This window comes from Glycine max, chromosome 2 (assembly GCF_000004515.6).
Source record: "Glycine max cultivar Williams 82 chromosome 2, Glycine_max_v4.0, whole genome shotgun sequence".
NCBI lineage: Eukaryota > Viridiplantae > Streptophyta > Magnoliopsida > Fabales > Fabaceae > Glycine > Glycine max.
This window is the reverse complement of record NC_016089.4, coordinates 43,610,491-43,754,669: the sequence shown is the minus strand read 5'-3', so window position 1 is coordinate 43,754,669 and position 144,179 is coordinate 43,610,491. Positions and strand designations below refer to the sequence as shown.

Genomic DNA, 144,179 nt, shown 5'->3' with positions numbered 1-144,179 from the left:
GTATATGTTAGAGATTCCACACATCGACTAGTGGCAGACTCAATTAAATTATATAATTAGAAAACAACCTTCATCTTACAAAATGATTTTGTGAGATTGAATTAAGTCTCATCCAAATTCTAAGAATTCTCACACTACCCAATAAAACAATACAAAACAAATGCCTATACAAGTCTTATATATGTTGTTCCCTATCAACTAAAATCGGTTAATGTAGTACAACAACAATTCATTTTATCCTTTTGTGTTATCCTAACTTGTCGTTACACTTAAGACCTTGAGATTACCTATTTTTCTTTTTCTTTTTTTAATCTTGCTAACAACATTGGTTAAGTAACTAAAAGAAGAAGATAATTATTGTAAAAATCATATGAGAGCATAAAAAATGTTTTAGATAACGTAATTTTGCGCATCCCAATAAAAAATATTTATTCTTTCAAATTAACCAATGCCCTAAAAGAGAATGTAATTTTGGACAACATAATTTTGCACATCACAATAAAAAGAAAATATTTATTTTTTTAAGGATACTGGCTAACATTTATCTTTTTCTTTTATTTTTAAATGCAATGATTAACATAGAATAAAAGAGCACCAGAGGTGCTAGTAGCAAATACAAATGACAGTGTCTTGCCTTTACACCTATGGGCAAGACAACAATCCTACACCCACATCTTACAAATACATGTTGCATATACTTTGAACAAAACACCACATGACCACCTAATGAAACTAATCTTAACCTTGGCCGTTTAGATAGCAAGTCATCCAGACATTGAATAATTAAGAATTACTGTTCAATTTAATGAATTTGTGACTCTCAAATATCAAATTGATTTATTAATTTTTTATATCATATTCTATCTTTCTTTGACAAATAAGATAACAATCTTTGTTGTTTTTTTCAAAATTTTACATAAATTTCTTTGAGATAAATAATCTTTTCGATGCGATTCAAAATGTGAAGTCTTGATATTCTAGTGATAAATTTGAATATTTGAAATTCAACCGATCTTGAGTTTTTTTATATCACAATAAAATAATATGTTATGTTTTAATATTTTAATAGTTAATAAGATATACATAGATAAATGCACATCAAAAGATAACATAAAGAATGAACTCAACTCAGGTATAACAAAAACGAATATCATCCAATTTTTCTTTTAGGAGTTAAAAGATTCCACAATGGGCTAACAACTAGATCAATCAACTACTTCAACCTAGCAAAATCATTTGCCTTAAGTAGATACAGAATATTAATAAGTAATAGAGTAAGAAAGTAAATAGTTGAATCAATTTATATTTTTTAAAACCAAAAGTGTTTATTGATTTTTGTATTAAAAAATTTCAAGCATTAATTATTTTAATACTAGTAAATAAATAACTTTTTTTTAGTATCAAATGATTATGACAAAACTAGGTGAAGAAATAAATTAACATTTCTTCCTCTTAATTGTCACACTACCCAATACAACAAAACAAAATAAATGCCCTTATAAGTCTTATAAATTGTCTCCTATCAACTGAAAAACAGCTATGATGTACAACAATCATTCATTTTATTGTTGTGTTATTTGTCACTACAATTTAAGACTTTGCCGTTACCAATTTTTCTTTTATCTTAGTATATGGTCTTTCAAAAATAAGACCCATATAGAATATGAAATAACTCGTCCTTTTTGTCCGCTCTAGAAGAGTGTGTCATGAAATATGTATTCTCTTCTAAGAATATTATTTTGACATCAAGGATGAAAAAATTGGCCAAAAACTCATCCCCACCTTGCACTGCCATTAACCCACCAAAAATGGATTGGTACATAGAAAAAACAGGTTGATACTTTCATCTGAACCTTGTTTATGCTCAAGTAAACAAATTGAAAATGGGTTGTGGGTCAACTTGTTAAAAAAAAAAGAAGATATATTTTAATTGCTTTAATTTGTCTTTAAAATATTAAATAATAAATATTTATTGAAAAAATAAATGTATTACCTTAAATTTTAAATAGTAATTTTTTAGACAAAAAATAAATTAAATAATTAAGCATTATTAATTTATGCAAATAATATAAAAATAATTATCAATAATAATTTTTTAAATAAAAGGGTTAAGTTGATGGGTTCACCCATCCCGACCAAAAAACTGGTGAGTAGGTTGAAAACCTCAACCATTTACCACGGGTCCTGTCGCGTCCATCTTATTTTGCCACGCTTAGGTGAAGACAAAAATCAACATTTTCCATCCTCTTAACTAGTGTACTTTCCAAAAAACAGTATAAAATAAATTCAGTATATGTAGCATGTAAAGCCATATATATATATATGTTACTGTATTGGTTGGAAAACAAGTTATAGCAATGGCACTCACAGTCCATCTTATCATTTTAATGCATGTTTGCACCCTTGTAGTTGTTAGGAGTGATCCTCTCCCTAAACCCAATTTCTCATCCATTCTAGTTTTCGGGGATTCATCAGCAGATTCAGGTAATAACAACTACATCATGGGGAGTTTGGCTAAGGCAAATCATTTGCCCTATGGCAAGGATTTTCCAGGTCATGTACCTACAGGAAGATTCTCTAATGGAAAATTGGTAATTGACTTTCTTGCCTCTATATTAAATATCAAAGATGGTGTCCCTCCTTATTTGAACCCAAACCTACCAAACAAAGAACTTCTAACAGGTGTTTGCTTCGCATCTGGAGGATCAGGTTTTGATGATTGCACTGCAGCGTCAGCCAATGCCATATCGATGACCAAACAAATTGAGTACTTCAAAGCTTATGTAGCAAAGCTCAATCGAATTACAGGAGAAAATGAAACTAAACAAATACTTGGAGATGCTCTTGTTATTATTGGTGCAGGTTCTAATGACTTTCTTCTCAAGTTCTATGACCGTCCTCATGCAAGAGTGATGTTCAACATTAATATGTACCAAGATTACCTGCTTGATAGGCTTCAAATCCTTATTAAGGTATGCCAAAGTTATTCATTAAAACTACATTATGCATTATTTTAAGTTAATAACAACAAGAAAATCATGAGAGAAGACATATAGATAAAAAATGTATAATTTATTTAAGAAATTTCTATGCTTGTTCTTTCTTTTAGATAAACAATCATGAGAGGTGTAATTATCTGTTTTAGTAATATTGGGATATATTAAAGTGTTTACAAATTTTTTAAAGTACTTAACTGGAATCTCTATAATATACTAAAGTTCTTTATAAAAACTAAATCTTATGAATTATCTTTTCTTATAATTATAGAAGAAACACTAAAAACAAAATATTTTTGACAGTGTAATAACTTAATAGAATAAATTATATTTGCTGAAATTCTTAACTTCCAAGTCGATTTTCCTACTAATTTTATTGAATTCAAATCACATATCACTTTTATTTGTATATTTTCTTTTGTTGTCTTTTCTATTTCAAAATAATACCTTAACCAGAAACTTAACTATTAATTAAGAGCGGGAATATTGTTATTTTTAAGAGGTAGAAATTTCTTAATGATATATAGAATAAGGATGGAAAAAGATCATTCACAAAAAAAAAAGGGATGGGATAAAGATAAAGGAAAGTAATTTCAATCTAATTTTTTTCAGCAAGAAACTTGTAATTTTACAGAGGCCACATCAAATTCCATTTTTTTGTTAATTCATTGTCTTGTTATCCATTTTCTTTTTGTAGTATGCATCTGCATATCGACAACTAATATTTATGCTTGTTTGGTAGATACTATAAATTAAAAAATACTTTTTAAAAAGTATTCTTAAGAAATTACCAAAAAATAATTATTTCATAAAAAATCCAAACCTTCTTATAGTTAATCATCTTTTTGTGCGTAATATTGTAGGACCTATATGACTACGAATGCCGAAAATTTCTTGTCAGTGGGCTTCCTCCCATTGGTTGCATACCTTTTCAAATAACATTAAAGTTTGAAAGGGATAGGAAATGTGTATTGCAAGAAAATTTTGATGCTGAGCAATATAATCAGAAATTGGTGCAGAGATTACTTCAAATACAAGCTATGCTTCCTGGAAGCAGACTTGTTTATCTAGACTTATATTACTCCATACTCAACCTAATCAACCATCCTGAAAATTACGGTGAGATGTATGTATATATATATATATATATATATATATATATATATATATATATATATATATATATATATTGGTATTTAAGTTTGATTTCTTCAAAGTAAGAAAGTAAACGCGTCTATTTATTAGCATTAATTTTAAAAAAAAATTTATAAAGTATTTTAATTTAAATTGGTCATATTTTGCACTCTTAGGAGTTAAGTTTTTTTGGGGGAAAGGAGTTAAGTTAAACCCTTAATATTTAGACCAAAATATTTTGAATTCTTTTGTACTTAAGAGTATATGCATAGAGAGGGAACATATCAATTAAAAAATATTTTTAATTTGAGAAATGAGAACTTTTATTTGAATCGTATCATCATACATAAATGATTAAAGTTAAGAGCTAGTTAATAATTATATTTTTGAGAGGAGTTAATGATTACATAATCACTTATAAAAGTTATCTTAATTTTTTTATTCTTAGCATTTAAATATAATCTAGATTAACTATATTTATAGTTATATTTTTTGGGTGAATTTTATAGTTTTCATTTATTACAATAAGATTGAATCATATATACATTATACATAGATGATTAAGATTAAAAGTTAGTTTTTTCAGAGGATTAAAAGTTAATTAGTTAGTGACTACATAACATTCGTATTTTTTTATTAAGTTAATAAAAACATTTGTATTTTGTATTTTGAGCATTTAAATACAATCTAATTATCTATATTTATAATTTTTTTTTTTTGAAATTTGATAGTTTTCATTTATTAAAATAAGAAGAGTTCTAATTTGATATGTTCTCCGTGCACGCGTGCACACATATACAAAGTGCATGCTAATATGTTTCGAAAATATTATAGAATGGTTTGTGCCTTGGAAACCTTAGGAAAACTTTCTTCGTATTTGCTTTATATTTCCATAATGTTTTTCTTTCTATAGGAAAAAGTTTTCTGGATGATTTTAAAATAATGAAAATAATTTGTTCTTATATGTATTTTGAGCCTTTGTGGGAATTTTATCAAATATATAGGTCTGGAGGTAACAAATAGAGGGTGTTGTGGGCTCGGCGCATTGGAAGTAACTGCATTATGCAACAAACTCACACCAGTATGCAATGACGCTTCAAAATATGTATTTTGGGACAGTTTCCATCTTAGTGAAGTATCAAACCAGTATCTTGCTAAGTGCGTTGAAATAAATGTCCTGCCCCAGTTTTGTAATAGTAGTTAGTTCTTAGTGAGAACTAACTACAACAATATTCTCTTCTTATATTTTAAGTGATGTCTTTATAATTTGCACCTCGAATGTAGTTAAATAATTCATCTTTGTAATAATGGACAAATTTATATAAGTTCTTCGTTTGTTACTGTTTATTATTTGTAAAATTCTGCGCAGTCTCTTCCATTTATATATTTCAGGCAGTATTGATATAACCCTCTTAGTTACTCTACCTACGAAAACAAGAAATCACTTGTAATTTACAAACAATTTGGGAGACATTACGGAAATATAAAACATATGGACCATGTGTAGCCTCACAATTCCAATTTAATTTCTCTCAAGTAAATCTTGTTCAAATGCTCAAGAAAACAACTTTGCTGCATTAGCTCTAATATTCCACCCGAAAAGCTCGTAAAACATTAATGTGCATGCTTAGAAAAAATTGATAAAACCAAAAAAAACGTACATAAATGATAAAACAAATTGCTTGATTCAGTAAATACATGCTATACTATTCTAAGCACTGCACAAAAGAAGAGTTGATGAATGAAAGCAATGATCAATTAGAACCACCTCAATGTTGCAACATAAACGATAATTTTGTATCTCAAACGGCTCTTAACTTCAAAATCCTATTCAATCCTCCACAATGATGCTAAGCAGAATAACATACAGCAGTATTTATAGTACAAGACTACAAGACTACATTTTTTTATGATAAAAAACAGTGTATTTTAATTTTAATTACACCACAAATACACAAGAACAACTAGTAGCAGCTTCAACTTCACTTTCGGCTACCAGTTGATCCACTGCTTCCCTGAAACAAACCATTGAGTGTTGCTTGAATTTCCTCCGTTCCATACTTAATATACTTGTCAGCATTCTTTCCAAGCTCCGCAACACTCTCAAACCTCGCAACAAAGTTCCCATACGCAGGAAGCAGGATTTTTTCAAGGGAAATTCTTATTTCTTCCCTGAGCTGTTCATCAAAGACAAACCAGGAAGAATGCTCCCTGCAAGTCTCCTCAAAAACTGTGTTAAACAACTTGAGCGTCTCCTTCATTGACTTTGCCAAGCCATTAGGGGGCAATGATGAGCCATTACTATCAAGCTTCAAAATCCCTAATACCTTAGTCCACGAGCATCTTTGATAGTGCACATGGAATTGCCTAACTTTTGCAGCGTGTTTTCTGATCCAATCATCTCCCAAAAGGGTTCCCAATTCACTATCTTTGGTCTTCTGAACAATGTACCTCCCATTATTCATCAAGAAAACATAGCGCAAAGCAGGGTCCTTGTAAATCCTGGACTTTGCTTCCAAATTGCTTTCTAACAGTTCCATAATCCAATCCATTTGCACTGACAGAGAAGAAGAGGAAGGAACCCTATCCTCAAGCTTTGTATACTCTTTCAAGCCATAGTCTTCAAATACTTGCTCCAAGCTCTGGCGTGACCGGCACGCAGCACGAAGGTAGTTCATCACGTAGCGAGTGATCGGATGGAGACCGCCACCGGGAACCGCCATCTTCGCTGGATCCCGGCGAATCAAATTCTCCAGCTCCATAAAAATGCCCCTAATAGCTTCCCCCAACCTCCTCCAAATAGTAATCGCTTCATTCCTGAGCGACACACTGAACTGGTCCGAAAACAGAGCCTCAAACTCCGGAATTAGGTCACGCAGCGTCTCGAACACGTCGAGGATTCTGAACAGCCGTTCCGGCGACCGGCTCCCGATTGCGACGGCGTCCGCGAAATTCAGCAGCTGAATCGCGGATCCGCGGCAGACCTCCATGAAGGAGAAATCCGAGGCGGAGGCGAATCCGAAGAAGACGCGGTCGCAGAGACGGCGCTCGCTAGGGAAGAGGATCTTTAGAGCGACGTTGGAGGCCTTAATCCACTTCTCAATCTCGCCTTCGAGATCCTGCCACGTCATCTTGTGAACCTCCTCGATGCTGAGCTTCTGTAACCCTAATCTCGACACGCTTTCTTCCAGAAACTCCCTCCGGCAGCTGCTGTACACGTGAGAGCACTCCTTCCCGAAACCTCCTGCCACCATTCGCTTCGCAATCTCGTGGAGGTCGTTGATCGTCCCCGACGGCAGCGCGTCGATGACGATATCGAAGCCGGTGACCGGCAGCGCCACCGGAATCTGTTCCTCCTTGTCTCCTCCTCCGTTTCTCGCTTCCTCTTCTTCTTCGTCTTCGTCTGACTCGAACGGTAAATTCTCCGTTGACTCGCCGTTCCAGTAGCTCCGAGTGAGGCCGAAGGACTCGCCGCCGCGCTCCATGAGCGAGCGGAACTCGTCCCCGAGGCGGAACATGGCGTGCTGGAGCATGTCCTCGGCGCGGACGAGGCAGGCGGCGACGGCTTTGTCGGAGGCGAGGTGGTTCCACTCGGCGACGACGGCGACGAGCTTGTCAACGGCGTCGAGGAAGGCGGCGGAGTCGGCGGCGTCGGACCAGATAGGGCGGTCGTAGGAGACGTAGAGAGAGATCCGGCGGTCTAGGGTTTTGAGGGAATGATCCAGTGCGGCGCAGCCTCTGGGATCCGCATCTGCGCCTTTCTCAGAAAGATTCTCTCTCGAGAATCTTCCGTCGAAGTTCGATAGTATTTGGAATATGTCATCAGACATGGTGTTGTTGTGGCCCAGCGTTTTCGCTATGTGCCGCGCCACAGCGAGTAATTTCTCTTCTCCGTTTTCGGACATTTCTCTTCGCTAGTTTAGTTTAGTTCGTCACTTGCACTCGAGACAAGAGAGGGAACAAGACCCAAGAAGAAGGGCAGAGAAGTACTGAATGACTATTATACCCCTTGGAAGACGCGGTTTGTTGAATAAGTGGAGGGCAAAAGTGGAAAACGGTGACAAGGCAGAGAGCAGAGACCATAGAAGAAGATAAAGTAGAGAGAGTGAACGTGGGTAGCGGTTTCTTTTATTGATATTTGACACTCGCTGGAGGTAGCTTTGTTTTTTGAATGTTTTTATTCGTTGATTTTAGTACGTGATAATTCCAATTTCCAACGTTGCAATTAAGTCTTTTGACCTTTGACTCAACTTTTTAATGCAAAAATACTAAAATGAGAAACGACTACTAAAAAAAAATTGATGTGATGCATAATTTCCTTTTTTTTTCTATTTCTTAAGTTGGATTTTTTGTGTCACTAATTTTTCTTTTTTGTTACTGTTTTAGATTTAGTATTTATCTTCTTTCGGATCATCACAAAAATACAAAAATAAAAATTATCTTCTTTCGGAACCCAGTTGGTCAATGAATCTTTTGATTGATCTTCTTGTCGTTCTTCGTGTCGTTAGTTCTCTTTATTTTAATCTACGAATCACACTTTTCAGGACGTTGTTCAGCCGTTTCAGTGTGAAATATCGCTGGTTTTTTTAATAGGAAAATCCATTGAGAATATTTGTTTAACCATTAAGATGAAAATCAGCATGCAAACCTTATCTTATAAAAGTACAAAAACTAGGTATAACTGTACAAGGTAGTAAAATAATCTATCACGTTTATTTTCTGTGTGATGCTATTAAATAACTTGAAATAAAGTATTATGAGTAAGATGTTTCATTTTTGAACAGGTTATGATTAAGAAGACATTTCTAAAAAAATAATTATAATCTTTCCTTACAATATTGTAATATTTAAATCTTAATTTTTTAGGGCAATATTTAAATCTTATAGTAACTTGTTTGTTTACTCTAGGTTTTCTATGGGCAAATTATTTAATCTAGGTATATCTTACTGGTAAGGATTGCACAAATGGAATTAATTAAAATTGTAAAAATGGAAAAAAAATTATATTTTTTTACACCAACAAACAATTATAGTCATTTATATTTGTAATATATGTTCTGTTAAAATTTTAGGATATGAATTCATTTACATTCCATTATATATAATTATTTGGTAAATTCATATGAACTTTTTAAAAAAAAATAATTATGAAAAATATGGTTTCATAAGTTAATTTAATTGAAATCATATCAATAATTGCATAAGATGAATTTGGATCAACAATAGAGGTAATAATACAATCATCAATTTATCCCAAAAATATGAATAGTTCATAAATCATTTGAGAACTTCATAATACCAAAAATGAAACTGTTATTTGAAGTGATTTTGCTAGCTGGTTAAGCTATCTGCGTATCAAGATTTGCTAAAAGCATGCAGTTGAAAATGTAATTAATGGGAACCAAAATATCAATCAAACCCTTTTTATTTTATTAGATGCGTTTCAGTTTTCTATTTTTCAATATGCATTCTTAGACACTCATTAGTATGATCTAATGGAATAAATAGAGTACTATTATCACTACTATCAGCATTTCATTCATATTCAGTGGGAAAAAAAGGTATATTTACAACAGTTAAACGACCTAGACTGCTTTAAATTGAGTAACACGGTTGATTAAAAAAAACAGTGATTTAAATACATTTATGATTTGTTTTACACGTGTATACATTTTACCAAAGTCAATGTTTTGTTTTTTTGTATTTTTTTTAATCCTAAATCTCAGTGTTACTATTTATTAATACTTGTATCTTTACTCTTTAAAATTCGTAGAGTCTATCTTTTAGACTTTAGAAGAGACATTAAGCACATTCTTTACTAGTCAATATTCTTTAAACAAATATAATACTCCTATATTTGTACACAAGGTATTTCTTGGACGTCTGCTTAATTTTTTTCCTAGGTTGTCTTATGATGCAGCTTATGAAGATTAACTTGATGTTAGCTTCTATTGGTGGAGCCTTTAGTTATTTTCTTATCATGCATTGTTCTTCGGTCTTCTTTGGATTCCCAACAAGAGATTGGAACTGTTGCAACTCTCACAGTCATGGTGTCACTGTTGCAAAAAAATTTCTATAGTTATTTGATATTATAACGATTTTTAATCATTTTTAAAATCGTTGTAGTCAAAAGTAGAATTTTTGATAAATTGAGAAATTGTCATGCTCGATATTTAATTTGATTCAGCGGCATTTTTTTTTTCAGGCATGTGGCAATATATGAAAGGCATATTTTTTTTTCTTAAAAATATATTTTTAATTCTTTAAATTCAGGTAATTGTTTTTTTAATCCTTAAAAAATATTTTTTTATTAGTCTTTATTTATTACCTTAGGCTATAATAGGTTTTCAATTCTTAATAAATACTTAAATTAAATTTTGTGTTTGTATTTTAATATTTTTTTCAATTATTATTTGTCCTTTTCAAATGAACTTAATAAAAAATGATTTTTTTAATATAAAAAATAAACTTAAAATTTCGTTAATTTATCAAAAGATTGACAAAAGTATCAATGATAAAAAAAAACAACTAATTTATTAGGAACCTAAAATATATTTTAGACATTTTCTTATCATTTGTAACAATGAGATGCTTTTGGAGGTTTCCAGGAGCGGAAACAACATTCTAAATTGATACGTGCATGATCAAGCAATGGTAACTATGATCTTCTCAATTATGGTGCAGACATGCATGTAATGTAAATGACCTGGCAAAGATTTAAAACTGTTACTTGTATTAAAGGGGGGATCGGAACCATAACTACTGTTGCAGTATTGTGTAGTTCATGTATTCTTGTTTTATTAACCAGGTCCACTAGTAGAATTCCATATTTCTGGCCTTAATTAACCTTCAAGCTTTCGAATGATGTTTTTATGTTACTGGCCGCTAGAATAAGAATTTGAACCACGATATGATTGAAATCCAGAACCAAATTCTTGTATCCCTTCACCTAGCCAACATCAATCCTCCCAGTGCTCCAAAAATTTCTGCTACAAATGAAGAAGTGCCACCTAAGTTTAGTGGCGGATCTAGGATTATAAGTCAGGAGAGACAATCTACTTAATAATAAAATTAAAGATTATTATCATAAAAGAAGTAAAAAATTAAGGACAGATAATTCAAATATATAAATTAGGGAGACATACATTCAAAATATTTATATTTAATTTTTTAAAAGTGAGTGGATGCAAGTGTAACCCCTCATTCATATGTGGATCTGCAACTGCCTAAGTTCCTGTTTAATCCTGCCACTTTAATATGTTCCTTACACAAACTATGTTTATTTTAACTCATTCACTCAAAGGAGGCAGCCATTTGATTAATCGCACCAAATGGCTGAGATCCCACTGTGACTGAATTATCAGTGCAGTGCCATCTACAGGGAAAAACTCCCGTCTAGTAGTCAATGATCTTGATTGAATCAATAGGTCTTGTGAAGTCAGGACTCAGGATAAAAAAGCCTTGCATCTCTACTTCCAAATAAACCAGGAAGTTGTGGCCTATAACTCTGCCTCACTTTCATGTGTACCAAAGAAACTCATTGCACAACATAGCAGTCCAATGGCACGGCATAAATCCACAATTTCTAAAGGGCAGCATCTTTGGATTGACTTGTTAGACTAAATGTTGTAAGGAAGAGAAGGGTTTGTTAGTGATGTATGATTTTATTTCTTTGCGGTCATAACCATCTGTTAACAAAACAAAAGATTTATTCCCTGTTGCAACTTGGACTTGAATTTGAGTCAAGCCATTATTCTAAATCTAAACTTAAGTATAATTTCTTTCTCTTCTGCCATATAATGAAAATCTACCCAACTCACCTAAGTCAATCTTAAACATGGAAACAAAATAAAAAGGAAACATATGTGATATGTTTGTTATTTTGTATTGAAACATACAGGTGTATACAGCCCTAGGGCACAATTCCTTTAAAATTATGTGATAACAAAATTTTGACTTATGCTTTTAATCCATGTCCATTATTTCCTTCTCTTCCTTTATCCATTCCTCTTCTTCTATTCACATTAGCCCCTAAAGTCTAAAGTCTCTCTTGACAATGAGAGGTTATAAAGTCTCTTATGACAATGAGAGAGGTTAAACCCCATTGTTAGGAGCCTCGCAAACCAACTCTTGTAATGTAACTTTTTCTTATTATCTATTTAATGCAATCTTGTTTCTATTGCTATTTTTTGTGCTTAATTGTTTATTATGGTCTGGACATCCATATAGTGTTTAGGGGATAATGCATTAAAAAATGGTTATTTTCTAAAGAACTAGAAAAGAGTATCTAAATAAAATCATTGCTAGAAATAGATTGATATTTGTTTAGCCTATTTCATGCATTTTTAATCTCTTATCTTTTCTTTTAAATCTTTATCTTATCTCTTACCTCTTTTTATCTTCAATTTTAAATTCTTTATCCCTTACTTTCTTTAAATTTTACATTTAAATTTCTTATCTCTTACTTATAAATTGAGTTTGCTTCAATCTAAGTATAAACAAAGTCCATCTGAATTCAACACTCGGACTTCCGAGTACTTTATTACTTGAGACAATTTAGTGTACTTGTTAATGAGTTAACAAAGTCCAACAATAAATGAAACAAAACATACAAATCTCCATACCTTTGGCTGCAGCAGCCAACTCTTAGTTTTGATGAGCATGAACATTGTGTTCTTTCTGAAGCAAGGTTTCCTTTCAAGAACGGAGAAGCTTTTAATGACCGTTGTTGACTTGAGATAAACCCTTCATATTTTTATAGAAATTTCAAGGGAAGGTAACAGAAAGCTACATTTGTCTTCTACTTGTTGACTTAAAATTGGATTTCTTCTTGTGCTCTTTCCCTTGCTTCTTTTCAGAGATCTTCCAACCAAATAGTAACTAAAAAAAAATGTAACTTTCATTCTCTGTAACTTTGCTGAGGTTTGAAATTTTTTCTTTACACACTTGTTTTTAATCTATCAACTTAAAGATTTCATAAATTAATTAGATCTAGATATGTTCTTTTGTTTTCCAAGCCTTTCATACGTACCTTAAAATATTTTATTTTCCCTATGGGTACTCATTAAACTATTCATTTTGAACTCATTAAGCAAATATATCAATTTAATTAACATTATTGTCTAATTTAGTACGTAACTCTAAAAAGAAACTGTTAAAAAAAACTCCATAAAAAGAAAAAAATACAATCCCTAATTTTAGCCGTATAAATCAATTTACAATGATATATAGTACACGGGCACAAATCGTTTAAAATTATGTTTGTGATAACAAGTTTTTTGTAATCTAAACCCTCCCAAACTTCAATATCCTTTCCTTCTCTTCAGCCTTCATGTTGGATTACAAGAAACAAACCGCTCAGTAGGTCTTGAATGTTCTGTATTCCATACCTAATGAAGTCATAAGCATCCTTACCAAGAACATCATGAATCCTTCCAAGAAAGGTTCCATACGCCGGCAACAATTTGTTTTCTATGGATTTTATCATCTGTTCCTTTAGCTGCTCATCAAAGATAAGCCATTCAGACTGAGCTTTGCATATCTCGTTGAAGTGCTGGTTGAACAATTTGAGCTTCTTTTTCATCGACTCTGCTAGCAACAACTCATTGCTGTCTAGATTTAAAAAGTCCAATATCTTATCCAATGAGCTTCTTTGATAGAGTTCAATGTTTTGGTTGATCTTTGATTTGTACCAATCTTCACCAAAAATGACTACTCTATATATATATTTCTCATATTGTAAAAGCATCAGATTATTTATCATGAAAACATGGCCCAATGCAGGGTCTGTATAGTTTTTGGACTTGGCTTCCAAACTGCTGTCTAACACTTGTATTATCCTGGCTACCTGGTCAGAAAATGAAGATACTCCCGTTCTAATTGAAAAACTCTGATTATCTATGAAAACATCTCTGAGGTAGTCCATTACTTTGTGAGTAGTTGGATGAATTCCGCCGTCTGGAACAGTCTCCTTTGGCATCTCACGGTGAATAAGACTCTCCAACTCCACAAAAATCCCCAATCTCTTCCCAACAAGGACCGCGTCATTTCTGAGTGATTCACTGAACAACTGACCATAAAACAGTGAATTGAAATTTGGAATCAGGTCACTCAAAGTCTTGAACACTTTGGGGATGAGATGGCACAAATGAAACGGCGAATGATTCTCAGTTGCTAAGGTATTCGCGAATCTCAGTAGACTAATATTCAGTTCCTTGCAAACCTCCCCGAAAGAGATATCTGCAGCATAAGATGGCGAGAAGACAAGATCGCAAAGTCTCCTTTCATTGGGAAAGAGTATCCTCACGGTTATGTTCAAAGCTTTTATCCAACTCTCAATCTTCTCCATCTTGTCAATGTCCTCCACGTTTAGCTCTTCAACTTGCAACCCAAATTTTGATAGGCACTCTTTCAGAAACTCCCTCCGGACCCTGCTGTACACATTGCAGCACTCATTCTGTAACATCAGCCTCCCGGTTTCACGAAGGTTGTTGATGATTCCTTGTGGCAACACATCCGCCACCAAGTTGTCATCTGCTTGCATTTCCGGCACTGAAATACCGTCTTCGTTCACAACATTAGCCATAAGGTATTCGCCGACATGCTTGGAAATTGTGTCGATGAGCTTCCCATTCTCCTTCTTAAGCTCCTCTATATGACTCATATACCGGGCCCTGATAAGACCTCTATGCCTATTGCCTTGTTGTGAACTTAAAGCAACTTGGGTGACCTGACTAGCATCAGCTTGTGGATGAGCATTACCAATAGCTTGGGGTGAAGAAGACACTTGAGAAACGTTAGTTCCTTGTGATGGTCGATGCAGACCAATTTCAATGTCTTGGATTTGATTATACTCATTTTCTAAAGTAGACCGAAGAATGATGAGGAAATAACTGAAACCCCCTCCAACAATGACCAACCATAAATTAATTTTCATGAGTTGTACTATTAGAACACCGCTGAAAAAATACAAGAGATCAACCTCGAATCCTAAGGTAGTCAGAGTTGACAATCCCAAAGACGCGATAGCAAATGCAGCAGACGAAACTAGGCTATATACATCTGGTTTCCCTTGCAATTCTTTATCAACGAAAAAGGAGTATACAGAAGTCATAAGCAAAACCAAAAAGGCTGAATGAGCTTTCAACCGGGAAGAGGTCAAAGAGGGCTCCCATGTGTTTGCCAACATATAGACAAGGTAGAAGATGATGCAGAGACAAAAAACAATATAAAGTAGTATATTCCACCAGGTCCATTTTCCAAATAATTTATTGAAAGAGGAACTGAGAGCATAACAAATCAGCCCAACAATAGATGAAACAAAACACAAAAATTTTCGTACCTTTGGCTGCTGCAGCCAACTATGAATTTCGACGGGCATGAGCACTGTGTTTTTTCTCAGGGGAGATCTTCTAACAAAAAATCGACAAAAGAAAACTATGTTCTTTCACGAGCACCTGCCGGAGGTTTGCATTGGGGAAGAGAGAAGGTGATAGCCACCATTTTTGTCTTGGAATTTCCCTTTTTGAAGAAAAATCAGGAAAAGGGAATGAAGAGCTACAATTCCAAGCAAGCTGCTGCTTCCAACTTCTAAGTCTTGGTCAATCAGTTAGTAAGCTGTCCCACATCCACATGATTAATCACAGTGCATTATTTGCTTCAGAAAAGAGGGTATAATATTCAACGGCCATAACCTGCTGATTCTTTTTCTTTTCTTGCAAAATTCCCTTCATGCAAGTCAATTTAAGAAATGCTATTCTATAGTCTGTTGGCTTAACTGACTCAGACTGGATCAATCGCGCAAGTGAAAGTGACAGTAAAAATCCTTCCATGGCTGCAGTGACCATAAATTACTATTTCATAGTGTGTATTTTATTAGATTATGAAGTTATGTTATTATCAAAATTATAATAAAACAACATATTTAAATATAAAAAATAGTTTTTAGATTTATAATAAATAATTGAAATTTTGATACAAGATTATTTTAAAGTATTCATATATAATTTCTTTTAAAAAAAAACTATTGAAACTTAATCTAGAGACAGATAAATAAAAAATAAAAAATAAAGGTGCAGTAGCAGATGAAACAAAACACACAAAACTTCATACCTTTGCCTTCTGTTGCCAACTCTGAACTTTGATGAGCATAAGCACTGTGTACTTTGTCAAGCAAGCAAGGTTTGTGTACTGCAACAGCGAAGAAGATGGCCACCAATTTTGACTTAGTATAAACCCTTCACTTTTTTATAGAAATTTCAAGGAAAGGAAACGGAAAGCTACATTTCTTCTTTTCAGATATCCTCCGACATAATAACTAATCACTAATAAAAAAATGGTTTAAATATGTTAAAATTTCTTAATAAATAGTTGAATTTTGTCTTTGGTTCCTAATAAAAAAAATTATTGGTTTGAATCTTTGATATATTAAAATTTTTATTTTAAGTCCTCACGATCAATTAAATAATGATATGTCACCTTACAAATTAATCTTCTCAATACTATCAATTATTGTGATGATACCATGTCATTCCTTAATTGACGACAGGAACTCAAAACAAAAGTTATAATATATCAAAGATTCATAACAATGAAAAAATTTATTAGGGACTCACAACAAAATGTGGTCATTTATGATGGATCTTAAACATATTTAAGCGTAAAAATCATATAATTTTCTTTGTGCAAAACTTTCTCGAGATCCGAGATTTATTTTTACAAACTTTTTTTTAATATATCAACTTAAAGATTTCATAAATTTATTAGATCTAGATATTTTATTTTGTTTTACAAACCTCACATACATAGTTTAGAATGTTTTTCTATTATTTAATTCTATCTTACAATTTATAAATTCCAACAAATTAATTCAGTACTTGTGTATACTAAACACACACGCCCGCGCATTACGCGAGTTTATAAATAATCAAAAAAATATTTAAATAAATTATTTGTTTGATAATTAAATTTAAAAATATAATTTTCAATGATATTTTATATTATTTTTTGTTAAAGGAAATAAAAAATTGTATAAATTAAGATATTTTTTATTTATCAATATATTTATAAAAGAATATTTTAAAATTGAAAGCTGACCACTCAACTAAAGTTGATTAACGTGAAAATAAAAGTAAACATTATGTATAAATTTTATAAGAACAATATAAGAATAAAGTGAAATTGACATAATAAAGTAACCAAAGAAATATATTTAATGAAAGAAAAATAGTCAATCATAATGGTAAAACACAAAATAAGGAAATAACTTAAAACTACTAAAGATCATGCTACACGTTAGTACTTGAAAACAATCACAAGAAATTTATAATTTAATGAACAATTTGTAAAGCAAAATATCACATAAACATTTAATTGGCTTTCATACCATAGTAATGTAACTAAGAGAAATAGTATGAAAAATCTCTATTTGGCATATACTTGTAAATTATGCATTTTACACTCTCATTCTCCAAGTATCTCCAAGTAGTGATCCAGGATTCGTACCATTTGCTATGAGGATGTAAACGAACACTTTTAGCATAGGAAATAAAAGGTATTTTTTTTGTTCAACTTATAACCTCTTATTAGTTTATTATGTGCAAATTACGAAGAACATTCACATAAGCAAATACGAGAAACCTAATGTCAATAAGAAAAACTAACCTTTCAACATTATCATAGGAGAACAAAAATAAACTTGCATTAGCAATGAGTAGCTCTCTACTTCGATGTGTCCCAAATTTGACGACCTCATCCCCCAAATCTTGTTCTAGCTTTTTAATTGGTTTATTGTCATAGTTCCTTTGGCACCATTCTCCAATGATCTTTGAATCATCTAAAATCCAACAAAACCCAAATCATTAAAAAAGAAATTCACGTTACCTAAGAAACTCTAGTGGAAAATGAAGAAAATTTCAATAAAAAAGACTTTTCTTACAAAAAAGATGTTTCAACTACTAATAAGGAAAATGCTTATGAAGAATAATATAAGAGAAAGAATTGTAAATATCAGTTGCATTTGATTTCTTGTGAGAATTGCAGCATCAAATGGGAAATGCAATTTAGAGGATTCAGAAGAGGAGATAACAAATATTGTATTTGACAACTTAACTTAGATTTAAATGGACAGTGGAAAAGGTAAATTTATATATCTTTTAGTAGAAAAGAGATACAATAGAAGATAGAATTCCTCATACACTGACACATAGACAAATAAGTTGATATGGCAACATATAGCTTCGCACCTTAGGATTTATATATTATAAATAGATATTTCAAGATAGTCAATTTGATAAAAAGCTAGAAATTAACGAGTAGCAAACTTAAAATTTTAAACCTTCCTAAAAAATATAAACCATAGAGCCCCTCATAAATCACTTTTGTAAGGGAGTTGTTGAAACCTGAAGCTGTGATTCTTAGGATATGAACCTTGATATGATTTAAAATGAAATTTATATCATCCACATCAAAACCTATATAACTTCATAAACCAACAAAATACACTCAACCTAAAAACCATACCTTGATTCTAATGCAACCTTTATGACGTCCTTATAGACTCTTATTTCTCCTTTAGCTCCTCTAACTTTAAAATTTGCAATTTGACCATACCAAAATTTAAAATCAAGTTAGTATGTTCATGTTGCCACATCAAAGTTAACCTTCATGCACTCCATGATTTCTTTTAGCTAGGAGAGTCTGGATTTGCCTTGTCGCATATCCCTTGTGTACAAGCAACCTTTAAACTAACTTTACAAGCAACCCAAAAAGAAAATATAGTAATATTAAAAATAAAGGAAAAATATTAAATTCTAACACTTATTCTCCTTGAGATTTTTCTCTAAAACAACTTGACCTTAACATTTCAAACTTGCCTTTTGGAAGAGCTTTATTCATGATGTCTGAAAGTTGTTCTTCAGAACTGCAATGCTCCAATCTAACTTTGTTTGATTTCTGTGACACCTTCTACCCCAACATACATATAAATAAATAAAATATATAAAAATACAGATAAACAAATTCATATGGATAAAAGGTTCACATTCATTTTACTATTATCAAATAAAACTTATTAAAAGCATATATGGCTCAGAACAAGGCTGTCAAAGTTTACAAAGGAAATTTTATTAAATCAGTGAGGTAAAATAAAATAAAATAACATCATACAATTAAAATAAAAATGCATCTCCAATATCACATTCTATCAGAGTATTGTGTCACAATGTCTTCTAGCACGAGGGTCTTTAAAGTCATCCACATAGTCATCTGTTCTCACGAACACAAAGTTCAAGATCATCACAGGATCCAAACACAAACAACACATAGGGAGTGAATTATTACATTTCTAAAAAAACAAATAAACAAAGACATGATCAAAATAAATTATAGAAGTATTTATAATATAGCTCAACTTAATACAATTCACGTCACTTCACCACTTTATCATTTAAAATTCATTTTTCAATCACCAATCACATTACACATGAATTACACACTCAGGTCAAGACATAATAACACTCATCAATTTCATAATAAACAATTAGCAGGCATTATACAACAATTATATTAAGACTCAAGCCTATATGAAATGTGATATCATGTCAGTGAAAAACCACACTGGCATGCTTAGAAATATATAACAAGACACACCACACAATAGGTATATCAGGTCACTCTTACTAAGTAAAATCATAAGGTGACCATTCAGGGTTACTCTGTTTTTCGAAAATGTTCCAACCATATGGGATCAACATGGGCTTAAAGAAGCACTCAAACCAAGTGTCTTTGCCCCCAAGGCCTAAACTCCAAACAATCCGTTAAGGTCTCACCTTCGTGATTCAGGTCCAACCCCTAAAACAATTTTTGCACGCAGACATTGCTCATGAATTATACAATACCCACAACATCACATTCGTGTTTCAAACACGTTTAACATATTGCGCTACAATCTAACATTTTACGTTCCTACCTATGAATCCTATACTTTTCCTTTAACACTGCGCACAAACATTTTTCTCAAGGTAAACACCATTCGGGTTATTTTATAATTCACAGCTCACAACACAAGTATTGACACATCAAGTGTTAACCACACACTTATTCATAACCAAATTTCATGTCCACAATTTTAACATATCACAATGTCACAATCCATCATCACATGTTTACGTGTATCTCAAAAATTAACACATGTTCAATTTTACACTTATGCTCAATCTCAACAATAATGTTATAATCTCATTATAACAATTTATCACATCTCATAAATCATATGTACATCACACAATAATAATATTTGCATGACACACACACACATATATATATATTAAATCAAACTATATTATTTTCAATTCAAAAGAGTTTCTATAATAATTAAATTAAAATTATATCAAAAGAAATTACTACTAGGCATTAACTTTATAACTTTCTTTAATTTACAATATATACATAGCATGTTGATCATCATCGTGGGAAGATATAGAACAAAGACAATGTTTTGTATAAAATAAGATATTAAAGAGAAGATTATTTAGAGTACAATTCACGTTAATTAACAAAACTCAATTTTCAGGTTTCACATTCAACACAAGAACACAACAATTTTTCATCGAGACATCGATTGGTCCGTCAAACATATATAATTTACTGTTATAATTGTAAAGATAGGATCAAAATTTGTAAAAACTCATTCCAATTAATCTTTTAAGGATCCTTACACATGTTCTCACTGCTCCCCAATTGTGAATAATTCATCCCTTACCTTTAAGCTGGCTCACGGGTAGTGATATCAACATCTCTAACGGTTCCGTGAGACTCCTCAAGTTTTTGTTCTGATTATTCTACTGGGATCTTCGAGCGTGACAAAGAAAGGGAAGAGATTGTAACCTTTATTTCACTGTCAAAGTGTGAAACTCTGCAAAAACATTATTTTGCAAATCTCAACGGTGAGAATGTGAAAAAATAAGTTTCAAAGGCAGTATCCAAATTTCACAACGATCCAACGGTTAACGAGTCTTAGATCGTAGTTTTATGGGACAGGTTTGGGTGTTTGTAGGAAAAAAAACTCATAGTGAGGAACATTTATTCCACCACAGATAATATCTCGAAAATCCCAACAGTGGTTGTGTGCAAAAGTAAGTTCCTAACCTTGTGTTCAAACTTCACGATGATTCAACAATTAACAAATCTTGGATCGTTGTTTTACAGAGACAGATTTGAGTGTATACAAAAAAAAAAAGAGGGTTTTGAAAAAGAAAAAAAGAAAAACGAATTTGAAAGGGAGAGAGAATAGAGAGAGGTAAATGTAAAGAGTGACCTATTACGTATTTACTATTTATTTATAACTAGAATACTTTGATGAACCAAGATGAACTTGACTTGGAGATTTCGTGAATCTAGACAATAATGTTGCAGCAAACATTAAGTTTGGTCTGGTAGCAGACAAATACAACAAACTTCCAATCAGACTTCTATAAACAGATGCATCCCCTTGGTTGTCCTCTTCATCCTTGGAGAATTTTTCATTCACAACCAATACAGTAGCAATAGGCTTGCATCTTTCCATGTGGAATTTTCTCAAGATCTCCCAAGCATATTTCTTTTGTGAAATGAAGATTCCATCTTCTGATTGGAAAATCTACATTCCAAGAAAGTACTTCATTTGACCCAAATCAGTCATCTCAAATTCACTCTCCATTCCAAGAAAGTACTTCTCATTACCTGGTATTTCCGTGGAACACTTGCCTAGATTGGTAAAGGAATATAAAAAAGTAACTTGAACCCAAAATGGGTTGCATTCTCATCCATGGTAAACTTCTGGTTGACTGAGCTAATTACTTTCGCAGTTGGTGAATTTTGGATGTTTGTACTTTTTTATACGAGCAGTGTTATTTTGTTTTTTCATCCAAGAAATATTTAAACATGCAAAAATATAAAGAGGAAACATCCATTCGTGATTGTGTCAAAACATACATTGGTATATTGCAGGAGTATACATACTTTGGAAGTTGGAACTGTGAGATTATATATTTTTTATTCAGAATCTATGCAAACTCTGTGTTCTTTCCCTTTCTTCCAGTGTAGGATTCATCTACTCCCTTACAAGAAACAAATTGTTGAGTCGATCTTGAACGTCAATCATTCCATACTTGATGTACTCGTTAGCATGATTACCAAGAAGATCCTGCAACCTCCCAATGAAGTTTCCATATGCTAGCAACAAGATGTTTTCTATGGATTTTATTATTTGTTCCCTTAACTGCTTATCAAAGACAAGCCACGTAGACTGATCGTTGCATATATCATCAAAGTGTTGGTTGAAGGAACGGAGCTTGTCTGTCATTAACTTGACCGCAACATTAGCCTCTGCCTCATTGATGTCCAACTTCAAAAAGTTGAAAATCTTAGTCCATGACTTTGTCAGATAGAGTTTATAGTTTTTTTCTATTTTTCTTTTGTTTTTTTGGAGCCAATCATAGCCAATAGGTCCCAATCCGTACGGATCCACATGTCGGTCTATGTAGCTCCGATTGTTCAGGATGAAAACATAACCCAAAGAAGGGTTATTGTAATTTTTTGAGTTAGCTTTCAAACTCCTCTCGAACAGCCTTGCTATTCTGGCTACTTGCACAGAAGGTGAAAGCATTCCCTGTGAAGCTTGGTTAAGGCGACTTTTTGTTTCTATGGCATTATCACTAATGTACTTCATCAATTCATGTGTAATAGGAAGAAGTCCACCACTTCCACAAGTAAGAAGATTTTCTGAATCTTTAAAAATGTCCAAACTCCTCTGGACACTGCGCGCATCCTTTTTTATTGATTTACTGTACTCACCAGAAAACACTAATTCAAACTCATACATCAGCTCCTCAAATGTGTTGCGGAAGGAATTTGCCAAGGCATCGGCAGTGCTCAGTAGACGAGTAGCAGATTCCCTGCAAACCTCCGTGAAAGCAAAATCTGCAGAGGAAATGAACTTTCCAAAGATGTGATGACAGAGTCTCCTTTCATTGGGAAAGAGTAACCTAACAAATACATTCAAAGCTTTTATCGAACACTGAATCTTCTCCTTGTTGTCAATGTCCTCCATGTTGAGATCTTGCACTTGTAATCCAAATGTGGAGAGACTCTCATTCAGAAACTCCCTCCTCCAACAACAGTACACTCTGCAGCATTCCTCCTCAATCCCTGCCATCACCATCAGCCTCGCAGTAGCACCAAGGTCACCGACAATATTGTCGTCATCATCAAATTGCAAAGCATCCACCACCAAGTTGTCATCGTGATCTATTTGTGGCACCGGAATCTGGTCATCATAAACAAGATTAGTTTTAAGGCATCGGTCTACATGCTTGGACATTGCGCCAATAATGCTACCATTCTTCTTCTTAAGCACCTCTATTTGATTCTCGAGAAGCTCAATTAAAGAGGATGCGCGTTGCTCCCGCAGCTGCACCCATTCTCTATTCATTTTCTCTGGTCTCCAACTTTTGTCTTTAAGGCTGGAGTGATTGAAAGGTAGGAGAGGATAAAATTGCCTATCATCACCATGACTATTGCTGTTGCTGTTGCTTTGGTGTGAATCTGAACGGACTTGAGCGACTAGGAATGCTAGATCCTTATTTTCTAGAGTAGCACCAGCTAGTGCATTAGCATTACCAGGACTAGTAATAATAGCTTGGGGTGAATCCAGTTGAGAAGCACTGCTATTGATTTCTGATGAAAGTGAACCACTTCCAATGTCTTGATCTATGACTTGGAGTACAAGATCCCCATGTATTAGTAGACTGTCCAAAGTGGAACGAAGTTTAATGAGGGAATAACTGAAACACCCTCCAACAAAGACTAACCATACTTTTATTTTCATGAGTTGTATAGTTAGAAGACTGCTGAAAAAATATAGGAGATCAACCTCAAATCCGAAGCGAGACAGTCTTGACAAACATAAAGACATAATAGCAAATGCAGCACAGGAAACCAGACTACATGCATCTGGTTTCCCTTTCACTACTTTATCAACGAAAAATGAGTATACAGAAGTGATCATCAAAACCAAAAAAGCAGTGTGAGCTTCTAACCGGAGAGAGTTGGAGGACTCCCATGCCTTTGCAAACAAGACAGCAATACAGATAATACAACTAAAAACAATATAGAGTAATATCTTCCACCAGCTCCACTTACCGAACATATGATTGAAAGAAGAGCTGAGAGCGTAACAGAGCAGTCCAACAACAGATGAAATAAAACACACAAACCTCCATACCTTTGGCTGCCGCAGCCAACTCTGAATCTCAATGAGCATGAGCACCGTGTTCTTTCTCAAGCAACCCAGGTTTGCGATCAGGAACAGATCCAGAAGCAACCCTTTTTTATAGAAATTTCAAAGAAAAGGAATGCAAAGCTACATTTTCCTTCGGCTTGTTGACTTATAAATGGGAATACAAAATGAGCCAAGTGTATAGTTGACTTTCTTCTTGTGCTCTTTCCCTTGCTTTCTTTCATAGATCCACCAAGGTAATAATAACTAAAAAGTCATATAACCTTTCATTGTTCCTAATATTGGTGAGGTTTGAAGTTTTTTCCTAACTAGTTTATTATATATAAACTTTAAGATTTCATAAATTAATTAGATGTAGATATGTTTCTTTTGTTTTCAAAACCTTTCGTTTTCAAACCTCTATTAGGCAATCCGTATGAGGCTTATGGATTGTCCAATTCGTAAACTTCATATGAATTAGGCAATCCGTATGAGACTCAATCCTTAAGTGTCCCATACGATTTTTTTTTAAATTTTTTCAAAAATATATTTTACAAAAATGTAACTTTATGTAATACTAAAATTTCTAATATATATTTAATATGCATGTAAATTTAGATAATAAATTTTGTGACAATTAATTTTAATCTAATAATTAATTTGTTTACATATATAAATTATAATTAAAAATCATGTTTATTAACATAAATCTATCAATGTATTTTTTTATCTTATTACAAATGATTTTGATCTAATAATGTATTTTTTTTTACATATATAAATTTTAAATAAAAATCATAGGTTTCACAAAAATTCATATATGTAAACATATTAATTATTATATCAAAATTAATTGTCACAAAATTTATCATCTGAATTTACATGTGCATTAAATATATATTAAAAATTTTGGTATTATATATAATGACATTAATTATTTTATAACATAATTAGTCTATTAACTTAGTTGGTTAGAGCGTTATGCTAATAACGGGAAGTCTTATACGGATCGTCCAATCCTTGACACCCCAAAAAGAGACTCTAATATGTGCGCCAAGACATCAAACACAAATGAAACTCAGTTAGTGTGCGCCGTAAATTCATATGCAGTATATATATTTTAACACCACTTAGAAATATGATCTGCTTTAGACAACGGGAAAAAGATTTATGCAACAAACCAAAAACAAAACCAAGGAAAAGCAGCAGGAGTCAAACAAAATAGCACGTAATGTACAACAGCAAGTATGCTTTTAATGATGTATAAGAAATGTTCTCAGAGGTACAAGTGTGAGAACGAGCCTAAGAACCCACAAAGAGCTTCCGTTAGTTTATTGTCATGACTACGACGTATTTCGGGGAGAGTGGCACATCAATGAATAAAATGAAGATTTACATTTACAGCCACAGATCAAGTGCTTTCATCCACATATCCACGGGTATCTTCAACAACTTTTGTCCAGACGTTTGCTATTTTCTCAGCATACCCCACCTATTAATTCACAAAGAGGATAGCTTAAATGGGGACAAAGAAGCAGATGAACACAACTAAAGATAGCATATAAAAATGGGCATCTGAGCCGACTGAAATTACATTTTTTTCATTTTCATTAATTTAACCATAAGATTATAAGCATGCACACAACTGTGAATTTCAATGCAGTTAAACCACGCTCAAACTAATTTTAAAAGAACAGACAAGTAGAACACTTGACTCTTGTCTCTAGCTTCTCAAGCATGCTCTCACAATTTTAACATCTTGCTGAGATCAATGGATGTTACAAACCAACAAAATAGAATTCAAGAATAGAATAAAAGACAGAAAGAACAAGAATAAATGTGTTATTGGAGAATGGAATATGAACAGAAAAATGAGAAGCTCATGTGATGTTATTGGAGAATGGAATATGAACAGAATAAATGTGTTATTTCTCTAGCCTCAATGGCTTCATGTGATGTTGTATGATACTTCTAGTTTTAAATTCACGTCTCTTTAGATGTTGCTTAGAAGGAAATACTAAGTAGAAGCTCAGCACTTAACCTTTATCAACTTTTAATATTTAGGGTTGATGTGTTTGATTGCGTTTTGTGCATTAGACATTAGAGTTGGGATACGTTATATATACATATTAAATTATTTATATGTTTGATATTCTGTATGCTGATGCCATGTCTCAGCTGCATGCACTGTGGGTCCATGTTTCTTCAGGGGGGGAAAACTGCACCAAAATTTATGTGATATTAATGTTGTACATCTTAAAAAGATGGGCTTCATCAAATTATTAAGGTCTGTCGGTATTGACTGATGTGTACAAGAAGGCTAATGTGTTCATATCTCATGTGGACAATACTACTACATCTCAATAGACAAATTACTGACCTCTAGATCCTTCTTAATCGGTTCTCATGTACTCTTTTCTCGGTCTCCCTCTACCCCAAGCTACTGAGCTACCCTCCATCTAATCTACTCTCCTAATTGGAGCTTCTATAAATCTTCTCCATGTGTGCCCAAACCACCTAAGGCAAAACTATAATATGACAAGTTTTCATGTGGACAAGGTCACAACTTTATTGTCTGAACAAACACTAGGAGAAACAACAAGGCTAATCAAATAATAACACACATTTTCTCCAACCAAATTTCAACTATTCTCTCCTAAAAAATTTATTGAGTTTATCACTTTGCTTCTTAAATCCCTATCATATAGTTATTTCTAACTGGAGGGCGAGCCCTGGTGCAGCGGTAAAGTTGTGTCTTGGTGACTTGTTGGTCATGGGTTCGAATCCGGAAACAGCCTCTTTGCATATGCAAGGGTAAGGCTGCGTACAACATCCCTCCCCCATACCTTCGCATAGTGAAGAGCCTCTGGGCAATGGGGTACGAAGTTTTTTATAGTTATTTCTAACTAGTTTTCTTTTTCTTTTTTGGTAAATACTACGGCAGATTTTCTTGATACAAATGAAATCATCTCATTGAAACTTCTAGTCATAATAAGCTAATCCATTAGCTCTTACTTTCTAATATTTCTCTTTCATCATGCTTCCTTCTCATTGCAAGCATAGCATCCTCTAAAACTAATACATTACTTCTCTTTAGCAAACAGTCATGTTCACATCTAAATGAACTTGTTCAGACAGACAGACACTTGCATGATTTACCAATTATCTAGTAGTTACTCCACTGACATTACAAGGGACATATATGTCATCAAAAACACTCAACAAAATGGAAAGTGTTTATATGTAGGTGTAGAGAGTGGAAACCATTCAAAGAAAATGCAGTTTCTACTTAAGGAGGAATTTAAAAAGAACAGATATATATCATACCTGATTAACTACAAATCCTTTCAACATGTTTAAGAAGTCAGCCTGCCTCTCTTTATCAAGCCTTTCAAGTTCACTCCTATTGTTTTCCTGCATTGGCAGCAGAATCATCCATTATCCAAAATATAGACAAAGTAAACTAAAAATAAATTCAGAATACAGACAAAGCCAACACTTTAGGATTGGACTTAGACATGGTATATCCAATTCCAAACATAATAATCATAAACGAGATGCTGTCAGCAGAGCCAAACCAGATTGCATGAAATATAAGCTAACCGATGTAGATGATGAGGAAGAAGTAAAAATGAGATAAGAGTTCATCCCATATAAAGCAATGTTGCCAACAGATCACTACGTAAGAAGCACATAATCATTTGCATGTAGCCTTCATAACATAAAAACAGTGTACAAAGCAGAGTTAAAAACAAAGCAAAAGATCCCACCTATACCAGATCACATTATATATTTTATTCATTGGGGTACTCACTGTGATTCCAAATAACAGTGTTTTCAATTTTAGTTTTTTTACTCAAACAGAAGGAATTGAATAAATAAGAGTTCACATATGCTTAGTATTAAGAATTTCAGGTAGAGGGTTAGTAAATAAGGAAAAGTGAAAAAGGTGGATAACAATAATAAGCACAATATATGATTAATAGATGTAATAGGTTATAGCACCCAAATCTAAAACTCTTATTTATACTAATTAGGTGATGCACCAATACTATTAGTACAAGTCCGAGCTCAATAACAGTAAGACTAATAACCTAATACTGATATAAATATCTTAACACTCTCCCTCATGCTTTAGCCTGTGACATGACAAGTAGTAAACCCAAAAATACAAGGCAATGAACACCAGCCCATCTAGCCAAAAAACTTACACAACTAGTACTCCCCATGAATCACAAATCTCTGCAAAGTCCTTGGCAGATAGCTCATATCATCTCTACACATTTCCCAAGCAAGTCTTTGACATTTCACCTCACTGTCCCCTCAACCTTAACTGATCCCCTCCACATAAAACTATTACAAAGCTTATTCAAATAGCATCTTAGTTCAATGCCAAATAGGCCATGCAAAGCTGGAAGAGACACCAAAAACTCCAAATCAAGACAGAACAATAACTAAAAATGCATAACAGAGGCAGAACAGCAATTCAGCAATCAAAAAGGAAAAAACCAAAAGTTTATTTCGGAGAATGTTGGACCACCCAAACAAAACACTGAAGAGATGAAAGGAGTGAAATAGGGGTAAAACGCTTATAAGATGTCGGTGATGCCCCCAACACAGCAAAACCACAACCAAACCAAAAACACTAGAAGAACGAACCACAAAAGTCCCGGGGAATCAGCAATAATAGAACGAATAAAGGCAAACCCAAAGAGGATATTTGACAGAAAACCTCAACCCCAGGAGAAACTCCATCCAAAATTACTCAAATCACCTCCAACTCCAGTCAAGACGAATCCAAAAATCAGAAGACAGACATTGTCTGGAATAAAAACAGAGTTCGCCAGAAAATTCTTCAATGCTCGTAGTTAGATTTATAAAACCATTCATGTACCTTTACCTAACAGCTTAAGCTTTTGGGAACGGCTTTTGACATAGTATCAGAGTGATCATAGAGGCACTGAAAAGTTTGAATTATAGAGTTTATGTAGCAAAAGAGATAAAGACAAGAAAGGAAAGGAATATTAAGAACAATAAGATTATTAACAGACCAGAAGAGAGTCACCAACAATGCATACATGAGAACAGATTCAACTTGGATACTGAGGAGAGATACTACAGAAAATAGAGAAGAGACTGTACAGCCAAGTATGATGAGCGAAATACAAGAGAAAGGAGACTCTGCTCAAGGTGGATTTATCTTACTAATAGTTAGGTCAATTGTCAATACTACGAGCAGAAGCCCTAAACCACAAACAATAATCACCTAATAATCATAACATCTTAACGCTTAGGAAATGTTTCCATTGTTGATTGGATATAAGAGGAGCTCAATCTACAAATTCACAAACGCACTTAGGTCTATAAATGCAACAATCTGAACCTCTATTCTCCAGCAATTAAGAAATATTAGTAAAGAATGGTAGATGACCAATCACAGAAAGTTTTAAGATAACTAGAGAAAAACAAATTGATGAAGTATTGAAAATTCAACTTTCCTGTAGAACAAGAAGTTGAACAAAACACAAGTTCAATGGATCACATGAAAGAGAAACATTATCAAGTGTCAACTGAATCATATATGCTTGAGGTGTAAACACCATTTTGGAACACAAATTATCCTCAAAGCATACAGCTATTTGAAGAAAAGCTATCTAGACAAAGAAACCAATAAAATTTTAAAATGTGGATGAAACCATACAGATATATGGAGACAAGCTATTTTAAGACCAACCATACCTTGATCCGCTCATATTCTCTAATTGCAACATTCTTTGCATCTTCAGTGGCTCTTATAGTTTCTTGTAGCTCCTCCAACTTACGAACCCTTGATTTGTCAGCCCCAAAAATTTTAGATGAGGCCACTTCAAGTTTTTCAGCTCTTGACTCCAAAGAAGACAATTCTGACAGAAGAGTCTGCACCGTCAATAATGCACTTGAACGATCCGAGAATGCACTATGAACAGCCAACATTAATCCAAGATACTCATGAAGCGTGTCCTGCTATGCATAAATTGGAAAATCACCAAAATATTTAGTGGGTTGCCCTTTATTTAGGAAGCGCAATACATATTGTTGCTTAAAATAGACAACTCAATGGAAAATGTATCATTGAAAATTTTGATATAATTTTTTCATATACCAAATGTTTCACAGTCTGAGCATTTAATTCTCGAAACAATCTGCTAGCTTTCACAGCAGCTGTTGCTACACCTTTCATGTCAGCAGCCCGTACCCTCTGAGAGTTCATGATAGCCTCTTCATTCTCAAATTTTGTCAATTTAATAAATGCCAGACCTAGTTCTCCCATTGTTTCTCCCATATCTTGCTGTGCTTTAACAAGTGATTCAGCCTGCACCAAAATTGGCATGTGATTGGAAAATTCGTAGTAATCAATAAACCATACAGTCATATACATGGTTATAAAAATTGGTCAGTGGCCACGACATCAGCTGCAATGTCAGGGTTTTTGAGCTCACTGCAACCACATTGGCCGCATTTGCCCGCAATGTCAAGGATTGCAACAAAGCTGCAACCACAACCGTGATTTAAAACCTTGAATATAATATAAGCTCAGTAAGAGAATGTAACACAGTTAAACAACTATATACGCACAGCCTAATGATCTGAAATAGAAACGAACAATAATTCACCGAAAACATAAAACCCAAATAGCACCTGTTGAGATGCACCATTGATCTGCTGCTCAAGCTCATTAATCTTTTCCTTCTTCTCCATAAACTCCTTATCCTCCTCCACAACAGAAGGCCTGGAACCTCCCCAATCATTGGCCACAGACTGCCTCAACTCCTTGAACAGCCTCATCAAATCCATCCCTCCTCTCGCAGGCTGCACAACCTCGTGCGGCGCAATCACACTCTCCCCCATCAACTGCTTGGGAAGCTTCGATGCGCCGTCGAGCACCCTCGACGCCACGTCGGTGGTTGCCGGCAGCGGCAGCCTCCCCTGCACCTGCAAAAACACCCTGAACTCGTCGCTCTTCCTGATCACCGGATGCGTCGCCAGCCGCCGCAGGTACTTCTCCAGCGCCATTCTCCTCTGCTCCACGAACTCCTGCTTCTGCATCACCTGGCTCTCCACCACGCTCTTGTCCGGCCGCGGCGGGATGAAAAACCCGCGGTACGCCTCTGCGAGCCGATCAGAGAGCGTCACCACGTCACGGAACCGCCGCCGGACCGCGAAATCGGCGCCGGAGGCGCCGAATTCCGGAATGTTCGTCTTCGTGGTGACCAAGTAGGTCACGTAACTGTTGCTACCAGGAACAATCGAATTCGATGTTTCTTGCTCCTTGACAGGGTTCGAAACGGTTATCTTTAGATACTCCGAACTCGAAGACGGAGATCGAGAGAGGGAAATTGGCGAAGACGGAGAAGACTCGACGTCGTTAGTGTCGTCATCGAAGGGTGTGAAAACGGCGTCGGCGTAGGAGGGAGGGTCGATGTAAGAAGAGGAGTCGGGGGAGCCAGGGTTTGGGGAGAGGAGGGGATCGGAGTCGGCGGGAGTGGCGAGGATCGGTGGAGAGAGAGGGTGGTGGTGAGATTCGGAGAGCGTGGACATGGCGCTGCGGTAATTGGAGGAGAACGGTGATTTTGCACCGGCGCCATCGTTGCCGTTGCCGTTGTCGTCCGCGCCGTCGTGGAGTACGAGGTTTTCCATTTCGTCTTTGGGCGCAGAGAGAGGGTGGTCCTCCATCATTGTGATTGTGAGTGAGGATTGGGAAATTTTAGAATCGGAAGTGTTGTTGATGGAGCTTGCTGCTTGCAAGCTCGAAGATGATGATGATGATGGAGGAGTGAGGGAGGGATTAGGGAGAGGTTGAATTGGATTTGGGGATTCGCATCAGGGATTTCGGAGTGTCACTGTGTTGGGGGGACTGAGAGAGAGGTGTTGGCTAACGTGCGCCGAGGTGTAATGAGTTGGAATCGTGAGGTTGAAGAAGACCATGCAGGGACCAGATGCAGGACTCAGATTGGGTCAGTGTACGTGAATAATCAAAATCCAAACTATTGCAAGTAAATTTTCGTTTGCCTACCTAAGAAAATAGAGTCAATTAGTTAAGAATTAAAACAAAACAAAAAACTCGCGTAATTTATACTGCTATAAATAATATTATCTCAGTTGCTTGAGGATAGTGATCGTAAACTCTGAAGAAAAAAAATACAACTGTCTCAATTTACTATTCTAGTGTATCTTTTTCATAGGTCGTTTGCCTATGTTATATTTTAAAAAGATTGTGGATTAAAAATATTGAATTTAATTTTAGAATAAATTATATTTTTAACTTCAAGTCATGTTGGTTGGGGAAAAACATTTCATCCTTCATGTATTAGGAAGTTTGACATTTTTTTTATATTTATATTTTAACACGTAATTTATTAACATACTTGTCATCCTTTTTTTTTAATTGTGTTAGTTAAATTTAAAGGAGTAAACACATTTTTTTTTATTCTTCATCTTTTTACTCTATAATGTTGTTATGCGTTTATTTGACATGTGTTTTTTTTGTTCTCCAACACCTAGGTACACCCATAAAGACACCCGTACAAAAGCCAATTAAAGGAAAAGATATTACTCCAATACAAATATAGAAAGGAAAGAAGTCAATTATAATGAGGAATTAATCTTATGCACGGTGTACCTACTTAATATACATCTAACTCCAGACTTGCAATATGATGAAACATTATAAAGAGGTAATTTCGTTGAGTAAACAAACCATCAACTAAATGAACGTAAGGGTACAGTGAAATATTTGCTTAATACTAAGGTGAACTAAGAAGGCAAGTGCATCTGTTAGGCTTTGTGATTATCTAAATGTATCCTATGCCTTACAGCATGTTTGTTTTAATATATATATATATATATATATATATATATATTTATGAACACTTTGTGTTAATCTATATTTATAGAAATAAAAGAGAAAATATATGTGATAGATATAAATATAATACTTATGATTTAATAAAAAATAAAAATTAATGTCAATCATGTGTATATATTATGTGAATGTTCATATATTATTAATTTTCATTTTAACACTTTTTCCCTTTCTAAAGTACTTTCAATGTAAATCTTTCATAAATTGACATTGAATGTGACTCATTATTAAGACAAATACATATGCTCAATGATTTCACAATACAAATCACTTATGATGAATAAATTACACTTATATTGCAAGAGAAATATTATCTCAACCAAATATTCATATAATCAACTATATATGATCAATAAATTACATTTGTATTATAAGAGAAATATTATCTCAACCAAACAGTCATATAATCAATTATGATTAGTCATGGCATGGCATACTCAAGTTTGTCATTTAAGTTTATTATTAATTAAGTTTGTCATTTAAGTAATTTTTACTTTTTTTTATCCCGTGAAGAATTGTTTTTAGACTTTTCTTTCACTAAGTAAAATAATAATTCCAAAAAGTGCATTGAATTCTCATTTGGATAAAATTTCTCAATAAACATTTATAGAAAAAAAATAAGAAAAAACAAATTAAACTTTATTTATAAGATAAAATACAAAAATTAAAACAACTTAGCTAACTAGAGTAATTATGTCAACTTAACTAACTTCATTTCCAATGCTCATATATACTAACTGCCGTGACTAAAATTTGAAAAATCTTTTAAGATCTTAACCTTAAGGATTTATCTACTATTAAGAGATATAATCACACATTATCCTTACTTTCCTACTTAAATCATAACTTTCATAACTATATATGATACTAAAAAAAATGTTTCCAAAGGACTTCATTCTTTATATAGGAGTGGAATCATTACATTATTTACTTAGGCTTCAAAGTGTTGTTAAGGGGCAAAGGTTTACCTTTTCCATCACAACATGGTTAAAATACAAAGAAAATTCATTGCAATAGCAACTTGAAAATTAAAAATTGAATTCAATGGCCTAGATAAGCAATATGAAGAGCAATGGAGCATCAAAATAAAAGATGAGGAAAAGCCTAAAATCAAAGAACTAATGACTAAAGAAACTAGTTTGTATGTGAACTACAAAAAGAGGAAAAGTTTGAAAAGTATAACCACAACTTAAGAACTAAGGACATAGGTTGCTTGTGACGCCCTCTACCCCTCACATATATGTACTAATAATAAAAGGAATGAAAAATCAGAATTAATTAAAAGTTTTTAAAACACATTTATATAAAAAAAATTTAAAAGGATAAAAGGCTCACATTTACTTTTCTAATATCATAATAAAATTTGTCCAAATAAATAATAAATCACCTCGGTTCAAAACAAGGTCGCCCAAGACTTCATGCAATTAATATAGAAACCTATATCACAATGTCACATCCTATCAGAGCATTATGTTCTTGCATCTTCTAGCATGAAGTTCTTCATAATCATCCACCTAACTATCTGCTCCCACGAACACAAAGTTCGAAATCATCTCAGGATCCAAACACAAATAACACATGGAGAGTGAGTTATCATATTCCTAGCTAATAGAGATAAATGGGACAACATAGATATACATATCATATAAATGAGATATAACTTACTTAAACATAGTTCACGTCATTCCACTACTTTGTCGCGTAACATCACATCACAACACAACATGTCTCACTCATTTTCGTAACATTCACGTACTCAAGGATCAAAATATAATATTACTAAATCAATCAATATCAACCAATACACAAGCGCTATGCAACAAATACACTAAGACTCAATCCTATATACAATGTGATACCATGTCAGTGAAAAATCTCGTCGAACGCCTAGGAGTATATGACAAGACAAACCACACACTAGTAAGTCAGGTCACTCTCACTAGATAAAATCATAGGGAGACCAGTCAGGGTCACACTATTTTACGAGAATGCTCCAATCATGTGGGATCAGCACAGGCTTAAAGGAGTACTCAAATCGGGTGTATTTACCTCCAAGGCCTACACTCCGAAGAGTCCGTCAGGGTCTCTCCCTCTTGATTCAAGTCCAACCCAAAAAACATTTAGCACGCAAACTCTATCTATGAATTGTCCAAAACACATGACTCCTCAATTGTTCTCAAAATAATTTTATCTCGTCGTGCTTGTGATTAAACTCGTTGGGTCCTCTCAGTGGTTCCCATCACAATACTCGTCGTGCATTAACTCGTCGCCCTTAAAAGGTCTTATAGTCATGTGATTGTATAATTCATAACTCATAACTCAATGCACACAACATCTCAATGCACATATATATATTACAAGTCAATACATACTCAATTTATCACATACACTCGGTCTCAATCACAATGGTATAATCTCAATTTGACATGTTATCACACCTCATGAATCATATACATTTTACTTATGAACTATGCAATACAGATGACTCTTCAATTATTCTCAAAATAATTTTATCTCGTCGCGTTTGTGATTAAACTCGTCAGGTCCCCGTAGTGGATCCCATCATAATACTCATCGCGTAAAAATTCATCGCCCTTAAAGGGTCTTACAATTGTGTGATTGTACAGTTCATAGCTCACAACTTAATACACACATCTCAATACACATGTATTTCACCATTCATCATAGGTTCAATTTGTCATTTACTCACAATTTGAATCACAATTTCATAATCTCAATGTAACAATTTATACAAAATGTTTCTCAGAACATGGGGAGTAAAACCCCTCAAACAATTCCACACAATCATATTAAAATCAATGGATCAAATCATAGGTCAAAAATACGAAAACATCAAGAGCACTCAAATTTATCAATCAATTCGCATTAGGACATCAATTGGTTCATCAACACAACAATATTGTATTTATAATTGTAAAGGGAAATTATAATTCAATAAACATCTCAAAATAAACCCTAATTTGATCGCCTAAGAATTCCTACACATGTTCATTCTAATCACAATTGCGATAAATTCATTCTTTACCTCTAAGTGGACTCACGTGTGTATTTTGACAACAATAGAGGCATCTCTAGCAATTTCCTGAGATTCCTTAAGTTTTTCCTCTGATTTGCTCTGATAGGGTTTCCAAGCGTTAGAGTGAAGGAGAAGAGATTAAAGTCTTCATTTTGTACTGTCTTCGTGTGATTTATGTTTCTCTCTCTATGAATATTATTTCACAAATCCCAACGGTAAAGATGTGTGGAATTGAATTGCGAACCAGGTATAAAACTTTCACGGCAATCCAATGATTAACGAGTCTGAGATCATAGTTTTACTGAGACAGATTTTAGATCTCTAGGGAAAAGAAAAAGTTACAAAGAGAAGGGAATTTCTCTTAACTCCGACATTATTCCAAAATTTCCATCGGTGAGAATTTCTAGAATTTGAGTTGCGAATCTAGTGCTGAAGTATCACGACGATCCAACAATTAACGAGTACAAGATTGTCGTTTTACTAAGACAGGTTTGAGTGTATGCGGGAAAAATAGAGGATTTTGGTAGGGAAAAAGAGAAAACGAAATTGAGAAGAAGAGGAGGTGTAGAGCCTATTGTCAGTCTAACATGTTTCTATTTATAGTTAGGGTACTCACAACCTCTTATTTACTCTATTTATTTATCTTTATTATTTTATAAAAATGAACTCTATTTTATTTCCTATCAAATGAATAAATCAATTTTTTTATTTATTTTCCTTCAAACCATTATTTTAATACAGTTATTTCTCCTTATTTATTTAATTATAAAAACCTTATCATTTTCTAAAACTCTATTTTTTAAAACTAAAAAAAAATCTTTTTAATTTATTTACGAAAAATGGGATGTTACATTGTTAACCAAGTTCCATATATCTTTGTTCACAAAAAAAAAAAAAAACTAAGCTCCATATATTGAGCACATGCAAAAAAAATAATATAGAAAGACAAGATAGAAGCAAAGAGAAACAAAGATCGAATCAATCCCGAAATAGTAAGAGCCCAAATAACCCTCCCTTAAAGCTTTTCGCATGAAGATTAAGGTAAAAGTCTCAACATTGTTGGATGTCTCCATCCTTTCACAAAAAAGAAAATGAAAGACCTGATTTTGAAGAACTAGCTTTTGATAAACCTAGAAGAGTATAATGACATCATCGACCCTTGACACAATCAGTTTTTCTTGACTATGGTCTTCCAAGGAGAAATTGTGCCCATCATATGTAGGAAGTTTTCCACTCACCCTAAAAAAGGCAACACACTCATGGTTCACCTCATTACCAAAGAATTTTATTAAATTCTTAAGAGTTGGAGCATCTACTCAAATTACACTTCACTACTAACAAAGAACAACACAAGTCACCCCATGCACTAGCTACTAGCTTGGACAATTGCACATATACTACAAGACTTGAAAGAATCCTTTCGAGATCTTATTACTCGATTTTGGTTAAAGGTTAGCATTACTTTTTACCTTCTTTTAGCGGTGGACCTACGTTGGCTTCAGGGGGTGCACTTGCACCCCTTCATTTTTTTAAATTCACCAAATTTGTAAATAAAATCTTATATTTTTATATTTTATTTTATTTATATTTATATAATTGAACCCACTGATTTTATTTTTTATAATTTACCCCCACTAACTTAGGGTCTTAGATCCGCTACTGTCTTCCTTAATTGATAATCATAAGAATCACTTTTTACCCTCTTTGTCAAATATATAATCTTATTATCTTCTTTCATAGCTTTCATTTTCATTGTTACATCATACAAATGTTTTTTCTCTTTTTCAGGAACTATTTCTTCTTCTTTTTTCACAAATTAAAGAATTTTTTATCTTCCTTATTTATCAAACTTTATACCTTTATTTATCTAAAACTTCTTGGATGGTAAAAATATTTTCCATATTTGCCAAAGTTAATCTTTTAGCATAACCCAAAGTAGGTTATGATTAACATATGATATTTAGATTTTCTTTTTGGAAGGCATACCATATTTGGATTTTAATATATGAAATTGATCTTTTATTTTCTCATCTCACCTCACTAATTTATGTTGGCAGTCTCAACATGCCATTAACAGTCTGATGTATGAGAGTACTTTCCCACTCTATCACTTTTGTTATTTAAAAAAAAAAAAAGACAAAGAGCATCTTAACATTTAAAATCATTAATGTCAAAGTATTATTGAAAACTTTATTCAACAAATGTGAACTTTTAATGACAAACTTCTCTCACACTTCTTTTTCAAAGAATCCATGTTCGCTTCATTTTGATGGATGTTGCTTGATTTATCCACTTCTACTGAACTTGACCCTTTGGAGTAAAAGCAGTCCAGATTTGTAGCATCCAACCTCGTGATTGGTCTCAATATCTTATATTCAACAGAAACATGAATATTAATAGCAGAGCAACTAGGTCGGAAAGAAACTTATCTATCTATTGAGCTTTTGAAATTCAGAGTTTGACGTACATTAATGTTATGCCTCTGTAATTTGACAAGGAATATTGAGGTTTAAGCACCAACGAAAACCAAGCTCATCATGTATAGCTCTACATGATTGTGATAAACACGTTACACGTGGTATCCGAAAATGGTTATGATTAGAACTTAACAAATTAATAATTGATAATTGATGGTATCGTTCTAAAGTCAGGTGGCAGCCTACCTAATACATGAAAAATAGGGTGACCAATCAATACACTAACGACATTACAGGTACCCTTTACAAAGAAAATATCGAAAGTAAACGTACCAAACCTGCTTCATTTGAAATAATATTAAACAACTTGTGTAAAAGTGGGGTGCTAATTAAATAAATTTGTGCCGGGATTGATAAATATAAAAAAACTCGTTCTATTTTAGAAGTCAGTCTAAATGATTGTGAAAGTCAACAATTTTATCCATGATAATCTACGATTAGATGAAAGTATTAACTTGTTTTTATGGAATTACACACTTATGTGATTTCATTAATAATAAGTGCAGAAATATATGATGAAATAATGTTAAAAACTTGAGAGCTAGCATGAAAAGTTCACATCCTTGCTATGAAATGAGCGACAAAATTTGTTTGTCTCTTGAAGAAACTCATTATTGAGTTTGTAAAACTGGAAAATAAAATATTAAACTTATTCAAAATGAAAAAGAAATTGGAGTGACCCTTTGATGATTTGTTGAAAGCATCCACTGTTATTTTGCTATCCAGCATGAAAATTACATTCTAATTAAATAGTAAACTTTACAATATATGTATCAAGATGTTTTACGATGAGATTAATAAATTGAGTTCATGTCTTCCATTTGTTGCTAGATTGCACCTTTATTTGCTCCTCTAATTACTATCCTTGCAGCCATTTGACCCTTGCCTTCATGTTCTGTTCAGCTTAGATAATGTATAATTAATGTATTGTGAGATGAGTGAGTCTGTGAGTGAAGGTGTTCAATCCACTTTTTGCTTTTTGGCTAACAAATGTCACTTTCATGTTGCGCACCAGCAGGCTAATGAAAAGCACTGTTTCAGCTAATAACAAACTACTACTCTTTGCATTACCGAACCAAACCAAAATTCAACCCATCCTTAACTGCCCATTATTTTAACTTCTTTTCTGTTATGTTTTCTTCCAAAGTTGATAAGATGCTCCTTTGTTTCAGTGTGAGAACATAATAAATAAAAATAGGAAATATCGATTGATGTGTTTAGGAAAATGCATGATCGTGTGGACCACATTGACGTTTGAATTGTTGAACAGAATATCTGATTTCACAAACCTTTTCTTTCTTTTTGGGTACGAATTTAACAAACTTTTTTAACAATGCATGAAAAAGACCAATTTACTAATTCTAATTTCTCAAATTTTACTGATTTGGAAGTACTTTCCTTTCATTGAAAAATACGATGCTGCAACTTCTATTACATTTTAATTAGAGGTTAACATAACATGAATCATGGTTATCAGTATTTCTTCTCTATTCTACACCAAAATTGAAACTTTTTCTTTAGGTAAAAGAAACACAGAAATTACTCTCTCCTTTTCTTAACAGAGAGACAGGGGAGGGATTTCTATAAATTTTATTGTATGGTTCAAAATTAAGAAAGGAAGGGGGAGGACTAATGTCTCTCCTTACTCAATTTTGACTTCTCCAAAATTCAAGGGATTCAGAGAAGAGAAAGGAACTTTTGCATTAACCAGAATAAATTATATTTAATTTAATAATTTTATTAGCCTATTCTAAATATATAGTAGTAAATTTGCTTATTTTCCTTCCCTTTCTATATGAATCAAACATTATGTGCCTCTTCTTCTCCCCTTCATTAAAATCTTTCCCTTCCTCTCCCTCCCTTTAAACCAAATGGAGCTCAAGAAAAGAAAAAAAATCAACTAATTAGTGATTTCATAAAGAGACACTAGGAGTCTAACTGGGATTCTATTAAAGAAACAAAAACACTTGCAGAGAAGTTATTAAAGCATGAAATTAGGACGGATGAAAATGAAATGTCGTAACTCTCTTGTTTGGAAGTGATATAAATGAAAGGAAGGAAAATGAAGATAAAGTGATAAACTCAAGTGAAATCTCTTCCATTACCTTTTCAGTTTTTTGTGAGATATGGTATTATGAAAAGGATATCGTTATGTATTTTAGAAAGCTCATACTTATATTTTCTTTCTCTCCCAAATTAGATGAGGGTAGAAGGATTTTAAAGGGCCTATAATAAATTTTCTTTCACCCTTTAGTTTTTATTTTCTGAATAAATTTCATTATACTCCAAGTTTAGTTGTAAGAGCTAGCTAATGATTAGTAGTTAGTAGTTATCTTAACAAGCACTTTCTGATAATGATTTGTTAACTCAGATGTATTCTCGTACACAATATTCCCTGCAATATATCTAAACCACAGACTCTAGCATCTTTTCCACAGTTGATTGCGCTAGTGGGTGCACCAAATCCTCGGTGTGGTTAGACTAACAATCCTAAATTATTAACTGTACTGTTAAATCATTAAATAATGGCCAAAACTCAAAGTTAAATAAAGGTTTAATCTAGGCATTTCCCGCTTTATCATTCTATAAATAGTTGCAACTTAGATCAAATGCCAAATAACTCAAGCCACTCCATTTGTCAAATTCTTTGACGACAATGAAGATTATCCACCTCTCTGGCAAGTCATGTTGCTCTTGGTTCTTACTAGGCCTACTCTCTATCATTGCTTCCCTTGCTTCAGCTGCAGAGAATCACTACCATGAGTTTGTTGTAAGTGTTTTTTTATTTAATGCAATGATCAAACAATATTTGCTATCAGTTTCCAAGTATGACTTGCAGCAATTCTTAATTGTAATTACTAATTAATTGCTTCAATGTTTGATTGAAATAGATTCAAACTGTGCCAGTGAAGAGGCTGTGCAGAACCCAAAACATACTCACTGTAAATGGCCAGTTTCCTGGCCCAACAGTGGAAGCAAGAAATGGAGATTCCCTTGCAATTAAAGTAGTCAATGCTGGACCATACAACATCTCCATCCACTGGTAAATAGAATCATCATTTATCCTCAGCTTAAATATGTTTTTCGTCCTCATAAAATTGGAAATGTACATTTTCCATCCCTACAAAATTATAGTACGCTATTTCATCCTCGTAAAATTAAAATGTGTCATTTTTTTTGCTCGGATTAAGGTTTGGATATCACATAAGTTTTTAATTTACTATACTAAGATACATACTTGAAAATTGAAAACTTATGTGTCCTTTGCATCAGGCATGGGTTAAGGATGTTGAGAAATCCATGGGCAGATGGGCCTAGTTATGTGACTCAGTGTCCCATTCAACCAGGGGGAAGTTACACATACCGCTTTACAATCCAAAACCAAGAGGGCACACTATGGTGGCATGCTCACACTGGTTTTCTAAGAGCCACTGTCTATGGAGCTCTCATCATTTATCCAAAATTAGGTTCTCCTTATCCTTTCTCTATGCCTAAGAGAGAATATCCCCTCCTTCTTGGTACATCTCTAAAACCATCACTTATTCTACTCAATTATGTACTATAATTTCCTTTCCACTAACTTTTAGTCACTAGTGGACACTTCAAAAGATGCTGAACTCTTCATTTTTCCAAAAGCAATGACAAAGCCATAACAATTGTATTATGATGATGCACAGCGGAATGGTTTAATAGGGATCCAATGGTTCTCTTAAGACAGACACAATTCACAGGAGCACCTCCAAATGTATCTGTTGCATACACAATTAACGGTCAACCCGGAGATCTCTACAGATGTTCAAGTCAAGGTTTGGAAAACCATTCTAGTCTTTCTAGAGCCATAACTTCCATGCAGATTTTGCATTCTCTTATGACATACACATGGCTAAAATGATACAAATGAACATACAATGCAGAAACTGTTCGAGTTCCAGTTGATGCTGGCGAGACAATTCTCTTGAGAATCATCAACAGTGCACTCAATCAAGAACTCTTCTTCACAATTGCAAACCACAGGATGACTGTTGTTGCTACTGATGCTGCTTACACCAAGCCTTTCACCACCAATGTCCTCATGATAGGTCCTGGTCAGACAATCAATGTCCTGGTCACTGCTGATCAAACCCCCGGGCGATACTACATGGCAGCGCGCGCATATCAAACCGCGATGAATGCTGCATTTGACAACACCACCACCACTGCAATCCTAGAATACAAATCCGCCACCTGCAGCAAAAAAAATGGACAGCTCCCGAGACCAATTCTGCCAGTGTTGCCGGCTTTCAACGACACAGCCACAGCAACAGCATACACAGCTGGGATCAGAGGCCTTTCCAAGATCAATGTCTTCACAAATGTTGATGTGAGCTTATATTTCATTGTTGGGTTGGGGCTAATCAACTGCACAAATCCTAATAGTCCAAGATGCCAAGGTCCAAACGGAACCCGATTCGCGGCTAGCATAAACAACCATTCCTTTGTGCTCCCAACAACCACATCCTTAATGCAAGCCTACTATAATGGTATTCCTGGTGTTTTCACCACAGACTTTCCTCCAGTTCCTCCAGTGCAATTCAATTACACCGGCAATGTACCCCGGGGGCTGTGGACTCCTGCAAGAGGAACTAAGCTCTTCAAGTTGAAGTATGGTTCCAATGTGCAAATTGTTCTACAGGACACAAGCATAGTGACTACTGAGGACCACCCTATGCATGTTCATGGATTCCACTTCTTTGTAGTTGGTTCAGGCTTTGGAAACTTCAATCCGGCAACTGATCCTGCAAGGTTTAACCTTGTGGACCCGCCTGTGAGGAACACCATAGGAACACCACCAGGAGGATGGGTGGCCATTCGTTTCGTGGCTGATAATCCAGGTAGCGATAGCATATTTACTCATATAAAGGTTCTCTGTCTTGCAGAGTTTGTATTATGGACAAAACTTGGAGCTTTTTTGGTGCTATTCTCATGTCAGAATTAGAGTTTTATCTCGATAATTTATGTTGACTTTTAATACAAATCTCTATTATGCAAATTTTTTAGGTAAAAATTCAATTCTGATAGGAAAATGACACCAGAAGTACCTAAGGAATGCATCTAAGTTTTCTACTTGTAATATTTGGCTTAGCATTGCATACTAACCGATTATGTGATTTTTTTTCTCCCTATTGCATATCAGGAATTTGGTTCTTGCATTGTCACATAGACTCACATCTGAATTGGGGTCTGGGAACGGCACTTTTGGTAGAAAATGGAGTTGGCCCATCACAGTCAGTGATTCCTCCACCACCGGATCTGCCACAGTGTTAAGACCAAGAAAGCATCATTAGTCAAAAAAAGTTATTTAATTTCCTCAATTATTGGCTTGTTGTTCTAGTGTTTTACCAGGTCTTTAAATACTTGCAAAATAGACAGTATTTGTCCTGTATTTCAAGGTCCAGAATTGGACCATGCTCAATTGAGCAGCTATGTTTGTGTTTTTCTTGATTGAGTGCAAGGTGATAGTGCTTTTAGAACAAAAAATAGCATAACTTGTGATCTCTCGTCATTACTATTAAGAGTTACTCTTTTTCTTTTAAAGTGTTCATTCATAGCACAACATTTCCACATTTGAAGACATTAAGTTTCCTAATGAACTAAAGAAAATATATACCAAAAAAGAAATAACAAATGATTTCCTGATAGATAAGCACGTATGTAATGTAGTGTGCTAGTAACTTATAACTACCATTATCTTTAAATACAACTTAGGTGTAGCTTGCTAGCATACTTTTAAGTTCTAAAAAATACTAGCAAATATATGATAGCAAATATGTATAGGATTTGCTAACTTAAACTTATTTTTTAGAAATTAACAAATTATAAGTACAAATTTCTTAAAATATATCTAAGGCATAAGTTTCTAACTTACTCCTTCTAAGAAAACAAATACGTGTAAGTTAACAAAACTCTTTTATTAAGTTGAGGGTGAACAAGAAATCAGGGTCGTGAGAATAGCAAGACCCTTGTATAATCAGCCTTCCATGGTGTGGAATTTCTGGACTCCCTCTGGTGTGGACTTTCTGGGCTCCCTCCCTTGGCCCTTGTTATCTCGTTATACGTTTGATTGATTTTTTATTTTTCAAAGAGCCTACAAATACTAAAGTAAATAATGAAAGACTAAATTACAATAACATTTTTAAGCTTTTATCAAATTATATATGACTCCATCATTTTTTTATTTTTCTATACTAACCCTCCTTTAAATTTAAAAATATTACACTAATACTACCTTATATATTTGAAAACGTTACACCGATACTCTCTCAAACCTAAACATTAATACTTCCCACAAGAAAGATAAAAGTAATGATTAAAAAAATAAAAAATATTTGTATAATTACACTAAATCTTAGGGGTGTTACTGTGTAATTTGTTGAGGAAATTACATCAACACCCATGAGCTTTTATCAAATTATAAATATCTAGAGTTATTAATATCATTAATCAGTACAATTAATGTTGTTATTATATTGGTTATTCCCTTTACTTTGTCTTAGGTTACACTTATAATAAATCCTAAACTTTCTCTCAATATTGTCTTAATTATTTCCCATACTTTTTTTTACTCGTTAGGGTTTTAGGCCCTCCAATGATAAAGATATTTCCACAAGTTTCAATCAGTAATTATGGGATTAATCTTTGATCGGAGTTTAATCACATTTAAATTTTTTTATCTCTCCTCAAAAGTATATTTTATGGGAATTAAACGCAGGTACTCCTAGCTACACAAACTCAACATATGTTGTTAAGTGAATTATACCTATTAAGTTCCACATAATTATTTCACACGAAAAAAAGGCTATTCCACACACTTAGGATTTTATCCTAAGATTTTTTATTTTCATTTACTTATTTATTACTGTTTAATGTACTTTCGTTTTTCCTTTTTGTCTTAGTTCTAATTGAAATTAGTTCACTTTAAAATAAATCTCCCAATTACCCAACGTATATGGGTTACTCAGAAATAATACGCAATTTTTTTCTTCTAATTTTAATCAAGTCAAAAGAACAATGAAAGAGAAGTATAAATTGATGTTTAATTGTTTATGTAAAAATTGAAATTTCTCACAGGCCAAAGAACACACATGAGTTCCATCTTACACAAAGAAAAGCTGGCCAAGCAACTTGTATCCATGTCCAAAAGCAAAGTTCCCGAGACAAATAAGTGGTTATGTTTTCATCAAATTTATAGTTAATCGATGCTAGAAATTAATCAAATTATTCAACCTGATTATCTCACATTAACTTTTTCTGCACTCACCTTTATATTTATCACTTAAAAAATCTCTTCTGCACTCGCACTTTTTTTTATCTTTGTAAGGTGATTTAAGATTTTTCAAAGAACGTAGGCTAAAAATGATAGAAAAATACATTTTCGAAATCATTATCATTCTTACCATTATAATCATTTTGGTCTGCCACGCCCCACCGCTCCCACTGACACCGCATTTAGCAAATTAATTCATGCCGGATGTTGTTACAAAATACGGGTATCATTCCATTGCCTCTACCTTTTTTCAAAAATCAATTACCAGCCAAAAAAACAAGATGATTCACACATAATTATACAAGCGTGTGCGTGTCCCTTCATTTTATATATTAATTTTATACTTTATCGGTACCATTAAACTTGAGTTCAAGGTATAGTAGCATTTCTAGAATGGCGAAAATTTTCCAACTCCATTGTAACAATTGGAAACGACATTAAAAAGAAAAAAAAATCTCAAAGATTGAATTGTACCTGCAGGTGGAGATTCCTGTTGAACCACATTATCAATTAGTGCACTGAAGATATTGATGAAGATATATGTCAATCTATTTATATTCTATATTAGATATGCTATAATAACAATAAGCTTGGAGATCTAATGCTAGAAACTTTGTTGCTTTGTCCCCGTACAACGGGACACCTCTTGTACCCTAAAGTTGATTCAAAGTTTTAAATCTTTAAAAACAAACCCTGAAATTGAATCCCAACCACGCATAACCAGATAATATCATATGTCTAATAGGAAATAAACAATTAACTAAGTAGAGGATTTCAGAAAAGGAAAGGTAGAAATTATGGAATAAAAAATTGGAAGATTGCCTAATTCTGACGTCCAAACACAGCATATATAGTGTTCTGAGATAATTCAAATTATTTAATTGGCATGAGACTATAAAAAAATTCTATGTATGCACATGATACGAAATTAAACATTAGTCAACATTTTTAAGGCAAAGGGATGATCTTGATAGTGGAATTAGAAGTACTTCTAGTAAAAAGAACAATAGAAAAAGTTTAAAGTGAAAAGAAATTAAGGGGGTGAGGGTCGGGGTAACTGTTTTTGTTCTTTACATTAACTTTGCTTTTAATGGGAATTTATTGATGGGGGTTATAAGAAGATGTTAATTATGGCGATATGGAGAAGTAAGCGACAAAAACTGTAACATGCAACACAGCAACTAATAGCACACCATTTATTTACAATAATAGAGATGAAAAAGGCCTGCAAAAGTTGCAGTCTAAGACTGTGGAAACCCTAGCTATCTCATTAAATCACATATTAATGAACTCAGATAGATAGGTTTCTGGTTCAAAGACTGCAATTGAAAGACTAGGGTTTTGCTTTTGGGCAGACCAGTTCTCAGAAGGAGAAAGATATTGCTACCCACTAAACATAACACCACAATTTCTCTTCGGGAAAACAAATATTAAAAAAAATACACAACAATATAGTTCAGAGCTTTGCTCTGAATAGGTCAAAGTTTTAGGTACGGTAACTTTCAAAATATCCTTCACGAACTTTGTAGTAGGTCTTAATTTGTAGACAACAGATCGAGGCTAGCTAGAAAATTACTAACTCAATAATAGTGAAATTATCGCTTGAAAGAATAGGTGTGTATAAATAATAAGTAATTAAGAACTAAGAATGGCTTGAAAATTAACTATGAATCCGTAAATGTTTAATTTTATGTCAATTAAAATTTAAAAAAATTTCAATTAACTATCAAAATTTATTCTGTATATTCTTATCCGTGACCGTGCCTATAGCTTTGCCGGTGAGAAATGGATCAGCAAAAGCAACCCTTCTGGAGATCGAAACAGGCACAAAACTAAATAATGGGCAAGAAGAAACACAAAAATTAATAATAATATATAGTTCAAACATAACAGGAAAATAATTCAAAAAAAAATAAGAAGAAAACCTAAGAAGTACAAAGTACAAACCATTCGTTTGGCCCATTTTGCTTTATTTGACATAAATCAAACCAAAACAATCGCCAAGATAGCATGCGTATTGCCTGAAATAGAGGGCCAAGAAAATCCACAATTAACTAGTGATTAGTAACCAAAACATTATAACTTTAAACATGTTTAGCTAGAAGATGAAGCTCAATTAAGTAGGAATCCTTCTCCTCCTCCTCATCATCATCACCATCAAGATCTTGATGTTTTGCTTCATAGAGAATAATAAAGTAATCTGCAAAAAAGAGAAAGGTAAGGAAGGCAGAGAATCTCCCACCAACAAAAAAAACTAATAATTAACATTTATGGATAAAAAGAAGAAAAAAAAACGGAGATGCATGCAGGTGTGGTGTTATAAACAGTATGAAGAAGCCATGAAGCTCAAGATAGATAGCGCCAAGTTTGTACTGCTATGAACATCATCAGTATCATGGTGCTATCCCTCCTGAGCTTTACAGATTCTCCCATACTCTCTCTGCAACCGTATTCCATGAGCCAAGCCCTGCAGAAGAAGAAGAAGAACATATATAAAACATGCATAATTGCATATATAGGCGATGCTGAAGACTGAAGAAGGAAATTAAAATTAGTGTGAAAAGAGAGAGAGAGAGAGAGAGACAAGCTAGACTTTGGTGGGGAAGGAGAGGGAAGGGGTTATGAGCCTATTTATAGGATAAAATTAAGGTATGGAGTGAGAATTGAGATGAAAACTTGGGATTTGGAGAAAATATATTTTAAAATGATTGAGCTGCAATGTAAAGAATACTATATAATAATAATTGATATGATTCAAAAAAAATGTTTTTTTATATTTTTATTTTTAAAAGATTTGGGTATAAGAAATAATATAAAAAGTAGTTATTTTATTATTTTTGTTGTTTTTACTATTTTTTATACAATTTTTTAAAAATAGAAAATAAAGCCCTTAATTTTTTGTAATTAAAAATAAAAAACGCAAACCATCTTCTAAAATTAAATGGAATTCCTTTTAAAATTTTAAATTTATAATATATAGCTACAGATTAAATATAATGAATGCATGAATGTTATCACAATTTTAACGATGATTATTTTAGTTATTTGAAAACTTGACTGTAATCTTAGTGTATGGAAATCCTTTCGAAAAAGAAGCATTTGTGATGAGTGAAAATGATTATTATAATATATACATGGTGCATTTTCTTACGTACCTTGTACGCTGCCGACTACGATATTTGTAGTGAAAACGAAAACTTGGAATACGGTGACGCAGATTAGGGAGTGGAGTGGACTTAAAGGTTGAAACACAGACAGGCAAAAAACCTTAAATTTCTCGGCAGAGGTAACTTTGCCGGGAAGTTACCTAACAATCTGGGCTGCCACACAAGCTTGCTTAACTATTTCTAAACATTAAACACCAATACACAATTCTATTTAAGGCCATATTTTTTTGTATAATTTTTCTAATTCAAGGTTTGTTATTTGATTATTTATGCTAATCATTTTATAATTTTATCTTTTCTTGTTTGAAGCAAATTAATACATTGCCTCGAAGGCATTCTTATCTTATTTATATCACATAAAAAAGTGGTCAAAAATTGGTTCAATAATAAAAAGGGTTAGGACAAATATCATTGCTGCTCACCAAATTTTATATAACTTTTTTAAATTAAATTACACTAATATGAAACACGTATTTTAGATAGTAGAAGATTGTATTTTCTAACACACTTTATTATTAGTTAAAATTTATTAAAATTTTTAAAATTACAATTGAAACTTATTAAATAATAAGTAAAACTTACAAAATCTTATATTTTTTTTTTATAAAATTTAGTCAATAATAAAGGAATGAGTTATCACTACTAAAAAAATGTTTTTTGTTACATTGGTTCTTTAGCACATTGCTCAAGAGTTCAAAAATTGTCGTCTCTGAAAAGTGAACAAAATTATTTTAATGTGTTAGTTTCTATATCAATTTTATGAGAAATCATTTTATTTCTTGTTAAAAAATGTTTAAAACATGAGTATTTTAAGACGATTTTTCAAAAAAATCATCTTAAAAATTTCATATTCTAAGATGATTTTTCACAAAAAAAATCTTAAAATTTTAATATTTTAAGATAGTTTTCATAAAAAAAAAAACGTCTTTAAATCTATAGAATATAAAATAATTTTGAGAGAAAATTGTCTTAAAATATCACAATTTTAAAATGATTTTGGATGATAAGATAATATATAATATCAATAAGAGAACTCATAAAATTTGTTATAAAATTCAAACCTTTCTTGTTTTGTTTCAATATGAAATCATTTTGACATTTTCTCAAATTTTGCATTTCTCTGAAGATAGTTTTGATCATTAATCAACACTTTGTTTGATTAGATGGAAAAAACAAGGAAGGTCAGAGATGAAAACAACATTATTTGGAATTGCTGAAAAATGGAAGGAAAATAAGAATGAAAAAAAAAACTTTTTTTTTAAACATTACCTATATTTCAACCCTCTTCATCAACACGTGCATACAACAATCAAACTATTAATGATAATTATCATATGGGATGCCTCTCATGCCAGGCTGGTTAGCATATATACTCCTGCTAACTCATTCACACAACTTTAGAGTTTTTAATTTCATGAACCATTACTATATATACTAGAAAGGTAATGAACCAGAGTGGTATATATAGTATGATTGATATACGTACGTCAGCAGTTTTCAGGGGTGTACATGTGCACACAGGAGATTGATCACATGTGAGGGTTATGTGCAAGCACCAGATCTCTTTGTAATAATAAAATAATATAAAATAAGTTTAATGATTATATACACTAATAATATATGAAATAATGTTACAGTATCGTATAATTATAAATTATCATTCATATGATTTTTAAGAATTATCATAAAAATTATTAAACTTATGATACATCATGACTTTTAGGATAACGACGTGCGTAACCTATTTTCTCATAAAATTATATAAAGAATATAATAATAATAATAAATAGAGAGGTGGGCCGGTTGTAGTTACATCAATGGTCAAGGGAATACCCTCACTAGCCCAACATTTCCTGTGGCTTTACTTTTGGGACCTGCAATGGTTCAAAAGTAATCATCATAAGTTAATAATCTCCCATTAACTAGCCCAACAATATGGTTTCTATTTTTTCATCCTGCAGTACTGCTCTGCAATCATAACTTGCATAAGGAATCGAATTGAATGGCACCATTATGGAACATGTCTGATTTACAAGATTCTTCTTCTCGCAATCACCTCAAACCATGTAGTGCTTCAATAAAGTGATCGATAATATTATTGTTGTTGGGTTCATTCCTCTTTTCTATTCTATATGGTGTTCACCAAACGTGAAAGACTGTTATTATGGAGGCAGTTGCTTTGTCATTAGGAGAATATATATGACTAAATCTAGTAGATAAGTTTCTGCCATGATATTCTTCTTCGACCATTATTGTCTTTTGAAAAGCCATATTATATTATATGTTTTATACATAATAATTGATTATGAGACCAGAGACTTTTCTCCAATATTAAATATGCTTGTCATCATAAAAAATAATTTATGTACATTCATAAAAGCTCTTTTAGTTTAATTTTTCCAAAATCAAAAGAACATGTAAAAATTGATTTTAATTTTGGAGAAATTCAATATATTTTACCTTTTTATTTTTTCTCCTGTATAAGTACTTATGGTTAAGGAGAATTTCATCAAAATTAACGATTTTTTCTTTTCTTTTTTACTTGTTACTATAACCCAATTTTCCCTTAAAATATTTAGTTAAAAATCTTGAAAATTATATTCAGATTACATGAATAATAAAGCACGAACTTATAACTTTATGTTGAATTCTAAAGATTGGAAAAATTCTGTTATGATCGTATGGTCTACATGAAAAGTTGAAGTGCTTTCTTTTTCTTATTTGACGTCAGACTCGGACCATTAGCGAATACGGAATGGCTGAGCTTATCCACATTTACAAATGATAGGAATTGGATTCAGAATGACAAAATGGATCCAGAGATCCTACACGTATTTCTAAACAAAGATGATAATTATTCATTTATTGGAGGGGGATGAGTCTGGATATTTATCCACATCTGTGTATTCATATATGGAATTAGTTAAATTTCATGTAATTCGGTATAAAACAAAAATTTCAGTATTGTTAAATTGATTCATGTGATTTGCAGTAAATTGGTAGAATATTTTTTGATAAAATTTACCGGGAAATTGAAAATGCTTCCGGATGAAAATGAAGGAATATCTACACTACCGATTGAATAACATACAATTTGAAGGATTTTGTAGATTCATTACTCCGGACTTATCATAAGGACTTTTTAAGTTTCCAAATATTGAGGATACAAATCAATAAATTGAATTTTAATTATTTGTAGAAATATATCAATTATTAAAACTCTTGATAAATGAAAAGATGTTACATATGAATAGCTTACATATTCTAATAAATTATATATATATATATATATATATATATATATATATATATATATTAAATGTTAATGTAATTAAAATCTATTTTTAAGTAAATAATTATATTATACATGTATTCTTCTATAAAAAAAATAATTATAATTTCTAATTTTATGACTAATAGTAACAATCTAACATGAAATAGTAAATCTAAATTCAATATATTTTATATTAAATTTGTTTCACATTCTATTAAAAATTATTGAATTATTTTTTATTTTTATATATAAATTTATAAATTTGCAAACAAGTTTTTTAAGATTGATTTTAAATTATGAACTAATATTTTGTGTTGTTTGTACTTTAAATTAGTAATATAGATTTATACTTATGTAATGACTTATCGTTGTAAGTATTAGATGATTATATTTGTAATATTGTTTATTTATGATTTAAGTTTGAACAAATCAATGTTATGTTTGTTTGTTTTTAATATTAACTTCGATCTTATATATAAGAAATAAAATATAATATTTTCTTGATCTTAATTATAAGAAAAATAAGACTATTTTATTGTTATTTTTTTACCCTTAATTAATTATGAGTTCGATTTGAGCGAGGTCTAATTAAAATAAACTAGTTTTATTAGACACATAATTTAATAAGTTGATTTTTAAGCATTCAAGCATTAGCTTTGAGTTTTGATAACTGCTAAATAATTATGAATTAATAGTAGAGAATCAGTCAAATTTTGGCTTAAAATTAATTATTTAGCAGTTATTTGTGATTAAAAGTTAAAAAATTAATTAAGTTGAATTTTTTGCCGCAAATATGAAAACTGAAGGTACAACAAACAAAACGGCAACAGAAAGTGAAGAAAAAGAGGAAAATCTGAAGCAGACTCAGTCCAACACGCGCTAAGCGTGCAAGGCAGCACAAACGCTAAGTGAGGCGTTAAGCACGAAGATGCAAGATTCGTTACGCACGTTTAGCGCGAGGCATATGCTAAGCGCACGATCCAACAGAAGCACACGCTAAATTTGCAGCACGCGCTAAGCGCACGATCTGAACGCGCTAAGCGCGAGGTGTCGCGCTAAGCGCACCTACGAAGGCCCAAAGCCCATTTTTGCACCTATAAATAGAGATCCAAGCCAAGGGAGAACATACACCTCGCCTCAGAGCACCTCTTCTTTCAGCATTCCAAGTCTGAGCTCTCCCTTTCCTCTCTATATTTTTTGCTTTTATTATCCATTCTTTCTTTCACCCCCAGTTGTAAAGTCCCTCAATGACCATAAATGACTAATCTCCTAGTTAGGGTATGGCAGGCTTAAAAAGCCAACGATGTATGGTGTACTTCAAGAGTTATCAATGCAAAGAGAATTTCTTTCAGGTTTTATGTTCTAATTCTTTTCTTTTTATCTTGCATTTATTTCTTAAATTTCTTTTGGATTTTATTCGCTCGGGAGAGAGTATTTCCTAACAAGGGTTTAAGAAGTAATGCATGCATCAGTTTTAGGGGTTATACGCTCAGGAAAGGATAACACCTAATAAAACAAATAAAGAAAAAGATCGTCAGGCTAGCATTGCTAGGCAAAGAATGATGGCCCAATGCCCATGCATTTAGCAGCATCTAAAATTTAACCTTAATGCATTTTAATTATTGAATCTTCACAAAGGCATTTGGAAGATAGGTAGTTAAAATAGGCTTGTCATTGGGAGGCATCAGGGGCAAGTAAAATTAATAGATGTGAGTAGAATTAATTCAACTGCATTGGTAATGAACATCATAATTTCATGCATCGTAGGCCAATTAGGTTTGTTCGGTCTTGGTATCTTCATTAATTATCTTTTTAAATTATTTGATCTAGTAGTAGCAATTTATTCTTGCGCTTATTCCTGTTTTTACTATTTAATTCTTACTTACAAATTGAAAAGTATTTAATAAAATGCAATAAAATCCTTGTGGAAACGATACTCAGACTTTCGAGAATTACTACTTAGAGCGATTTGGTACACTTGCCAAATACCTCAACAAGCTTTCAGTTAGTTTTTTCAGTTTTCAACTAGTTTTGTTGAATATAACCTATATGTGAATGTTTTTAATGTTATGTTTGGATTATTGAGATTAAATTTTTAATTTATTTGTAATAATTTTTTTAATTTAATATATTTTTTATTAATTTATTAACTTTATACATAAGTAAAACGTGAATTGCGGGTACACTTATGAGTATATAGATCTCCAACTATACGAAGATTAGAAATAAAGTTGTTAATTGCGGATATGGTACCAAGTATGAGTATTTTTTTTTAAAACATGGATATGGAAATGGATACTATGTGACTTTACTTAGTCCCCTGGAACCTTACAAAGGGGGGTTGGAAATTTTTTTTCTTCCTTTATAATTGTTTAAATGTCTAAATTTTAATAAATAATTAAAAAAATATTATTTTTACACATAAATTAAAACTAATTTTTATATTAAATGATGATAATTTTAATTGTTATTATAATAACAACAAATACATAATTAATTTTACTCAATTTTATATTAATTATCTCTTTAATCATTACAATAAAACAACATACACAACTAATTTTATACAAATTAACATTAATTATTATTATGATAACAAAAAGTAAAATTAATTGTATATAATTTATACTAATTAACAAATATATGCATATAGATAAAAAGAGAAGGAAACTTAAGCCCCTATTCGCCCACCTCTAAACCAATCCCTGCCAAGACCCTGTTCATTACTATCCCTAAATAGGACGATGCCACAACTAATCCCATTGAAATTCTCTTCAAAAATAGCTTTCCAAACTCCAAGAAAAAAAACTGACTGCGATGATGCAAAATCTCTATCAAAGTATCCAGTGGACAAATATAACAGGGGTCGAATTATCTTCAAAACTGCCAAGGCACATCAACAATTCATTGGATCTTAAGCTTTCTATTTGTTAGTACTTAATTATATGTCTGTCCATTTAGAGATTATGTGTAAAAAAAAATCCAAGCTTGTTTCATAATTTAACTATTTTTATATTTAAAATTAAACAAATTTGATCTTTCAATCAATTTACTTTATTTAAAACTTTCAAATTCTCACCTTTTATCTTCAAGAATTGAATAAATTAAATTTTAAAGAAAACTGCTAAAATTTCGGAAACCAAAATATTAACTTTTATTCAAAATATAAAAAATAAATCTCAATTTTGTATCTCTTACAATTTTTTATCTTACATTACATCTTATAAAATCTTTGAAATTTTATTAAAATTTCATTAAATTATTTATTTCTAAACTTTAAAATTATTTTTTATTCCAAATACATCATTATGTCCCAAGTATTTCGGATAGAAAATAAAAATTTGAGATTTTTTTAATAAGTAAGAAAGATAAAGAGCAAAAACTACAAATTAAACGAAATTCCTAAGGCATATATGCTAACAAAGGAAAATAACTAAAGAAATCAAATTTTCCTTTTTTTAAATAAAAAAAACCTTAATTGACTCAAACAATAAAAAATTTAACGATTAAAACTCATTTTGATTCTTGAAAGTGTGAAAAATATATTAATATATTAGTTTCTGAAAAATAGAAAATTTGAATACAAAAATTGCGACAGATTATTAATCATGTTATTAACTTTCTTTTATTATTCCTAATGTGCACGCCTAAGTGATATGTGACACATTTTACATGTCATTTACATGTCTAAACAACAAGTATATTTTTTTTTTAAAAATTCTTATTAAACATTTTTATTTGTAAAAACAGAAATAGTTTAAAAAATAAGAAACAAACAAGCTATCATCATTTTATTTTGAAACAAAATTAATTATTTGCACAACATTCCTAAAAGTGTCTGGCTCTCACAACCTCATCAAAAGATAAGGGTATTCTTCCTTGTTTTTTCAATGGCGATTTTCTAACTGAAGGCGTATGGGGGAGTATTTATGGAAGGTACTTTCATACTTAAATTAATGAAAATTATAACAATGCACTGAATAATTGGATGAATATATACCTAACCAAAAGATCATAGAGCCTTTCTTAATTTATATAGAGATGAATTGAATGTTAAAAGGATACATACCTAATCAAAAGATTGGCCTTTATATAGATGTTTTTCTGTCACTCATAATTAGAACAAGTGAGATGAGTCTATTGGAAGACTTAACTGAAATTTGGACATATACATATATAAGTACATAACAGCTTAAGAACAACGAGATTCTCAATTATGAGATCCGGATATCCCTGAATCCTTCAGAAGTATGATTCAAGATTTGGTGCATGGCCCATATAATGAATCCAGAACATAATCAAAATAGGTTACATATTACCAAGAAAAAGAAAAACAATAAATGGATTGAGATATTTACCTAATTTACAATCGAATATTTAACAGGGTGGATTATAACAATTCATTTATTTTCCATTTTTTCACTTCTTCGTCATCTCTTGAATAGTTAAGAAAATGTTTAAATAATAATATTATTATATGTATTTTTTATTGATTTATATTACAATTTTCTATACTAAAAATATTAGCATGAAATGTGGCAAAATATTTATAAAAATATATAAGATGACATGTAGTAAATTAATATAGATTTCATATGATATCTGATGTATCTCTTTAAGGAAAGTTTATCAAGCACAACTAAAATTGAATTAAAATTATTTTGTAAAGTAAACGAGAAAAAGAGTAACAATTAAAACATGTTCATGTCTGAAAATAATTGTGTTTAAAATCCAAATAAATATAATGACAATTTTTTTGATAGCTAATTTATATAAATTTGAAAATTTATTATTGTAAAAATATAGAAAAAAATGTATCGTATTGTTTTTTTTTAATCGGCAAAATAAGTATATATTAATATGTGTAGGCACAAAATGTGTCATCGTCAATTACAATAGTAAATGTGCCATAAGCACAAATTGTATCATATCATAGTGTTGTTAATTTTTAAAAATGAATCCTTCCATTATATTTATGAAATTATAAGTCTTAATCTAATTTAACACTTTTAACTAAATATTATCTTTGAAATATTTTGACTATAAGTTTTTTTAAAGAAAAAATAATGTAAATTAATTTAAACGACATAAAAGGGGTTTTTTTTCATTGCACTTATATTCAATAAACTCTCCCTTATAACAGCAAGCATGACGTCTAAAAAATTATTTGATAATAAAACTAACAAATAAATTAACAAAAAAAATTATTGATAAAAGAATTATATATAGTTTGTAATATTACCAACTAACTATTCATCCTCTTTATTCTAAAAAAAAAACTATTCATCCTCTCTACACTTGCTGCAAATATATCATATCCGTGTATGATGTGAAGGAAACCCATAAAAGGGATGGTAGAATCCATCAACTTTACTATTGTCATTTGCTTAAAATATATCACTGATTATATTGTTAAAGAAGTTTTATTGATGAACCTGACTAATTTTATATTAATATAATTGATTATTATGTTTGGTAGAAATCTAATTAAAATATTATTGACTTGACATTATTGATTTTTAAAGAAATGATATTTTTATATTTTATTTGGTTTTTATTCTCTTGATGATGAGAAATGAACTTATTGTGTTTTTATAGAAATACAATTTATTTTTCAACCCAATTTTTAAGTTTCGACCTCATTGACACTTTGTTCTTATCATCTGAATTTTCAAAAATATTAAATACAAACTAAAAATATTTTTAATTTAACGTGTTCATGTGAGTTTTCTTTAGAATTAAAAACATTAATGGTTCTGTAACCGAAAAATAATAATACAATGAAAGCACCAAAATTTTAACTTAATATCTTGTACAAAAATCACTTATATTTTCCACCACTAAATCAACCTTAGTAGGTTAAAAAACATTAAAAAAATTGAATATTCTCCTATTTAAGATTGATTTGATTGTTAAAAAATATTCTCCATGCCATAACTTTGGGTTAATATATGGCGATGTTATGTGTTGTGTTGTTCAAGGTTTTCTCAAGTATAATTCTTGGCATTGATATATAGCAACTTGTTGCCACATTCAATAAGAAATCTAAATAATTAAGTGAACTTTTGTCCATATTGTCTTGTCATTTAGCTATTGAACCAAATGTGTGATGGTGTGAAGTACTATGATGATGGAAGTAACCACGTACAAAATTTACGTGATCCAAAGGAGTTGAGGGCTTGGAAAATCACAATACTTGCCTTCGGCTTACGTCAAACCATGTTTGGAAAAATAAAAGCATTTTGGGTAGCCCCCCATTAATTCAAGCCCTCTTTTGCGCTTCCTTGTGTTACCCCCCTTCTTTTGCAATTCAAGTACTCCCTTCATTGCCATTTTACTTTAATACTTTTCCCTTTTGTCTGAACTCTAGATCACCTTTTTCGGAATCTAAGTGTGAGTGACACTTGAATTATATGTACGAATCTTTCTTTCCTCTTCTTCTTCTTGTCCTATGAGGACCATTTCATTTTGGTTTTTTTTTTCTTATAGCATAGCCATGTTTTAATATATTGAAATTTGCTCTTGAAGAAGTTTACATGGCATATATGTGTGCTTGCATGGCATTTAGTGCATTAATATGTGGGTAGGTGTGCTTGCACCATGTCTTGGACCGTTATCTCAATCTCATACCATGTCTTGCACCATTATATTTTGAACAACTTTTTTTCTTTCTATGAGCAGTATTATATGGACCCTCGATCAATGTGATTGGCTTGCTATTGCTAGTTATTTCAATTGAGGTTTAAGAGTTAAGATAAAGTGAATAACAAACAAAGACGTAGGATAATAGAAACAAATTGAACCAAAATCATTGGTTGAGTGACTCAAATTTGATAGGATATATATAGTGGTTTAGTTGGTTGAAAATGCCTTGCTTCAAGTGGGTGATATGATTATAAGAATATATGTTGGGACCAAGGCATCTTTTGATTCCATTTCTTCCCGGTTGTACGACTCTAATTGTTTGTAACTGTTTAGTACTAGTGATAATTAGAGAATAAGAAGAAGAAACAAAAGAAAATGTATACTTACAGATAATTATCTAGAATTTTTTTTTTCAATATCTCACATAAATCTGAAGGTTTGTCCGAAAATAAATGGAGTGTAAAGGAGGAAATGAGCTAGGTTTTATAACAAATGAGCCTATCTTCTTTTCTAATATGACTTCAATATAGTTTATTTATTTGACATAGGTCTTTTTTTTAACATTTAAAAGCTTGTTTAAAAGTTTATTTTGTTATACAATCTATTCAATAGGTAATTAAAAAAACTTATGTTTAAATAATTTAACGAGTCTAACTGTTTAAAAAATAAAAATAAAAATTTATGAGTCTAAACTCAATTTTTTTATGTAATTTAAAAAATATTACAAAAAAATAGTACAATACTAGTATTATTATTATGATTGACCTACATATTAATATTTATATGGACTTGTAAGGGTGCTATCATGATGGATTCTACCATAGTTTCTTTCGCTGAATTTAATTTATGCAGTTTTTTTTTCAAGTGCTGGAACAAGAAAAGACGTACCTGCAAAGACTTTGACACCCATGGTCAAAATTAGGCAAATGGTGTGCCAATGATGTGTACTTGGTTAGGGTTTTCACGAATTATTTATAAGTAGCGTAAAATGTTAGGCGGTTATTTTTATGGTGAATTTGTCATAGAGGAATTCATTGCATGATGCAACAATTATCTTTCATATGTAGGGCTTATGCTCATAGGAATTACATGATTGAGACTGATAATTATATAATTGATAATAATTTATGTTAAAAGATGAATGTCTTTAAGAGTGGATCAGATCCTTAATATAATGAAATACTGAATTGATCATCTAAAAAGTTTGATCTTGTGATACTTTTAAAATAATATTAATATTAAACACAATAACTTGTTAAGATTAATAAACTTTTTTATGCTTGATTCATGTTTAAAATATTTTAAAATCATTTTGAGATTTGATTTTTTTAATTAAATAAGTTTTTTAAAAGTCTTAGGCTGCTTTATAACAACTTACTTAGACTTATCTTCTATAGTGTTGATGAGAGAGTTTATAAAAGATCTTATGGATGGTCCATAAGAAGTTTTGAGCTTATTTTAATAAGCTGTCCAATATAGCTTATACCAACAACTTATGCTATAACTTTTTGTTTAAAATTCTTTATGAACAAAGTAAGAATTAAAATCAAGTCCTAGATTCACATGTCGATGTGCTTGCTATTGTTGGCGATGTAGTCACCTAGTAGGGTCTTAAATGAAATTAAACTGGACCTAATTGAGCTAATCTGTTAAGAACTGAACTTAACCAAATTATAAAAATTGTATTTATATATAAAAAATAAATGAATTGTTTTATATTAAAAAAAATTCAATTGCACCATTTGAAAATTGAATTGAATCAAATTAAACTATAAAAATTAACTATTTTTATAAATGGGTAAAAATTCTCCTATAAATCCTCTCTTTTTCCTGTTTTTCTAAATATGAAAAATCTAATACGGTGTTTTAATTATCATTGGCATTATTAGTGCTAAAGCTGTTGGACTGACATTTTGCTGGGCCTTAAACAATGGACCACACATAAAACATGAAAATACTCTGACACATGCTATATACACTCCCATTTCCCTTTATATACTTTTTCTACTATATTTACCCTCCATGCTTGTTAGTCTTCTTTTCATTTTATCTTTTATTGTTTTTTAAATCTTAATTTTGAACCCTATCTAAAATTTTATTTTCATCCTATTTTTATTGTTCTTTAAACCCTAATTTGAATCCAATGCTCACCCATATTTGTTATATAATACAACATTTTCATCTATGTTATATGTGATATTGTTTGTTTTCCTTCATGTGACATTGTTCTTTATGGTATGTTCATTACTAACTTATTTACCTTAATTATGGATTCTCTCCTTTAAGTGCATTCATATAAGTGTTTATTTTCTAATCTAAGTCTACAACTCAATGATTGCAGGTTTCAATGATTTTTAAGTGTGTTGGTCAAGGTAAGTTTTATTATTATCGAAAATGTCTTCCTAGAATAATGTTTACCAATTTCATAAATGTATATCTAGAACTATGTTTTATAGTTTTAGAAATACATTTATGAAATAGAAAAAGGGAGTTCTGGGTGTACCGGTTTAAGGAAAAAGGGTACAATGGGTTATTGAAAATAAGGAGCATCAATGGGGATATATTTAGCAAAATGTGAAGTTATAAATATCAAGTTCCAAACTTCTAATTAATAAAATTTCGGCTAAAGGCTAATTATAATTTGGGCTATAAATTTCGTACCCAGAAAAAAAAAACTACAACAGTTTAGTGAACATTTTAATGATAATAAAATTAAAATAATGGTAACCATGTAAAATAATAGTAAATACTAAACTAATAGTAAACGAAATAAAGATAATTAAACAAATGAATAATTAATAAATTGATAATTTAACTTAAAGTTTTTTTTAGAGAAAATTTATCTTAAAGCTGATAGACGCCAGTAACGTTACATGATTTAAATTACCCGGTAATAACTCGAGTTTAAATACATTTTTACATAATAGTGTAAAGACACAAAAGTCATTTTAATTATCTTAAAATATCTACTACTCATCATATATGTGGTTGATTTAAATATTCATATATCTAACTGTTAAAATTGAAGTGGTCTATTGTGGACCACTTTTAATATGTTGCATGTTAACTCTCATTTTCTAACTTGAAAAAAAATGTGGAATTCTATTCTAATTTGAATAAATATGAAAAAATTTAATGAAAATATAATAATAATAATAATTTTTGTGTTGTTATTTAAGAATAGATTGCAATCTAACTGAAAAGTATTATTTTAGAAATTAGTTTAAAAATTAGTTGATAATATGAATATATTCCATTGATTTATTATCATTAATGACAAGAGAGAAAAATACAAGTTTTTTATTCTCGAATACAATAATATCTTTAATGAGAATTTTTTAAGTTATTTTTTGTGATTCTCACGTTATTTTTTGTGATCCTCAAAATATCATGTCATTATAAGAAGTTCATACATAATTTTACTCAAATGGTAAGAAACTCTAGGACACTTCAATAAATTCACACTTTTATATTTTTTTATTTTCACTTAATTATAGTTTAATTATGTGTTGTTATGTGTTAGATAAAAATTATTCTTTATTGTTAAAAAATAATTTATTGTAGAAGATACATATCCTACTTTTTAAGGAGCTCTCCTTGCTACATAAATTTGCTCCAATGGAAAAGAAATTGTAAAAAACAATTTTTCACTTAAGAAATTCTTAAAAAAACCCTTTTAGAGATAAGTTAAGATTTAATGTGAGATGATGTTTCATTAAATTTTCATGATTTCTTATTTAAAACTGATTTAATGTTTCTGACAATCATCATTTATTTAATATTTTGGCTCTATGTATTTCATAAATAGAAAAAACATATGAATGTGTCAAAATAATAAATGGTATAAGAAATAAGGTATAATTTTACACATGATAAGTCACAAATTTAATACCCCAAAAGGCTTAAATATATATTTTTCTTGTAAGTTATACTTTTCTTTTTTACTTTAATCTCTATAAATTTATTTTTTTTAATTTTAGTTCCAATAAGTTTGTATATTTTTCAATTTTGTTCCCTATAATATATTTTATTCATTATTAATCCCTATAAGTTTATGTTTTTTTTAATTTTATTCTATAAACAAAAATTTATGAGGACTAAACTTATTGGAACGAAAAATAAAAAAATACTAATTTGCATAAACTAAAATTAGAATAATTAATTTATAAGAACTAAAAATAAAAAAATACTATTTACAAGAATAAAAATATATTTAAATATTATCAAAATAAGATAAATACAAATAAATATCATGGATAAAATGTTTGAATTCATAAATCATGCTTAATAAACAATTACCCACCGCATATCCGAACAAACTATCAGATTCCTGCAATCCAAACATGACGTTGGACTCGTGGGACACGTTAGCACAGATTAGAATTAGATTATCCTGAAAAACTGTTACATAAAAGTGGTAATTACTCATCTAATTTCTATAATTTTATAATTTTTATTTTTAATTTTTATCGTTTATAATTTAATTTTCTTTTAGTCATAAAATTTAAAAATTATAAAGACTAAAAAAATAAAAATCATAAAATTATAAAAACTAAAAAAATTATTTTCAAAATGATAAAAATTAAAAAAAAATTAAAATATAAATTATAAAAATTAAAAAATCACTTTCAATCTATCAGAATTAAAAAAATAAAAATAATAAAATTATAAGAAACAAATAATTTAACCTAATTAATAAAAGATTTTCACTGTTACCAAAAAAAGAAACATTTCCCAAAAATTTGGAACCCTAATATGTAAATTAAGTTATCATCATGAGATACAAAGTCCTGGACGCAATCCCGTCTTGAATTCAATCCAGCCTCCATCTTAGACTATACACAAGTCACAACTGCAAAGAAAGAAGTAACCTCTGTTTTCTCTCACTCTGGAAGAAACAAACAAACAAACACTCAAATTCTCTTTCCTTCCACGCAGTAATCAATATTCAATCAACCTTTATGACACAGAAAACCCCAATCCCAAACAACACCCTCAGACCCTAATTACTTAAAAAAATTCAATTTTCTGTTATGGCGACTGATGCAAGGGCGAAGTTCCAAAACCCGGAATTCCGACCCGATTTCCACGCGGACTTAACGGTGTCAAGTCACGACGGCCTCCAGTTCTGGCAGTTTATGATCGCCGGATCCATCGCCGGCTGCGTCGAGCACATGGCCATGTTCCCCGTTGACACCGTCAAGACGCGAATGCAAGCCCTAGGCTCCTGCCCCGTCAAATCCGTAACGGTCCGTCACGCCCTCAAGACCATTCTCCAATCGGAAGGCCCGTCGGCCCTCTACCGCGGCATCGGCGCCATGGGCCTCGGCGCTGGGCCCGCCCACGCCGTCTACTTCTCCGTCTACGAAACCTGCAAGAAGAAATTCTCCGAGGGGAACCCCAGCAGCAACGCGGCGGCACACGCGGCGTCGGGCGTCTGCGCCACCGTGGCCAGCGACGCGGTGCTGACGCCGATGGACATGGTGAAGCAGAGGCTGCAGCTGGGGAACAGTGGGTACAAGGGGGTTTGGGACTGTGTGAAGAGGGTAATGAGTGAGGAAGGGTTTGGAGCGTTCTATGCGTCTTATAGGACCACTGTGTTGATGAATGCGCCGTTTACTGCTGTGCATTTCACGACGTATGAGGCCGCGAAACGAGGCCTCATGGAGGTCTCGCCGGAGAGTGTGGATGATGAGAGGCTGGTTGTGCACGCCACTGCTGGGGCTGCTGCTGGGGGTTTGGCTGCTGTGGTTACCACGCCGCTTGATGTCGTCAAGACTCAATTGCAGTGTCAGGTATAATTTTAATGCTGATTATTGATGTTGTTGTTGATATTTTGTGATTTTGACTTTTTCTTCCTTTAAGGTTCAGTATATGTATATGAACAATGTGCCTGTGGTGTGGGAAAAGAAGTGCATTGATTGAGGCTTAGGTTATGTATTACCATTCCTTTAATTCCACCTGTGCAAATATGGGATAATCATTTTGGCTTATGTTTCTTTTATGTTAGTTCTTTGTGCTTCTGTGGTTTTTTCATACAAAGCTATTCTTCTAGTACAGCAGAGAGGCTCTGGGAAAGAGTGAATCCAATGGAAAAAAAATTGATTAGAATGGGTGGAGGATGACTTTAGAAAACTTTGGGGGAACATTCTGCTCTAATAAGTAGTTTTAGTGTGATTTTTAGTTGGTTTTTGAGAAAGTCCAATGGAGTTAATTGATCCTTGTTGCCAACCCCATTTATTGGGATAGGCATCGACTGATTGGGTGTGAGTAATGGGACACACTGGGGATCAAAAGGCTGCCTCAGGTGCTCCAAAATGAGTTTTACTCTTGGGTCTGTTTTCTTAGGATTGCAGGGAGTTTTAGCTGCCTTGCTGTATTAGTTCTTTTTCTAAGTCTTTTCTGTTTTATAGGATTTGTTACTTCTCATCCTTCACGTAGTTGTACTTCACCATTTTCTTGCTGGTGAGTTGTCTTCCTCTATTTAAACAGAATTAAAAAAAAAAGGAAAGTGGATGCCAGTAGTCTTGTAGTGTATTTTGCTTAAGGATAGATTTATTAAAATGGTAAACTTTTTAAATAACATAACAGACACTTCTGGCATATGGTATAAATGTGCATCTATTCCGTTTATATGCGCTCCTTTGATAAAATATGACATATTCCCATCAACCAACATTAGGGGTGTGATTTTACCTATGGCTCTATGTAATTTTAATGCAAAGAGAGAGAGAGAGAGATGATAAAACTTAGACTTTACAATTTATACTTGAGTAACATAATAAGAAAAGAGTTATATTCAGGTGAACCGTTGGTACATGTGAGGAGCGAGAACTGAGTTGTAAAATAGAGAAAGGAAGTTCAATATAGATTTAATTAAGAAATTGATGACCAACAGACAAGGAAACCAACTGGAAAGATGGTAAGAGGATGAGAAAGTTGTAGGGTGTTGATCCCATAATAACCTTTTTAAGAATTATTGAAGTTTAGCTCTGTTAATTTCCATCCCCACCCCATCACTCGAGTCCTATGAAATTTAGAGCTTTAATCAGACAAAATGGTGTTCAATTGAAGTGCTGAAGATGATGGTACTAATGATTGATGATAATGTTTGAATTTGAATCGCTTCATATGTTCCTTTCAACTTTTGTTGCATTTTTTCTTATTAAAATAGGATGAGTTCATTTTATGATTCTGTAGAATCATATGTAGATTGTAGAGATGACAAGATCATTGTGTGTAGTTCAGCATCCTTATAAATTTATATCATCTTTTCATTGCTTATATGGGGATTGTTATAGATTTATAAGACCATACGTCACAGGAACCCAATATTTTCCAATCAAACAAAAAATGCTCCAAATTCGTTGAGGTTTCAGCACTCATGTCATGACTTTTATTACTATTATTATTATTATTTTTTCTATTGTGTACTATGGTGCTAATTAAGTTGATACTTTAACTGGAAATTGATTGTGTAACAACTTTTATTATATGAATTTGTTAGGCTTTATGAATGATGGTAAATCTGGGGAAATCATACGGCAAGTTTTTTAAGCCCTTTCTTTCCTTTCCTTGGATAGTAACTTGACCTGGTTGATGGTGCAGGGTGTCTGTGGTTGTGATAGGTTCACAAGTGGATCAATTGGGGATGTTATTAGAACAATAGTGAAAAAAGATGGTTACAGAGGGCTGATGCGAGGGTGGATTCCAAGGATGCTCTTTCATGCTCCTGCTGCTGCTATTTGCTGGTCTACATATGAAGCTGGAAAGTCCTTATTCCAAGATTTCAATCAGCAGAAAGACACTGGCACCGTTACCTAAATAACAGAGTTAGAATATACATCATTATTCGGTTCCGTTATAATAGATGATTCTGTCTGTCAAAATTGATAAAATGCTACAAACGGGGGCGTGAGCAAGCAAGCCTTTTCAAGTTATGCGTTCTAACCCCAAATAATATATACAGAAAGCATCGGATTAACCTACTAATGGAGAACTTGTTTTCTTGTACACATTGTCAGTTTTAATTATGATTTTTCCCCCGCCTTAGCTTTTTTGCTAGTTTCATTTAGACAGAACATTATTCCATGGAAACGCCTCTACGCCACATGAAATTTTTGCCTTAGTTTCATGCAGCTGTAAGTTTTAATTCTGTGAAAGATTATTTTGATATTCTGAAATTTTTAAGAGATTTCATTTCCTGGCTTAAACTATTATTTTTCTCTATCTTTTCCACTTTAGTTGTTCCTCTATTGAGAAGTCAGGTAGGAACGACTATTAACTTAATTGTGTTGATTATGTGTTTTCCATATTTTCTCTGATTAGATGATAGTTTTGACGATAAATATGCAGGGCTCATGAATCGAGCATAAAAGACGCAGGAGCTACAAAAGCAGCTTCTGCCGAATTCATGTCCAATAGTAACAAACGTTATTAAATTAGCTATATAACTTGATGTTAGCGAGTCATTTGGTTTAACTGATTGAAGGATATATATATATAAAATTTCAAACATGAAATGTATATGAATATTTAAATTTATTACATATTCACCTAGCCACCTTCTCACACTAAGTCTTAAACTCAATGTAATTAAATTAGGTCTTAAACCCTAATACCATTAAGTCATTGGCTTAAGTCATTCAACTGGATATATAAAATTAAATTCAAACTTGAAACGTATTTGACTATTACAATTCAATTACATATGCATTCAATCCAGATTTTCATCGATTCTTGCACACGGTTTTTTTTGTCTATATTCTCCCACAAAAGTCAAGAAAACCACCAGTTGATTATCCTTCGGGAGGCACCTATGGATTTGAACCAGTAGCTGTTTGCTGATGCATTAGAAGTGGGCTCTTTGAAAGCGTAGTATTATTGCATGTGTTTGTTCTCTTTTTTCTGTTTTTCTCAATACGTCACCAAAAAAGAATATTCTCCCCCAGTAGGGTATCACAATCAAGAATGTTTGAGCGAGAGAAAAATGAAAAGTTGAATGGTTGATGAGTTTATTTATGCAACTTGTTTCTTATATATGCAACAAAGCTCCTACATTTTTAAAAATAGTTTGATTCAATTTGTCGGACTTATCTAAAAAAAATGCCTGACATGTTTTGGGTGAACTAAAAACTAAACTAAACCACACTTAACAAGACATGCACAAAACCAAATTGAAATATAAAGTTTTTGTTTAAACACACCAAACTAGTAGGGCTGGGTTTGGAATAGCGTTTTAATCCACATTGAACGGAAAAAAATAATACACGTTCCAATGCAAAAACGCCAAAGCAACTAGACAGTTGCTTCTCCGTTGTATCTAGTTTAATACCAAAATCAATTTCACATTCTATAGCGTGCATTCTAATGTAACATTTGTGATGATTAAGATTACTTTACCTACATATATTTATCTTCAATGGTTAAAAATCAATTCTAACAATTTTTAAAACAACAAAGACACTAATTCTTTTGAATGTTTTGGTTTAGTCTATGAACACCCAATAACATACACAAGATATCCTCATCCTTTAAGAGGCACAAAATGCTTTAAGAGGTTAGTCATGTCAAGAGTTTGAAATAGAACAAATATCATTAGTTAGAGAGTGACAGAGGAAGCTAGATGAGGTTAATCAATCCAAACATTCGAGCAATTTAGAATGGGACTGGTTAATGTAATATTTGATAATGCAACTGATTCAGAAGTATACAATATTTACATTATTTACCCTCCTCCTTTCCCTTCTTGTTGTATACCCTATTTTCACTATGTTTCAGTATCTGCCTTGAAATTTCTCTCACAGGATTTTTTTGGTTGCCAAAATTGGTATACTGTTTCCCCTCTATCTTCACGAGTAACAAGTGACTTGCATAGGTCAATGGGTATTGCATATTTTTGCCAATGTTGGACTTCACTAGTTGGATGCCCCTACCTCCTGCAAAAGCACAGTAGAAATATATATATCAATGGAGATTTTGCTTTTAGTTCCTACTAAATCACTAATATGTTAAATACTTCATTTTTAAGACATGAACCACAACTAAGATTCTCCACTATATTCCATTCCCAAGGATAATTAGACAACTATTACCAAGAACCACAACACATTCAAAACAAGTTGGGAATTATTAATTATAACAGGTCAAAGTAACATTATACGATAGTAAAAAAATGTGTTTTTAGTCACTATATTTTGGGTCAAACATGGTGAAGGAACTAAGAACACGTGGATTTAAACCCTCTTAATTAATGAAAACATGAATTCTTAGAAATGAGGGACTAAATCCACATGTTTTTTAAAGTTTAAGGACCAAATTTATTGATATGAAAGTGAAGGGACCTTGACTATATTTGATAAAAAATATAGGGACTAAAAACTCATTTTTCCCTAAAAAAAACATCGGCAAAATGAAAATGACCCTTCTACTTTTGTAGCCAGCCAATTGAGTTCCTAGTCATGATCGACATGGGGTCAAAACTACATAATACAGGCTTGTTTAAACAATAAAATTAATTATTTTAACTTTTGAGGTTTTTCACATAATTAAGGTTTTAAAGGCTAGGGTGAGAGAAGCAAAGATCCTAAACATGCCATGGAAATATGGAATTAGCACAATGCAGAACAGGAGCCCATCCATAATTCTCAGATAGGAGTTTGGCAATTGCTACCATACACGACATGAATCAAAGCCTTATCCCCCTAGATATTGTGGGCTACATGGCTTGAACAATATTATTGGGGCTTATTGAAAACCAAATTTTCAATAAATCCATCAAAACCAGAAATCAATAATTTCAAAATAGTGATAAAATTTCATGATTCAATTATTTTCTTCTCTTCTTTTTCTGATTGGTTTTCTAACATGTTGCTTACTTTATAGCAGTGCATATACTATTTTCTCTTACTTTATTTAATTATTACTTCATTTTGCTCACCAAGAGGTATATGGAGTCAAAGAATGAACTGTATAAACCTAAGAGCCAGGGGGATTCCTATTGGGTGGAAAGTTTCAACTTGCAAATATCATAACACTAAAGTATATTGTCAAAAATAACAATTACTTTCCAATTTTCAATTGAATCTGTAACACAACAATCAATCAGTCAACAAGCAACTTGAAATTTAATATACCTGTTGAATCATTTGTTTTTCTCTTAAGTATATGCAGCAGCTTGAAGTTCACTGTGTCTGTCCCTTTTGCACCTTATAACTCTTGCTTTATCGTCTATAATTTCTAGAACCTGGAAAATATGAATTCAACTATAAATTCCAAAAACTATTTTAAGTCAATCAAGATTGTAAAGAAACAGGAACTGGCTACATGATAAATTGAATTTACTAATTTACATAGTTCCCCACAAAAAAGCCAAGGCTTTTCTATGGGAAGTGAGCACTCGGAAGTCCAGAAGAAAGGTTCAGAAGCATGTGATTATGGCTTATAATATTTAGTATATAACCAAAAGTATTTAACTTCAATTGACTCAGCCACAGAAATGTTTAGCTGAGGGTTGTAAATATTAAATTAAGGAGAATATGCTCGTTGATTTGTTTTACCTCTGGTCTTGAATTCAGAACTCCACTGGACATTCCAACATCTACACGCCAGATACTACAATTGTATTTACTGCAGAAAGAAAATAACTGATTTCAATTAATATAATTATTCCATCCACAATGAACTAAAGGAGATATGTATTTTCCATTTAAATTTAAAGTATAGTAAAAGAAAAATTATCGAGATTTTAGACTTGAGGTTATTTTAGCGATGTTTAAATAGATATATTCTCTTACCAATTTACACCTATAGTTTGAGGAGTATGCCCAACCACCATTGCCTTAGCACCAACTGCTTGCAGTGTCTCATCAAGAATGGAACATACCTGGGAATCAAATTTAGTTTCAAAATATCAATACATATCAGCTTGAAACAGAAATCCATTAAACTGCTAAGGATCTTAGCAAACAAATCAAGAAACATTTGATATAGCGGCACAAAAGTCCCCATGCTAGTTTAAATGGGTTATGACATTCTTTAGGAACACTAATGAGAAAATGTTGCGGAAAGATGGCACCAAGAAGTTTGTTTTCAGGAAAGACTAATTGCATTTTTTGAGATGTTAGATGACCATTGCGGGCATGAAAAAAACTTGCAATTTCTTGGACGCACAATGTAACGATTCATGTTTCTCTAAGAAATACCAGATATAAAGCTCATCAGTTAATTAATGTTTTCTATTACCAGGTAACTTCTTTGTTGCATTATCTCTGTTTTGTCACACTAAGTCATTGTTTCCAAGTTTGTTTGTTTGTTTGTTTAGTTATAGAGGTGCTTTGTTCTTTTTTTTTTTTTTTTTTTTATGATAGGAGTTTTGTTCTTTTATTTTAACTCAGGGGAGTACCTTTTGTAGGTTTATCCTTATCCTTCTGCAGAAGTACATTTGAGTCCCTAGAACTTCTGAGTATTAACTCACCCTTGGCCTCATAATATGGATTAAATAAGAAAGCAGGAATAGATCCCGGTGTAAAGTAAAAGTTAGACATATATGTAAACCATTCATTAGAAAAGGAAAACAGAAAAAGGATAATTGCACTGACCATAAAATCTTATACATTCAAGGGGGGCAGGGTTAGTTACCACGTTTCTATTAACTCCACACATGATCTTCCTATTAGTTAAAGAATACTGTTACAATCTCTTCAGTAGACTTACCTGTTTGTCTTGATAGTCCACTAAATCTAGTGTGTCTCTTGAGTATAAACGATTCCAAACAACGCTATCATAACCCCGAGTGGCAATGAAAGGCTTTTTGTGAATATTGTCATCCTCATGCTGACCTCTCATCCACTCAGACACTTCTTTATTCATCCTCTCTAAGCCATATGCAACTACAGAAAACGAAGACAATAATATCAAGCATTGGAATCAAGGTAGAACAAAATTGAAACAGGCAACCATAGAGCATTACATATAGTAGATACTGCTCAAGTAAAAAAAAAAATCCATCTCAAGTTAAACAAAATGAAAAGAGAAAAATGCCACAAAGTATTTACCATGGTGAGGAAGAAGTCCACCATGACAGAAGACCCAGTCATTGACCTTAAGTACAACAGCATGCCTTGCAAGCTCACGTGCAAGAAGCCCACCGGGCCTAAAGAGGATTGATCTGGCAATGACTCCCTTTTGCCTCTGTCTTAATAATTGGAAAACTTCATCAAAAAACAATAGAAAATCATATTCAGAATAACATAGAGTTTCGTTTTGAAATAAGAAAACTTATCTTGTACTTATAATGAGACAGTATTCCTATATGATCCCAGACAAATACTAGGGCATGATCATACAGCTCTCTAAAATTTACCTTTATTAGCTTTTTATCAAGAGGAAAATTTTATTGATTCCAAATTATCTAAATATCTTGAGTGAGTTCAAAAGATGATATTTACAATAGTTCAAATTATCTATATTTTATCTCTAAAATTTACCTCTATATGATTTTATTATAATTTAATCTGTTTTCCTTCAGTTTACCTATACACATAGAAAATATCCTAAATCTGTCAAATGTACATTTGATTATGTCTAGCAAATCATAACTGTGAAGGGATGAGTACAGTTAGATGTAAAACAATTCATGTGCTATCACCAAATAGTTTAAGCTTTTGGGGTAATTGGTTCATGATTTGGTATCAAAATCTTGTAACCATGTGATATAAAGTTCAACTCTCATTGCCCTAGTTTTAGGATAGCTCGTTTTGCAATTCTTTTTCTAGTATTTTGATATGTTGATTTGGGAGTAGGGATACAATTCTTTTTTGGGGGGTAATTCAACCAAAGCAATTTGAAAGAGGAATTTGTGCTTGGTGACAATAAAAATATATAATAACTTAAAGAAGTACATGTGAGTGGGACAGAAATTTATAGTACCTCCAATAAATTCCATGGTCCCCAATAACTTTTTGACATTGTTCGATCTTCTTTCCACCTTTCAGAGACATCAACCCAAGCAGTAAAAGTTTCTTCCCAGTTGTCTTCGGAACCATTGATATATTCTAAGAAATCATTACACTCATCAAATCCCCCAGAGTCAACATATCTGAAATCCCCTTCCACATTCATGGTCTCATGATTTCCATTTACCTAGATGAAGTGCATTGAGTTATGGAAATTTACTTCAAGACAAAGACAATAGCTGAAAAATAATGAACCAGTTTCTTCTGACTTTACACATAATTTCTACTTAGATTTTGATGAAAACAGAAACTTTATAACATGACAAGGGAAACCATGCTATAATGCACTAGGAATTATCATTTCCATGGTCATGCTGTCTGTAACATTTAGTTAATAGACATAGGAACTTGAATATTTATAATTCTGTACACCAGTACTTAAACTTTTCAAGTTTAAAGTCACCAATGACAAACCTGAAACACAGCTCCACCTTTTGCTTTTGCCTGTTTATCCAATGATCGTAGCAAGGACAAGATAGCAATTTCATCTTCTCCTCGATCTAGTATATCTCCAAGTTGAACCAACACCTAGAGCATGGAGAAAAAATAAATTCATGTTACAACCTCTCAATTCTATGATATTCGTTTATTTTCTACTTTTGCCAGAAATGAAGATAGTCGATGACAATAAAGATTGGGTGATTTCTTCTGTTCAAGTTTGAGCATTTCTTAACTTAGTCCTTTCAACAATTTTTACTACGTTAAATGATAGTATTCAATAGAGGCTATTGATTCCAATTAAAACTAAGACCAATCCATTTTGATAAACAGTGAGCATACAGTTTCTCCACCAGTCCATAAGTCTTGACCATCAGAGCTCAATACACCAGCCATTTCAAGTGCAGACCTAGCTTGCTTAAGATCTCCATGTAGGTCTCCAACTATGCAAGGAAATTAGCTTTAATAAGACATAAATGACAGACAACATGCAATGAAAATCAAAACAAGGTTAGAAAATGATCAGCAAGAACACCATCGTATCCACAGAAACTCTTCATCACTTTCATTGCGACAATTTATATCAAAGTTCCAGAATATAAGGCTATATAGAGAACGAAAATAACTATCCATAGGAGCTACAAAAGTCAACAAAAACAATTATTAGTAACTAGTAAAGAAGTGCATTTCAGCATTTGTGATTGTATAGAGTATCCATCAGGAAACACTAGAGACACATAAGACTGGGAGCGATATGCTAGAGATTGCATAGAAAAATTTCAAAAACAAAGCTAAACACAGATTTAGGCATTAGCTTGTGGTAGGTCAACACTTAAGTTCTTCAACTTTAACCGGAATATCATTAAGCTGCATATATAAGGTTTGGTTATTCTTCTTCTAAAGTCATAGTCCATATGATCTACATTGTTAGCGACTAATATATTATCAAACCACCAATGTTTAAGATCGACACTCCTCCTAATAATATTTTTCCATACACATGGAATCAAGATCAAACACAAAAACCAAACATTCAATTGACCTTAGTCTCTTACTTTCAAAGCAACACAAAATCAGTGTATAATCCATATTATCACCATGCAAATTAAACAGTTCCAAACATTCAGCCAAAATTATAAACTTTAAACATGCCTGCCGGGTCCTACCTAGGGTAAAACCAAAAACTAACTACATAATATTCATCAGAACCTTTTGCATTTCTCTGTTTTATTTTAAAGCAACAACAGCAAAAGAACAATTCAAGGCTTTGCTAATAAGCATATTCAAAACCAAACAGATGCCACAAAAACAAAGTTGGAATAAGAAAAGCAAACCAGCAAGAATTCTGCGACCCGGAGCAGAAACAAAAGTTGGGGGGTCTCCACTGACAACAATGGGTTTCAAGTCACTAAGATTGTTGTTGTTGTTATGAAGAAGCAAAGAAGGATAAGAAGAAAGAGAAGTTTCAGTTGGTTTGCGAGGAAGAGAAGATGGTGGGACTGGTAATGAGTTTAGACACAGTGATGCCATGTCTTGTGAAGATCATTTGCTAATTGTATGCTATGTTATGTTCCCGTTGATGACACTGCTTTGAATGAAACCAGAAAAAGGACACACTTTTCTGACACGAAACTCACACAAAGCTCCTTAGCCAAGCATTTGGTACATGTGTTCGTTTCCCGTACGTGAGAACTGAGAGAAGATAAAGCTTTTAATGTGCCTCTACTGTGTGGTTGCTTACTAGCTTCATAGTTTTTTTTTTTCTTTCATTTTTTATTTATTTGGATATTAAAAACAAAGGAAAATTGATTTTACTTATTAACATGTTAAAAATAAGAAATAAAAATTGATTTATTTTAAATGGTGGCATATTTTTCGCTCTTTTTTTTAAGGAAACAGAAATAAATAAAAGGATATAATTAATTACAATTTTCTAATTATATTTTCATTTACAAAATAAAAAATTAAACATCAGAATCAAATAAAATCTCCATATCTGTTAATAATATAAATGAGTTAATTGATATGGATGCTTTAAATTTACGTAATGACATGTTTTTTTTATGATAAGATTTTGGACTATTATTGATGAAAAAGTAATGACGTGTTATTATTTATTACTCCTTTAAAGTGACATAATTGCATTTTAGAGAACAAAGTACAATAGTGATCCTTAATTAAAAAAATAATGGTTAAGATTACCCTAAAAAATTAATGGTTTAGAATATCACATATTGTCCGTTTTTTCATAGTAATTCTGAATTTTTTTAAGTAATCAATTAGAATATCACTTATTATCCTTTTTTTCGTTGTAATTCTGAGATTTTTTTTTTTAAGTAATCAACGAGCCAAATTTGTGGCCGGATTTGAACGGGCCATCGTCTGATTTGAAGGGGCCAGATTTGGGGCTGACATTTTAAACGGACTATTTAGTATTTATAATTCTAAAATAACCCGCTCATAAAAAAATATCCAAACATTTATTTTAATTCAAAAAGATTTAAAAACATTAAAAAAAATTAATTCATAAAATATTATAGAATTTTTATTTTTGTGTTGATAAAAATATTTTTTCCTTTAATCCTTAATTTTACTCAAATATTGTATTTTTTCATTTCTATTAATATATTTTTCCGGTAACAAATAATGTCACATAAATCATTTTTTCCTGTGGCATAACCTGGCTATGGCATCTCATTATTTAATGGAACAGATCTAATAACATTTTTTAAAGAAAGATTTATAACATATTTAAGTCTTTTAAAAATTATAAAATATAAAATTATATATAAGATAACAAATTTAGTAAAATAACATATCTTTCATAATTTTTTTTATAGATATTCAATTTTACTAATCCAATAATTGCATTAAAAAATCTGAAGAAGTAAATCAAATTTATAAATTTTCAAACAACTTAAAAACTAACAAAAAGAAATGTTATATAATATAGTCATAAATCACGATGATAAATTTATTATTTTTTACAAAAATTACTTTAAAATCTATCTTCAAGCATACTTTAAAAGTAATTTTAGTTTATTATCGGACTAAGATTACTTTTTCTAAAATCATTTGAATCATAAATTAACCTTTTCAACCTCAATTTTTTTCGGAATCAATATGACTAAAATTAATGCTAAAACTCAGAAGCATCCAACCTCCAACAAGATAGATTTGGATAAGTGCCCTCCTCATATCCTGTGATTCAAACATTGTAAATATGAATTCTCGGCTCTTACGATCAAGATATTTGAGAATGGGATCCAGCACTCTGGCTAGAAGACTATAACTCTGGTTTGGCACCCTGTAATACATGCGAAAGAAAATCATTGATATTAGTTTCTGATGACCCACCACTTGCAATTGCACCATGACATAACTGCTTCAGCTCTCTGCTTCTTTTCCTCATATCTCTCACTTCATCACTACCCAGATGCATGAATTTTCTAATAAGACTAGCAATTTCATCTTTTGTTATCAAAGTGTCCTCTTTAACCTTTGTCCTCACCCTCCACCCCACCTTCCATTCCTCTACTATCAACTTACCATTAAGGGGTTGGTCCATAAATATTGGAAAGGTCAGAAAAGGAACACCACTAAAAACACCTTCTCTGGTGGAATTCCACCCACAATGAGACCAAAACCCTCCAATAGCATGATGCTGCAACACTCTCAATTGATCACACCATTGCAAAACTAGTCCCTTATCTCCACAAATATCTTTCAACCTATCATTCTCTCCGCGCTGCACCCACAAGAACCGAACGCCACTTTCGCGAACACCAGCTGCAATTTCATCAATTTGTTCATTGGAAACCGATAGAAAGCTCCCTTGAGAAATGTATAACACAGAGCCAGAGGGTTGGTTCTCAAGCCATTGAAAGTAGCCAAGTTCATGGTCAGCAAAATTAGAGAAATCAATGTGGCCATTGCCGAAATAAGGTATTACAGGGCCAACAGTGTAAATGGGTATAGAGAGTTCTGATTTCAAAGCATCAATAGCTTGAGGCTCAAGTTCGTATATGGAAGGAAATAACAGATATTGCGCCTTCTGCACCCATGGTATAACATTCAAGGCCAATTCCAACAATTTTCGGCTGCGCCAGTTTTCATCGTTAAGGGGAAAATCTGCCAGACGAATTGACGAGTTCCCCGGAATATAATCCACACGTTTCTCACCGTCTTCTGTTGCAAACATTTGAACAACATAAGCCTTCAAATATCAAGTTAATATACTGTATGAAATATAAATAATTTATGTAGTGACTAGTGAGTAGTGACATTGTGCAGGACCTTAATGGCATGGTGACACTTTCGACAAAAGGCTTACTCATAATATTATTGTTAAACCGTAAATAATTTTACTCACAAATTATTGTTAAACATTAAATAATTCAAGATAGTTCCTAAATATTAGAGGAACTCTCTGAAGAGGTTGTCTCCAAGAATTGTCAACCAAATAGAGTTTTAGTAGCAGCTAGGTGAATCAATCTCACTTTCATATAAAAAGTATGAAAATTAACTCCAAATTGCTTCATCGTCACTTGTATCAGCTCACATTACACTTGATGCTAAGGTGTTCACTTTTATAATAAAATTATATGAAAGATTTTAATTGGATAATACTATAACAGTGTAAAAAGTGTTTATTTTTATATATTGAGATTTAAAGTTTAATTTTAAGCTGGAGATCGTTAGGTGAACCTATCAAACAGCACGAATTATTCTAAAATATTCATGAATAAATAAATACTTATTTTGGGTTCCTTGAAGTGAAGTGGTTATAAATTAATCTTAAAAGATGAAAAAATTAAATTTATAAAAATAAATATTTTATCTTTTGAAACTAATATCTTATTTATCCAAATATTTTTCATTTATATGGTTTTGTGGTGAGTAGAAAGTAACTGACCCGATACATTTACAGGGTAGTGGCCATTTTGCTGGAGAAGATGGTAGTGTTTGAAGACAGCGAAAACCGACGCAGACATTGGCCAAAACGACGCCACGGGAATGTTTCTACTATTGGCAACGCGAACCACCCAGAAGAGGTAAGTGTCGTATATGATTAGCGTTGGGAGCGGCTGAAGGCGATGGAGTAACTCTTCAAAGGGAGCTTCCATTTTGGTCATAACGGATTCAAAGAAGCCGACGAAGTCGCTGGCTCGACCGTGTTCGGAGGGAATAACGTTGGGGATAGTGGCGAATCCGATGTTGTCGGGTTTGGGCTCGGAGCCTATGAAGCCGAGCCATTCCTCGGTGACCACGAAGCTTACGAGGATGTCGGAGTTCTTGGAGAGGAGCAGCTTGCAGAGGTTCATCATGGGGTTGACGTGGCCTCGTCCTGGGTATGGCACTGCCACCACGTGGCTGGCGGTGATTGGTAGAACTTGAATGCAATCGTCCATGGAGATAAAGGGTGTCTAGGAAAATAGGGAGAGAAGATTTTGGAAAAGTGAAAGGAGAACTGTTTTTAACTTTTTTATATTTTTGTTTTTACTTCCAGGTTGGTGAATCTGAACTCTAAGAAGTTAATTTGTATCAGAATTCTTAATTAATTAGTTCCAGGTGGACCCCTGGAAGAATTAAGGAATTCTTGTGCTGCTCATGGCTCAATCGACGAAATACGAGGATTTTATGGGTAGAGAATAGATTTTTTTTTTAATCTATACAAAACAAAGATAGTATTAAATAATTTATATATTATTTTATATTTAATTAATTGAATTAGATTTTTTTTAATAGAATAAAGTGTTGATATTTGAGTTCAAAATAAAAGTACTGATATTTGTTCCATTAAAATTTTAGGTCCATTGTCCATCCAATATACTTGATTAACTGCATGTATAAATATGATTAATCTTATTTTATTAGTAGTTAAAAATATATAATACAATTTAAAATTTAATAAATATTGATATGTAGTTAAGAGTTGGTTAAATTGACATGCAAGTATTATTGGTCCTAAGGCATGTTTGGAGGGGTGATGACAATAAACTTATGATAAAAGGGGTACAAAATACATACTTCAATGTGAGGAGGGATACACTTGGTGATGCATACACTGCCATCAGGTATTATCACATGCCTTCGTGAAACCGTGAAGCTAATGGTGGATGTTGGGTTCACGGCACTTGGGTTGTAACTGCAAGCGCTCAACAAGGACGTTGAGAAGTGGATAAAAACTTATGAGCCAACTCTAAAGATACCATCATGACCTATGAAGCAAGGATAAGTGGACTCCTGTCAAATACATCAAACTCAATCCGGACATGTCGGTGTCGTGTCGGGTACCGGACATGACAAAGGACTAGGGTGTCCGTGCTTCATAGATCATGACAATTGGGAGCAATTCGCTGAATCTTGTGTTCAGCATCATCTCTAAAATGTCTGAGTCATTGCACGAGCTGAATCTGCAGTTAGACTCAGAGATTTTTGTTCTGGATGGCATGTCGTTCGCAACCGATGTTAAAGAGGTTCGAAAGAGATTGGATATTTTAATGGAGTGTGCAGGCAACAGTTGACGACGGAGGAACTCATCAGATTACCCGGCAAGTCATGAACTACATCCATCATATTTGCACATCTTTTGGGAACACTGTCCAAGAATACACCATGGTTCCTGGTAGAGAGGGAAATTCTTCATTTTCTGTGCAGATAGCCAAGATGATAAAGTTGTTAAAGAGCATTTTGGAAGCCAAGTCCAGAGACTACGCTGACCCTGTATTGGGCTATGTTTTATGATCAATAATCTGACATACATGCGACAAGAGGCGTATAATTTGGCATCCGTTGTGAACATAACCATTTTGGACGATGATTGGTTCCGTAAAAACAGAGCAAAGCTGGAACAAAATTGTAAACTCTATCAAAGTAGCTCATGGAATAAGATGCTTGAATTTTTTAAGCTAGAGAGAATGAGTCAGTGGCGCCTAATGTGGTGGCGGAGTCAATGAAAGATAAGCACAATTTGTTCAACAATCACTTTGAGGAGATATGCAACGTTCAATCTACATGGATTGTCTCTGATAAGCAACTAAGGGAACAAATAATAAAATACATAGACAGCATCTTGTTGCTAGCATATGGAAAATTTACTGACTGATTCCATGATGTTTTTGGTAAGCATGCTTATGAGTATTTGAGTACGGAATTGTAGGCATTCTAAATTATCTTGGTAATTTGTTTCTTCTAAGTGAGTAGATGAATCCAATGCTGGAAGAGAAGGAAAGGACATCGATGTTCGCATGGATTTAGAATAGAAAAAAGTTACTGTCACAAGTTCAGTGTTCTAAAATATGTTTTCTTGTTTCTCTTTAACTTTTATTACTATTTCCTTCAAACATACTCTCTTGATTTTTTTTGAGAAAAATGTAAATTATATTAAATCCAAAATGATACAACAATAAATGGAGCATACCCCATAGCTAGAGAAAATAAAAAACCTCCCTAATACAAGAAAATCTATATCAAGATGTTAAAACAAATGCAACATGTGCGCTTGTTTATACATAAGAAACTTAATCTTGCTAATAACCTCTATTATAGAAAATTGATAATCTTCAAAAATCAGCTTGTAGCTTGTTCCTAGACAGCCAAATGCAGTAGACTGTAATTGCTATAGTCAGACAACATAATTTTCCTTGAACACCTGATGTGGATCTGCCCCTAATTAAAGAGTCAGTAATGCGCTGTAAATAAGTGAAACGCCTGCGGAAAGAAGCCAAATCACGAATGTGGGCCCAAACTTGAAGAGATTTCCTGCAAGAAAAGAACAAATGAGCATTTGACTCAACCTCATTTGAACATAAAGGGCAGAGGGAACCTTTGTTCAAAAAAGCAACTTTGTCAAGAGTAAGCAGCTGGTTCCTTTTAGCAAGCCACAGGATGAAAGACATCTTAGGGGAGATTGCTGGGTTCATATAACAGAACACCAACTAACAGTAGGTTTGACACCTCTAATGTATTCATAGACTTTGCCAACAAACAATTGTTCATTGGTGCTCCAAGATTGAATCCTCTTTTTGGCCTCTTCCGTACTTAGCTCTTTGGAGATAATAAAGTCTCTTATTTGAATGGTTTTCTTTATCAAAACTGAATCTGATGAAGAAGTATTGTAATTTCATACATCGCTCCCTCTGAAATAGTAATGGTGAACCCACCGAACCCATAGAGAATCTTTCTTACAATGAAAGTTTCACACGATACGGGAAAGAAGCGCAAGGTTCCAGTCCTTGAGATTAAAAAGGCCTAAACTCCCTTCTTTTTTCGGAGAACAAACTACTGACCAAGCAACCAAAGGCTTCTTTTTGCCAATGTCCGCTTTGCCCCACAGAAAATTACGGCACGAAGCGTTGATCCGGTCTAGAACAGATTACAGCAAAGAAAAAATCTTCATCCAAAAATTCACACTTCCTTGAATAACTGCTCTGATAAACTCTTGATCTCATTATTATTTGATCTTAATAATAAAAAGAATTAAGCCCAAACTACAAAGTTCACACGGTCCTTTAGCCATTGAGGCATTTGGGTTTTTCTCTTGGATCCCTTCGCCATTGTTGCAACTTGTTGGACTTCACTTTTACTGGACTAGATATCAGTGTTTTTGTACAATATGCATCAAACTGATTTATTTCAATAAAATGAAAAATGGGGCATTGGTTCTTTGTAGTGCATTTATTTGGAAACAACATGAACAAACCAATGACGTGAAAGTCAATAACCACCAAAATGTAATACTAATATAATTGAAATTGAAAATGAGTGCATAATCTACAAGGTGTTCATGGAATCAATGTTTGTCTGCATTAAATCCCCAACAAAGGCATTCAAATCAGTTACAGCTGACCCGCCATTTGTAATTGCACGACGACATATCTGCCGAAGAGTTTTGGATCTTTCCCTGATTTCCCTTGCATGCTCACTGTTCAAATCCAAAAATTTCTGTACCAGCATTACAATTTCATCTTTCTTCACCAAAGTATTATTCACGTTAACATCTTCATTCACCCTCCACCCAACCTTCCAATCCTCTACTATCATCTTACTATCAATTGGTTGGTCCATAATTATTGGGAAGGTCAAAAACGGAACCCCAGCAAGCACACCTTCTTTGGTTGAATTCCACCCACAATGAGACCAAAAACCACCAATAGAAGAATGAGACAACACTCTCAATTGGTCACACCATGTCACAACTAACCCTTTGCTACCACAAATCTCTTTCAACCTTGAAGCCTCACTACGGGCCACCCACAAGAACCGAATGTCACTTTCCCTCAAAGCAAATGCAATCTCATCAACTTGAGCTCTTGAAACCGAGAAATAGCTTCCTTGTGAGATGTAAAGAACAGAACGATCGGGTTGTGCATCTAACCACTCCATGTAGCTATGACTAGTGCCATTTGTGGTGCTCAAAGTTGGATTTTTTTCGAGGCTAAAATAAGGTATGGCAGGGCCAATAGTGTATATGGGCAATGACAACTCTGCTTTTAAGACATCAATGGCTTGAGGTTCGAGCTCATAAATGGAAGTGATTAAAAGATGCTGTGCTTTGGAAACCCACTCGAAACCTTTCAGGCTTATTTGCAGCAATTGCTTACTGCGGCAACTACCATCGTTTAGAGGAAAATCCACGAGCCGCATTGAGGAAATTCCAGGAATATAATCCACACGTTCACCACCGTTTTCTGGCTTGCATCAGTTAAGCAAAACATTCATAACTTTCATATCTTCAAATATCAAAATTAAAATCTAATACTGTACAAGTTCAAATAAATTTTTTGTATCTAAATAAGGGACATGTTGATAAATCGATCTAATACAATGAAAATAGCAAAGGCCGATAAAAAAAATATAAAAAATTAAACAAATAGTATAAATTTAAAGAGCTATAATATTATTAGTACTACTTTAATAATTATGTACGATTCTGTTAGTATGAAAAATTTCCATTATCAATCAATAAAAAATCATTATTAATATAATTTTTTTTAAATAAACAAATATATATATATATATATATATATATATATATATATATATATATATATATATATATATATATATTAAATATTAGGTACCAAAAGGGTAATACATAGCACAGCAATGTCATAAACAAAAGGGATATGAAGTATATATGCCACTAATTGATATAAATACAACATAATCCCAATGACAAAGCCCAAAAACATAGGAAGAAATGGACAAACCAATAACACCAAATATATCTACTGCAACAACCATACACGAGCACAGCAGCAAATAAGTTGCAATACAAAACCAGTCTCCATTAAGTGAGCTAAGACACCCTTCCACCAAGGCATGCACGTGTGTTGCTAGCCCACTGGACAAATGAGTAATTGAAAGATGTCTCATATTGTGAGAGCCAAGACCAAGAGACAAAGGTGATTTCTTCAATTAATTTGCTTCCATCAACCATCTAATTGTTAAATATCACCGCATTTCTTTTCTTCCATGCACAAAAAGCCACAAGACACCGTATAGTTTGCCACCATGCACCCGTATCTCTTGAAGTACCTAGACTTGTGTTTTGCCAAAAAAAGATCAACTATGGACAATGCAAGGTAAAACTGTTGCAAAGTCATCACTAACCCAAGACTACATCTTCCAAATAGTCGCCACCACATAGCATGTTGAGAAGAGATGTTGTGCCGACTCCACTTCTTGTTGAAAAAAGGAGCAAAGGGTCTCATCATTATCAATAATGTTTCTCCTACACAAGTTATCCTTAGTTGGTAGCCGGTTTCTCAACAACCTCCAAATGAAGAACAAAGCCTTTCTCGGTGCTTTGATACGCCACAAAAGAGAAAATATTTCCTCCTCCTCCCGCGGACTCACAATAGAAATAATCCAATTGTATGCCGAATGTGAATTATAGACCCCGTTGTTATTCCCACTCCAAAGCCACGAGTCCTTTTCACCAAAATGTCCAACAATTACTTCTCTCTCCCACTCAAAGCATTCTCTTCTCCACACCAATTCCCGTCTCCACCCATCTTCATACCACTCTCACATCTTGCCAACAACCTCATCCTTTTGATTGGTGAGGATAAAAAGCCTAGGAAACAAGTCTATAAGTTTTTTTCCCTCCACGCATTCATCATGCCAAAACTTAGTCTTATCACCTACCCCAACTTTCCACTCAACACCTTTATGAAACCATCCCTCCCCATCTATTCTCCCACAAATTTTCTTTAAATCTTTCTACCCATAAATAGTACTTTTAAGGTAATTATTCTAAGATTTAAGTTTATCGTGATGCATCACAGTTTGTAATTAAACGATTGTAAAACTTCTTTACACCGTATGTATGTAGATTATTTACTCTTTTTCCATATCAGTTAGTTGCGTAATCACTCAATACAAGTATGTGTATGCATGTGATACATGTTTATTTTATATAAATAAAATTTGTAATAAAATAATTAATTTAAAAAATATGTAAATTATATTATCAGTAAAAATAAATAGATAATTTTATACATATAAATTATTTATATTATAATATAAAATAAAATAATCTATAACTATTGATATTTTTTATTAAATATATTGAAATTCAATTTAGAAATAAAGATTAAAATGATATATAAAAATACATAAAAAGAATAAGAAGAATTCCTAAATACGTTCTTATAGAAGAAAAAATCTAAAGCAATATTATTGTTAAATAAAATATATAGAAAGGATAAAGACTAAATAAAATACAAGGACTAAAATAAGAAAAGAAAAAAAATAACCAAATAAAAATGATTTAATCCATAATTTTATGATACTATAAATTTCATTTGAGTTCAATGGTACAGTGTAAAATTAGTGTATATTTTATTTTATTTTTATAATAATTAAACTAAAAGCAAACATGTAAATATATCTGTTTTTTTTTTAATAGCATGGAGATATATCTATGAGTTTACCTTTCGGTTGAAAAAATTACCTGACAAATTGACGGGGTAATGTCCATTTTGTACCAAAAGGTGATGGTGGTGGAGCACAGAGAAAATAGACGCCGACATGGTCCAAAACGACGCAACCGGAATATTCCTCCGGTTTCCAACAGCGACCGCCCAGTACAGAAAAGTATCAGGCACGATGGCGGTAGGCGGCGGCTGAAGGCGGTTGAGTAGCTCCTCAAAAGGCACTTCCATTTTGGTCATGACAGCTTCCATAAAGCCGGGGTGGTCGTTTGCGCGAGTGAGTTCGGAGGGAATAACGTTGGGGATTGTGGCGTATCTGATGCTGTCGGGTTTTGGGTCGGAGCCGATGAAGCCGAGCCATTCCTCGGTGACCACGAAAGTTACGAGGATGATTCCGGTGTTGTTGGAGACAAGCAGCTTGCAGAAGTTCATCATGGGGTTGATGTGGCCGCGAGCAGGGTAGGGCATGGCCACGAGGTGGCAGCCACAAGTTGATAATGATGGAGATTCCATGAAAATTATTAGGGATTGGTTTTGTTGGAAGAAGAAGAAGAAAGAAAGTTGAAACTTATAAATCACATTGGCCTTTCATTTAAGTTTAATTTTTTTAAAAAAATTCTTAGGTTACAAATTATACTACTATTAGTATTATTTTTGTTAATTTGTTAATAAAAATACAAGATTATGTAATCTAAAAACTGTGTATATACATAGATATTGTTGTAGATGGTTTAAAAACTTTTATTATTCATTTAAAAAATTATAAATAGATTTTTTTTTCATAAATACATATTTTTTCTCTTACTTTTTCTCCGTGTATGCTACTATTTTGTAATTTAATTTTTAATATATATTATTTGGGACTCTCTCTCCTTTTTATTTTTTTAAATTTAAAATATTATAAAATATAAATATTATATTATATAATTTTTTTAATTGATTTTAAAACTACTAATTTACTAAAATAAATTTTATAATTTTGTTTTTTATTTTTTTAAAGGAAAAATATTCAGATAAAGACAAATAAAAAAATTAGATAAAATTAGAGTATAATTTTTTAGTTACTTTATATGTATTTTTTTAGTTAAATTTATGTACTGTTGATATTTTTTGTGTTATGTTCGTTAATTAAAAAAATAAGAAAATTAGTTAATAGTATTAAAATAAACTAAAAAACACAGTATAAAAATAATTGATACATCTATCTTATACAATAGATATAAAATTTCAAAGAGTAATAACTGCTATATTAAAAATATCTTTAAAAATATTTATTTAGGAGTTATTGTTGGCTTAAGTGATAAGAATTGATATTTTTATTATTTATGGTCTGCAGATATAAAAAAAAATTAAAATATTCAAAAGATACTGATAACCGCTAAATATGAGCTATTTTTTATAATAAAAATATATTGAAAATATTTTTAAAGATATTTAATTAGCAAAAACAAATCCAAAAGATATCAAAAATATAAATAAGGAAGATTTTTCGACATGAGACCCAAGTCCACATCATCATCAACTATAAAAAGGTAGTTAAGCCAAGGAGAAAAGACACTGAGTCTCATGTCACACTCTCATAGCACTCTCACTATTACCTAGCCAAAAAACTCTTCCTATCTTTTATGTTATTATCTCTATCCCTTCCTTTACCACAATGACTTCACTTAAAGAAATTTCGACTATCACAATGGTCACATTGTAGACGACACAGTTTATGGATCAGTGTACACATCTGCAAACCCAATATTTATTTACGCCAGTCGTTCTATTACGTTTACACAATTCATTCGAAAAATTAACAATCGTTTTCCTACTCGAGCAACTTAAAAAGTTGCTCAATTGTTATTTCGTGTGTCCCTATTTCATTTCATTAGGGTCAGACACGTTATATTTCAGCACAACTTCGAGACAATGACAATCTCAGAGACGCGATGAAAACAATTCTTCCGAATCCACAATTGAATTCTGCCGAATTCTATGTTGTTACTGACCTTATTCCTCAATCACAACCATCATCACCACAACTCTCATGTCCACAACAACAACTATAGCCTTCACAACAATTATCAATTATCGTATAACAACATAGACCTCAATAATCCAGTATCTTCATACAACAACCTTGAAACACAAGACCCCTTTGACATTTATACTTCATACACACAACTATTATCCGAAAATCTATCTTTTTTTGATGTCTAACAAACCTCCTTTGACAAAGAAAACCATCCTTCATATCCCTTTACGCCACCTTCACAACAACCACAAACGCAAGTATCAAACCGAAATGAACATCCCATCGCTGACGAAGATCCCATTATACGATTTCATGATGAAAACATAGATGAGTTTAGATGAGGACCAATAGTTCTTTGATCACATCAATGAGGATAGTGATGACCAAAGCGATGATGAAGGTGTTGGCAGACCAACGACACATTCGTCACCTCCATTGCAGTATCACCAATCTAGGTGTCCAATAGACTTGAACTCTGACCACTTACCACACTACATTGATTGACACCATTTTGTTCAACAACATCAACATAATGTACAACCACCAACAGGTGCACTCGAGGTTGGCATGGCCTTCGATGAAAAAGCACAATGTATTCAAGCATTCAAAGAATACAACATCAGAAATCATTTTGACTGTAGAATAATTTACTCTGACCAGAGAAGGCTAAACTTCGTGTGTAAATTACATGAAAATGGCTGTACATGGAGCTTAGGCGTATGCAATTCAAAGAGGCATAACAAATGGATTATCAAGAGTATTAGAGGTCATCACACTTGTCTCGCGCCAATGATTAGATACGATCATCGGCAACTTGACAAACACGTCATAGCACAGATCATCCAACCAATTGTCAAAATAAACTCAATCGTCTCCATCAAGACGTTGACTACAGAGATCAAAACGTTCATGAATTATATCTCATCCTACAAGAAGACATGGTTAGCAAAGCAAAGAGCGTTGAAGATGATTCATGTAAACTGGGAAGAGTCATATGCCAAACTGCCAAAACTTTTGGGAGCTTTGCAATCTTTTGTTCACGGGAATGTGGTTGCTGCTCAAACGACGGAGGAGAAATTGTATCAGGCAAAAGAATGTTTAAATGTGTCTTTTGGTCATTTGGTCCATGCATTAAAGGTTTTGCATATTGCAAATCCATAGTACAAGTAGATGGTACATGGCTTTACGGGGAGTATACTGGCACACTGTTGATAGCTACCGCACAGGATGGAGCTAACCATATCTTCCCGATTGCCTACGCCATTGTAGAAGGGGAGACAACTTCAGCTTGAGATTTTTTCTAAAGAATTTGTGAAGACATGTTACTCCGCAAATTAACATTTCTCTCATTTCAGACAGACACCCCTCAATTATAAGTGCCTACAACAATTCAACTAACTTATGGGGTTCAGGACACATCCCATTTCTTTTGCTTGCGCCAGATTGCACAAAACTTTCTTCGCGGTAACTCAAACTGCAAACATTTAAAAAAACCACTCATGCTTGTGAGAATCTATTTTATATATTCTTTAAATTTTACTTTCAATTAAAATTTGTAACGTAATAGATTGATTGAATATTTACAGATTACGCATAGACTGAGAAGATGCACTGGCGACATATTGGGGATATCCGTGCAAATAAGCCAAGTGCAGGTGAATGACTTGATCAATTATCCAAACAAAATTAGGTACAATGCTTCGACGAGGGAAAACGTAGGGGACATATGACTACCAATTTGTTTGAGTCTGTTAATTCCATGTTAAAAAACACAAGACATTTGCCGGTGTTACCGTTGGTTGAGGAGACGTATTTCAAAACCGCACAACTCTTTACTATTAGAGGCCAACAAACTCAGGCAATGATCAACTCCGGCTTACAGTGTTTTGAAGTTGTCTCTGATGCAATGAATAGCGGTCAACAAGAATCTAATGCACACATTGTAACAAGACTCAATCCCCACTTTAAACACCCACTTTAAACAGAGACTCAATCTCCACCTTAAACACCACAAACCACCTGAAAAGTTTAGATTAATGTTACAATCTCAAAAGTGTGATTGTGGTGAATATCATGTTAAATACTTACCGTGTTCTCATGTCATGAGTGCCTGTCAATTTGTCAATGTTGATCTCATGAACTATGTGCCGATGTTATTCACTTTACAACACATTTTATACGTCTACGAGAACTCCTTTGGTTTACTGCCACCCGAATCAATGTGTGGCAAGAATACGAGATCAGTGGATCCTTATCCAAGGAGAAAGAGGACTACAAAGAGTCGTCCCGTTTTAACTCGCATTCCTACTTAGATAGACGAAGAAGAAAATGATCGGGAAAGTAAAAAAAAGTGAAATTTGCCGACAATATATTCATAACAGAAACAATTGTCCTAACATATTTCCATCTTAAGTTTTTCCTTGGCCAAGTGTAATTATTTAAGTATTTTATTGATAATGTAATATAATGTTCTTCTATAAATAAATTGTTAAATAAAAAGTCTTCTCATTTTTAATTAAATCTAATGACATAAACAAACTAATTATATTTAGTAATATAATCATATTAAAAATAATTATATTAGAAAATTCAAATTTTATATAAAAAATTCACCTAAAAATATGTTAAGTAAATTAAATAATAAAACAAAAATAATTATATTTAATAATATCATTTTCTTTAAAAAAATTAAAAAACAAAATTATAAAATTTAATTTAATAAATAAGTAATTTTAAGACTAATTAAAAAATTATATACTATAATATTTATATTTTAAATTAAAAAATATAAAAAAGAGAGAGAAAGTCTCAAGTAGTATATATTGAAAATTAAATTACAAAGTAGTATAGATTGAAAAAAAATAGAAAAGGGAAGGTATATTTACAGGAAAAAAAAAACTTATAAGTAAAATTACTTTAAATTTAAGGATAATTCTAGGGTGAATGGCTACCTCATATGGTTCTTGGTGGATCAGTATCAATTGGTCACGCCATGGCACCACCATACCCTTATCTCCACACTTGTCTTTCAACCAAGAAGCATCTGCTCGAGCCACCCAAAGGTAAAGAGGGTCGCTACTGTTTGGTGCTTCAACAATTTGATCTATCTGGGTAGTAGATACTGAAAGGAAACTACCCAAAGAAATGTACAATACTGATTGAGGTGGCTGAGAATCTAGCCATTTTATATAGTCGTGACTATGATCATTGTTCAAAGGGTTGTGTCCTAGTTCAATTCTAAATAAGATATAGCAGGGCCAATAGGATAGACTGGAAAGGAAAATATAGCTTTTAATTAAGGATTCAATTGTTTCAGCTTCTATCTCTTGTACTGTGGTGAGTAAAAGATATTTTGCTTTGGGAACCTTTGAAATACATTCCAAAGCAAGCTGCAGGACTCGTTGATCATTTTCATGAAGCACAGTTCGAAGGTCTGCCAAATGAGCTGAAGAAATTCCCGGGATGTTCTCTACTTGTCCATTTACATCATTTATAAAACTTCACGGATCAGACATGCACTCATATACAATTGCATCAATCTTTTGCTGATGATATGCAATAAAAAATGTTTCACCCTTTAACACTTATGCCTTCTCATCAATCACCACAGTTAGAGGTTGAACAATGATTGCTTAGATCAATGAACATACTTCCAGATTCCTGATACTTTAATCTGAAATTTAACATTCATTCCCTGGCCCTTTTAGATTGTTGTTAATAGTGTCCACATGGAAAGATAAGGTTGTTGTAGTTTAATAAACATCTTATTTTTATAAGTAATCAGGAGAAGGAAGGAATGAAATCTCCAACCAACAATATTCAACCAAATATAAATTGTTGAGGAACTATATATTATCCCCCCCCCCCCCCCCCCCCCTCCAAAAAAAAAGGTAGAAATTTGGGATGAATGATGTAATAACTTAACATAAGCAATAAGCTTTAAATAACGCCAGTTATATAACAATATGACATTTGGGTCGGATTGTTAGACATCCAAGTCAACAAGTCTGTAGATTAATTCAATAAGAACTGAATGATACACAATCCTTTTTGACTCAAACATTGTGGCACAAAAAGGTTATATATGTGCAGATGTCGGTTCAAAGATGACCGGAGGATACTGAAAGATGCATAATCCCTTAGCTTCAGTAGCATAAAGAGGTTAAAGCATGAAAAAGGGTTGGCTCTTGTACATTTTAGCATATCACTCGAAGGAGTACACAATTTCACAACCTCAAGCATTGTGGCCAGAACAGGTTAAATAAGTGTGGACCTCGGTTTAAAGACAACCTAAGATTTATCGGTCGGTTACCCAGGATGCATAAGGACTTGATTGACATATGATTGGAAGGTTTGATATAGAGAACGGTCAGCAATCAATCGATGAGATATAGTAATGTACTTTAACTGTAATTAAGGTGATAAAGACTCCAATTGAAGATTAATTTCAAAAATGATTTAAAGGATCCAAAGTTCAAACTTATAAAAATGCCTTTCAGTAAAAAAACGCCTTAAAGTCTATCAGAAAAATAATAATAATTACAGTAGTTAAAAGAAAGGGGTGTGCAAAAGATTATTTGTTCTCATGTCTTACTAATATTATGTTGTTTTTAGTAAAACTAAAATCTAATTTATTAAAAGAAAAGATCCCATTAATATATTCATTTTTTTAATAAGATTAATTATTGATAAAATGGATTGATATTCTAAACTTCATTAATTCATTAGAAGGGAAAAAGGAGAATTGGGATGAACAATGAGTCAATGTTGGAAAAAGAATTAATTGACACCATTGTCGCCTGATACTGCAAAACCAGTTTGGAGCATTCAAAACATTAGACGAAACCTTTGCTTATCTAAAACTATCACCCAGTAAATATTTGATAAAATAAATTCATTCGCTTCTAAGATGCATTTTTTGTTTTTCACAAACCCTATCATCGACTCGTTGTTAATATACTGTTTCCATTCCACTTCATATGATGTTTTAATAAAAAAAAATTATAAATTAATTATCATTTTACAAAACTAATGATACTCTCATGCTGAAATTAAATGTATTTAATTACACATACGACCAGAAAAATAATTTTTGTCCTAATGTATGTTCACGGGAGTGATACTCACATGCTGAATTTTGACATGAATACATCATGTAAAATTTTGTCTTTATCTATCACTTTCTAAATGTATACGATTTTTTCATATGAGAACTGAAATTCACAAATTTTCATCATTTTCAGTAAATTTTGATCAATAAAAAAATTATTTTAAAAAAGTGTGTTTGAAAATATCTTATTCACAATCCCCTCGATGAGATGATGTAACAATGCCCGGGTCATTTAAAGCATTATTAATGTTATGGTATTTCTTGTATCGCTCACACAGCTTCTAAAATCAAGCATCTCTGTTCAAAGGCTTGGATGTCTGCAGTAAACTCAACTCTTGAGCATATTGATAAGTAATTACACATAATGCTGCAGAGTGCAGAGTGCAGAGTGCAGCATGCAAGTCTCAAATTGCTGAATGTAAAAGGACAAATTGCAAGACACTCTACAATGCTGTATGCATCCTTAAATTCAACAACAATATACAATTGCATTACTCTTTTGCAATGAAAAATGTTTCACCCTTCAACAGTTATGCCTACTCATCAGTCACCAAAGTTATAGGGGTTGAAGAATGATTGCTTAGATGAATGAACAAACATACTGCCATAATCTTGCTACTTAATCTCAAATTTAACATTCTTGATAGTTGTTAATAGTCTTGACCAAGAAACAGAAGGTTGCAGTAGTTTAATAAACATCTTATTTTTACTAGTAGTCAGGAGAATGAATGTGAATGCAGCTCAAACCACTATATATATAAGCCAAATATAATTCAACACTAGTGTTCTAGTCTCGAGGATGCATCTCGACTCTCACCTTATCCCTTTTTTCCAATGACAATTCCGAAGGAACAATGTAAATATTGTTTGAAGAAAAACAAATTATTTGAAATTTCGTGACTAGAACCTCAATTTTTTTTTACATAACACTAATATATTTACTTATTTGGAACTATTCGTTGACATTTGACCTTAAATTGGCTTAATTTATCCAGTAATTTCGGATTAAAGGGGAAAAACCCAAGAGTTTTACTTCCAAGAAAATTCTATGAAGCAATATTATTTAGAGTTAAAAATTTAAAATAGTGCTTTTACTATATGTTTACATATTTAATTTTCCCTTTAAAAAATTGACTTTGAGGATAAAATTTATTTAATTTAAATTTAATTTTAAATAAATTCTATATTACTTTTTTTCATTTCAAAATAAGTGTCGTTTTATTTTATTTTAGACAGATTAATTAAAACTAATAAATAGATAAAATCAAATGATAATTTTAAAAAATTAATCTTATTAAATTGATAAAAGAAAATAATATTAATATTAGATTTAAAAACTAAAGCAATATTTATTAAAAATATTAATAAAAAATAAATTAATATTACATTAAAAAGTCAAATATATCACTTATTTTAAAATAGTTTTTTAAAACAGATAGGACCTGAATTCATCACTTATCTAATATACTATTAATTGCTTTAAATCACGAGTCAGTGTAAGTTGGGATCTCAAGACTTTAGTATTTGCATTTATTCAAGCTTTGAATGATTGTACCTGGATTAGTTGCATTTACATATCTTGTACGATTTCACTTTTTATATGGGTATAGATTTGAATTCTCTTGAGGCTACATGTATAGTAAATCCTTTTGATGGATCTTTGCAGGCGTCCTACGTACCCGATAATACTATAAATATAAATGTCTCTCCATTCTACAATCCTTTGGGGGAAAAAAAATAGAAGAATAAATATGTAAATTAATGATAATTTAATTTTGAAAGAATAAAATTTTTTATTTAACCCATAAATGTATAATAAGTATGATAATTATATGTTGTGTGTAAATTTATGATAAATTAATTTCTAAATTTTATAATTTAAGGCTAAATTGATCAGAAAGAATATAACTTATAAAATGATGTTATAAACTTGTTATATATTTTACATATTTAGAAATTAAATTATAATTTTTTGTTTTTTTACTAAATTATCTCAAGTTTATATATTTAAGGACTAAAATGATAATTTATTCAAAATAAAAGAAGGAGCTGTTGTAAGTAACTTGTGTTTAATCTTTTGTTTTTGTATTTAATGACAAAATAAAGTTTAAACATATAAGATGCTGTAAACTATCCAAATTTCTTGGCGATCCAAGGAAAATATAATTTACTAAAAAATATATATGTTAAATACATAATAAAAGTCCTAACAGTCACTTTGTGCTTCATAGTTCATACTTTAACTGAGAAAGAATCTATTTGAATTATCACATTTGTACTTTGAACAGGTAAATGTTTAGAAAGTAACATGAAAATATCTCCAACTAACTACGCATAATTAACTTGAATAATTCAGAAAAAAAAATCAGATAGACTTTTTTTTTTGTCTAGTAGACAAGCAAGATCTGTCTTTCTTGCTTACATGGTTAAGGTAACTATAAATTAAGCGGAACAATTCATCACACAACTGATGAATTGCCAGAAATAAAATACTATTAGTATTCAAAAGTTTACTAAAGTAGTTACTGCCCTAAAATAAATTTGTATAGAAACTAATCAAAAGGAAATTAATTCAAGTAGCATCTAAATAAAAATCAAAAGGAAATTAATTCGAGTAGTATCAAGTTCTTTTGGATTATTATCATAACAAAAAAAAAAAAAGTTCTTCTGAATTATATGATTTCAGAATCGAATCTTAAACCACTTTTGTACCAAATCAAATCATACCAAATCATAAAACCGCTTTTGTACCACAAGGAAAAAATGAAAAAGAGGAAGACTGTGGTATATCCACCATAATTTTTTCTTCTTTTTTATGAGTGTTCTCTATTTTTGGTTTTTTGATGACTGGTGAGTGGGTTATGGGTATATCCACATTTCTGAACATTGGGATCAATCCATCAGGACCATCACTGGACGACAACCATAGACCACACCTTAGAAATAAGCAAACGGGAAAGACAGAAGAAAAACAACGAACAAAGAAGTTAAGGGCTTAATTATTAATGTGTTCATATTTATTATTTTGACTTTATGTGTAAAATTTATAAGTCTTGGTTCTTAAACAAGTAAGTTTAATGTATTTGGATCTTTGTCATTGTTGTCTTCTAATTCGATTTTAACTTTGGCCGCTATAATATTACTACAAATTTTTGTCAGCAATTGTTAAACTAGCAAATTGAGTTTCCAAATTATCAAAATCTTAACAACAACATCGGTAACTACATTAATAATTGTGTTAATGACATGGACCAAAATACATTACATTGTTTGTTTAAAGATTAAAATTTCCAATTTTTAATATAAGATCAAAATAGTAAAATGCAGATAAATATAAAGACCAAATTAAAAATTAAACCTGAAGTTAATAATAACAACTGTGGACCTAATAAGAAAGTTCAAGACACGTAAAATTCCAAAAAAATAAATGAAAAAACGGAATGAAAATTTTATCCTGAAATTTGGAGCAGAGAAATTTTGTATTTTTCCTTTCCAATTCTATAGGAAGAGAAGGATAATTTGAATGGATAAATACAAGAATGTTTTTGAGTTGAAATTAATTAAAAATAAATGTACAGGGAATGGTCCTAGATATTTGTGGGAGATATTTTTTGGTTTGGGGGATCTTTCTCGAGCAACTTCAGAGTCTCTTCACAAAGCGACCCTACAAACAAAAATATCGGAAAAAGCTGCTTTCAATATTAGAAAACAAAATGAGCATACCCAATGGGACGAAAAGAAACAGGAAAATTTAAAAAAGTGACCTTGATTCTTGGTCTTTTATCAGCGTTTAATTTCCGAACTTGGTATCTTATCTTCTTTGAGAACAACCTGTTCTGGCGCTTCTCTTTGTACCTAAGAACACATGCTTCTCTTCTTGCTCTCTCTTCTTCCAATACCGGCACTTCTCCCATCTAAACACAGTTATATCATTCATATAATTAGAAATAAGAAAGTAAAAATTAAATCTACTCTAGCTAACAAAACTAACGTTAGAGTTATCCAAATATAAATATACCCTCTTAACTAAAATCAAGTAAAACTATGAGTACATAAAAGAATGCCAAGCACTATATATAGTAAAGCTTTCTACCAAAAAGTTATTTCAAATATCATATCTCTTAATTACTAAAATCAGGTAAAACTATGAGTACCCAAAAGAATTCCAAGCACTATATATAGTAAAGATTCTACCAAAAATGATTTCAAATATCAAATACTAAAACCAAGACTAATAGTTATAGGACATTAAAAGAATTAAAGAATTGCAACTTATTAATTTATCAAAATGTTAATTTTTAGCAGAAACGATCAAGTCCACGACCAATTAATTGTAAACATGCAGTTGAATAAGCATGAACATAGGTAATGAAAGTAAATATGATAGAGGAAGAAAGCTTATGATAATGAAGAATAATAATGGATGGTAAATACTAACATAGTAGGCATTATTGGTGGCGAATGAAAGAGAACAATCATCAGCCCATAGAGAGCCTCGGTCAGACCATGCATCCAAAACCTCTTGATAGTTCAAGTTCAAATTCAAAGCCACCATCTTCTCATCATCCATTTCCCAAAACCCAACAATATTATTATTGTTTTCAATCTTCATCTCTTGCTCCTCCTCATCAAAGAGGCATTTGCTCCTCCTGTTCTCTTTCCCTTCATTTTCATCTTCTCCTTCCTCTTCAATATTGGGGGGTTGAAACTCCTCCCATTCCATGAAATCCCAATGGAATTCACTACTAGAAGATTTTTGTTGCGGCAACGAAGAATCTTGTTCTTCCTTGGTGCTCAAGACCCCTTCGAGTTCGTCCAAAATATTGAAATCTTCATAGGTGTAAGGTTGGTTAGAATTGGCATCGGGCACTTCTTGTTCTTCTTTCTTGGGGCTTCTAAGCAGCGAAGTGCATCCCATCTTATCTCTACGAAGTTTCTCTCTCTCTCTCTCTCTGACTTTCTCTCACCTCTAGACTTTGTAATTGCATAATAATGCATGTGCTCCTACCATCCGACGTTATGTAACTATCAATAATAGTATGAAATACGCATGTTATGTAATGGGAATAATTACAATGAAATAATTGACCTCTTCAATTCCCTTCATTTTTTCCTCTCTTTTTTTTATCTTTCATTAAAAAAATACCTTAACAAAAGAAAAAATATTAATAGAGAAGAGTTTCTATTTAAAATAAAAATATAATATAAATAATAGGAATAATAATAGTGATATTAATACCAATAAACTAATAAATAATTATGATAAGCCATTAAAAATAATTAATAGCAAGGGACAAGAGTGATTTACACTGAGTCGTGCATAAATCGAAAGTTTAATTTAGTGCTATCATTGTTTAAATAATAATAATAAATTAGTCAATAATAATTATCACTTTGACAAATGCTTATAAATTATCCTTTAAGATAATAAAAAATTTAGAGTTGAATTAATAAAATATATTATTATATTAAACATAATAAAAAAGTGTGTATATGTATATATATGATTTTTTTTCCTTCTCCTTAAAAGGAAAGGTAAATCAAACACATTTAAGAAAAGTTTTAAAAAACTAAGTACCTTAATCGTGGAAGACCTTCTTGCACTATCTATTTTCTTGGTGATGGCAAAGGGCTTGAGTAGTTGGATGAGAGAAGCTAAGAGGAAGAAAAAGAATTAATTGTGGGAGTCAATATGAAAAATGACAATTTAAAAATACCACTCGATCCTCCAATATACGGATGACAAGATATTTTTCTTTAGAAAAGAAATGAGTGAGGGACTCCATTACATAGAAAGCAATATATAAATTAGTATGCACAGTAATAATATTAGACTATCTAATAATTTCTCCTGAAGGCTACAAGGTATAATGGAAACACATGAACATCTCTACTAATAATCCGAACTGTGTGGGTAATTTGTACATGGTTCACAATTCAGATCAGCTGCCTTGTAGGGTTAGTGTAGGGGCACCCATCATACCAAGGATTAGACCCAATGCTGAGCTGCCTCAGAATCTGATTCAATCTTCAGGCATCTAGTTCCCTTTTGGTGAGCAATTAGCTTATTCAAACCCACCATTATTGCCCAAATTCCCATATTGGCTAAGAAATTAGCCCACCACCAACTTCCCACAATGATCACCTAACAAACCTCCTCGAGAGGCTTTGTGACTTATTTTTTCATAAAATAAGTAATACACTAATATATGTGTATTACTAATTATTTTATGATAAATAAAATATAATTTCTATAGTAAAAATTAAAAATAAATATAAGTAGAAAATGTTAATCATATGTGAAAACCTCTTACGTACTTTGTTTAAATTTTTTTAAAACAGAACAATTTCGATGGAAAAATTCATTTAAGTTGCTTAATTTTATTGTGTATCATTTTTATATAGACATATATATTGTGACGCATTATTTTAACCATTTATGAAATTCGAGTAATTATCCTTTTCAATCTACAACTCTAAATTTCCCGCCAAAAGACTCATCAATATTCAATGTATTGTATATGAAAGAACCAATTCTTATGACTTAAGCACAAGATGCAAATTCAAATTTAAAAGACTGATTCATTAAGTAGAAAATTCCCATAACTTAATACCGCATTAAATCTATTGTTTTGCTTAATATGAAACTCATAGCAAACCATTACTTTTACTTTATCAAACTCTTAGAGATGTTTGTTTCATGGAAATGTTATTACATTTTTTGAGAATGTTATTTTCTGGAACGACATTAACAATTAAAAAAATATGTTTGGTTAATGTTAAAATTGGTTGAGAATCTTTTTGATGATTCTCAAAAATATTCAAAACATGTGTTGGGTTCACATTTTTTCCAAGAATATATGTTATAATTATAAAATGTCATCCCTGTATTAAAGGTATTAGATTTTATATAAACAACCAAAGTTTTTCAATTTTTGTATGCTTCTCGTACGGATAACCCGGTGAAAAGAATAGATATACCTCACACATAATCATAAATAACTAAAAACATGCGAGCATAATTGGCATAACTCTTTAAAAAATGGCAACAAATAAATCTGAGGGAAATTGTATGTAGAATATTTTACAAACATAGCACAAAATGTTCCAATCAACAGTTATTTTACAATTGAAACAAACATCCAGTACATAACTTAATATGTTATTGGCCCCAATGCCAATTCCAAACATAGGTATATGAAGTACGTGGGAAAAAATATGGCAGGTATTATTTAGATGTAGCAATTCAAGCAGTGGGTAGTCCATAATAGGTATTATTAATAAGTGTATAATATAATTTTTACATAATAAATATGATTCCCACAAAATAGGGATTCATATTCTTGCCCTTCTTTTACGGGAGTCTCATTTATCTGGGAATGAGAGATATCCAAATTTTTATTATTATCTTCTAAGAAATATGGAAATATATATTTTTATTTTCACATTCTCAAAAATCTAATAATATTGTTTGAAACAAACATTTCAATTAAATCTAAATTTAATTGAAATGAATCAAGTTGAATTAATTAAAATAAATTTAATTTAAATTAATTCAATTCAACTAAACCTCATTTCATTAGATCAAATATCTTTTTTCTCTTGGGACCTGACCTGAACCATATTTGCTGAATTTATTCTGTAACTACATGAGGTGATACAATTAGCGAGTGAATTTGCAAGGGATTAGTGAGGATGATGACAGGTTAGAGTGGGAATATTTCCGCCTCTAATTAGCTTTTAAAAAATAGCAAGAATTTGTTCTGTTGCAAACTTTGTGAGGAATTTGCAAGAGATTAGCGAGGAAACACTCCGTCGCTAATCCGTGATTTTCTTGTAGTGATATGCCATTCTTTTTCCCTCTCCCTTTTCATCATATATATCCGTCAACTAGATAACAAGCTTTAAAAGGCACATTCTGTGTAGTGTTGACCGACATAATGAAGATGAAACAGTAGCGAATTAAGTCCAAAATTTCTAAACCAAATTTGAGTCATTTGTTTAAAGAAAAAAAAAAAATCAAAAATTCAGTTTTTTTTAAATTAATTTAGTGTTAACACCATTCTTTTTCGATTCAGTATCAAAAACTAGTTTATGTGTATGTTGATTGTCAAAAGATGGTCTCTGTATTGCTTTCACTTTGACATAAACTATGTTCAATTTCTTATGTTCATAACTCTTAAAACAGCTATATGATTGCCACCTTGGAACGAAATATTGGATACTTGAATTGTTGCTCGTTTAGGTAGACCTTTCAGTATATGTTTTTGACCTGTTCGTCAAACTGTGTCTGTGTGTTGTTTGAATAAGCTGTGCAGAATCTAAGAAACTTTTTACGCTTTTACGAAACAAAAACTAGCCTTCGGAATTTGAACAGGTCTCACGAAAGAATTAAAGTGAACCTGCGCAGACTACCTGAAAATGTATACAAGCTTAAAAATTTATAACCATTTTCATATATCAGCAAAACTATATGCCCTATTATTGAATAAGTTTCTAGGCACTTGTGTATGTTGCAGGTCATTCGGATGATGTAATGGTGCTCCAGCTTCATGTGGAGAATGTGTGTCAACCACAGCTTGCATCTGAAAAGTTTAGCAGATTTATTATTATCCTCCTAACCTCCCTCTATAGATGAGGTTATGTATTGGGAAGACTATCAAATATGAAAACAAAATATCCACTTGGATGCATATCCATTCAGCAGTCGAGTACTCAGGCAAGTTAGCAGAGCAAGTTTTTCTTCCAAGAGATAACATGACTTTAAAAAAAGAAAACGAAAAAGATAAAAGATGATAGTAAAATATTAAGGAAGTACGTCAAATGAGCAAATTGGCGGCAAATCGCAAATACCTATTTGTAAAGTTAGATATGACTGTCCGTTCTCAAAAATAGGTTTTTTAGAAGTTTAGATTTCAGATATTACAATCTTTTTTTATTTTTCAATTTAATAAAAGAATGTTCGCATTCAAGAATCATTAGTATTGCAGAGTTTTTCTCCATTGTTTAAGTGAATAGTGTGATTGGTTATATTTCAGATGCAGACTCAAGACTCTTTAATGGTGTGTTTGGTAGAGAGGAGAGAAATAATATTGGAGAGAGATTTTGTACTTTTTTTTTGGGACCTATACCTTTTACACTCTACTTTAATTAAAAAAAAAAAATCTATTTTCATCCTCTAAACCAAACACACCATAAGAGTTCTCTTGATGTAAATTGATAACATAATTACTTCTAGTGTGTTGGGCTGGGAATTTAGGGAATATTTGACACATGTAACTAAAACAAATATAACTTGCTTCTATGTCTTTTTGATGCATTTGAATTGAATTAACAGAAAATTTGCGTTCATAAAAAGGCATATACAACTTGTAAGAGTGTCATACATACCTGATGCGTGCTATAAGAATCAGGAGGGCATGTGGTTCCTCCATATCCCATCTCAGGATTGTCATAGTTAGCAGGATATCCAGGACCTGTGTAAAAACAACTCCATAGATTTACAAGATGCGTTTAAGAATAATTAAAAAACGTGTTTAAGCGTTTTTCTTAAAACTAAAAAAAGTAATCTCTGAAAAATAAATATATAAAAAAAATGCACTATATCCTAAAAACAGTCTCAAAGCTTATACAAATGGATTCAAACTTTCTAACTTGTGAGAAAACAGTGAAACAACCATTTTTTTGAGGTTTTATATTCATCATAATTTTTAAAATGTGCTTTTTAATTAAATGAATTGTTTTTCTTTTTAAAAAAATCAAACAGGTCCCTTAAGAACAAAGTTTAACTAAGTTTTCAAGTTAAACTTCTGTTGTATCTATTAAGCACATAAGATGAATGACCAAGAAAGTCAAATTACTTGGTTTTGTATCAGCAGCCATCGCAGCCCTAGCCCTTTTTTCTTCATTGGCCAACTCAGCACGTAACTTTTCAACCTCGTGGTCCATAATAATCATATTATTATCCATAGTCCGTCTGTGCTCAAGGTTACTAGCATGTGTCTTCTTCTCAAACTCAATAGCATTCCTATATGCATCAGTAGATATTTCAGATTGAATGATTTTTTTCCCTATCATCTGACTAGATGCAGGAAACTGAATATAGGCTGATAAGTAACTGAACTGATCACAGGGTTCAATATTAGAAATCAAAGAAAACAGAATGAGATATAAATCAGACACATTTCTACACACATTGAACAATACCCATCAACATCAGTTTTCTCAATAATTCATTAGAAATGTAATTGCAGTCATTATTATCCAAACTCCTATTTATTACTGCAATTCAATTACATAACCAAAGATGAATACTGGTCTAGTTTGAATTTGAAAGGGAAAAAAACAACAGAAGCTAAATGGTAGTAAATGATGGTAATGTGGAGTCACTACAGCATTGAAACTTGAAACAGAGGACTATTTGCAGCAAGTATCTGAGTTTGGAAGTCAGATCACCACTGTCTTCATAGAAACAAATAGTCTAGCATGGAAACAAAGCAAAGACAATGGACTGACAATACATAATAAATCCAGAAGCTAACAGAAAGAATATCAGTATTGTCAATGGCATGGGTCAAATGACATGCAGTAGCCAAAAGCTAAAAAGAACACCAGGGCACATGGGTGTGTAAGTTGCCATATTGACATGTAAATCTCATTTTTAGGGGAAACAAAGATTAAAAACCAATGCAATGAAAGGAGTAGCAAGGGACAAACACAAAGAACAAAAAAAAGGTACTAGACTGATTTTTCCCATGATCTCAATGATCCAAACATGGGTTTCTATCATTCTGTGCTACAATTCATTCTAGTTCTGATGGGAGGGGAACCTAACAACTAGCTAGGACAAACAAAACATGGTCCTTGGGGAAGTACCCACAACAATTTAGCAAAAGATCTTGTACAAACTAAACAAGAAAATCAAATCAAAAACACTTAATCTGTGTTTAATCCAGAGCACCTCAAATACAAATTGTCCAAAATGTATGCATTCACCCAAGGTTTTAAACTAGAATCGCGGTTACAGTCATGGTTTCATCGCAATCCTTACTTAACATAGCGAAAAAATTGCGAGACAAATGCTGCTAATGCGACCACAATTGTGTTCGCGTAGTCCCCAAAATCACTGTCAAACTGTTTTATAAAACATAGCATTCACCCAATTACATTCAGCTTCCACCTTCCTTTTTCCATTTTTTCACCTCCAAGGCGAAAACAAAAACAAAAAATGCAATATTCCGCCAAAAATGCAAAATGAAAACCAAAATGTCCAAGCCATCTCACTTGAAACTCATTCTAAGAATACCCTAAATAAAAAAATATTCTCACAAAGCTATTAACACAGATTCACAAATAAAATTAACTAATTAGTTAAATTAATTAAGTTAATTAAATAAACAATTTACCTTCCTCGTTGAATCTCATGGCGCATGGTCTCTATATCTGCTTTAATCGCCGGCACAAACAGCGCCTCCGCGCGCGCCTTTGCAAGCTCGCTCTCCACGGCATGCAGCTGCGCCGCGAGCTCATTCCGCTCCGCCGCGAGCTCCTGCACGTCCGTCCGCACGCGATCCAGCTCGGCGCTGATGGCGGCGACGGCGCGGACCTCGGCGTCGACCTTCAGCGACTTCTCGTAGATCTCGCGCACCTCGGCGTCGCGCTCGGCCTTGATCTCGGCGGCGGCGGCGGAGAGGCGGCGGAGCTCCTCCTGAGTGGCGGCGAGGTCCTGCTTGAGCGCCACGTGGATGCCGGCGAGACGCTGGTTGTCGGAGAGCAAGGCCTGGATCTCGCGGTGGCACACCTCGACGCGCTCCTCGAGGGCGCGGACCACGGCGGCAGAGGAGGAGGAATGCGCAAGGCGCGTCTCGTCGAGGCGCGTGAAGGAGGAGGGCGCGTGCTTGCGCCCCGCCATTTTTTGCAGTGTGGTTCAACTAACTATGAGCGCGAGCGAGTTTCGTTTTCGTTTGAATTTGACTCAGTGAGTGAGGAATGAGTATAGAGACGCAGTGATTAATAGTGTCAAGCTAAATCTACGCTTGTTTTGTTTCTCTCTCTCTCTCTGTTATGTCCTTCACTGTTTTTACCTTTTAGAGTTATTTTATCTACACTTCTAGTTTATTGATTTTTCTTCAAATTTAATTCTAGAGTTTTTCTTAATTATTATAAGTAAATTATTTTATTAGTTTTATTTACTTAAACGTTTCTTTGTTATTTTCTCAAAATCTCTATAAACTGAATCTATTAATTTGTTTGGAATTTTTTCTATTAAAAAATATTAATTAAAATATAATTTTCTTTTTAAAAATTTATTCAGAATTTATTAATTTATTTTCTTTTAAAATTTTATAACTGCATAAAATTTGGACTCATGAACCTTTTAATTTTTTTCCTACCTAAACTTGTTTTATACTTCTAATTATTTCAGAATAAAATAAAGATTCAATGATTTTATGTGAAAAATATTATGGAAGGTATTAACTGTAATAATAAAGAAATTAAAGGATTAATTTAAGAGAAAATTTATTAAAAATTCGAAGTCATACATTAATAGGAAAAAATGAGTTTATTAAATATTTTAAACATCAATTGATACTCCTAATGTTAAAGCGTCAGTAATGACAATTTTATTTGAAAATTAAGTGGTTCAAAGTGATTAATGTATTGGAATTAAGATTAAATCATTTGATTATTATGTAAGTTTAATCTTTGGTGAAAATAATTTTTTATTAGACTTATTTTGATCAAATTTTGCATTAATCAGGTTCTCTTTCCTTTAAAGAATCATAAGACAAAAAATAGTTATTTGAATTAGAAGTGTTTAAAATTTATTACATCCTCTTAATTTATCTAATTAGACTACTAGAGATTAATTTTGACAAGCTTAGCATATTAAAAAATTAACTTGATGTAAAGATTAATAGAGATCATGATAGTCTGGGACCCCATTTAATAATTTCTCTTGTTTAATAGCTTTGTTCACTCAACTTGAGATTTTATGTTCTTCAATTTATTTTTCTTTTCAAATATGGTTTGGTCAACATATACAGCCTTCAATTGTATATAAGAACCCACACCTTTCTCATTGACCAGTTTAGTCTGGACCTTTTCCATGAATTATTTTGCTTTCTAATTTGTAGCATGTCCTATATTCAATTTATGAGTTATTACAAGTACACTAGTGTAAGAATGAAATGTGCGTAAACATGATGTTTGAGAGAGCTTCAATGGATCCCAAAGGTGTCATAACTATCTACCAGGGAAAACACAATTGTGATGTACTTGCCACCAAAAATAATAGCCACAATATTGTTACTACTTGCAATTCAATGAACCGTAAAACAATTTCTCATTGTGAACGAAGATGAACTGAGTCTTGGTGGGATCATGAGGGAACATGAAGGGTGAGTTAGGAGATCATCGTAGGCCTTCTTCAAATTCTTTTTTTCCATGACACAAAAAACCAAAAAGGATATTGGAACATTCTTATTATCATTCATTGTATGACTTTGTCTGCTTTTATTCTCAAACTATTTAGATGCAAACAAGAGTTCACAGAGCTGTTAGAGAGAGGCTATAAAAACATTTTGTAGGAGAGGATCCGGGAACCTTCATTTAGTAGTTTCTATTTCCTTTTATAATATAAAAACGGGGTTTAAAATATTAAAAATTACACATAATTTGGAAATGCATTGATCTATATATTTATCAGATGTTGATATAGGTACTAAGATAGTAAGTTTATATCAAATGTTTGATATAATGACATAACTCATTATCAATTTCTCTTGGCTCGTGGCAAACAATCTTTTACAATCACAGGTTAGGGTTAAACATGGCCAAATCAATTTTGCTCAAACGAAAAAAGTATTTTGCTGCATATCAAATTCGCATTCAACCATATAACATTAACCTGACAATCAATTACTACTTAAATGATTTTTAACAATCAATTGCTTTCGTTTCTCGCTACAGAACGGTCTTGTGGACTAACAAAGATAAATAAGGACATACATATTAACAAAATCTATCTACACTTTTATATGGCGAACAAAACTTGTAACACTACTACTACACAGCATCAATCTATGCAATAACTTAACCATGAAGCAAACAAACTCTGACATGGCACAAACGACAACATTCCCGGCAGCTACCTACAAGGATTGATCAGAACCGAACAAGGCCAACACATGACATATTTTTAATCCAATCAGAACACTAATGGAACACTATGAAACCTTAGAGCTGCAAGGATCGATCAGAACGAAACAAGGCCAAACACTAGGTGTTCCTACGTATGAAACCTTACATAAACCAGAAGCTAAACGAGCAAGTAATTGATCTAACGTACATAACCATTCAACTCGCGGAAGGAAAGTTTGCTAATGATAAAAATAAGCAAAACCACCAAAAAATCTAGCAACTCTTACCAGCGCAACTAACCGTAGACCTTACTCATTAAACATTCGAAAGAAGTATGCAAATAATACTGCTATGAACATCAATAGCTAGAGGCTCACCATGCAATAGGCATAATCAGCATTCGTATTTCATATTTTTAATTGAAGATAAAACACATTGCCTAGGATTTCGTGCATTACATGATATGATTTCCTAGCTTAAGTTACATGGTTCAAACCTGATTGAAAAAGGCAATATGAAAATAAAAAGAAATATTCCGAAACTCTTGGATGGTTAGTTATTTTAAAAAGATGAAGCAAACAAAATAATAATAATTCGAAAATTTTAAGTAAAAGAAAATAAAAACAGGACCAAATTTGTTTAATTTTAAAAATAAAGAAACTTAATTAATTCAGAGAAAGAAATTGAGAAACCAAAATCACAACTGATTCAAACTAAAGGAATAAAAAAATGTAAGAAATACTAGCAACACACTTTTTTAAACACATTCTCTATTATTAGTTGAAATTAATTGAAAATCCCAAAAACTTATAGATCTCACTTCTAATTTAATGAGTTCCATTGATTATTGTATAGTTTCTAATAAAATTTAATTAATAATAATGTGTTAGAAATAATGTGTTGCCACTTACTAGCACTCCTCAAAATGAGGGTAATTCGGCATATAACACTTTTGCAAAATACATAATTGTACAGCTTGTACTATATAGGTGTTAAGGTTAAATACAACACTGCCAACATGTAGCCAGGAACAATTTTTTCTAGAAAAGAAGCAAACAAATTACAGCTCAAATTTTCTCGACTTAGGACTTATTGATCCATGAAGCTCTGACTTAACATAAAACATCTCATTAATGCCACCACCTGTTTGAACCAGATGCCACATGGGACAAGCTAGGGAATAGAGATTCAAGCATTTATCCACAAAATGACACGATTTTCAAATTCCAAGCAAGCATAAAGCATGTTTTCATGAAAGTAGCACACACCAGAAACAATCAAACTACCTCGGCAGCTTGGAGACTATCTATCCACTTCCCTCTCTAAAAACATTCACATGCTCAAATTAATCCCTGCCTAAAAGTAAAAATCCCCCGGCGAGTGACAACAAAACCAAAAGGAGCAAAGAGGTCTTGCTAAAAGTAAGTGAACAACCTACCTCTTTGCTTCCATTTCAAGTTACCAGCCAACTGAATACAACAAATCCCTCAGACCATAAACCATAGTACAGAAAATGTTTACTATCGAAGCCCTCAGTATGGGCGTGATCGATTCCCACCATAATTATCACGCCTATCAGGTCCAGAACTGCCTCCATCTCTATAATTGTCTCTGCGTCTATCTCCACCGTAGCCACTCCTATTTCCCCTATAGAATTTTAAAAATAATGATAAACATAAACAAACAAAAATTAATATATTCATCCGTAAACACAAACATTTATTTGTAACTTAGAAAGTCAATTGTATAGTCAATAATTACATTCAAAACTGTTATAGTGCAAAACAAAATACATCCCAATCTAATCAACTCAACCTCTAGAACAAAATCAACTGTTGCCTTTTCATTAATCTACAGTAATTTTTTGTGCATCTCATTCAGGCATTATTCCAATGTGATTTTACCCACTTACTATGATAGACATCCACAATAAAATAATGAGCAAGTTCAAAGATTTATAACAAGATTAATCAGCCATCAGCTGATATCTATATTTTAGGCATTCTAACCAAATCATTAATCACAACAAATGGAGACGCTAGATTTCTAGTTATAAGTATGATTATATGAGCTTTTAAATAATAAATATGCCTGGTTCCATAGTTGCCAATCCCAGATAGTGCTATTTACTGACCCCAAAAACACTCTTTGGCAAGATGTTTGCTATACTAAAGCTTATGGACACCATAAATAATTTAAATTGCCCACACTAAAATGCTCAAAAACAAAATACAAAAAAACCCAAAATTAAAGATATATTCATCATTAATTATATAAAATTTTCGACACGTGTCACTATTAGTTTAAGGCATACTTAACAAGTCAATAATCGAACAGAGCAAAATCAAAGCAGGGAAATGGACACGGCTGGAAATAAGGCAACATTATCTGGGAACTTCCAAAGAAGAGCAAATAGCAAATAAAAACGAGTAAACAGGTAGCGAAAAAAAATTGCCTACCAAAATAAAAATAAATATCAGCTTGGGCCTTGGAATGGGTAAAAGATGTGAATGAGAAACAAAATGAGTAAGCAAAACAGAGGAGACAGTGCAGAGCCCTGGGTGCAGAGACTGGGGTGGCTGGAAAGAGGACAAGTTTGGCCAGAAAAAACTTGTTTTAGGAGGTGGTAAAAAAACAAATAGCTGGATCATTCATATTAGAGGGAGAGAGTGGGGGAGACACCAAAAATCACCAAATGTACTAAAAAAATACAAAAAATAAAAGAGGGACAAAGTGGTGTTTTTACTGCTGGGGTTAAAGTAGCAGCTGCAATTTCAGCAAGCAGTTTCTACTCCATTAAAACACACCATGATGCTCCACACATCGATATCATGAGGAGGCCAAACAATGCAATACTTTGACACAATAGCAATGTGAAATGACACATTTTACACTTCTACTCTGACAGGTTCTTCTTTAGATATATTATTTCATATTATGGTTGTACTTTTACCTTTTGAGAATATATCATTTAACAAGTTCTAGAAAAAATAAATATTAAAATAACATTTATTGATTTTTAAGCATACAACAGTAAACCAGAGAAAGATATGAGGTTTATTCATATGTAATTTTAGAAAAATAAGATTTTTAACCTTCAGCTCAAGAGCATCCTGACGAAAAAATAAAAACGTGAGAGAAAAATATTAACCCCCAAAAGAATCAAACAGTAGAATCTAAAACATATTGCGCACCTCCTTTTCAAATTCTAACAAATGATCCCAGCATCAACCCAATGAACTACCTTTATGCAAAATCTTTTAAGATTATATAGAAAATTGGTATCAATATTTTTTTATCATTATAATTATTATTAAACGTGGTGGTGGAGGGTGTGCTGCCTACAGATGCTACTACTATGACATCATTAAAAGAGGAAATCAGAACCTAGAAAACACTGAAATAACAATCACACAGCATTTACATACTGACTCTGACACTGCTACAACTAAATATTTCAAGACCAGTCATTTTCAGGGACAAAATAAACACAGTCAACATCAATGTGAAAAATGATAAATAATGGAATACCCATGGTTATATGCAGGTGGAGCTTTTGGAGCAGATTTTTCTGCCATTGCAACACCTATTTTGTAACCCCTCAAATCATAATCTGAAATGAAAGATCAATGGTAAGTGCCACTTCATGATAGAAGATAAACAATAAGTATCTTAAAAACAAGAGAGTAGTAGCAGTTAGCTCAATTACTATTGTAAAAACTGCCGGCAGAATGAGCTGCAGAAGGGTCTTCGTAGACAAGACAACCATCACCCTTGTTGTTTCCTTTCTCATCAGTGTATAGCTTTATGTTCCAAGGCCACTGGTCTTTATACCCCCTCTTCTGTTTTATTCTTCCAACCTAAACAGTTACAAAGACATGTGAGTATGAAGCTCGACACATTGCCAAAATCAGATATACATATACAGGAACCAAAATCTATAGCATGTTCTGCCCATGGAGTCCACAAGAGAAATGAACAATATGCTCAGAAAGCCGGGGGGGGGGGGGGGGTGGTCAACTATTTCTTGCGTAAATAAAGCTGAATTCTCAGATATACACATGCATGCTCAATTGCTCAGTAAGAAAATGGATAATAAGTTAATTTACTCTGAAAAAGGGCATTTTCATGCAAACCATAGCTCAAAGAACAAATAACTCTCTTTATAGAGCTCGTACAGAAGTCAACAGATCAGAACATTACTTGTCCAATGCCTCCAAAAAGTTCTCTCAATTCTTCAATAGTCACATCCGGTGGTAAGTTTGATATGTAGATTCTAGAGTTGTCACAGGAATCCCCACAATTCTCATCACATTGCTTCACCTTAGCAGGGGGCTCAGCGGGAGCTCCACCAAATCCACCTTGACTACCAGCACCATAACCACTGTCATTTCCAACTGGTGGCCCGGACCTACCACCATATCGTGCATCAGCTACATTGTTGCCGCTGGTTACGGCATTACTCCCATATGATGGAGGACCAGATGCAGGTCCACCTGTATAGCTTGCAGGCGGAGGAACCACATCCGTTTCATAATTTGAATTTCCACCATAAGAACCGTACGCAGGTGGGTAGTTTCCACCAGCACCGCCATAAGATTGGGCTGCAGGCGGAGGAACTTGGCCATACCCACCATCATCAAAACCTTGACTACCACTGAATGAACCACCTCTATTGCCTCCCCCACTTCTACTACTATTGTTATTACCCCTACTACCACCGTTATAGCCATTACCTCTTCCACCATCAAAATTACCAGATCTACCCCCACGACTGTTACCATGCCCCCCTCTATTATAACCACCGCCACCACCACGGTCATTAGAACCAGAAGGAGATGGAGCACCACATTTGTTACATTCAGCCCTTCTCGCAAAGTTCAAATTCCCACAACTATATTATAATACCAATTTTCCAATCAAATGCATAAACGTAAGAATCATCAGGTGCATGATATAATAAATCCACAGTTCCAATTACTGAAAACACAATATATTTTTCCAGAAAATAAATAACTAAAAAAAAGTAAAATTCGCAAAAGCAGGGTAAAATTTCAAACCTTGGGTTAGGGCAACGCCAGTCTCCGTCTCTACCACTGCCGCCACCGCGGCCGCCACTTCGTCCGCCACGATCTCCGCCTGTAGCAATGAAAATAAAATTAAACTAATCAAGACGTTTTACGATTAAAGAAAAGGAAAAGGAAGAAAAATATAGAGAATATTAGAAACCTCGACCACCGAATCCTCCGCCTCCTCGACCACCATGACCATATCCAGCACTAGCTGCGCCTCCGTAGCCGCCGTCTTGATCGTAAGTTCCAGACATGATCCGATTCCGGTGAAAGAGAGAGCGAAAGAGAACTTGTCTGGGTACAAGTGCAACTACATGGGGACTTGAAAGTCTGAAACTGATCTTAAATACTAGTTTGAGAATTTAATTTTAATGTGGGAATGTTTAGTTTTTGTAAAAAGAAATTACTGAAGCCTTTACTTTAGTCTTTTTTTAAAAACAGTAATATTTTCTAGAATAATTTTTTGTGATATTGAAATTTTTTTATGTTAGTATTTGTTAAATGCTGAGGTGAATGAAGAGTGAGAGACTGAAATAAAAAAAAAAAGGTATATTAAAAATTGTAAAATAAAAAGAAAGTATATCTATAGGAATTAAATTGAAAATTGTATAAAATAAAATGAGTCATAATTAATGACAACTACGGGTACAACTAAACTACTGTAAAATAATAATTTCTTTCTTCTTTATTTTACACATTAAAATTCAAAAATATATATTAAAATTTGTAAAAAAAATATTTTTTTTTTTACTTTTAGCTAAATATAACCATAGACATTTGTGTTTTACATGCGAATATTTCAGTCTTAGCATTTGCATAACATAGTAGAAAAAGAACATATAAAATATACGCATAGAGGAATGAGGATTTGAATTGAAATCTGTAGGAATAAAACTCCTAAAAAATTCTCCTTTAAAGTGAAGAAAAACCTAAAACTAAAAATAAGTTGACGCATAATTTTTTTAAAATCAGCAAAAAATATTTTATATAAAAGGTACCAATGATACCAAAAATTAGAAAAACATCAACAAGAGTACTCCAACCAGAGTTTAAAAATTTTATATAGTCATCTAATATTTAAAAAAATTATATAATCATCTAATCTTAACTCATCATATATAATAAATTTATTAATTTTTAAAATAATTCAAATAATAATATATAATTGAAAGATATATAAATTAGTAGTTAATCATTAATCTGTTTATTATGCCAGTGCTGCAGGAGTTTATATCAATCTTCCTACAATTCCTTTCCGCACTCTCTAACCCGAACAATTCGCGCACCTAGACCACAAAGAGACACCTCACACCATCAAACACCCGAGACTTAATCTTACGATCTCCTCCCCAAAAGCTCACAACACACGTATTACATATCCATCCACATATATCAAACCAATAAGGTTGAAATTGGTTTTTCTACTGTCCTTTTCTCAATTATCTCTGTTGTTCATGTAGTTGTATTAATGAAACAGCTGGAAAAGGGACAGTAGAAAAAATAAGGTCCGTATGCTACTGCTCCATAATGCAAACGGAGTAATAAAATCTGGTGTTAAGGAATGAAGCCAAGACCAAGCAAGAAATTTAATCTGTTGTAACAGCAGCTGACTATCCAGTAATTCCTGCTTAAAAATGCAATTGTTTCTTTGTTTCCATAAGCTGTATATAGTTGCCCTCCAAATGATCTTCCACATGTGGCTCTCCCTCTTTGTTCTTTCCAACTCCGAGTGTAACCAAAAAGTGACCGCACACGGATCCAGGAGGGACCATTGCCAAATCCAAGGATATCCAAGTATAACATTCATTCCATACTAACTTATGCTCATTTTTTAAACATAAATTTTGTCATCATTTAAAACTAATGTTATTTTTAAATTCATGTTAATGTTATATAGAGCATTATATTTATAAAGTGTCCTTTAATTTTTAAATTTTAATTTAATTTATTCCCATTTCCTCCTATCTTCCATTCCTAGTATGTGGCTGATTGGGATATTTGACATAGTATGGGACAATGAAATGTGTTGAGTTTGATGGACTATATATTGTTATTTGTGTTTGTTGTAATGTTATGTTTAACTTTCAATCATATGACAGCAAATGTTATGGTTGTAATGATTTAACACATTTTGTTGAATTATAAGATTAATTGAGTGATAAAAGGAGAAAGAAAAAAAGTCATGAGTTTAACTTTTTCTCTAACAAAAAAATTAATAATTAATATTTACTGATAAAAAAAAATGACACATCTTGTACTTCACTTTTTTATTAATAATATATTCCCGGTAGCTTATAAAAAAAATCCTACATTACTTCGCACAATATTAATCAGTATTAATGTGATATGCAATTCCTGGCATGTTTAGAGCAAGATGAAATGTTCAGGAAAATGTTGAAAATATCCATGAGAGTCAGTGATATTCAAGTCCTTAACCTCTCCCGGTCTATTCTAGCTTTTATTTTTTATTAATAAAAAAGCATCAGATTGAAAATACATATCGAGTCAGCGCCAATTTGCATAGCATCATAGGCATAGAGGAAACAGACTATACATTACAGGCTCGTGTCATAAGTACTCATATTGCAAACATTACACTCTGGTTCTAAATAGCAGCAGCAGCAGCATTATTTATGAAAGGAACCCTTTGCTCTTCAAATCCTCTACAGCATCCTTAATAATCTTCTCCATTGGAATGAATTGCAAACCCAAATCCATCAGTTTCTTTGCTCCATCCTTTGTTCTCAATAATCCCGGCTGGGTATCTCGTTGCATCCTTTAAAGGAAAATGACACAATACAAAGTAAGTTCTGTATAAATGATCACTAGTAGCATTATATCAACCTTATATTTTGATTATGAAGACAATATACAGACAAGTCTAAAATAACTATTCAGCTTCAAATGCTACTCTAACTAATCACTTCCTCACTTTGCATGTTTGAGAAAGACTGGAAAGGTGTACACTACAACATGCACTATCCATTGCAGTAAAAGCCATGTAGGGTACTGATCAGGTCATAACTCATAAGAATTAAGAAACCACAACATTGATGGTATACAAGATAGATTAGTTAGTGCATGACTGAAAACCATTGCTCTACACATGAACCAAATTGCTTGGTATTCAAATAAGAATCAGAATTTCTTCAACAACTCATTCAAGAATCAAGCAAAATCACCTACCAAAAGATGATTGCATAGCATTGCCAATACATGTATCAAGTGTGTGGCTTACTTAGGCACATTATACTCTGGATAGAGTTCAGCAACTTTTGCCACAAAGTCACCATAGTGAGAGATAGCTTCAACACACAAATGCCTACCAGCCGCTGATTTGTTCTCATACACCAAAATATGTGCCAATGCTACATCCTTAAAGTGGACCGATCCCATAAAAAAGTCCTCATATGTTTCGGCACAGCCTGCAACACAGCATAGAAAATATCACAAATTCTCAGTAGCCCCCAAAACATTATATATTGACTATAGCAAAATCAAAACAAGTCATCAGCGAAGTAGCAGATCTTAATGAAGGCATCAAGTTCTAATTTTCTATAGGTCCTATCCAGTGATCCTATCCACTACACAGTAACAGATTTTATAAAATGAATCTCCACCAGGGCCAAAATTCTTGGATACTTTGGTAATTAACAACAGTCAACAACAATAGTTTTATCCTGCTAGGTGAGGTAAGTTACATGATTGCACGACACAATCAGACAATTAAAAATCAAATTCTTAGATATATTATTCACTATAAGATCTCCTTTATAATAACTTACAATATTCTTCTTGGTCTCCCTCGACCTCTTTTCACGTGACTAAAAACAATGCTATCTACTCTCCTCGCTGGTGCCCCTTGGATACTATTTGGCAACACTGCCACTAAATTTAAGAACTTCCTCAATTCACAAAGCCAACATTCAGAGAAAGAGAAAGCAAAACAAAAGTGCACACTAAATCAAAGATACTTCTACAGCAAAATATGCGAAAAAACAATTTCTTATCCATTCACCTTGTAGAAGGCGCACGAGCATGACCATGCTCGCATTAAGCCTTGGTGGAATAACAGGACCCATCACAGTGCCAGGATTCACCACCACAACATCCAAATCATTCTCTTTAGCAAAATCCCAAGCAGCTTTCTCAGCTAAAGTCTTCGACAATGGATACCACAACTGTTCCACACACACACACACAAAAAAAACACAAACACAAACACTTAACACACGCAGAAAAAAACAACAAAAACAAAGAAAATGAAAAATTGAAAAATTGAAAACCCTTTCTAACCCCCTTTTGCTTGCAATATTCAACGTCGGTCCAGCACTCCTCCGTCTTGGCAACATCGCCGGGCCAATTGGGGCTCGGCGTAACCGCGGAGATGGAGGACGTGAGCACCACGCGCCGCACCCCTGCTTCCTTCGCCGCCGTGAGCACGTTCATGGTTCCCTTAATCGCCGGGTCCAGAAGCTCCTTCTGCATTGAAACCGAAATGGGGTCATGCAAAAAGCCAAAAAGATTGAAGATTTAAGAGAAGTTTGGTTAAACAAGACCTGGGGGTCGTGGACTTGGTCGACAATGCAGGGAGAGGCGAGGTGGAAGACGCCGGCGCAGCCACGCACGGCGGCGAGGACGGTGTCGTGGCGGAGGAGATCCATCTGGAAGAGGCGGAGGCGCGTGGACGCTCCGTCGAGGGATTGAAGATGCTTCGTCTCGGCTTCATCGTCTGTTGTTAGTGAGAGAAGAAGGAAAAGCGATTTAACTTAGAAAGGTTTTGTTGCAATGAAGTGATTAATAAATGAATGAAAGAAAGAGTGTGGGATGGTAATAACTGAGGTTTTGGACGGTGGCGTGAACGGTGTAGCCGCGATCCAAGAGGAGATGGACGAGCCATGAACCAATGCAGCCGCTGCCGCCGGTCACACATACCACCTTCTCCATCCTACGACACTGTCACTGTCACAATGTTGCTGTTGCAGATAGATTAACTATCAACCTCCAGTTTTTTAATGTTTCAGTGTAATCTACTATAGCTAATAGCTTGAGGATTCGTTTGTTTTATGTCCAATAAAAATTTCTCATGATAAATCTACTTGTTATTATTATTATTACATAAAATAGCCTACTTAGTGAAGTTGTACTCTCTCATTCAATACTAATTCTCTTTAAATCACATGTACGGAAGATTTTTGAGTTAGGCAATACTATTAATTGTGATAAATCCGTCATTTTAAATATTTAATATAATTGTGTTAGACTCAAATTAGTGATCAATCGTTAATTTGAATAATAAGTTTTTTATTATTATAATAAAAATAAAATATATTTTTTATTTTTACAAAATTCGTAAAATTCGTTATTTTGATTTTTTTTTATTTTTCGTTCTCATAAATTATAATGTGTCATATTTTGGTTTGGTGTAAAATTTGGATCAAAATTATCAAATTCGAGAATTTACGTAGACTTGTGAGAAATTTATACACTCAACTTGTAAAGTCAACTTGTAGACTCGTAGGAGTCTACTTCATATAAAAATAATAACAAAATATCTATAAATAATATATTAATTAAACATTTCAACAATATAATAAAACAAAATAGTAAATCATAAATTTCACAATACTTAAATAACCAATTCTAATAATGCATTACTACTAGATAATAATGTGCAAATGTTATAGTAGTGGTAGATCATTCTCATCGCGGATTTGATGTTATTAGAGAACAAGGATTTGATATTATTAAAGGTGATAATTTTTGTATTTGAAAATAATACACTAAATGAAGGTATGTTAAACACTAAACAGACAAAAAACAACCCAAAATGACTTATGTTTTTGTCTACTTTTTTTAATTTACTAACTTGTTGACTTGGTGGTAAACTCGAGAGTTTATCGAGTTTACTTAGAGTTTATAAAGTATATTGAGAGTCTATAAAAAAAAGAGTTTACTCAAGAATCAATTCATAGAGAGTAAGTAGACTTGTAAACTCGTAAGAGTCGTAAACTCGTAAGAGTTAACGAGTTAACTCGAGAATTTGATAATCATGATTCGGATAATTATGTCTAGGTGAAGATTTTTGGAGATTAAAATTTGTTATAAATTATTAAAAAAAACCGTCACAAATAGCAAAAAAAAAGTACAATTTGTGATAATTTTTCTACCATTTATAGTAATTTTTCTTCAATTTATTGAGATTGTTATGTAATGTGTGACAATTTTTAACCCAAGATTTATAACCACCATAAATTGTTATACATAGGTTTGAAATTACTTGAACCTTATTCTGAGTCAAAATATAATATATTTTAATTTTGAGAACAAAAACTTATTTTAATCCTATAATAAATATTTAAAAATGGCATTAACAAAGATTTTTAATTGCTTAATGGTGAATTCTATGATAGGTGGTTCACTGTTACACCATTAATATTAATCGTTTGATATAGTAATAATGTTAAGTAAAAAAACATTCATGTCTTAAAACGAATCATGACTCCTAATTATTTTAATTAGATATAAATAAATACAGATGTTAAAAGTTGCATTTGATGTGTTATCAAATTATGCTATGCAAGTCTACGTCTGAATTATTAGATGATACCGAACTTAAGTCATCATCTGATACAACATTTAAGAGTTGACATTTATATCTTCACTTAATATGTTGTGTCTGAGATTCACTTTGTAGATACATTTTTCTAGGATATATAGAAATCCTATGATTAATAAATGGAGATCAAGATTTGAAAGTGTCAAACTCTATCAAAAAGGTACATTCTACTGCGCAAATCTGCTTTGACTTATAGGGAAGCGCTTTTCTGATGAAGTACTCAACACGGAAGCCAACGAGAGTGAACTCTCTACATGAAGAAAGGATGTACATTTAATGCAAGCATTAAATGTCTCAATGACAATTATCATTAGATGAAGAGCAAGTGAAAAAATTTATCCATTGTGAGACAACGGATACTTTAAGGTGAAGGTTATAAATACCATAAACTTTGAAGAACAAAGACACAAACCTTACGCGAGAACATTATTTATTCTAAAGCTTTTTGTATATTTTTGTAAAGTTTAAAAGCTCTCAAAATACTTTGATCATATTGAGAGAAAAAGACTAAGTGTTGATTGTAAATTCGTCTATAAGACGATCATAGAATTAGTCAGTGTGCAAACCCATCAGCAAATATTTGTTGATTTGTTTAGAGTCGACAATGATTTGGTAGGACAAAGAATATTGGGTGATCATCAAGTTGAAAGTAGAGCTTGAGTTTTAGAGCCAAAAGTAGCAATGGAAAATATTTGTAACTTGTGTGAAGTGAAACTTGATGTTTTTGCCAAGAATTAGACAAAGTTTCAGTGATTGAGACGAACTAGTATAAATCCATGTATATCTGATTATTTTCTTATTTTTTGTCTACTTTGACTAGTCTAGGGTTTGAATTTGTTTTTAGACCATTGGTATATCTCTTTGCAAAAATATTTTTCATCAACTAACTAAGATTTTCAAAACCTGTTATCTATCTTTACAAAGATTTTTTTAGACGAAAAACTTTGTTATTTACAAAAAGAAATTAAAAATTTCTAAAATCACAATTTAATATCTTTTTGTGATATTTGTCTTTACAAATAATTTAACAGACATTTAGATGGCTTTACCGATTACCTATTACTTGTTGATTTTAATTTACAATAATATCAATATAGTTCTTAAAAGTCTAAAAAGCACATAATCAAGAAATGGACATCCTATGCCACCCATCTCTTTCCACCAAGCACAAGAACAATATATTTATCATTGGTTATCGAATGAGGTGGGTTGACCCACCTAACCAAATAAAAATGGTAGGGGTGAGCTAAATTGCTCAACCCATCAATTTGGGTTGGTTTTCCAATTTGTGTAATTGATAAAATTTGTGTTGTTTAACTAAATTTTTCAATTGGGTTAATTTTATGAAATAAGATATTAAAACTTTCTTTTATTTATTTTTTATCTTTTTTCTTCTTTTTTCTTCACTTTTGTTAGTTAAGACATTCTTGATAGTAAAATAAAAAATGAATCAAGTAAAACATATATTCTAAATATAAGAATCAAAACATAAAAAAGTACAAGAATGGAGAAGTATAAATGAGAAATTAAATATAATTTTTATAATAATTGTTCATATAAATAATAATAATTTGAGTCCCAATATAATTTTTTAAAATATTATAAATAAATATATTATTTTTCATGTACTATTTTGTAAGAGAGATTTATAATTAATAGAGGAAATTTAAAACTTTTTTAAAAAGTGAGTTAACTTTTAAGATTCAAGGCTCATGGGTTGGTCCTAACATACTGGATGATAAGTTTTTTTTTTTATATATAGTTTATGGGCTTTATATAGGTTTGGCCCAATGGAGTGCATTAATCCATTTTGATGGCTTTGAGTTTAGGACAAATTTGGTAGAGAATAATTTTTTAGTTTTTTGGAAATCTTGTATCGGGAGTTATTGTTTCTCATGTTCGATATATCTTTTTTAAAAAAAAAGTAGTCCTGGAAAAGATTTTTTTCAAGAATGTTTTTATCTAGATTTTTCAAAAAGAATTCTTATGGGAAGGTAATTAAGAATCTAACTTTTTGAGCTAATTTTATTTTATTCCAATAAAAATATCAAGATTACTCTAATTAGATTATTTAATATAATAATAATTAAGATAACTAATAAAAATATCACGTAATTATCTAATTCTAAAATATATATATATATATATATATATATATATATATATATATATATATATATATATATATATATATATATATATATATATATATATATATATATATATATATATATATATATATATATATATATATATATATATATATATATATATATATATATATATTCTAAAGAATATCTATGAGCAATGTTCCCTTAGGATGATCCAAGAAAATTATGTTGTCTCATCTTTCACCATTACTTTCAGGTTATCATATATTTCCACGGTGATCATCACGTTTCCAAACATATCAATTATATACATCAAAATTAAATTTAACTAAAATAAATTTCATTTAAAATCAATTTTTCAAGCACTCATCTTCACATACTTTGAATACATACATAGCAAGAGGTGGAAAGAGGAGAAAACAATGAGAAAAACATTTCGTAGTTACTATTGATATTTGACACATATAGAGAAACAATTTGTCATCCTGATATATATCAGCGTGGGTAAAGCTAGGCTCTTCCTACATTTGCATGCTAAGAATCTCTGCCTGAGCTACCGCAAGCTGCTTTTGTAACTCAGAAACTTGACTTTCTAGGTAAGATATGATTCCAACACAACCATACACGGGGTTTGTAACTCTTGCACTAAACTGCTCACTGCATCTTCTCTTTGGTGAACTGGAAGATCCTGCATACATATAGAAAAGTAAAATACACAAACAGATTAATTATATATAGGATACACTACCTAGAACTACGCTGAGCTAGCCATGCTACTTAATACTATTCAACGTAAGCTAATTAGATATTGTAAATTGTTGATTATTATCTCAATGAAATTCTTTTAGCTTATGAGAAACTAGATATTAAAATGACCTTTAGCATTTTGGTGACATTGCTGCAGCCAAAGACCTTGTGCACAATGGCAAACTTGGAGATCATTGGAAGGAAAAATAAGGAGCAAAGATGCAATCCTGGGAGCAACGACGTCTCAACAACTTGCACGAAGCACAAGGTAAGGAATTACCCACCATTTCAAAATCTAATCACGAATGATCACAAACTAACCAAGGAAACAAGGTATTTTTGCTTTCCTTAATTTGAATATATATATATAAGAGGAAGATACGTTAATATTTAAACATGTTTATAATGGTGAGGTTGTCTAACTAAAATAATTGTATCTTATTGGTGAAATTTAACTTAATTGATTAAGTAAGATGCGTAAATATTATAAATTTTTTTATACTTTTTTTTCTTTAATTTTTATGATAAAAAATAATGATTTAATTAAGGTTTTATACTAAAAATAGATTGTTTTTATATTATTACATAATATTTATTTTTTTCAACTAAGTATATGAAAAAAATATGTTTTAATTTAATACATGTCGTTGGTCTTCTTTTGTTGGATGATGACAAAGTGTTACGTTATCACACCTTATCACTAACATCTTATTATCACATCATCGTAACGGAGAGAGAGATTAACGACAGGTAGTAAATTAAAACAAAAAATATTTAAGTAGTTTTTTTGATAAAAAAAATGAATTTTTATGTAGTAATTTGAAAACAACCTATTTTCTAGATTTGAAAAATATATTTAAGTCAATATGAAAAAAAAATTAGTTAACAAATGATAAATTTTATTATTTTATTGAAAATAAAAATAAAAATGATAATCATAAATTTAAGTTAGGTTTAAAAACAAATCTTATAAGCAAATAAGAAAAACTCATTTTTCAAAGACTTTTATTTGATCAAATAAATTTGTAAACTTGTCAAAAAAATTAAAAATTAATTAAAATAACTTGATGTATGTAATTTACTTTTATATAGACTTAAGAAATTTTATCCTATTTATTTTTTAAAGATAATTCCTCATTCAAAATAAGAAATACATTAAATTAATAAGATCTTTTTATTGGTAGGAACAAAAAAATATTATTTAAAATAACTCACCTATCAATTTATTATATTTGACCAACTGAACTAGATTAATAAGATAATATTAAAGATAAAATTAAAGAGTTATGCTTACATTTAATATCCGGATAAAACTAAAAGAAAACATACCAAGATAATAAGTTGAAATATAAATTTTTTTAGATACTTAGTTACAAAAATAAATAAATTTTAGATAATAATTTAGAAATCATTTAGTTTTGGAAAACTTATTTAAGTAAAAAATAATTATACGCATGCACGTGTCCATTTGAAAAGTAGTATCAACGAATGTTGACGTTGAACTGTAAATTTCGCTTGGTTGTATTTTGTATTTTAAGAGCTAGAAGCAATGCACTACGTGCCGGAAAAGGTGAAGTGACTTGAGAAGTAATAATGACTCTAGTGTAATATTTCTAATACACTATTTATCGTTGAAATTTATTACAAACTACAGATGTAACTTGAGAAGTAATAAACACGCCCAGCTATGAGAAGGGTCAAAATGTTTGTGGAAAGTAGGAGTGAGAGTAGGACACACCGACTTACAGGGATTCACAATGTGGTCTACATAAAATTTGGTTTGGATTGACCTATTTAATTAAAAGGTTAGATTTAGATTTTTTTAAAAATCTATTAAATTAAATAAATCAGGTTTAGGCTTATTAAAAAGTCTTATAAATCTGATAGGCTGGTCTATATATATGTATATATATTTATATTATTTTTTGGGTATCAATATGTACTTATATTATTTTTTGGGTATAATTAATATTTTTTTTGAAACTAGTATACATTAGTGCTCCATAATTTTCATTCTTATAATTAAATAAGACTTTAATTACGATTTAGATGTGAGTCATGTGTCCATTTATATTTCTCATTATTTTTATTGACTTCCTATTCACGTTTTTTTTTTTCCTATTAAGTTTCCTTTACCTTTTAACTTTTCTATTAGTTCTTATTTCATAGCAAACAAAACTCATATCTTTTCCACTTCAAACTTTAATAGAGGTAAAACTTCAAAATCCTTACCTTTTCTTTTCCATGCATATATTCTTTCTTAGTTGTGAAAGCCTACTAGCGTTTCTCCTTCTTTTTCATGAAGGAATACTAAAAATTTAATGTGAAGAAGACTTTTAAAGAGACTATCAGGCCAGACTAGGCTTTTAAAAAGGCCAAGTTAAGTCAAAATAAAAGTCTTTGATAGATTATAGGTCAGACTCATGTCTCAAAATTTCATCGTAGACTAAGCTCAGACCTTTTAAAGTCTAGTCTGACATATTCTCACCCCTAGTAGAAAAGATTGAATAATGACTTTTGAACAATATACAAGTATAATAAAATGGTTTTTGAAGTGGTCTTTTTCAAATTTTTATTTTTTAATTTATAATCCAAAATATTTTTAAAACAAATGAAAGTACATATTTAAATATTTCTTCTAAGTATCAATTATTTTTTAAATATTATTAATTTTATATTTTTAAAAGATTATTAATTTTATATTTTAAAAGATTATTAATTTTATCTTATAATCATATAATTTAGTACGTCATTTATATTAATTTTTATTTTTTAAATCCTTATTTTATTTTATTACTTAATGTATTATATAGTATTAAAAACTATAAAACCAGTTAAATCTTTGAATCTTAAATCTTAAATCAGTACATTTACATGTTGAATCACTAATTCAATTTTAAAATATCGGTTTTTAGATTTTATATATATATATATATATATATATATATATATATATATATATATATATATATATATATATATATATAGTAATTTAGAAAATGAGCATGAGCCCATGCATAAAATGACTGGTAGCTTCATGCCTGTAGCAGGAACGACCCAAAACCTTATAAAGGAAGCTGAATTTTTTTTTCTTCCTTTATAATTATTTAAATATTTAACTTTTAATAAATAATAGTTTAAAAAAAATAATTTTCACATAAAATTAAAACTAAATGTATATTAAATAATGATAATTTAATAATTATTATTTTAATAAAAAATACACAATTAATTTTACATAATTTTATATTAATTATTATTTTAATTATTACAATAAAATAACAAATATAACTAATTATATATAATTTTATAACAGAGTAGAAACTCGAGACCTTGTTCATCCCTTCTTGATCCGTCCCCGTGGCTTCTTAAGCAAAAATTTCTCTGTTTTCGTGCACAATATTTCTCTTTGTCAAATCAGCTTTCATTCTCGATGCAAAAGATTCCCGTAAAAAGGCACAAACGGAATGTTGGATATTCACAAACGTAACTCATTTAGGAAATTTTTGAAGGATTAATTATGTTTTTCTAGTACCTGAAATTTAGAGTGAATTTGATTTTGGTTTTCTAATTAAAAAAAAAAAATCATTTTAATCACTTAAATTTGAAAAATAAAATATTATATTTTAGTTTTTTTAGGGACTAAAATGACTGTTTCAAAAAAAAAATCTCTAAATAATAAATTTAAGAGATTAAAATCATTTTTTTTTAAACTTAAGGAACTAATTTATTTATTTATTTTTAAATTTAAAGACTAAAATGATCCTTGTTAAATTTGAGAGATAAAACCAGATTTATCATAAATTTTAGAACTAAAACCATAATTAAGTTACATTTAAAATACAAAAATCGTTCAGCAGCCATGCTTGTCCATTTTATAAAAAGATAGCTAATGGTCTAGTAGAATATTCTAAGCCACGCGTGGGCACTGTAACCAATTTTCTTATTTCAATTTAAGTCTATTTTCACTTTCCCACCTCGCAATCAATTTTCTCTAGCTATTATGATGTTTTTGAATAAGAATTTTCGTGACTCGTGATGCACATTGCACACCATATACCCATTTCCATCATTCCAATTATTTCCCTTGTTCCCTTTTCCTTGGTTATGACTTATGAGAACCAAAATTTCGAGTTGATGAGGCGAGTTAATGATTCCATAGAATGCAATGGAGTTCATCTTCATTTTGCTCTTTTTAATTCTAGTGTAACCTCAATAGAGTTTCTGATTTAGCTTTCAATTTTGTATCCTTATTTTGGGAGTTACTTCACAAGTTAACCTTAGACTTGAACAGTATGCATAATTTCTACTTTTCTAATAGCATCATGTATGATCTATCTGTTAGAATTTGTAGATTAATACTGGCTAATTATTAATATTAACTACGAAATTAGCATTTAAATTTTTAACTAATAATATTAGCTATTTAGACTTATAATGCAAATGTGTCTATAATAGATTAAGCTCCTTATTAAAGTGATTTCAAAGGTGAGAGCATATGTCTGAATTCTTCAGTGTCTACTGACTTTTGAACTCCATCTATATTAGACTATTACTGAGATGTATCAACAACTTTTAACTAAATCTCTCAAATCTCTTTCTTCCCCTACTTTGCTCATTTTATGATAAACAGATACTTTTACTATGGCCAATATAATTGAAGATTTTCCAAGACTCTGTATGCTATGTTTCACTCATCTTTCACGATTCAAGGTACCTCCGTATCTAATTTAATTTTTTTACTGTCATTACCTCGGTAATGAATTAGAGAAACCCCTACGTTATAAAGATGTACTAATATTAGTTATTATGTAGTATTTTAACAATGCTCAATGTACCATTAATCATATATAATATGAAAAAAATCATGGTGTCATTAGAATAAAAATTGGTCATTTACATACAGTTATTTTTATATTTTTTTCAGATTAACTATGCAAATTTCCACTACAATACTAAAATTTACCTTTAGCAATCTTACTGCATTGGTTTGTCGGAGTTTATAAATTGTAAGTGAACCATTCAAATTGCACTTGAAGTGATCGTCATTTAGAATTTTCCATCGTTTAAGATCATTGAAGGGGGCAGTGTTGAGACGTGAGGCATGATGGTTATAATTATAGCAACCTCTGCTTGGATTTTCTACATATATAAGCTAGTAAAAGATTGTGAGTTCATACTCAATGAATAGCTTCATTAGTTTGCATTTGGCATTGGCAATCATCTAAGATCGGAGTAATATATATACCATCATATCTTTTTTATCATAGCTTCTTTGTTTAAATAATTAAACACATTTATGCACAATCAGAAGCCTCAAATTTACTGAGATTCAAGGTTTACTCAAGTTGAAAACTAACCCCAACCTAACTAATTTGACTAGACTAACATTTCACATAATAATAGAAAAAGAAACTAGGACAATTATTGGTGAAAATATGTATGAGTTCATCGGCATAAATGTTTTCTGCTTAAATGCTAGTAGGCAATGTTGTAGATAAATATCATGGAGCTACACCTCCATTAAGGAGCATCTGATCAAAGTGCCAAACACTTGCAAGTCCACCAAAAATAAAAAAAAACACTTTAATTTCACTACCAAGTATATGAAATATGAATCAACCCTTTGGTTTATAAGGCGCAAGTAATTAACGTATTACCATGTCCTCTGCCCATTCTTCTTAACTGAGCCACATATTCTGAGATCTTTTTAATGTCTTCCACCTTATGCAACAAAAAGAAATTAATGAGAACAATTTTTTTCCCATGCTACTCAACTACTCTTGACAGCAATGGAAAGAATCACACTTGACATTGATTTACCTGACCAACCAAAAACTCGCTTTCTAGAAAGTCAACAAATTGAACGTCATTGTTTTCATTTGCTAACTGCATAGTGAAACAAAAATAAAAACCTAGTTATTGTCATACAGTATAGATAAAGAAAACAGTAAGACACTTGAAAAATTCCATTGGTGTATAAGGGAGGCAGTGGAATTAGAGGGTTTGAGTTGAATTGACAAAAATACTGAGAAAGTAGAACTATAGAAGTGGCGTACGCGCACTTTAACAATTGAACTTGTTTTTTGTTTATATTTACATCATACGCAAATACATAAGAAGCCTTTGTAAATTTATAAGCTCCATTCCAAAGACAATGCAAGTTCCGTTGCTGCGAAATATAGCAAGTATAATTAGAGAAACCCTCCAAATTCACAAATAATAGAACAAAAAGCACTCATCAAGGAAGAGAAAACCAAGGTAAAAGGAAAACAAATTTAGAAGTTCGATGTTTGTTACAACTTACCATATAATGCATCACCCTTTTCTGCGTGATCAAATTTTGAAAATGGCATCAGCATTGACTGCAGCTGAACCCTGCCTCCTCTTTTATTCTGGAAATATCATCATCAATGAAAATAATTAGCGAAAAGAATGCTAGAAAATTATTGGTATGAAATATAATAATCGATGATATAGCAAAATGCTTGATATTCCATCATAATCTCAGCATGCTGTCTTTCCTCCGTACTTGATTCCTTGAAAAATCTGAAAAAAAAAATTGTAATTTACAGGCATTTGTCATAATAAAATTCAAATTAATTACAAAAGAACATGAGATTTTCGAGGCTAATACTTGGCCAATCCCTTCAGAGCAATATTGTCTCTGTCGAAGTAGGCATACATGGCATGATACACGTAGGAGACATTGTATTCCACGTTGTATCAAAAGAAAAAGAAAAAATAGCATAAGACATTTGCATGAACTATAGAGAGTTGCTGTAGTACCCAGAGAAATGTAAAGATTTTAGTACAATTGTTTTTGGGACCAATAATTGAATGTGTTTAAAGAGAGATATGGATGGAGAGCTTCTTAGTACCAAACCCTTAAATTTCTAAGGGTACCATAGAATTTCTCTACAGATTAACTCAAATTAACCCTCACACAACATAAAAAAATATATAGCTTAGATATAGTTTCATAGGGTTTTTTTTAGTGTTGTTCTTTGGTCAAAATTAAAGTTTTAGCTCGTTAATCACCAAAATAGTCTTTCCACAATCATTCATCACCAAAACATACCATGGTAAGGGTTGACACACATGCAGCCGGCCTGATGTGCTATTTTCTTAGAATGTGAATTATGGTGTAACTCAACCATACAAAACAGTTTGTATAAGATGGAATGTGCATCTCACTTACATACTCTATTTTAGTTGTATCACTACTAGTCGATGCCTTCACAACAAAAAAAAAAAACTAGTTGATGTGAGATATCCAGCCTACATGCCAACAAAAGCAAAATAAAGGTTCCTTATTTTGTCTTGGAGAATGTCAAGAAGCTCTTTTTTCACTTCCTCAAAAAAGGTTCAAACGCTATACCCAAAACGGGTTGGTTCTAAGCTTCCTTGGAGGCCTTAGCCACAACCCCACAACCCACATTTCTCTTGGAGAATCTCACATCATAAAGAACTATTCAGAGAATTCAAAAAGGGTGCAGAGGAAGACAGAGAAGGAACAAGTTTTGCTCTACCTGAGAGCGAGACAGAGATGGGTGAAGAACTTCCCAAGAGCATGGTCAGAAAGATTCAGAACCTCTCTGATGAAGTTAGAAGAAGATGGAAAGAAACACAAGGATGGGTTGGAGCAAATTGTGCAACCGAACGTGAAGTGTGCTGGTAGTAATACTAGTAATTGGAGAATAATTGACCGTTCAGATTAATTTGACTTTATTTATGAAGTGAATTGATTCATCGGAACGATTGTTCGATACTAACTAACGATAATTCTGAAACAATAAGATTCTCTAGTTATGAATTCACTTTTTCCTCTCTCATTTATAACCTTGCTATTATTCCTCCGAAGTGGAAGAAGAAGAAGAGGAGTTGTTATTTTTGTTTCAAAACTCAAACTTTATAATTTCTGAAGCACCCCATTATATTTATTATTGATAGTGTCATCGTAATAACTATGCAGAACTAGCATCCATGCCAAATGTCAATGAGAGAAATCAGAAAAGGACTAACTAACTAATAGCAGGAAAACAAGAAATCATGAAGCTCACTTATCTTAAATGAAACGCTATTAGCTTATTGGCTTTAAAAGAAAAGGTGTTGAGCAAGACTAATTCATTCTCATCCGGGCATGAACAACATTTGACTTGTCTAAATAGAAGGATTCACTTCGGATAGATAAGTTTTGGGTTACAAGTAGAAGAAGATTTCCTTTCAAAAGAATGATAATTGTTACACAAATTATTTCATCAAAATGAACTTTTCATTTTTTTTTTTCATGAGTTTGGGTTTGAATCTCATTACGTCCCTTTCTTGATTGGGTGGGCAACTCTCCTGTGAAGATTTAATGGCACCGGGAGACTAGTTAAGTAGTTGTAATTAGATGAAACTACTTGTGACTCATGTTTTTGTTTTTGTGCAAAACTCTTTTACGTGAATTTCTATTGGTAGTTTCAATATGTGATTGACATCTTATAGTATTAAAAGTTTTTCTTCATTTAGTTTTTCTTCATTTTATCATTTTGTTATGAAAAAAAAAGACACAACAATTAAGAATGATTTCTATCAAAGTATAATATGTATTTTAATTAATTTAAAAATATCAAAGTCTGCATCAACATGAGATGTTTTTATATAATTGTTTGGTTAACATAAAGACTACAATGTTGGTCCCAAATCCAATTTCAACAACCCAAAAAATCTGGGTGTTGTTAGGTGCACCAACACCATTACTTGTGCATCAAATAATTTAAGTGAAGTGATAAAAATGTCATTCACTTAAATTTAAAAAGCCAGACTCTCTCGTTTAGTTCGTACGGCACTACCGTAACGAAGCTTCTTCCTCGTGCATCTATGTGTTTTCTTTGCCGTGCCGTCGTCGTCCTTAGCCTCCATTGCCTCCGTTCAGGCTGTCTTTACCACTGTCGTGTTCTTTCCAACTTCGAGATAAGGTTTTTTTCGTTTCTGCCATGCTGATATGTTTCGTTTCAAATTTGTGTAACGCATACGAATTAGATCATCCGTCTGTTTTATTTGTTTTTTAATTATTAATATATTAAATTTATTTTAATTTTTTAATAATTAATGTTTTTTATTCATAAATATATTATTTTTATTTTCTTTAAATAGTTATTTTTTTATTTTTTAAATAAAAATAGATTATTTTGAATTATGTTTCTAAATAGTTATTGTTTTTATAATTGTAAATATGTTAATTTTATTTTTGTTTTTAAATATCTTATTTTTTAATTATAAATATATTATTATCATTTTTATTTTGAAATAGTTGTTGTTTATTAATTATAAATATATTATTTTGATTTTTTTTAAATAGTTATTTTTTTAATTAAAAATATATTATTTTGAATTATGTTTTGAAATAGTTATTGTTTTTTTAATTAAAATATATTATTTTGAATTATGTTTTTAAATATTTATTGCTTTTTCAAATTGTAAATATATTAATTGTATTTTTGTTTTTAAATAGCTACTTTTTAAGTATAAATATACTATTATCATTTTTGTTTTGAAATATTTGTTATTTATTAATTATATTTTTTTTTGAATTTTTTTTCTAAATAGTTATTTTTTTTAATTAAAAATAGATTATTTTGAATTATGTTCTGAAATAGTTATTGTTTTTTTAAAATTAAAATATATTATTTTGAATTATGTTTTTAAATAGTTATTTTTTTAATTATAAATACATTATTTAGAATGTTTTTTTAAAATAGTTAATCTATTTTAATAAAAAATAGAATATTTTCATTTTTGTTTTGAAATATTTATTGATTATTTTTTAATTATAAATATATTCATAATTATTATATACTATTTTTTTTGTAAAAAAAATGGCAAGGAGACATATTTTTTGTTATTTTATTTAATTAACTAATTATAGTGTTTTTCTAACTTGGTTTTTAATAAAGAAGTTATTTTGATTACAAATAATTAATTAAAAATAGATTTTGAAAATATATAAAAATAATAATTTTCTTATTTATGAATTATTAAATAGTAGTTGATGAAGTATTGTTTGATTTTTGACATAAACTGTTATGATGGTTTAAATGTGTAGATTATGGTTAGAACCACAGATTTGAGTCGGGCTTTGGGCAGAGTTATCGGAAGAGCTTTGGAGAGAAAAGATAATCGTGATTCAGATGAAGCTCTCAAGAGGCGAAGGCCCACAGCATTCACACGTAGGTAACGAAAAGCTACCCCTGTTGCTGAGGATGTTCATCACATGGATGACGTAGTTGATGAGGTCTTCCAATAGCCTCAAGAAGCAGTTGTTGATGCCCAAGGTTTTCTAGGCGGGTCGCATGACACCTCAGTTCTGACTAGCTATGCTGATCATGTTGTAGTCATTGTTTGGAATGGAGAGGTATTTATATTTTTAAATAAATTATATTTCAATAAGTATTTGTTATTGTTGTTAAAATTATTTAATTTTTTTAGGAACATCCTAAATTGAAGTTATCTTCCCATGGAAGGAAGGTTCAAAAATTCGGGAGGCCTGCTGCAGAGATTAAAGGGTTAGTTGTTGTCACAGGATTAAGTTCTCTAATCGTATGTTCATTAGACACTAGCAATCAGGGACTTATATCGGCTTTTGCGGAGAGGTGACATAAGGAAACTAACAGTTTCCATCTTCCTATAAGCGAGGTGACTATCACCCTCAATGATGTGGTCTCTTTGCTTAATCTGTCAATCACAGGCGCCTTCCATAGCTGCGGTCTCTTCATGTTGACGAAGAGGTGTTGTTGTTAGTGGAATTACTTGAAGTGAGTGCAGATGAAGCCAGAGCTGAGACAATACAATGTCATGAGGCATATGTACGACTATCATGGCGACGAGACATTTATCGTAGCAAATGTGATTTCACATACTGGACTGTAGTAGCTCGAGCTTATCTGTTGCATTTGCTAGGTTACACACTTTTTGCTAACAAGAGTGCAACACATGTGTCTGTGGTGTTTTTGGACGCCTTTCGAGACCTCACTTAGAGTGGGAGTTGCCGCCCTAGTGCATATGTACGATAATTTGAATGATGCGTCTAGGAGTAGCGACATACAACTTGTTGGATATATCACACTATTACAAGTAATTATAATTGAGTTTAATTTTTTTTGTTCTTTGATGTTGACTATTGTATTGATTTGATTTTTTTTTTGTTTTAAAAATATGTGTAGTGTTGGATTTATGAGCATTTTCCATTTGTTGTTGAGACTATTATTGCTGAAGACTATCATGAAAGGAAACCACGTGCCTACCATTGGACCTCTGGGAAAGCATTACCAATGTCGATATATCATAAGCTTCTAGATTGATTGATGTTTAATGTTGTTTACTAGATGTCTTACGGTGACCAACTTGCAGTTAGAGAGTTCAAGCTAATTTCTTGTTTTTCCAAACATATCCAATGGGGTCCCATTGTTGTCATACACCGACCATAGAGGGTTATGCGATAGTTTGGGTATGTTCAGACTATTCCTCCACACTCTCCAGGTTCAAGATTATGCTTAGAAGATATTGACGACAGATGGATGCACTTCTCTGAATACCTTGCACCGGTGGGTCAGATTTGTGTTGTACCTGAATAGTGTGCATCAGACTACATTGACTGGTTCTACATGATTTTGCATCCCTTCATGAGGCCGGCACAGCTCGAGGATCCAGTCAAACATCTACCTGTCGTGCAAGATGACACATATGTTGAACCAGATATTCTTCAGTACCTGGTGGCGGCAACAGCTATGGAGGAAGCACCTGCACATGCACATTCTCATGTGGAGCAGCCTCAACATTCAGTGGTAACATATATATTCATCTTACTTTGAATTTCATTTTATTTAAACATGCAATAGGTATAAATCTTATCCATTGTTGTGAATGTCATAGGAGGCTTGCCAAGAAATAACTGAAAGTTTAGAGCAGTTGCTCAACCTAAGGATAATGACTAAAGACACAAAAATATACTATGTAATGAAAGACTGCATAAGGATCGCTAGAGGTGTGGCTGCGGATTAGAATGTATATGTGCAGTCGCGACGAAGGCGGTGAATAAAAGACACATGAAGACATTTATAATTTTTTAGGAAATGTGTAGACAATGTTTGTCATTTTATTTTGTTTGACAACATTTTTATTTTACCAATTTTATTTGAAATCTTTTTATATTACTATCGAACCGCTTATATCATAGGTCCTGAATTAAACCACAAACCCTATATTCCACTCGTAACAAAATTTTTAATAAGTTTCGAATTAACCCTAGTCGACAAAACCCCTTTTTTTATGTACCACTAAACCCTGGTTTTCATGTAACAATTAACCCTAATAACATGTGTAACACTAAACCCTAGGTATTATAGTAACCCTGAACCATTTGAATGTAAAGTATATACATAATTATGTGAATTTCCAATGAAACAGTTGTATATTATTGTAGTACATGACAATTACATAAGTGCCTAAATCTTCACTCTTCACTTAAATCAACATAGTCTGTTTTCAACATCATCAAATTTTTGTACTATTGCATTCTACTAATATATGGAGTTGTTCATTGCTTTGCCTAAGGATGACAATTTCTAGATCATAACAAAGCTAGAGACGGTAAGGAACAATGGTCTCTTAAATAAACGTGTTACACATACACAAACAATTTCAAGTTATTATAACACAATTAATTTCATAAAGTAAAAAACAAGATTTTGATGAATCTACCTAAACAAAGTGATTGTCATACACATGATCGATACATATTATGCAATGCACAGAAGAATCTATTGGTAGTTGACTTCTAAGAAGAAAAAATGTCATGCTTTGTTGGAGAGACAGAGAAACAAGGATGACATTATACCTTTATGTAATGACATATACCATGTCGATTATATTCATCCACTTATCCACGATAACCTGCATGCTACAGTTATTAGTACATTTATTTAAACTAAATTTTAAACAAAAAAATAACATAAATTACATACCATGGATAATCCATCAACAAGTAGGGACCTCTTTTAATTCCTCAAACATGTCTATGCCACTAAGGAGGTTGATATACTCATCAGACCATTTGATAAGTTCTTTAAGCAAATGGTTGCGCACCAAAGACCATGAATCTTCATTCATACCTAATAAGGTAGCAATTGCACGATATCTACAATTACCGTCAGTTTTGACATCGATAATGTTTTCAATGGAATCATGAATTCACAGATGAAATTGATCCAACATCGGCATAGTCCTTCTTGGAATTGCTTGGTCAGATAATGATGCACTACGTTTGATTGAAGAATTACTATTTTGCACAGAATATAAAGCATCAATATACTCCCAGTAAGACAGATCACACTTTGTTGATCTTTGATGTTTAGTCGTTGGTTTCTTTTAAGCACCTTTGGTGTTGACATTTTCTGGAAGAAGACACATATAGTGTAGATCAGGGTAGGCAATTTCCCAAAGTTTACTCTTTAGAGTAACTTTGCCACAAACACCAAACTCTTCAAATTGTTTGGATACGGTTTTTATCTCTTCGGTTATACTCACTTGGGGCTCAAATAATCCTTGGTCTAAAAAACTTAGCCTCCACCAAAACATTTGAATTGTCTCAAGTGGTATAGTACCAACAATATCTTAGGATAGCTCATATGCACATGGAAGATCGTGAGTAGTTCTCATGACACATCCACAACGAGAATGATTTTTGTCAGCATAATGTACACGTTCAAACTTAGCAGCAATCTGATTTAACACATACATTGATACTATGCCAAGTAGTCTCTTGTATAAGGTAACTTTAAAAACATGTCCTACCACATGTGTACTTGTCTCAAAAGATGCCTTAATTTCATTGTGTTGCAGCATAATCATGTTGTTCATGACTTCCCAAATACCACATAGGTCTCCAAGACTATTTTGTAATAGTCTTTTTAAAGCCCAATGAGTAGATTCAACCCTGCATATGAAATACACAAAAAACAATAAACAAATACAAGTATTTTTTATCCATGAAGTCCTAAACCCTAATAAAAAAATGACAATTTTCATACCTGTTTGTTGTTGTGTTTCTTAAGTGTATCATCTTATTCGTCGAGGTTTCAACAAATTTTTCTTTGTGGGAAATTATCCATGTTTGGTTGACATAGTCAACAAACATTGACCATGGTGAATAAATAATTTCAAACTTCTTGAGGCAATCATCGAACTAATCCTCGGAAGGACAATCAACCAAACTCCCCCAGGCATCCATCACATAATCCCATGCATTTTTTTGACCAACTAGGAATTTATATTTTGCCTTGACATTCTTATTAATGTGAAACCTAAACAACAAGTTGGTACACTCAGGGAATACAATTTTCATTGCATTCATCAGTGTTAGGTCTCGGTCGATAATAATAACTCCAGGGAGGGAATCACGTCTTAGAAAAAGACATCGAAATCGTTCTAGACTCCATACCACATTATTTAGACGTTCTCCCTCCAAATAGGCAAAACCAATAGAGAATGTCATCTCCGTTGGAGTCACACCAACAAAGTCAAGTAACGGGAGCTTGTACCTGTTTGTTTTTGTAGGTACTATTTATAAAAAATACCAAATTATAGACATTGCATAACTTCACTACATCAAGATGACACCAGAAGATATCACGTAGAACATCTTCATCCTTTAATCTATGCTAATGAATATACTGATCCCGTTCAAGAAGCTTTATTAATTATTGCATTTTAGTATCACTGTCTCTTATAGAAGAACGGTATACACTTCTTGCATTGTATATTTATTTGATTGTGTTAACAACCCCTAACCACACCATACATGTACTATCACACAAAACCCTAGGTAATTTTTTACTGCATATAATATTATAAAACATTAAAATTGATAACCCTATATGTTAAAAACCCAATAACATCAACTTTTTCTACTTAAAATTATAATCATATAATAGATAAAAAAATTATAACCTAACCATATGTACTAAAATAAATTAAATTATTCAACTTAATTCTAATTCATGAAATTATAACCACAAAAAACAACCAATTTTAGACCACAATAACTCAAATAAATTATAAGTGTAAATTATTTTACAATTAATATCATTTACAAAATATAAAAACAAATACTTACAAATTAATTATCGAACTACACTTATATAAAAATATTTAAAATAATAATACTAATTACATTTCAAATAAACAATTTTTTTATACACATTAATTTTTATAACAATCATATTAATATATTTAAAATTTAATAAAATTTAAAAAATTAAATATTTCTTTTAATAAAAAAAATTATAAATTTGTATAAGTTATACAGATTGATTAATCGGTATGTATTATAAGGATTAAGTAATTGACCGAAGCGATAGATTTGAATGCAATGTACATTTGGACAAAGGGATGTGTTATAAACCATCATCAACGTACCTCCATAACACTTTCACCTTGATCGAAACGATACAATGCACCTCTCATGACAATGAAAAAACCAAGAGAAACCGTGAAAATGAATGAAGGAATGCGTTGCCATAAAAAAATAACTTAAAAGGAAGAAGAAAGCACTTAAGGGTATTTTAGGAATTAAGTTTTATTGCTGGGTGCACAAGCAGTATAGCTGGTGTACCTAGCAATACCCACAAAAACCTCATTCACTTTGGTATGGGCTCATCACTTCACGGCTTTACCACTCTCTATGGACCCCGGTCACTTCACGAAACTCAGCGTTCCCAAAAACGACGCCGTGGCTCCGCTCCATCCAGAACACCATTTCCCGGCACGGCGGCTAAGTCATGCGCGCCACCATTACCTCTTCGAAGCGTTATCTCCTGAAGCGACTACCTCACCACTTAATCCCAACCCTCTCCTTCGCGTCGGAAACTTGGCCGGCTCCGGCGGCGTCCGTCGACGATGGATTCCCGTACTCCGACGTGCCGAAGCCTAAGCGGAGAAACTCGGAGAGGAAGCCGTACGTGACGCCGATGAAGGCTCTGATCGAGCGGGCGAAGGCGGAGAGAGAAGCGCGAAAGGCGCAGCCATGTAGGGTTTTGGAAGAGCCACCGGAGAACGGGTTGTTGGTGCCGGAATTGGTGGAAGTAGCTCGTCGCGTTTATCAAGCTCGCGGCTCTCTCCTCTTCGGGCTGAGTCAACTCGTCCGAGTCATTCCCGTTTTGCGCTGCCGGTACGTGAGTTCACTGATTCGTTATTTGTTTAGCTGTTACTTTTTAGTCTTTAGTTACTAGTACTCATGTCTGACCTATAAGTTGCTTCTAATTGAGAAATTAGGTTTTGTCATGTTGTTAACGGGTTTTGCACAATTGAGTTTCACATAGAATGAGTGAAATGTTGTAAGCAAAATTGATGTTTGAATTGCATAATAGGCTTTATGTGGGTGTGATTTTTTTTTTTTTAATTAAAAAAATATACATAGGAATTGTGAGTATTGCTTTGCAACATTGGATGTTGTTGATTGTACGTGCTCCTTTTGGTTCTTCCTTTCTTTGTTACTTCATTCATTAATCTCTATTTAGATACAATCATAGAGTATGAAGACTTGGGGACTGCACAACTTACGGGATTGCATTTTGTGTTTTTGAGTGTGTGTGTGTGTGTGTTTGTGTTCCTTTAAATTAATTATATTTGAAGCATCATTCAGTGATATATGACGAATAGATCTTGTAGTTGACATAGTAAGAGTAAGAGACGAGGAACCAATGTCTATGTGATGATGACAAGTACTATGGATTGTACTGTATAGGGCTACTAGAACCTTTATTCTTGAACATTTATGTGTTGTTGATTTAGGCTTTATACTGTTTTGTAAATCCAACAATTGCATTGGCTTTGTACTTGTTGGATTCACATTTAATGGTGGTTTTATCTTATCAGGCTTTGTAATGAGGTCCACATTGGTTATATCGGTCATGAAATTCGAACATGTACTGGACCAGAGAGTTTTTCACGGAATGCAATGCATGTTTGGACAAGGGGAGGTGTTCAAGATGTGGTTTTCTTCCCTAAATGCTTTCATCTTTATGATCGTGTTGGTAAGCCAAGAGTTGGGCATGATGAAAGGTTCAGCGTTCCTCGTATACCTGCCATTGTTGAACTCTGTATACAAGCAGGTCTGGACCTTGAAAAATATCCTACTAAAAGGAGAACAAAGCCTGTATATTGTATTGAAGGAAGAATTGTAGATTTTGAATCAGTTGTGAAAGAGGATGAAACTGAAAGACAACACTTTTTTGAAAATGACAAACCTTTTGTGAATTCATCCTCTATGTTGACCCAGCCTATAGAGAAGGTCCAGATTTTATTGGAGAATAACATAAGCCATCTGGATCAGTTAAGTGATGAAGAAAGGAACAAGTTAAGGGATTTAAGTAAACATACACTGGACTCATGGATTGAGATGACATCAGGTGCAAAGAAGATCATGGAGAAGTATACTGTGAATACTTGTGGCTATTGTCCTGAGGTTCAGGTTGGTCCCAAAGGGCATAAGTTGAGAATGTGCAAGGCTTCAAAGCATCAGTCTCGAAATGGTTTACATGCATGGCAAGAGGCAACATTAGATGACCTTGTCATTCCCAATTATGTCTGGCATGTAGAGGATTTGAATGGGCCTGCTCTGAATAACAATCTAAAGAGATATTATGGGAAGGCTCCAGCTGTGGTGGAACTCTGTGTGCATTCTGGAACTCCTGTTCCTGATCAATATAGTAGCATGATGAGATTAGACGTGGTTTCCCCTGATCGAGATGAAGTCGATCTTGTCGCCTAAAATGCCATCACTTTTGGACTTCATATATATTGGACTTTCAAGTTTTACTCAACTACCGACTATGTGTCCTTTGCTAGTTTTTCTGTTGTCTGACTATATATAGTTTGTAATGCCTATATTCTCTGACATTATGTTACTTTCAGAAAAGATACACAGCTTGAAGAAGTCCAAAAAGTATTGCATTATCATGTTCCCAAATTGGTTTGCATTTAGCACAAACTGTGCAGTTTCTTGTGGGATAGTGTTGACACTAGACTTGCTACTATGGAAAGGCTACACAGCACCTAGTCCAAACTTCAATGCTTATAGATGATGGTTCTTGCTGCCGGCATCACGATTAACCTGATCTCCAAGGTGTTGCAATCCAAAATTATTGCATGCATACGATTGGTATAGTCTTAAAAAGTTTAGTTTACTTCAACCAGTTATGAAAGTAAAAGCTGATTTATCTCAATTTCTCGCAACCATCATATTTGTGGAATTTAAAGATGGGTGATGGAATTCGAAAAGAGTTTCAACAAGACTGCTAGACACTTGTTTTGTGGGCAATTGTTGCAGCTAAAGGTAAAATTGTTGTAGGATCCATCTCATTCCTGACAGAATATCAAAGTCTTCTCTTAGCAGCGGAGCTTCTTCAGATTTTCATCTGCTTTATTGTATATTTAAATATTTAAATACATTTTAATTAATTATTTCTTCTTTTGGATTGTATTTTAGTAAGTATCCTTTTTCTGTTCTCTCATTCCCTTATTAGTTGAAATGGAGAACACATTGATTTCTTGTATTAGTAGCTACTTTACCCATTGGTTGTTTGAGAGGAAAGAAAATAAAAAAGAAAAAGAATTGAAATTTGAATCGAAGAGAAAAAATAGAAGAAAAACATATTTTTTGTCAATGGAGTCAATTTTACTTTTTACCAACAAAAAAAATAGTATCATTATTTGTGTTTTTTCCCATCCGTTTTCTTTCTTTTTCAATCAGACCATTAGATTTTGATGACTGGTGATTTGATTGCCATAAAAAAATGTTTCAACATTTTTAATTGTACAACTTTGGAGATTATTATAAGACAAACTTAGATCGTCTATGACAGTTTTCTAATTAAAATTAGAGTGTTATCTTAAAAGCTTGTGTTGACTTTTAATAGCACAAAAATAAATGTTTGTTTAGATAAATCTTAATGTTGTCTCTAATAAGAAACAACATTTAGTTTTGTCAATTATTAAAATATTTTCTTGAATCGGTGCATTGGTGGTAAGTAAATAAAAAAACAAATGTGGAGCTGAAAGTAAAAAGAAATCATCTAATCAGATAAAAATATAAGTGTTTTTTTCTAATTTATTTAAATTTAAACGTATAATTTAAGAAAGAAATAATTATTAGCTGTTTGCAAGCGTAAAATTAACTATAACACAATTTTTGTAAAAGTAATTCTTAACTCTCTTTTCTTCTTTTTTTCCCCTTGATAACAAAACAACTTCAGTTACAGTATTCCTACAATTCCACTGTTGCATCATGCACCTTTCATTGTATTTAGAAAATCCATTCTAGAATATAAATTTGTATTTTGAAATGAACTTTCCAAAATAAAATAGAAGGTACAAAATACAATAATAAATAAATGTCATCAAACTATGAATGAGTTCAAGTCACCCATTACACCAAGGCCCAAGAAGATAATGGACTCCTTGCACATTATGGAGAAGACTTTGAAATGCATAACGTCTATTTCACGTGAATTCTGTGGTCTCTTTCAAAGTTCAATTGAAATTTCTTAAACCTCTCGTAGAATAAATTCGTCATTCAGAGTCACAGACTTCTCCCTCTAGATTTATAGCTGCAGTTGGCAGACACGGTTTAACGACTAGTTGGGAATTAATTACGAAAATTCACCTGAGGGAGACACACTAACAAGAAAACTGTGATACTAATTTATTATATATGCAATGTATATGTCAAAATGTATGAATTGGTATATATATATATATTATAGACTATATAGAGTATAGAATGTGTGTTCCCTTCATGAGCGTACTACCTAAATTAGACTATACATGAATGAGGGACCCTCCAATAGTACAGATGAAAATTTGAAGTGATGATTAGTATATTCTTTTAAGTGTCACAGTCTCGCAATAAAAGAGAACAAATCAACAAATTGACAAACGAAGGGAGGTGATAATTTAATTAATATCCAATTGGAGACAAGTCAATGGGAGTCCTATGTCTAAATTATATTTTATCAAGTGGTTACTCGATTGTAATTATAAATAATGTTATTAATACTTCTATATTTCAGGTATACATAACCCATGGGTAATTATTCTTCTTAGGGTTTTACCACGCTCATGCATGATTTACTCACCCTACAAGTGTAAATTATAATTAATGATATTTTTTCTTGTTCAGAAGTTCTGTTTAATGTTTTTAATCATTTCTTGAATTTACATGTTAGTGTATCAGAATCAATTCTCTCTACTCTCTCTCTCTACACACAAGTCTCCCATGCAACCCATTTAAATTTTGCAAATGTTCTAAGCATTAGTGGTTCGTTTGGTCCGTGCGTGGTGGATAAACAAATAATGGGTCACAAAGAATCAAATACAGGCAGGTCAAATGCAGGGACTGCATTTGTTGCTGAGTTCATAGATCGAACCTGTGCACCATTTAAGTAGGAGAAACGGTCAAAAGAGGAAGAGAGACCAGTTTCAGGTTATGTTATTGGTCAATGACAAGAAGTACCAGAATTAGTTCAACTTAAAGGGCACTGGAGAAAAATACTATATAATGATTAAAAATAATTTGGTTGAATTAGAAAAGAGGGGATTTTTTTCTGCCTCCTGTAATTGCAATTTCTATTATTTTATGGTAAAAAACTTTGTTTTTATAATCTTCAATTTTACCATCATGTTTTAGCCATTAATATGTCCTTTTTATATTGATATATTAATATTAATCTAGTTAAAATATAAGGTCCACCGGTGGTATGTGTTAGACGCGCGTCATCATTAATTAAACTCGTATTTAGTGGCCCCTCAAGTTTTGAAAACTTTACTTAATAGAAAAAAAGAAAAATATGCACATTCCATTTCATTTGGAATCATGCGTGTTGTGGACTTATTATTATTATTATTATTATTAAGACTTTTTTAAGCAAATTATTAAGATTATTTTTGTGAATAGCAAATTATGAAGACTATTAATTTATGTTTGCATCATATCATTTATTTGAGGCAATTAAAGTTGTTACAAATATTAGCGTTTGTCATTAATTTTAAAGTTATTATTATGAATTTTTAGTCATAGACTTAACTTAAGAATCAACCTCCTAATTACTTTTTTTTACCAGACTCCTACTTACATGTTAAAAATATTATTGTTTACCAATCATATCACACTATAATAAATACTTTTATTGTTGTTATAGGATATAATAATCATGATTTTGTATAAATCAAAGATTGATCGACGTTAGCATACCTTATCTTAATGATCTTATCATCATCACATTATATTAAAGTGTCATGACACAGTAAATTAATTAGTACATCACACCAATAATGATTGACACAAGTAATAATGATGTATATTTTTTTAACTAAGCAATTGAGGGTTTAAATCTTAATTGATCTTAATAAATTATATTAGAAGAAAAATATTCATCTTATATAAGTTGGTAATTCTCAATCAAAGTTAATCACCACTTCACCCAAAAATTATAACATGGTTAGAAAAAAAATAATTAACCACGTTACCAAGTATAGTGTGAAATTGAGACGAAGATGGCGATTCCCTCTTGAATTGGAGTTTGTACGTAGTGAGTACCTTAATGAGACGAGGGTAAACACGAGGCAGAGTCGACAAGGAGTGTCAGCTAATAAATCTACGTTCTAGATATCCCTGTCGGTGACTCAACCAACAATTTGTCAAAGGAGAGTTTTGGCCCCATTTTCACTCACACGCATCGTGTCCATTTACCTATCTAGAAGTGCTTGCAATTTATAATTTCTTCCTTTGGACTAAACACAAATAGTTTCACACTTGATGATGAGTCTTACAATGTCGAGTTTCAGATTTTAAATTGCCTTTGCTCGCTACCCGCATCTAGGGCCGACCCTGTTGTACTTTTTTTGCGTTAGGTAAAAAATGTGTACTCTGCCCTGTTGCTTTTTGTTTGGTTGTAACTTATTAGGGCTTTTGCTTTCCTTCTTTTCCCTCTGCAGTTTCCAATTTCCTGGAATACTTGAGGTGCATGGTTGAGGATATACGTTACACTATGCTCCACTGGACAGAGTTACCTCGGTGAAAATTTGCAATTTGCAACTGAACTCGTACATATACTGATAAATATTTTGTTAGGTTCTGATGACATTCGTGTAAGATATTGATGTAAAATATATATTAATTTTGTTAATGATTAATTTTTATCGAAAAATTAATTAATATTTTAGTGAATTTTTTTTTATTTATAAACTCAAATTCGTCACATTACTTATATGATAGTTCTGTACTACTTGAAGTGACTTGTTGATATACATATACATAGAGTGAGAAATGCATAATATTAGAATTATTAACTTGCCACTGTATTACTAGCTAGTATGTTAATGCATGCAACAATACATCCATCAAGAGAAAAGGTTGTCCTCAGACCAAGCAAACTAATGATCAAGATTTTTTTCTTTTCCAAACTTTGCATCGTATATGGGGGTCAGAGTTTCCCAGAAGAATTTTCAGCGCCTCGTGAAATTAATGAGAACATGCATGGTTGTTGCGTATCAAACAGGAACAAGCACAATACCTATACAAATCCAATGTCCTATTTCTTCGTTGTTTTGCGCAAGTGGTGACCATGTTATTTACATATATAAGCATTCGTCCCCTTAGAAATGTACATCCGAGAAGCTTTTATCCACACAAAAAGTTGCCCCATGACAGCAATAACGTCAGGTTCAATAGTAC

The 144,179-nt window shown here is 32.1% G+C and overlaps 15 protein-coding genes, 2 non-coding genes and 1 pseudogene across 21 annotated transcripts; 4 read left to right on the top strand and 14 right to left on the bottom strand.

The window, feature by feature from the left end:
* The first annotated feature begins 2,347 nt into the window (after positions 1-2,347).
* LOC100816730 (GDSL esterase/lipase At2g30220) lies at positions 2,348-5,784 on the top strand. Its single transcript, XM_006575368.4, has 3 exons — positions 2,348-2,972; positions 3,860-4,115; positions 5,135-5,784. Exons 1-3 carry the CDS (start codon positions 2,358-2,360, stop codon positions 5,332-5,334), a joined length of 1,071 nt encoding a protein of 356 aa, XP_006575431.1. The 5' UTR covers positions 2,348-2,357; the 3' UTR covers positions 5,335-5,784.
* Positions 5,785-6,032: 248 nt separating this feature from the next.
* Positions 6,033-16,360, bottom strand: LOC100816208 (uncharacterized). Its single transcript, XM_041013348.1, has 4 exons — positions 16,242-16,360; positions 13,458-15,963; positions 11,459-11,505; positions 6,033-8,044 (listed from the first exon to the last, which is right to left on the bottom strand). Exons 2-4 carry the CDS (start codon positions 15,508-15,510, stop codon positions 6,113-6,115), a joined length of 4,032 nt encoding a protein of 1,343 aa, XP_040869282.1. The 5' UTR covers positions 15,511-15,963; positions 16,242-16,360; the 3' UTR covers positions 6,033-6,112.
* Positions 16,361-22,004: 5,644 nt separating this feature from the next.
* On the bottom strand, positions 22,005-24,620 carry LOC102668498 (exocyst complex component EXO70B1). The gene has a single exon (XM_006575365.4). The coding sequence runs from the start codon at positions 24,427-24,429 to the stop codon at positions 22,219-22,221; it is 2,211 nt and encodes a 736-aa protein (XP_006575428.1). The 5' UTR covers positions 24,430-24,620; the 3' UTR covers positions 22,005-22,218.
* Positions 24,621-25,613: 993 nt separating this feature from the next.
* Positions 25,614-32,463, bottom strand: LOC100805370 (sorting nexin 2B). Of its 2 annotated transcripts, none has more exons than XM_006575364.4 (5): positions 31,063-32,463; positions 30,527-30,736; positions 30,124-30,387; positions 27,712-27,798; positions 25,614-25,876 (listed from the first exon to the last, which is right to left on the bottom strand). In XM_006575364.4, exons 1-5 carry the CDS (start codon positions 32,098-32,100, stop codon positions 25,796-25,798), a joined length of 1,680 nt encoding a protein of 559 aa, XP_006575427.1. In that variant the 5' UTR covers positions 32,101-32,463; the 3' UTR covers positions 25,614-25,795. The 2 variants fall into 2 exon arrangements, with proteins under 2 accessions (XP_006575427.1, XP_003519271.1); XM_003519223.5 differs by having other exon boundaries at positions 30,124-30,384; positions 31,063-32,458.
* Positions 32,464-41,403: 8,940 nt separating this feature from the next.
* LOC100815672 (laccase-3) lies at positions 41,404-44,325 on the top strand. Its single transcript, XM_003518277.5, has 6 exons — positions 41,404-41,570; positions 41,692-41,843; positions 42,074-42,318; positions 42,478-42,606; positions 42,715-43,671; positions 43,974-44,325. The coding sequence occupies exons 1-6, from the start codon at positions 41,457-41,459 to the stop codon at positions 44,102-44,104; spliced, it is 1,728 nt and encodes a 575-aa protein (XP_003518325.1). The 5' UTR covers positions 41,404-41,456; the 3' UTR covers positions 44,105-44,325.
* Positions 44,326-48,435: 4,110 nt separating this feature from the next.
* MIR390D (microRNA MIR390d) lies at positions 48,436-48,532 on the bottom strand. Its single transcript, NR_126730.1, has one exon. It is a non-coding gene; the product is annotated as a microRNA MIR390d (primary transcript).
* Positions 48,533-63,918: 15,386 nt separating this feature from the next.
* Positions 63,919-67,402, top strand: LOC100804832 (mitoferrin). 2 transcript variants are annotated; one of them, XM_003519222.5, is made up of 2 exons: positions 63,919-64,984; positions 66,798-67,402. In XM_003519222.5, exons 1-2 carry the CDS (start codon positions 64,223-64,225, stop codon positions 67,011-67,013), a joined length of 978 nt encoding a protein of 325 aa, XP_003519270.1. In that variant the 5' UTR covers positions 63,919-64,222; the 3' UTR covers positions 67,014-67,402. The 2 variants fall into 2 exon arrangements, with proteins under 2 accessions (XP_003519270.1, XP_040864397.1); XM_041008463.1 differs by lacking the exon at positions 66,798-67,402 and adding an exon at positions 65,603-66,771 and having other exon boundaries at positions 63,953-64,984.
* A 1,338-nt stretch (positions 67,403-68,740) lies between these two features.
* Positions 68,741-75,252, bottom strand: LOC100804302 (uncharacterized). The gene is made up of 10 exons (NM_001254435.2): positions 74,977-75,252; positions 73,985-74,085; positions 73,619-73,732; positions 73,119-73,331; positions 72,245-72,380; positions 71,904-72,079; positions 70,985-71,073; positions 70,748-70,817; positions 70,325-70,434; positions 68,741-69,127 (listed from the first exon to the last, which is right to left on the bottom strand). The coding sequence occupies exons 1-9, from the start codon at positions 75,170-75,172 to the stop codon at positions 70,348-70,350; spliced, it is 1,182 nt and encodes a 393-aa protein (NP_001241364.1). The 5' UTR covers positions 75,173-75,252; the 3' UTR covers positions 68,741-69,127; positions 70,325-70,347.
* Positions 75,253-76,729: 1,477 nt separating this feature from the next.
* On the bottom strand, positions 76,730-79,523 carry LOC100815143 (UDP-glycosyltransferase 87A1). Of its 2 annotated transcripts, none has more exons than XM_006575363.4 (2): positions 78,558-79,523; positions 76,730-77,827 (listed from the first exon to the last, which is right to left on the bottom strand). In XM_006575363.4, exons 1-2 carry the CDS (start codon positions 79,051-79,053, stop codon positions 76,929-76,931), a joined length of 1,395 nt encoding a protein of 464 aa, XP_006575426.1. In that variant the 5' UTR covers positions 79,054-79,523; the 3' UTR covers positions 76,730-76,928. The 2 variants fall into 2 exon arrangements, with proteins under 2 accessions (XP_006575426.1, XP_003518324.1); XM_003518276.5 differs by having other exon boundaries at positions 76,730-77,830; positions 78,558-79,390.
* A 2,841-nt stretch (positions 79,524-82,364) lies between these two features.
* Positions 82,365-86,174, bottom strand: LOC100814618 (UDP-glycosyltransferase 87A1). The gene is made up of 2 exons (XM_003518275.5): positions 85,605-86,174; positions 82,365-83,334 (listed from the first exon to the last, which is right to left on the bottom strand). The coding sequence occupies exons 1-2, from the start codon at positions 86,095-86,097 to the stop codon at positions 82,418-82,420; spliced, it is 1,410 nt and encodes a 469-aa protein (XP_003518323.1). The 5' UTR covers positions 86,098-86,174; the 3' UTR covers positions 82,365-82,417.
* A 1,868-nt stretch (positions 86,175-88,042) lies between these two features.
* On the bottom strand, positions 88,043-88,113 carry MIR5669 (microRNA MIR5669). Its single transcript, NR_048905.1, has one exon. It is a non-coding gene; the product is annotated as a microRNA MIR5669 (primary transcript).
* Positions 88,114-96,071: 7,958 nt separating this feature from the next.
* LOC100803772 (CCT motif family protein) lies at positions 96,072-97,690 on the bottom strand. The gene is made up of 3 exons (NM_001255713.2): positions 97,153-97,690; positions 96,479-96,628; positions 96,072-96,378 (listed from the first exon to the last, which is right to left on the bottom strand). The coding sequence occupies exons 1-3, from the start codon at positions 97,630-97,632 to the stop codon at positions 96,355-96,357; spliced, it is 654 nt and encodes a 217-aa protein (NP_001242642.2). The 5' UTR covers positions 97,633-97,690; the 3' UTR covers positions 96,072-96,354.
* A 3,415-nt stretch (positions 97,691-101,105) lies between these two features.
* LOC100814093 (protein FLC EXPRESSOR) lies at positions 101,106-104,742 on the bottom strand. Its single transcript, XM_006575362.4, has 4 exons — positions 104,120-104,742; positions 102,575-102,741; positions 102,105-102,190; positions 101,106-101,299 (listed from the first exon to the last, which is right to left on the bottom strand). Exons 1-4 carry the CDS (start codon positions 104,623-104,625, stop codon positions 101,168-101,170), a joined length of 891 nt encoding a protein of 296 aa, XP_006575425.1. The 5' UTR covers positions 104,626-104,742; the 3' UTR covers positions 101,106-101,167.
* Positions 104,743-108,051: 3,309 nt separating this feature from the next.
* LOC100813547 (transcription initiation factor TFIID subunit 15b) lies at positions 108,052-112,253 on the bottom strand. Its single transcript, XM_003518274.5, has 6 exons — positions 112,086-112,253; positions 111,917-111,995; positions 111,060-111,750; positions 110,566-110,716; positions 110,388-110,469; positions 108,052-108,503 (listed from the first exon to the last, which is right to left on the bottom strand). Exons 1-6 carry the CDS (start codon positions 112,180-112,182, stop codon positions 108,389-108,391), a joined length of 1,215 nt encoding a protein of 404 aa, XP_003518322.1. The 5' UTR covers positions 112,183-112,253; the 3' UTR covers positions 108,052-108,388.
* Positions 112,254-114,350: 2,097 nt separating this feature from the next.
* On the bottom strand, positions 114,351-117,110 carry LOC100803241 (phenylacetaldehyde reductase). 2 transcript variants are annotated; one of them, XM_003519219.5, is made up of 6 exons: positions 116,767-117,110; positions 116,488-116,660; positions 116,225-116,410; positions 115,947-116,109; positions 115,167-115,353; positions 114,351-114,704 (listed from the first exon to the last, which is right to left on the bottom strand). In XM_003519219.5, exons 1-6 carry the CDS (start codon positions 116,873-116,875, stop codon positions 114,560-114,562), a joined length of 963 nt encoding a protein of 320 aa, XP_003519267.1. In that variant the 5' UTR covers positions 116,876-117,110; the 3' UTR covers positions 114,351-114,559. The 2 variants fall into 2 exon arrangements, with proteins under 2 accessions (XP_003519267.1, XP_006575423.1); XM_006575360.4 differs by having other exon boundaries at positions 114,567-114,704; positions 115,115-115,353.
* A 4,069-nt stretch (positions 117,111-121,179) lies between these two features.
* Positions 121,180-121,692, bottom strand: LOC113000803 (LOB domain-containing protein 12-like; annotated as a pseudogene).
* Positions 121,693-127,539: 5,847 nt separating this feature from the next.
* Positions 127,540-128,131, bottom strand: LOC100812471 (ferritin-3, chloroplastic; the record flags this gene model as incomplete). The annotated part of the gene is made up of 4 exons (XM_041013346.1): positions 127,540-127,577; positions 127,713-127,800; positions 127,894-127,954; positions 128,043-128,131. Coding segments are annotated over 4 exons (276 nt in total), but the record flags the coding sequence as incomplete, so codon positions are not given.
* An 8,968-nt stretch (positions 128,132-137,099) lies between these two features.
* LOC100811924 (APO protein 3, mitochondrial) lies at positions 137,100-139,928 on the top strand. Its single transcript, XM_003518272.5, has 2 exons — positions 137,100-137,615; positions 138,323-139,928. Exons 1-2 carry the CDS (start codon positions 137,227-137,229, stop codon positions 139,215-139,217), a joined length of 1,284 nt encoding a protein of 427 aa, XP_003518320.1. The 5' UTR covers positions 137,100-137,226; the 3' UTR covers positions 139,218-139,928.
* Positions 139,929-144,179: the final 4,251 nt, after the last annotated feature.

Coding starts and splice junctions, on each gene's coding strand:
- LOC100816730 (XM_006575368.4), top strand. CDS start 2,358: ATGGCACTCACAGTCCATCTTATCATTTTAATGCATGTTTGCACCCTT. Junction 2,973..3,859: donor GGCTTCAAATCCTTATTAAG/GTATGCCAAAGT, acceptor GTAATATTGTAG/GACCTATATGACTACGAATG. Junction 4,116..5,134: donor CAACCATCCTGAAAATTACG/GTGAGATGTATG, acceptor TCAAATATATAG/GTCTGGAGGTAACAAATAGA.
- LOC100816208 (XM_041013348.1), bottom strand. CDS start 15,510: ATGCCCGTCGAAATTCATAGTTGGCTGCAGCAGCCAAAGGTACGAAAA. Junction 11,506..13,457: donor TCTTGTAATCCAACATGAAG/GCTGAAGAGAAG, acceptor TTTTCCCTGTAG/ATGGCACTGCACTGATAATT. Junction 8,045..11,458: donor AGTGGGATCTCAGCCATTTG/GTGCGATTAATC, acceptor AAACTAAACTAG/CGAAGAGAAATGTCCGAAAA.
- LOC102668498 (XM_006575365.4), bottom strand. CDS start 24,429: ATGCTCATTGAGATTCAGAGTTGGCTGCGGCAGCCAAAGGTATGGAGG.
- LOC100805370 (XM_006575364.4), bottom strand. CDS start 32,100: ATGATGGAGGACCACCCTCTCTCTGCGCCCAAAGACGAAATGGAAAAC. Junction 27,799..30,123: donor GAGAATATGAGCGGATCAAG/GTATGGTTGGTC, acceptor CTGCCAATGCAG/GAAAACAATAGGAGTGAACT. Junction 25,877..27,711: donor AAGGATTTGTAGTTAATCAG/GTATGATATATA, acceptor GTGAATTAATAG/GTGGGGTATGCTGAGAAAAT.
- LOC100815672 (XM_003518277.5), top strand. CDS start 41,457: ATGAAGATTATCCACCTCTCTGGCAAGTCATGTTGCTCTTGGTTCTTA. Junction 42,319..42,477: donor AGAATATCCCCTCCTTCTTG/GTACATCTCTAA, acceptor GATGATGCACAG/CGGAATGGTTTAATAGGGAT. Junction 43,672..43,973: donor TTTCGTGGCTGATAATCCAG/GTAGCGATAGCA, acceptor ATTGCATATCAG/GAATTTGGTTCTTGCATTGT.
- LOC100804832 (XM_003519222.5), top strand. CDS start 64,223: ATGGCGACTGATGCAAGGGCGAAGTTCCAAAACCCGGAATTCCGACCC. Junction 64,985..66,797: donor AGACTCAATTGCAGTGTCAG/GTATAATTTTAA, acceptor TTGATGGTGCAG/GGTGTCTGTGGTTGTGATAG.
- LOC100804302 (NM_001254435.2), bottom strand. CDS start 75,172: ATGGCATCACTGTGTCTAAACTCATTACCAGTCCCACCATCTTCTCTT. Junction 72,080..72,244: donor TGGACTTCTTCCTCACCATG/GTAAATACTTTG, acceptor CGTTTTCTGTAG/TTGCATATGGCTTAGAGAGG. Junction 70,435..70,747: donor TTCTGAATTCAAGACCAGAG/GTAAAACAAATC, acceptor CATATTTTCCAG/GTTCTAGAAATTATAGACGA.
- LOC100815143 (XM_003518276.5), bottom strand. CDS start 79,053: ATGGACGATTGCATTCAAGTTCTACCAATCACCGCCAGCCACGTGGTG. Junction 77,831..78,557: donor CTACCCTGTAAATGTATCGG/GTCAGTTACTTT, acceptor TGTTTGCAACAG/AAGACGGTGAGAAACGTGTG.
- LOC100814618 (XM_003518275.5), bottom strand. CDS start 86,097: ATGGAATCTCCATCATTATCAACTTGTGGCTGCCACCTCGTGGCCATG. Junction 83,335..85,604: donor TTACCCCGTCAATTTGTCAG/GTAATTTTTTCA, acceptor GATGCAAGCCAG/AAAACGGTGGTGAACGTGTG.
- LOC100803772 (NM_001255713.2), bottom strand. CDS start 97,632: ATGGGATGCACTTCGCTGCTTAGAAGCCCCAAGAAAGAAGAACAAGAA. Junction 96,629..97,152: donor CCACCAATAATGCCTACTAT/GTTAGTATTTAC, acceptor AACTGTGTTTAG/ATGGGAGAAGTGCCGGTATT. Junction 96,379..96,478: donor ATAAAAGACCAAGAATCAAG/GTCACTTTTTTA, acceptor TTTTGTTTGTAG/GGTCGCTTTGTGAAGAGACT.
- LOC100814093 (XM_006575362.4), bottom strand. CDS start 104,625: ATGGCGGGGCGCAAGCACGCGCCCTCCTCCTTCACGCGCCTCGACGAG. Junction 102,742..104,119: donor CATGAGATTCAACGAGGAAG/GTAAATTGTTTA, acceptor TGATGCATATAG/GAATGCTATTGAGTTTGAGA. Junction 101,300..102,104: donor ATTCTTATAGCACGCATCAG/GTATGTATGACA, acceptor TAAACTTTTCAG/ATGCAAGCTGTGGTTGACAC.
- LOC100813547 (XM_003518274.5), bottom strand. CDS start 112,182: ATGTCTGGAACTTACGATCAAGACGGCGGCTACGGAGGCGCAGCTAGT. Junction 111,751..111,916: donor TGGCGTTGCCCTAACCCAAG/GTTTGAAATTTT, acceptor ATTATAATATAG/TTGTGGGAATTTGAACTTTG. Junction 110,470..110,565: donor TGCCGGCAGTTTTTACAATA/GTAATTGAGCTA, acceptor CTTTCATTTCAG/ATTATGATTTGAGGGGTTAC.
- LOC100803241 (XM_003519219.5), bottom strand. CDS start 116,875: ATGGAGAAGGTGGTATGTGTGACCGGCGGCAGCGGCTGCATTGGTTCA. Junction 116,411..116,487: donor ACCAAGTCCACGACCCCCAG/GTCTTGTTTAAC, acceptor GTTTCAATGCAG/AAGGAGCTTCTGGACCCGGC. Junction 114,705..115,166: donor CCAGAGTATAATGTGCCTAA/GTAAGCCACACA, acceptor TTTCCTTTAAAG/GATGCAACGAGATACCCAGC.
- LOC100811924 (XM_003518272.5), top strand. CDS start 137,227: ATGCGCGCCACCATTACCTCTTCGAAGCGTTATCTCCTGAAGCGACTA. Junction 137,616..138,322: donor ATTCCCGTTTTGCGCTGCCG/GTACGTGAGTTC, acceptor TTATCTTATCAG/GCTTTGTAATGAGGTCCACA.